The sequence below is a fragment of the Nyctereutes procyonoides genome, unplaced genomic scaffold (assembly GCF_905146905.1).
Source record: "Nyctereutes procyonoides isolate TBG_1078 unplaced genomic scaffold, NYPRO_anot_genome, whole genome shotgun sequence".
Classification (NCBI taxonomy): Eukaryota; Metazoa; Chordata; class Mammalia; order Carnivora; family Canidae; genus Nyctereutes; species Nyctereutes procyonoides.
The window spans coordinates 35165428-35302617 of NW_026575136.1; the positions used below are offsets into that span (position 1 = coordinate 35165428).

At 42.3% G+C, this 137190-nt stretch overlaps 2 protein-coding genes across 5 annotated transcripts; one reads left to right on the top strand and one right to left on the bottom strand.

Annotated features, from left to right (window-relative positions):
* Positions 1–12022: 12022 nt before the first annotated feature.
* On the bottom strand, positions 12023–49269 carry LOC129495490 (cytochrome b5). Of its 4 annotated transcripts, none has more exons than XR_008661534.1 (5): positions 49000–49269; positions 21175–21303; positions 19196–19341; positions 15263–15297; positions 12023–13582 (listed from the first exon to the last, which is right to left on the bottom strand). XR_008661534.1 is itself a non-coding variant. In XM_055303039.1 (5 exons), the coding sequence occupies exons 1-5, from the start codon at positions 49126–49128 to the stop codon at positions 13501–13503; spliced, it is 405 nt and encodes a 134-aa protein (XP_055159014.1). In that variant the 5' UTR covers positions 49129–49266; the 3' UTR covers positions 12023–13500. The 4 variants fall into 4 exon arrangements, 3 of the variants coding, with proteins under 3 accessions (XP_055159014.1, XP_055159015.1, XP_055159016.1); XM_055303039.1 differs by having other exon boundaries at positions 19312–19341; positions 49000–49266; XM_055303040.1 differs by lacking the exon at positions 49000–49269 and adding an exon at positions 41922–42104 and having other exon boundaries at positions 19312–19341.
* A 257-nt stretch (positions 49270–49526) lies between these two features.
* LOC129495515 (uncharacterized protein C18orf63-like) lies at positions 49527–89508 on the top strand. Its single transcript, XM_055303102.1, is given in 15 exon segments — positions 49527–49586; positions 60174–60342; positions 62322–62400; positions 64828–64884; positions 67244–67355; positions 67951–67992; positions 69483–69559; positions 75935–76044; positions 76882–76978; positions 77091–77176; positions 78583–78694; positions 78696–78767; positions 87117–88133; positions 88311–88400; positions 89482–89508. Coding segments are annotated over 14 exon segments (2091 nt in total). The 5' UTR covers positions 49527–49576; the 3' UTR covers positions 88362–88400; positions 89482–89508.
* Positions 89509–137190: the final 47682 nt, after the last annotated feature.

Below are 137190 nucleotides of genomic sequence, written 5' to 3' on the forward strand. Positions count from 1 at the left end.
TATGATTTATATCCCTTGGTTTTCTTTCTATAAATCTGTACAAAAGTAATAACAGTAATTTAAAAATTCCCACTTTGAAAAATCTAAATACAGAAAAACATATTTACAAATACATATATTTATTCCTAGGTTTGGGTACTTGCTCTTGACCATCCATAGTCTATAATCTGCAGGTAGCTCCCTCAAAATGCAAACTGGATGATGGCTGTTGAAGGCAGACTGACCTCCTTGTTCCTCTTCAAATATGCAGGTGCACCACTGCCACAGGTCCTTTGCACTTGCTGTACCCACTCAGGGAATGCTTTCCAACACACCTGCATGACTCATTCCCCCACCTCATGCTGACCTGCACTCTGAGGTCCTCAATTCAGATTTCCTAATTCCCCTAGAATCACACCCCATTCCCTTTCTGCTGCCTCCCCCACTTCATAACACTGTTCACTAGTGTTCCATGCATGTATATTTTATTTTCCCATGGGTTGCAGGTCCCGTGGATGCAGGATCCTGGGGGTAGGGACTATGATATCCTGTTCAGACCTGTGTCTCAGGCCAAGATGGTTCCAGACGCCACGCATAGTTGAGGGGTAAATTTTAGGGACAGTCATGACCTGAAGAGAGATGATTTTTCCTTCATTTTTACACTTAACAACTAGTGGTTCTTGATCTTTGGGGAATAACAGGCCCCCTAAGAATTTAAGGAAAGTTACTAATACCTGTCTCGGAAAACCATGCATACGAACAAAATGTTTCATGTATTTTGTGGGGCTCTAATGACCTCCTGGGGCTGCTTCATGAAGCTTAAATCTGCCTCCCTAACTATAGATGCCACTCTTTTAAGCCTAATTTGTTATTCAGCTGCACCAGAAGTTACTAGAAAGATCTTTCCTCCGGGTTTCTCTGAGAGGTAAGCATAAGCACTGCTGTCAGAGAGGCAGTTGTTTATGAGAGAACGCACGAACATTAACACAAAGCATAAGTTTCCATTTACGACATGAGCTTGAGATGGGTGAGAACAAATAAGTCAGCAGTATAAATTAAATTACAGTAGGAGCTCAATCGTCCATCTCTATTTAATCTCATCATGGGATTAGCTGTCTCTCTCCAGGGCCTCTGAAATACGTGACACCCAATGCCCGCAACACACTGATACACTCCATTAAGAGCCTGCCTTCCTGAGTGCCTACACACCCCACTCTATCTAGTGGGGTGTTTATCAGCTCTATCTGTTCCTACTCGGCTTATTTATATTAGCTGTATCTGTAGGTGCAATTACACTGTTTAAGTGAATATGAAGTAATCTGGAAAAAAACACTGTGCAAAAGAAGAGAGGTTCCTATAAAGACTGCAGAGACTAAGCTGAATGCGCTTGAAAGCTTTGGTCAAGGGGTTGTTTTCAAAAGGCTGGTTAGAAGCAGACAAGATACTGTAAAGACCAGGTAGGAAATTCTAAAACTCCAGAAATACTGTGGCCATAAGAGCAAGGGAGATCTAAATGATGCGTTACTGATGCAATCGGTGGACCCACACTTAAAAGCTCTGAACAAAATAAATGAACACTTGAGTAAACTTAAAATAAGTTAAAATGATTTCCCAGTTTACCTGACTTTGAGGAATCAACCGTCCACACATAGTTAAAGGGGCTTCAACCACAATCTGAAGATAAGGAGGCAGCCAACCTGAAATCTAAACCAATCCTGTAAGCATTATGGAATCAATTTCTACACAGACAGAATGCACTAGAACAGTTGTTCTTCTCCCAGCCTTAATTAAGCTGATCTGGAATCCTTGAGGAGAGTAAGCCGGGCACAGCACAAGAGAATTGGTGAGAAGAGAATTGAAAGGGCTATGGAATCCGGTTTGGACCTGAAAAACACAGGGAACCAGCCAAGAATAGGCATAATGCTCAGCACAGATGATCCTGAAAGATAATCAACAGTCAAGAGTTCTGGAGACTAGAGCAAAGACCTACTCCATGATTTCCCTGAAAGGATTTTCTCTAATATATGAAAACTTCAACCAAAAACACAGAGTTGCTTTAAGTCATATTCAGTGTCTGGGGGCAAATCAGTGACCAAGATCACACCAAGAGGAAAGAGAAAAAATGTTTTCTCTAGTTACTGCTAAGCCTCAGTAGTAGGTCTTGAATGCTGAAATAATCAGTTTTCTGAGGAGATCGTCACTTGGGGCCCCCCAAACCAGTAGGTTTTAGTTAAAAGGAAGGCTTTTGGGTCCTGGGCTTGCTGTCAAGCAAACTTTACTAGCCTGTTAGTCTGCAGACTCAGGTTGGGGGCAGGTTTTGCTGAAGTCATGAGATACCGCAGCTTGGCAGAGATAAAGGGGACTTTAGCATAAGCTAATCAAGAGCACAGAACTTCCCTGACCCTCGGATACGCGGCCAGCCTGGCCCTCCCTTGTGTTTGCTACTGATAACCTTCTACCCTCCCTCATCCTTCATCTTTTGGACAGGCTCCAAGATCGAGGCACTAACGTGGCCTTTCCTAGGGTTTCATCAGGCAACAGGATCCAGCGAGTTAAGAACATCAGAGCTCTGTCAACTAACATCTTTCTGCACCTCATGCTATGCTGAAGGAGTGCTGGAGTCTAAATGTGCCTGTGCTCTAACCTACAACACTCAGCCTTCTGGCCGCAGTTCTTGAAAATCACTATCTTTAAAGGCTGAGGAGGAGCTTGTCAAGTGCCTTCAGCACTACCAGACTTGGTGACATTGCCAAGGCTTTTGGGCAAGGGTGACATCAAAGTGGTATCTTTGGACGAATCATCTGATGGTGATGGGGATTGGAGGTTAGAAGTAGAGATGGTGAGTGGGGGAGCAGCTAAGGGACTTCACCTCTTAGTTTAGTTCTTCAGTCAACAAATACCTCTGTTCCAGGAATTGGAAAAGACTCTGAGGACACAGCATGAAACAAAATAATAGCATGACCAGATCCAGGTGGGAGGAGTCAGGGAGCACTTGCAGCAACAATTCAGGAGAGAAGACCTGAAAGTGTAAACTCAGTGGTGGCATGGGAGGTGCAGAAAGACAATGGCATTAGAGTCATCAATCATTCCAGCTATTTCTTACTATCAATTGCAGAAGTCAAACATTTTCATTCAAACTATATAACAGGGCAAAAAATAAAGAGCCCCTCCTCCAGTTTTGCATCCCACACCTTACGGGACACCACATTTAGCAGATGGCTGATTTTAGGAGGCGATGCTGAGGGGCGGCAGGACGTCACCCCCTATTCCTGGCATGACCTGGGTAGATGTTTCTGAGATAGGCAACCAGAGGAGAACAATTTCTTAGAGGATGAGTTTACTTGGATCATGTCGAATTTCTTAACAGCTGTACTGAAACGTAATTCCCACTCTATACAGCTCACCCACTTAAACTGTACAATACCATGGCTTTTTAGTACACTCACAGATACATGCAACCATCACCACAAGCCAACTTTAGGACAGTTTCATTACTCCGTAAAGAAACCCAGCACACATTAGCCACCACTCTCCATTTCCCCAGATCTAACCAACCACTTCCTGTCTCTGTAGATTCTGAATACTTCATATAAATGGAATCATAACAATATCTGGCCTTTCGTGGCTCGTTTCTCTCACTTACCATCCCATTTTCAGGGTTCAGCCATGCTGTAACCCTATCATATAGCACTTTTTGCTGTTAAATACTATTCCACTACAAAAATCAATCAATCAATACTTCTTGTTAATCCATTCATTTGTTGATGGATATTTGGGTTGTTTCTACTTTTTGGCAATTATAATGCCATGAACATCCATGCACACGTTTTTGAACATCTGTTTTCAATTTTCTTAAGCATATCTGTCAGTGGAATCATTGGGTCACATGTATTTCTATGTTTAACTTTTGAAGGACCTGTGATACTGTTTTCTGTAAAATGGTGGCTACACCATTTTACTTTCCCACCAAGAGTACATAGGAGTTCCAATTTCTCCACCTCTTTGTCAACACTTATCATCTGAATTTTTGATTACAGCCTTCCAAGTGGGTATGAAGTGGTATCTTGTTATTTTAACTTATATTTCCCTAATGATAGTAAACTTCAATTCACCTGCTCATTGGCCATTTGTATATCTTCTTTGGAGAAGTGTATAATCAGATATTTTGCCCATTTTTTAATTGAGTTATGTTAGATTGAGTCGTAAGAGTTCTTTACAGGTCCCTTATTAAATACCAGATTTGCAAATGTTTTCTCCCATTCTGTGTGTTGTCTTTGCACTTACTTGCTGGTGTCTTTTTTTTTTTTTTTAAGAGTTTATTTACTTATTCATGAGAGACACAGAGAGAGGCAGAGACACAGGCAGAGGGAAAAGCAGGCTCCATGCAGGGATCCTGATGCGGGACTCGATCCTGGGTCATCAGGATCACGCCCAGGGCCAAAGGCAGGTGCCAAACCGCTGAGCCACCCAGCAGGCGACCCTGCTGGTGTCTTTTGAAGTACAAAAGTTGTTAATTTTGGTGAAGTTCAATTTATTTATTCTTTTGTAGCTTGGGCTTCTGGTATTATCAAGAAACCATTGCTTAAATCCAAATCATAAAGATTTAGACCTGTTTTCTTCCAAGATAATTATAGATCTTTTACCATGTTCTTGAACTGGTAAACTAAGAAGTGAATGTGAAGGTAATGCCACTCCTCTTTGTGACAATATTAATTTTTTCCATGACCATTCTCAACTGATTCCTTCCTAAAGAGCTATTGACATGACAAGTATAATCATGAAGTGGAAATTCAGTTCAGAAAAATATTAGGATAATAAAACAAGAGTTTTCAAAATTATGGAGTGTTCACCACAGGATACACATCACTTAAAATTACGGGAATTTCAAATTCTTTCTACTAGAACTTCTAATTGTTCAGTTATTTCCAGAATTCCCCATGGCTCCAAGAATATTAAATCAAATTTCTCATCTAAAGTGACAACATACCATTTCAATGATTCCTTACATTACATGGACTGGATATGAAATGTTTGAAATTGCATATTCTGCATTTTTTTTCCCTGAGGGACCTAAGCTGTCGACACAAGAAAATTTGTTTCACTTGCTTCTTTCTTCTTTAAAGGCAATATGATGATGGAGTACATAACGGCCTCATGCCAGGAGCTACGGGTGCTTCGGGTGCTTCTAGTAAACTCAGCCTGGCCCTAGAGAGACTCCAAATATCATCAGATGCAGAGACCACGTGTGGGATTGAGAAGACCTGCTGCCCACTTACCCTCCTTAAAGCAACTCCCCTTGATATGTCAGAAATTCTACTTTCACAGTGTAGGCTTTGGTTCATAGTGAATTTCATGACTCACTGGATTCTTTGCAGTTACTAACTAGCCTCAGTAGGAAAAGGGTTGTGACCAGGCTGAGGCAAGAGTAGAGAGAAGCAGGAAAACAAACACTGCTCATTTCCTCATTTTTAGGACTTTCCCTGACAGATGCATTGTTCCCACCACCTACAATTTGGGATTTGTTTTCGATCTTGATGGAAATGTTCACATGACAATCAAAAAACAAGTGATAATGACTTAGGTTTCAGATTTTATGTAATGATTTCACCACTCTCAAATTCTCAAACGTGTGTGTATTGCAGAATATGCCTCCTGACAGAACCATCCCCCTCCTCATCCATCATGATGGAAACACCCTACACCTCCTATCCTTTCCTATTGTTTCTGAGATGGACATCCAGGTTTCCTGCAGGGAACATCCTCACCTATTGTTGCCCCTCTCCGTTTGCCCAGAGAGCATGGACCATCTCATTCCCCTTCACCTCATAGGCAAGCCCATGTTGCAAATGCTGATGGCACAGGAGTGGACCCTGATCTCTCAAGGGGGCCTCTGTACTATTCTGAGTATGAGTGTTCCCCACTCTGGGGCCAAATCAAAATGTACCTCCAGATGAGGTGAACACAAATACAGTCAGAGAGGAGCAGAAAGAGTTTACACTGGATCAGTCCAGCCTCACAGATTCTGTACATGGACCTGATGTCGCTGTTCACTGTAAATAATTTGTTTTGCTCAAATTTCACATACAAAATACCTTATTCTATCTTAAAGCAGTACTTTCTCTAAAGCAATCCAAAGGCAAACACAAAGCACTGGATGTTCTGGCCATAAAAGTCAGAGTCTGTGGCTTCGAAGGAGCGGGGGGAGGGGGGGAATCAACTGTAGTTTATGGTGACATTGGGAATAGAAGAGAAATTGATCCAGGGAAGACCAGGGGGCTCCAGTATCATGGAGAGATCAGAGTTTTTGATGACAAATCCAGAGTCTCCTGCACTCTGTCTTGGCAATGGCCTGAGAGATACACAGTGGTGTCATCTTTCCAGGCCAATGCTGGAGTGAGGGGAAGAGAGAGGACAGGGTTTCATTTAGGTAAAGTATGAAGTCTTGATCTGGCATCTTGTGTGGAAGCAGTCTACTTTGATGTTGACTATTTCTTTTGTCAATTTGATTTTGAGGTCTCTGGAGTTTGCACAGAACCAGATGTCTGGTGGGGCCTTCTTCAGTTGTGACATATGCAACCACGTATTGACACTCTGTAATTTGGCAGCAGTGTCAGTGATCAAGAGTTCTTAGTAGGGTCCTTTCCATCAGTCTCACTTTTGTAAAAGCATCAGTGTAAAACAGTAACTGTAAATGACAAAAGATTGTACAATGTCCAGCGTTAAATCTGATGAGAGTTCATTTAAAAAGAAAATATAGTTATTTCTGTGATACACATTTTAAGATAACTGAAATTATGACTAATAACATTATAGCAGGACATATCAAATTTCTAGGATTTTCTACAATTTCTGGAATACTTATTATACCTATACAACACAAAAAAGGCTTGGTATGACTTATTTGACAATACTCATGTAACCTATTGATAAGACTAATTACTTTAACATCTTTCTAAAAAGATAAGGAGAGATAACAAATCTTCTGGGATGCGACAAGGACTTTTTGGAAAATCCCAAAGTTATCTCCAGCTCAGAAAGACATCAATTAGAATCTGGTTTGGGGAAAGTTTATCAAAATTATCAAAAGGTTTTAAAACACTTGGTCAAGGGACACCTGGGTGGCTCAGCAGTGGAGACCTGCCTTCAGCTCAGGGCATGATCCCAGAGTCCTGGTATTGAGTCCTGTGGGGAGTCTGCTTCTCCCTCTGCCTATGTCTCTGCCTCTCTTTATCTCTCATAAATAAATAAAATCTTTTAAAATAAATAAATAAAACACTTGGTCAAATAGGATTATGGGCCACTGTGAAACAATACTTAGTTATCCATTCAATCATAATGACAAAGACTTCAGGCAAATACAAAAAGTTAAATAGTTATGTAAAAAACCTTAGTTTTTTCAACAGAGAAGACTCCGTTTTCTTTAGTAATCAAAGACCTGATAAACCTATCATGGAACACAGTAAATTATTTTGATAAACCATATAATCTTTGTTTTCTAGATTACTTAAAAAGTAAAATCCTTTTACAACCTATCAAAAGCAGACCAAAAGTTCAAGAACACTTTGCCCTTTTAACAGAACACCCAATTCCAATTTTGCAGATTATGTTTTTTTGTTTTGTTTTCAGAGATCATGCATGCATGGCAGGAGGAGAGGCAGAGGAAGAAAATCTTTTTTTAAAAGATTTATCTATTTATTTTGAGAGATGGAGGGAGAATCTCAAATAGACTCCATGCTAAGCATGGATCCCAATGCAGGAGTGGATTTCACAACCCTGAGACCATAACCTGAGCCATTGGATGCTCAACTGACTGAATCACCCAGGTGCCCTAGCAGATTACTTTTGACATTAAATTCATTCATTTAAAAAAAAATCTTAACTTTGTTCCAATCTTAGCCAGCTTGACCACGCATACCTTTTGTAAAGGTTTCTTTTCCACAAATTTCGACTTTTTAAATATCCCCTCAAATTTTGTCTTATTTTTCCTGTTTCCCATTCTGAAAATAACCACTCACTTAAGTGCAAAATCACTCTTTTCCCTCAACAAAAGTGGATCTTCATTCCTCACATCATCTCTTACCAAAAGCACACATCTTCCTTTCCTTGCATACAGAAATACATCGTCCCTTATTATTTCTAGTACCTTACATACATTACAATTTTTAATGCTTAAAAAAACCTTAATTTCTGATGAAAACCAGGAAGTTAACAATTGTGAGCTTTTACTTTAGCCTGCTCTGGCTTGGCAAATTCATAAATACATTTTATATTTTCTAGAAACACATGCTTTTTCACTGTGGCACAAAACATATTTACTCATAGATTCAAATAGCTTTAGTTGTCTTTAGAAGCCAAAAAGTAGAAAAGGGTATCCATATTCAGTAAATTAATTTCAATATTTTATTTAAGTAATGATCTAGGCATTCAATGACTAATTTAACTTAACAAAACTTCAAGGTTTCAGGTTACCAAAAAGATTTGGGGAAACTATTTAAAAAGTTCAACTAAAAACTTCTGACCCACTTAACACTTATTCTATTTAGTTCTATTTGGTTCACTTGTTCTCTCAACAATTATGTTTACTTATGAAAATTTAAATATCATACCCAGTCATTTTTCCTGATGCCAGATTTTTATAAACTGAGATAACATGAACTTACTTGATTAATAAATCCAGATAGAAGAAAAAACGTGTGTGTTATTTTAACATTGATAATTCTACAGACATGTCTATTTCAATTAAACTAATTAATTTTAATCAGCTTTAATACTGAGTGTTTTCCTAGATCACATGATCTCAAAAAGCATTTAGGTCTATTTTTGAGAATTTTATAAATACTTTATTCATCTAACCATCTAATTTTCTTTATGTCAATTGAATAGAGCTCTTTTACAAATTAATTTTGGCAAGATCATCTGGAGGTGGAAAATACCACACATGTACAATACGTGTATATATAAACATATGTATACATATAGACAGAAGAAAACAGAGACCTAATAGCTTTTGTTTTAAGACTTTAGCCATGAGATAGGTAGAATAATGCAGAACTCACTAGATGGATCCAAATCGCGTGTCTGGAAGATGAAAAAGTAAAGGTTATGTGTTCAGGAGACTAAAGCTCTTTATAGAGAAGACACTTATTCATTTGCCTACGTTTCCAATCACCTTCCCTCCCCCCCTTTTGCTTTTCTTCCGGTAAGAATTACCTCCCTGAAGTTTGTATTTCAAAGACATGGCCTAATTAGGATTGTCAGAAGACCCGTTAGAACATTTACATCCCAAAGGCACAGGGGGAAAAAAAAAAGCAGGTTCCTCCCAGAAGAAACTTTGTTTCTTAAGGTCAGAAATTTTTACAATACTTACAAGCCTTTTGAGAGCAATCAAAGCAGTTTCAGGACTGGTAACAATAGATGAACTTTGAATTGTTCCCAGAGCTGCATTTCTAGTTTTACTAAGATTTGTAAGATAAGGACAGTTGACTTAATTCCTCTAAGAATTGGATTACTGCCTAATTCTACTGAAGGGTTGATGTGTCCATCTAACCACACTATCTTCAATTTGTTTCATATCAGGAAGAGGATTTCCAACTAAGATGAAAATCAAAGATGTTTATGTTCTGTATTTAGACCTGTTTGTCTTTGGGATGTTTTAGTAAATCTTTTACAAAGCCTTCAGAAGGTTTTTCTTTCTTTCTGGATGCATAGTTTTATTTTAGCTTAGGGGAGAAGGCCTAAAATAAAATTCTATCAGACACTGAGTATCAGCTTCCAGTTTGGCCATCTTTTGACCACAGAGGTACTTTACAAAAATCCTTTAAATTTTATTAGTTTTCAGCTAGGACAAACAATAAGTATTTTTGGCAGTATTGAACATCCCCTCTCAGATGTAAGAGGGGTCCCCCCAAAAAGCATGAAAAGATGACTATCTTCCCTAGATCCAGAGAGTCACTCCCAAAGACAGCCCAAAGGAAGAAATGACAACTGTTGTGTCCAAGGCAGGTTGAAAGCAAAGCCAGGTAGGTTCTTAGGACGCAAAATGAGGCAAGGGAGAAGGGAAGACCTATCACTGGGGGAGAGAGAGAGAAGGAGAGGGAGTCAATAACCAGTGGGTTGGACTTGGAAAGACAACTCAAGGACTTTATTTTCCCCTCTCAACTAGGTACTGCAGACAGAGATCCAGGACAGCTGACTCTGGTAAGGACCCTCACCCTTAGCCAGCCTCTGCCAGTTTTCCCAAGACCTCATCCACAGGATCCAAGTGGTCTTAGAGTGTAGCTTCAGTTATCCACCAGAATCTGGCAAGGTTTTCCGTTCATTTTCAGTTTTCCTTGGCTGTTTAAGGGAATAACAGCCATTTACCAAAAAAATCTCCCAGAGTCCTGTCAACTCTGGGGGGACCCATATGGGAACTCTCTTTTGAGAGTAGATGAGGGATCCATAAGGCCACTAACTTGACCAACTTTGCTGACGGTCTTGTTTCCAAGTCCCATTCAAAATACTCAGCTGCAGTCATAAGTTCTGTCAGACTGATGGGAGCTCAGTTCCACCCTGTTTATTATTATTTTTAATCAGTTTCCTAGTCTCAAGAACAGATCCATTTACAAATAGGGCAACAGAGCATGTTGGGTGACCTTGTTTATAGTATGTAATGGGAATGCCATAGGAAGAGTGCTTCCAGACAGGCTTTAAAGTCTGCCACAGATTCATCTTTTTTCTTTGAATAATAAACCAAACAAGGCAGGCAGGGAAAATTCCTTCTGAGAATGGCTTTTAAAAGGTCAATCACCATTTTATAAACTTTTTCTGGTCCATGAGGTAAGTGTGTTTAAGAGCGAGGATCCTTAATATCTTCAGGTTTACACCAATCTGCTTCCTAAATATCTTCGGGTTTATGCCAATCTGCTTCCTGCATCCATTTTTGGGCTTCCTCAGCGCTGACCAGCATGTGCCTAAGCTCACAGAGATCTGGAAGCCTGTGCTCACTGGCCCTGATAATGACTCTAAATTCTTCAGGAAACTTTTGGGGATCCTTCCTGGGTATAGGAAATTCTTCGACTATGGCCTCTTAGTTCACCCTTTGACCAAGAAGTTTAAGACATCTGAGGAGGATATCCCATAACCTGAAGTAACCCATTCTGTTTGGTTTGTGAGCCCTTGTTTTCAGATCTTGTCTACTGGGAATGTTCTTCATAATGGCCATTATAATTCCAGATCCTATTTAGTAAAACTTTGTTGTAAATATCTACAGCTTCCGGGACCGCAGTTCTTAGACATCAAATAAGCAGTTGTATCAAAAGGTGGCGTGCTCAACTCTGAGCTAAGGCTTTGTGTCTTTTGGAGCCAAACTAATACCTAAGGGGATGTGTCCGTGGATTGCAGATTGTGTGGGTTTTACAGTGTACCTTACTGCATGGAGACTTTCTTGTGGTTGGCGGGTGACCTAATGTCAATCTGACCTGTTGTGTGACCAACTTATGGATAAAGTTGGGTGGCAAGCATTCTAACAGCTTTTAAATGTTCAACCTATACTCAACAATCAAGCAGCTTTTGGCTTCCAAGACTCCCAGTAACAATAGCCTTTAACTACACAAAACACGCTGGATCCAGGCCAGCTTAAGTCACACCCAGTTTGACCCCAGTTGGCAACCACCAGCAATTCCCAGCATGGGACTGGGGACAGGACTAAACCAAACAAATGGAGAACCGTGGACTAAACCAGGGGCAACATGGAATTGGAGACTTAACCAACAACTAAGGATTCTGATCAGATGGAAAACTGCAGACTGGACTGCCAACAGTTCAGGGACTGAAATCAAATGAGCCCTTGTAAAGCCAATTAGGTCAGGAGCTTGACACAAAGAAGGCAGAGCTCAGAGCTGAGAGGAACTTGCCCATGGCCCTTGGAAATGATGAGAAACACAGAGAATGCAGTTCGTGGGGTACCATGCCTGTGTTTCTCGTTACCCCCCAAGGCCGTCAGAAGCTTCCTTCAGATCTCATCACTGCCACCCAATCTGTTAAAGTCCAAAATTCATCTGAATAAAATTTAAAGATCTTATCAGTTTTATTCAACAATTCATAGATCGGGCAATATCCTATCCGGCAAAGAGAAAGAAGTTCCAAAGAGCTGTACAAAATGGAAAACTTCTATGGGCAGAAAGAGGCGGGACAAGGAAATTATTTTAGCAGAGCTGATTGTTACAGGCAAAATCACCTTCCTTTGAGGGGTCATGGGTTGGGGAGGGTGTCTCCTGGGGATTATTCCACTAGTGCTGACCAGATCATCCGAGACTGACTGACTTAAGATTCCACTCTTGGGAGAGACTGAAACTGCAATCAGTCTTGGTTTGGTGACATGGGCTTAGCACAAGTGACTCAATTTTGAGTTTGTTGCCTCTTTTTAAACAATACTCTGTAATTTAAAAATTCCTTTCCAATGTGTTTTAGTTATTTCTGAAGAACTCTATTGCTTATCAGGTGGTTAGAAGGCCAATGGAAACTTGCATAGTCATACATTAACTGCAAAGTACTTAGAATCTAATTCATCCTTTAAGTTTCCACATTTAGAAGAAAAAAAAGCATGGGGCAGAGAATAACAAACAAAAATGACAGAATTAGCCTACTGGAACTCCAAAGAAAAAATGAGCAGAGTCATACTAGAATTCCTCATGGTTCATTACCAGCTAAATTTCTTCAAAAATCAGATTCCAAATGTCCCGTTATCTCTCTCAAATTTTGTTTTTGCAAAATAGGAAATCAACATTTCCTTAATGAGTATATAAACAGTTTTTGCCTCTGAATGAGGAATTTTTTTAGACTTTAAGCATCTCTTCGGTTAATCTTTAGTCTGTGAGAAGGGACAGCTAAAATGTCCTCTCACAGTTGTGAGGTTTTCTTTTGACTATATTTTTTTAATCAAAAAAGAGATGAGATCTTTTTCATAGGTACTACAGGCCACCTTCTCTTTTTGTCATCTATTTCACGTAGAACAATTAGAAATCTTTCATTTCTGAGCTTTTCTTAATTCTCTGGGAAAGGAAACTATGCTGGGGCAGGCAGGTACTGAATTGCTCAGGGAGATATGAAGGAGGGATCTAAGGACATTCCCCTCCTCACGTCATATAGACTACCTGGGTCTGAATGATTAGCAAACTAAATGACTCTGCTAAATAATCAGATTCTAAATGTTTAGGACAATTATATGCTAAATAGACGGGCAAACAGGGTGGTGTATTTTAAAAGCCGGATATATTTTTAAAATATCACGCCTATAATAAGTAAATTACGTAGTGATGGAACATCAAAAAAAGTTGATGAACAAAAGGCACATTCTAAGAGTTCAGGAGTAGAAAGAACAGAAGAGTTCTCTTTTGGTTTGATTCAAAGTAGGAGAAAGGGAAACTGGTGTATTAAAATTATTTTGGGGGGGAAAGTTTCTGTCAGTTGAAGCAGTTAACACTGGCTTCTTTCTCCCCGGTCCAAAGCAGTCTTTTCTTTCATTGGCTTCTGAGAATGTGTTTAATCTTCCGCTGTGTAGAAGTGATACATCAGGGCTACCACCAGTGCTGAGATGGCTGGGATCACCCAGTTGGTCCACCAGCTGGAAAGAAACAGCAATGATGTTTGTACGGCTGTTTGACACACAGGACTCAAAACCTTGGCTACTTCTAATTACCGAAAATCAACATGGCAGGTTTTTATTATCTTTGTAATCTACCTAGATGAAAAGTCAACTCTGAGTTGTTGAAAGCGACGTGAGTGCAACACATGCTCTACTATACCAGCAACTGTTCTAGCTTTATAAGAAAATTAATGACCCCCAACCTCAAGCCACGTAAATCTATTTCTATAAATAGACTTATACAAAGAGCTATGAATCACTCCCCCAACAGATGCTACCTATGAATAGTGACTTATCTAAGGACATAAACTCTGGGTTACAACGTATCATAAGTTCACAAAAGCAAATATTCCTTACAGTTTCTATTCTATTTACAGACATTAAGAATTTAAAATAGCACTAAACTGAGAACAAGGAAATCAAGGTTCTTATTTTGGGACAGCCATCAGCAGGCTCTATAACCAAGAGAAAAGCACATCTCAGAGACTATGAAGTTAAGGAATTTGAGCCACAGGATTATTAAGGTTGCTATGAGCACCACAGCTCTATGTTCCATGATTCTGTTTTGAAACTCTAATTGTTACACATGCACAGTAGATTTAACAAATCAAGAGCATGCCCAAACTACTTAATCTGTGGCTCAAAGGTATAAACTCAGAAAAATGCCTAATTTGGACACTGTTTCAGGCCTGGGGCATAGTTTTTTAATTCACTGTAAATGACAGATCACAGATCAAACCAGGGACAAAGCTAGAATATCTTCAATTTAGCTATGAATCTATAATTTCTTAGAAAACAAAATATACAGGTTATAGAATATGAATTAGACCAGGTAATACCTATAAAGACAATTATGTTCTGTCATAAACTTTCTATCTTTTAATACTCTTCACATATCAACTCATACAAAAATTAAGTTCAATAAAAAGATTTAAACTGCAAATGTAACTTTCATCTTGGTGAGGTTCTGACAGGTCAGAAAACTGACCTGTCAATGAAACATACGGCAAAGTACTACTGCCTGAAGGCAGGGAATGTACCAGAACACCAAGAGACTGGGCAGTTATATTTGACAGGGTAAAATAAAACAGGCATAAACGTGTGGTTTTGAGCTTGGGGCCAAGTATCTTTATCTACTAGACAGATAAATGCCAATTATACAAGTCAATATGGTAGAGCTGACACAAATGTAATAGATCTTGGACTGTAACGCAGAAATCCAGTCTCAGAATGAAAGATTCATGTTACACCTAGAGGAACACTGAGCCATGCTTAGGAAGAGACGATCACTACAATATAAGAAATGGATCATATACTGAATAGAAAGGATGTTTGCCTAGACAATCAAAGATTGTGCAGGCCACAGGACTACCCTGGAGAAAGGGAGACCCAATTTATTCTGTATATTCTATAGGGTGGATGCAGCTGGAGGGCGAGATTTGGGGTTGTTCTGAAGAGTGTCCAGAGTCTGAGCTGACAGTTGAGGAGGGGGCGTCCTGAGTCACCTGGGCACCAAGTGGAGATGTCCCTGGGATGTCCACTGAGGGGGGCAGTGGAAGCCTGAGCCTCAGATGGGTCAGATGGGGGAGGGGCCCTAATCCCTCCCTGATTCAGCGGGCTTTCTGATCATAGTTACTTTAAGTGAAAACTACCACATACCTGGAATTAGAATCAACAGTAGTAATGAGAGTTTCCTGAAATACAAGAAAAAAAGTAAATTTAAAGGGAACATCTGCACATTTATTCAATTGACTAAGAGCATTTTAAAATAAGACCACAATATTTTTTTTCACTATTCTTCAAAACACATTGAAAGGGAAAATTACATCATAAACTTTTCACTAAAATGTCTAATTTCACCATTTTTTCAGAAAAAAAATTTAAGAATTCTGTATTTAAATCACTTACAAACATAACCTAGATAATTTGAAAAAAGTTAAAAACAGGCTACATAAAATATCCTCAACACAGTACACATCTGAATAATGTAGAAACTGAAGACAAAGATCATGTACATAGACTCATAACCCCAACACTACCTTTCGGAAGAAAAGTCTGATTCTCTAAAAGGATGAATGAAACATTCAATAAAATCAGTTATTTCATTTAAATTTTATATGAAGTAAAAGTGTATCCAAATTGTGTTAAAAAGACATGACAATCAAAAAAAGAAAAATAAGAACTCATGAAAATTATCACACTCTGGTTCAACACCTTTCCTGGCCTTTTCTAACTCTGACAAGAAGTTCTAAAACGTGGAGGCTTCAGGGACTGACCTCACACAGTCACCAGCCAAGAAACCTCCAAATAAAGATGCCCTGTGCCTGTGCTGGGGTCTTTCACAGTTGGCCTATTATGCCTTCCAGAACTTTGAGAGAAGTTCTGCCAGTACCATGAAAATGAACTAATTTTGGCTCTAGAAAAATACATAGTTCCCCAAACAGCTGAATGATGAAGGCCTAAGGAAAAATAAACTTTTCTGGGATTGAAAACTTAAGCATTCTTTGAAATTTCACACCCGCAAAAGTATTAGTGCCTCAGAGATAGCAGTAAGTAAGGTAGCTCCATCAGAGAGCTTATCTCTGCAGTTTCCCAAAGCACAGGATAAGCCGTTAGCAAAACAATCCACTCTCGATGAGGCAAAGCTACACACACAGTGAGGCAGCACATTAGAGAAACCCCATGAAAAAGCAGAAAACTGTTAGGGAAGAGCAAGCAAATCAGTTAGGAGACCCACAAACCTGGAAACATGGCCTTTAAGATTCCTGACACAGTGGGGGAGGGGGGGGAATAAATCATTTAAAAAGAAAACACACATTTATTATCTTTTCAAGCAATGTTAAATCTTAGCGACTACAAAAAGTATTCATAACTACTGCAAGATTATTTTTCTAATTTTGTATATATGAATAAAATTAACAAAGATTACCAGAAGTCACTGGACTATGCAAAATGATTATTCAGCTAATAGAAGACATAAGTTCAGCAACTGGAGCACAACAGTTCATTGAAGGTAAAATATTACTGTTACAATAGAAAGTTAAGCCCGGAATAGTAAACAACACAAACACATATCTGTTATTTTGTTATACCAAGCACGTGCATTTTACAAACATACTGACAACTCTAGGGAAACTAGGCTGGCCTGTCCCTCCTCCTCCAGCACTGTCCTGTGTGTTAATGCTACAACTCTTAGGGCACCATTGCCACCAGCAATCATGATCTTCTAAAGAGTTGTACTTTAAAAAATTATATACATTTCTGAGTGTTTATTACGTTAGGCTCTTAACCTAAAAGTGCCTGAGAGTTAAGCAAGTTTAAATAACCACTTACCACACTGATGAAAAAGGAAAATGAAACTGTCTCGCCTGTCCAGTGGTCTAAGGGGCCTAAGTTGGGTTTCTGTGTTTAACTAACAAATATGTGAAAAACCAACTGGCAGAGAAAAGACTATGGTTTTTATTACAGGCTCTGCCACCTGTTCACTTCATGACCTTGAAGGGTTCAATTTCACAGAGGAATGATTACTAATTCCATCAGGACATGAGAAGCTGTACATAAAATCATGCAAAGTACATCAAGTTTCTGCAAATCAAAATAATCTCATTTATACATTCATCTACTTTAGCATATTCCCTAATTAGAAGGCTTTCCTAAAAATACTAGGGACACTGATGCCTTTGGGGTATAGAGCCTTCAGGAGAAGCTTAAGAGACTACATCTGCCAAACATGAGACGGGTCCTCTGCCATGGCTCTGCAGTGTGACCTGTAACAAGGTCTGAACTTCACTGTTTTTACACCTTCCCTGGAAGGTCAATGGATCCCACAGGGTTTTCGTAAGAACCAAATAAAGTCACTTAAACAGCAATGATTTGAAAACCACAACCAAGAAAAAGTACTGATAATACTGATACCCTCCATGTAAGCAAATCTGATACAAATTTATTTAAAAATGCATCATTTCTTGGTCTACAAATACCTTACTTTGGCAATTAAACACCATGTTTTCCTTTGGGCATAATAATCTTTGTTGCTTCATATTTCACAATTCAACTAGATATTTTATGTGGCAATATTTAAAAAATTCAGACCACAGAGTACACTTACCAGCCTGGAGATAGACAGATGGTTATACAGAGATACAACAAAATAAATTATCTAAGGACACTATCTTCTGGCAAAGAAGCATAAGAAAGATAAATTCAAAAAAGTGGTCATGTATTTTCTTTCACTGTATTTGCTTACGGCCTCTAAGAAAGAAAGTTTGAGTTCTTGTCCTGCCTTTTTCCACTTCTGCTCACATAAGCAAAGTCATATATGTTCTAAAAGAGGAAAGGGTCTGTCTTTCAGAAACGTAACAGTATGGTAGGAGACCTGCTTACCATCTCAGCCCTAATTTCTGTTTGTAGGTATCAAAATTCGAAATATGGTTGGACCTACATTATTAAATCTATAGTTAATGTAATGAACCTAACAAAATCTTTATTTTATAACTAAATGATTTGCACCAAAACTATTAACATTCTAAACACCTAATAGGAAAAAATATATACTTTTTCCCTGACTGTGGAGAAAAAGCAAAAACTATATGCATCACAGGATTTCAGTTATCCCAAAAGTACCCTCAAAAAAGGTGCTAATGTCTTATGAACCAACATCAAAGACTGAGCAACTATTACAGAGGCAATTCAAATTCTGGAAGTCCATTTTTTATCTTCCCAAAGTACTCCAATCACCAACACTGAACTTTCTGAATAGGGAGAAGAGAAGATAGAAATGAAATTGCTTTGTAGGAAATAGTATTACGCAAGACTTATTGCACTGAGGTATGAAGGTAAGCATGGCCTTTATGCGCTATTGGATTTACTGCTTTGATTTTGCTGTGGATTAAAGACAATGTCTTGTCAACAGCAGCTAGTAAATGAGTTCACCAGTTCTTCCTACAAGCCCTATGTAGTCTCACTTTTGGGCTCTAATAAAAGAGCAGAAACCAAAATGGAAAAATTATCCTTCCTTTCTGTGGCTTAAGCAAAACTTTCCTCCTTTAATTATAGGCCAGTAACTATTCTGTCTGCTTGTACTTTCAGGGGCACTGGTTGTCCTCAATTCTTACTAGGGATTTATCTTCAAACATAAGTGATGACCAACTCAGAGGGAAGGGCTAGTGAGCCAGGGCATAAAATAAGCATTACTAGAATATATTTTCCTTTCCTAATGAAAAATGCATCAAAAAATTATTATTTAGTTTGATTAACATTACATTCATCCAACAAATACTTATTTAATACCTATTATGTCCCAAGTGGATGAAGACGACATGGGTAGTGTCCTCCAAGGTTCAAGTATTCAGACCCCTGTTCAATCAGATTTTAAGTTCTCTGAAAATAAGGCCTGTGTCAAATCTTTGAGATTAGCAGCACAGTACTACTTATACAAGTAGCTCTTCACAAGGTATCTACTAATAATTATGATGAAAAAATTATGTATTGAGAGTCTTACAAAGAGAACACACAAGCTGTCTGAATGAAACACAATGGGTGGTCTATCTACAAAGTATTTTGCTGAGCCAACAGGTTACATATTCATCTTACCTAGAGGGACCTTGCTGGCCTCAAATAGGTAAAAGATTTCTGTTCTCCAGTTTGACAGGTATGAAATACAGTGAAGACAGACACAGCCACTGAGACACTTGAGATGACACACTTACCGAAGGCTTGTTTATCTTTGCTCTGTCATCCTGCAATTAAAAAAAAAAAAAGCACATTACATAATGAAAGAACATTTCCAAAAGTACAATGTCCAAAGCACTTGCTTTCATTGAGTTTTTTTTAATTATATTCAGTAATTAATATTTTGGGTTCATCTATCTAGGTTGTTAATCACAAAGTTTGATCCATCTGACTTGACTGTAAAAATTAATAGCTGATTAAGTGATTAATTTTCAATCTAGAGTCCCAAAGTTTAGAATATCATCCACGATAATCATATGTATATGTTGATGTGCATACACATTTATTAGACTTGGATTTTGAACTTTAATTCAGGGATCAGCTGAAATCCTGATCCTCCTATCCTCTAAAATGAGTGTATGTATATGTGTATAGCTGTATGTGTGTACTTGGGTGTGATATCCTGAGTGAATTCCTGCAATCTCCCAACTGCAGGGTTGTAATTTTCTTAAAACCTCTGGTTGAAGTAGTCCAAATTAAGGGTCACCTGAAGGTGACCACAGGGGATCCCAGTAGGGAGATGATGCAGAATGCTGTAGTCACAGCCTGAAAACCCACATGTTCTACACCCACAGGTTTGGAAAGGAAAGAATAAGGATACAATCAAACATTTTAAGGGTTACCTCCCTGGTTACCATAAAACTACTTCACTTCAGTTAAGTATGAAGAGGAAGATGAAAATAGGTGGGTGAATAAACTCTCCAGGTAAGTGAAGCTTATTCTTTCAGAGTATCACCTCCCTACCACCAAACAACCTACCCCACTACCATTCAATGGAAATTGCTCTGAAACAGGTTTCCTATTTTCAGGCCTTCAATAAAAAGTGTACTTTAAGCTTTCCTTCATTCATGGTCATTGTAAAAACCATTAACCAACAAAACTTTTCATACAGTTTTTGTTTTTCAGTGGTTTCTCAGAGTGCCTACTTGAGCTGAGGCCACATGCCTATGCTAATTCTTGTTAGGCCACTTCTAACAGGATTGCTACCCACTCTGGCTTGCTCCCAGTGAAGCAACAGGAGCTGCGAGGCAGACAGAAGACTGAAATGGTGCAACCCTGCTGAGAGGCCCAGGTGCTCTCTAGAGGTGAGAAAAGCTGAATGCATGGCATAGGATTCACTGTGTGGAGGAGCACTCCACTACCTCTTCCCAAGTGTTCAGCTACATTCCTGATAACTTCCCATTGACAGATTAGCAAAGGTTTATATGGTCAGTCAGAATTGCCACAGAAGGGCCTAAATCACATTACAGCCCCAGGTTTATATAAAAGCTAAATTAGGCCAGCATTTTCCCAAAGTTAGTCTAGAGACTGGCACCAAAAGTGATGTTCTCAACGATCTGGGGTAAAATGAGAAGAGTGAGGAGAATGTGTAGGTTTTACAGAAGGCAGAGTTTATTTATCTGTTCATTTAACAGAAGTGATTTAAAATTTTTTTTAAATCAGTTTTTTTTAATTAAAATATCCTCAAACTAATGACAGTAGAAGGGATTTTAAGTAAAATATTTTAGTCAAAAAATTAAAAAAAAAACCAAACTATCCTGGGTTAAAGAACCCCCTCTTCTAAAATCTGTTGCTTGGTGACACTTCACAGTCTGAGAGGCTCTGTCCCCCTACCATGGCCTTGGGTTACAGAGTCCTTACTCTGAGTGTCAGTGAAAACTGCAACCAGGGAAATACAAAGAAATTTCTGGTTGATTTGTTTATTACAAGAATGTTGCTATAAAATCAGGAGGAATTGTTTTTGCTTTACTTCTGCTTCAACTATGTTAATATGCAAGTCTACAGTTTTGAGCAAGGTCAACCCACAGCCTGAAAGAGAAGGCCCCCAGTGAGATACTCACCGGATGAAGTTCCCCAATAATGAATGTTTTGGACAATTCTCTGGCATCTGTAGAGTGCCCCACGTCCTCGAAATTTTCAGTAGCATCCCCTCCAGCTTGTTCCCTTAATACTTCTTCCCCACCAGGATGCTGTTTGAAGGACAGATACAAAAAATAAATACTTTTCCAGGCAAATGAGCTAAAAGGAAATGGCCAGTTTCTTTAACCAAATTGCTACTCTAGAAGTGGCAGATGACAATGTGTGAGTACAACTCATCCATAATACAGATGAAAACAGTATACTCTTTTGTATACTCTTTTGTATTCAATTTCCTTCTTGAAAGTTCATTAGACTCTTTCTCCAATAATCAAGATGTTCACCTCCCTAGATTACTCTTATGGTAGTAAAGCATTAGATAACAGATTTTTAATCTTTGGGGAATGTCTTCTTTGCTTTTCCATAAACTCAGCATTGTTTTTCTTGACCTTTACCCTGATCTTTGACTTCTTTGGTCTAAGTATGGACTTACACAACTATGCCTTTGGTGGAAACTGTGTGATAACTCACCTCTGAAAAGCACCCTGTCTGCCAGCCAAGTACAGGCAGCGTATATAGCCTGTTGGACAGGCAAGAGCATCCCCTGCCTCCAACAGAACTCACTTTCCAGACGGAAGAAAAAGGAAAGCAAGCAGGTGCAGCAGTGACTTGCTCAAGCTGCTTGCTATAGGGACAAATTATTGATGTGGACAAGGGAGGCGAGGGAGAAAGAGCAGCACACTCCACTGGGGCTTGGGGGGAAAGCCCTTGTGGAAAGGAAATATTTTAGTGCTCTTAGCTACTTTAATCAGGAAAAAAAAACAGATGGTAACAATGCAGGGAGGAGGACTGACAAGAGGGACCCAGGCACAGACACAGATGAAGTCCAGAGATCCTCAGGCAAGGAATGGAGCCCTCAAGCAAGTGAAAAGAAAGTTAAGTGGTTGGTTATATCACCCTAAATATATGTATGGGGGAGAAAAACCTTCTTAATTGAGCTTCACTATTTCCTTAGATCAAATTTACCCTGCCCTTAAGCTAATCACCTTTAAAACTACGTGTCCAATAACTAAACAGAACAATTCTCTGCATAACTGACAGCACTCTGTCCTTAAATTTCTCCCAGTGATGAAAAACATAAAGGTACATAAACAGAGAAAGGTGGACAATTATTCTGTTTTGAAATCCGTTTCCCCTCCTACTTTGTTTAAATATATCTACTGCTATAGAAATCTACTTGTTTTTTCCCCCTATTATAAAAGTTATCCATTACATTATAGTAAAACTGCAAAATACCAGGAAAGAATAAATATCGCAGAAATCACCTATGGCCCTGCTTCTCAATAGGGCTGGATACACACACGTACATATGTGAACAATTTTTAAAGGAAAACTGAGATCATTACCTTAGACATATGGTTTTGTTAGATTAAAAACAGATTATAATACATGACAGAGACAGTAACGCTAGTGGTTACTTACTTCTACTATGTGAACTTAGGAAAATAATGGTTTTTATCCTATAAAATTTTTAAAGAGTAAATGCTTTAATATAGGTGTCTGACACAGATTAACGAATAAACACTGTTTAGCATTTTCCTTAAATATTTTTCAACGTCAAAAAAATATTTTTCAACGTCATCAGGCATCTTTCCTCAAAATGACTTTTTTTTTTCTTAAAGATTTTTATTTATTTATTCAGGAGTGACACAGAGAGATAGAGAGGCAGAGGCAGAAGCAGGCTCCATGCAGGGAGCCAGATGTGGGACTCGATCCCAGGACCCTGGGATCAGGCCCTGAGCCAAAGGCAGATGCTTTAACCACTGAGCCACTCAGGCGTCCCTCAAAATGACTTTTTAAATAGCTATGTAATGCTTTATTCTGCAGGAATTTCCAGATTTATTTAAACGTCTTCTACTGGAGGCGCAGAATGTCAGAAGTCCACTTTAAACAAACACAAGAGGTCACACCAAGGGTAAAGGCAGTTGACTGCCTATTCTGAAAGGCAATCTGAAGTTTCCTGATGCACCTTCAAGACTGTGGCAATGGACGGGGATCCCTGGGTGGCTCAGCGGTTTGGCACCTGCCTTTGGCCCAGGGTGCGATCCTGGAGTCCCGGGATCGAGTCCCGCATCGGGCTCCCGGCATGGAGCCTGCTTCTCCCTCTGCCTGTGTCTCTGCCTCTCTCTCTCTCTGTGTGTGTGTCTATCATAAATAAATAAATAAATAAATAAATCTTTAAAAAAAAAAGACTGTGGCAATGGAAACCATGACTTGTTGATTCTGGAACAGTCTACTTACTGTTGGACATGGACTGAGGAGCACAGAAGCAAAACACAAGAGATATAAAATGACAACTTACTCAGCACCCACAAATTATGTAAGTTCACAGACTGTTTTCCTTCAAAGTGGGTGGCTGAACTCATGAGTTCCTTAACTTTTGGTTCTTATTAAGGATATGTGAACATAGACAAATCTCCCAGAGTGAATCATTAGTTTCCAGTTACAGCCTATCTTCAAAGAAAATTTTCAAATGAGGTTAAAAAACACAGATTGGGCCTTTGATAAGTATCATAAAACAAGACAAGTTTTTAAAATAGAGAATTTTGATTTTTAAAATGCTAAAATGTACAAAGTAAACATTCTATTTCACAGAGAATAACATGACAATCTTAACCTGAAACAAAAGGGCAACTTCTCAACTTAATTTCTGACCAAGCAAGGACAACAGAAGAGTATGTCTCTGCATGTACGTATGTGTGCATCTAGCTATGCTTTAGACTTTACCTAAACCATCTTTGTGACGTAGTTATTTCAGGGAAAAACAAGAAAGATATCTTGGGTTCCACTGATCACTATTTAAAAAGAATTACAGAATGAACGAATTGACACTAAAATACCTTTGCCCTACCTTTTTTTTTTAAGATTTTATTTATTTATTCATAAATAAATGAATAAAATGAGACACAGAGAAAGAGAGAGAGAGGCAGAGACACAGGCAGAGGGAGAAGCAGGCTCCATGCAGGGAGCCCGATGCAGGACTCGATCTAGGGTCTCCAGGATCACACCCTGGGCTGAAGGCGGTGCTAAACCGCTGAGTCACTTGGGCTGCCCTGCCCTACTTTTTTAAATAGTAAAAAAACACAAACTAATTAAAAGATGGTTTTGTGTTTTGTTTTATTTTGTTTTGTTTTCCCTGGAACAAAATAACTCGTCTTGATAAGACAGCAAAAGATACAGGACTTGCTTATTGTAATACCAAGTATTTTCCTTGAAATATATTTATGATGTGTGGAGAGAGAGATACACACTTTGTGAAATATATCAAGTCTAATCATGATGGTTTGAAACCTGGTGATTTACCTTGTCTCTCTCTTCACTCTTGTGAGTAGATGCATGCTGCTGCATTAATATGCACACATCTCATTTTAAGCCTGAAGGAAACTCACTTCCTTAAGAGTCAGACCTGGGGACACTGGTGTTGGTACCATCTTGGTTACTCCCAGGGATGACATATGTCTACACTTTGTGCCCAGAAGCTCTGAGAAAACTTAACTGCTATCCGTTGGGCAGTTTCTAGAATTTGAGAGAAACTCAAAGAAAAGGTAAAGCTTCGAAGAGGAAAGCAATAGACAAACTGCTACTAGGTGATGAAAATTATCTGGTGATTTTCTGAAAGATGTACAGAAAAGAACAAGTGCCTAGTCACACACAGGCAAGATCAGAGGTAACAAAAGATGTGAGACTCTCCTCAAGAGTCTGAGCAAACCCTGGTGAAGTTGTAGTAGAATTCTGCCCTCATAAAGCAGACCTCACTAGGGCCCCATTCATCCCACTATGTGGTGGCAGTCAGCAGCTGTAGGGCCCAAAGAGAGACACGAGAGGGAACATCAGGTTTGATGGTAAGAAGGACCCATGATGAACAGAACTGGGCGCAGCTATGAAAACTAGCTATTTCCATGAGAGCTGTACTTCTAACATAAAATCTCCCATTTTTCCAGAGGATGATTTCATTTTCCATTTGCATTATTATGTGCTCAAGTCAATCCACTCAACATACACACACCAAGCGTCTCCATGTGCCAGACACCGAGGTGTGCCAGACACAGGGAGCCGAGAAGGCCCCAGATCATGCCCTGGGGGATTTACAAACTAATAGGGATCCCACAGGAATAATATTTAACTGTACAACTAACTGCAAGTGAAAATCAGTGTTCTGCAACAAAAGAGCACAGCGCCATGAAGGCTACAACACAAAGGACTCAGGTGTGGCTTCACTGAGCTGAGATACAAAGCAGGAGTCAAGGTCAAGGAGGGGCAGAGACAGGGGATGAATGTCCCATGACAGGGCCGAGGAGGGAGAAAGGGGAAGCAGCAGAGGCAGGGCAAGCCACACAGGGCTCCAGGCCTCTTCAGTGATGTTGATCATTCTTCTGCAAGCAATGAGAAGCCATTGAGAAGATCTAGGAAGAGAAGGTGACAAAAGTAGATTTAGTATTAAAAATATAACCTGGTCTTCAGAGTGAACAACAGATATAAGGTCAGGAGAGGATTCAGGAAGACAACTCAGTGAGGCCATTACAATAATCTAGGCAGCCATGGAGATGAAATGGCATGAGGGAAGACCCAGAAGGAAAGAGAGGAAGGACTTCTTGGTGGGATGAAGATGGTGGATGAGAGAGAAGAGGCAACATGAGGATGCAGGTTTGGGGATTGTACTATCAAATGGATGATGGTGCCAACTGCTGGAAATGGGAATCCTGGCAGAAGACCAGGTTTGGTGGTAGACTGGTTCCAGCAGTGCCTCTACATACTCACTATATCCACATACCTGGTAATCCAATAATTCCCTCTGTCTACCTCTGCAATATCTCTATTCCACAAGTTATCCAAACATACTTGCTCTGACACCGTATGAAACCCCCAGGTAGAAACCAAGGAATACCAATGAAATAACTGGAAACAGCTTTCACTCTGGACATCCTTAAAGGGTCTTGTACGGGAAAATATATTTGAAAAGATAAAAGATTGGCAGAGTCCATAATCCAGAAGACATAAACTGCTACAGTCCCGTCCCACTCCTTAGGACACTTTCAGAAGGCACAGTAAATTTCTGTGGTATGGACAGTAATGCTGGCAACCAGGGCCTGAAATTATATCTGACTTTCTACTTTTCAAGGCATAAAAATCCTCAGCAATCTTGGCACAGTGAAATGATTTCTTCTTGAAATGCTGGCTCTTCATGGCTGCTGAGACAGCAGGCCCTTCTGGTTTCCCTTTCACCTGACTGGCCACTACTTTCTAATCTGTTCATCTACAATCTCAAAATAGGAGCACCCTAGGCCCAGTCCTGGCACTCTCTCATTATCTACCTGTACTAGCTCTCTCAGTGATTTCACCTGGTCTCTCATCCAGAAAATCACTGTTCCCTAGTGAGTGCAGTTGAGAAATACCAACTTCCTTTGAGCGTGAGTCCTCCCACCTACAGTAGGCTACCTCATGTGTTCAATCAGCATCTGATGCATATCCCAAACACAACCTAACAAAAACAAATGTTTTACTTTCCCTCAAAATCCACTGCTTTCCAGAGGCAGCTGGGTGGTACAGCTGCTTGAGTGTCTGGCTCTTGGTTCCAGCTCAGGTCATGATCTCAGGGTTGTGAGATCCAGCCCTGTGTTGGGCTCTGTACTCGACACGGAGTATACTTGAGATTCTCTCTCCTTCTCCGTCTGCCCTTTCTGCTCATGCTTTCTCTCTCTCTAAAATAAATACATGGATTAAGAAAAAATGCACTGCTTTCCAGAATTTCCATTCTCAGGAAACTATGGTCCAGTTTGCTATGGTCCAAAACTAGAAGTCAAATGTTCTTCCACTTTCTTTTCCATCCCAACCCACCAGCAAATCCAGGTGGCTACCTTCAAAACATACTCAGAATCCAACCACCTCTTCCCATTTCCAACACTACCACCCTAGACCAAGCCATCAACACAAAGCATGGACTACCGCAATGGTCTCCTAACTGGTCTCCTGCCCCTCCTACAATTAGCTCCCTTACACTGTCACACTATGAGGACTTTTAAAGGTGATTAAGATACTCTAGGGAAGGGCTAATGTTAACCTAGTCCAGGGTGGCTGGTGACAGTGGAGATGAGGAGAGGTAAAAGGGAAATAGAAAAGGAAAAGAGACAGCATCACAGACTGAGGATGGCCAACTTGCTAACATCCAAAGTCTTTCCAGCTTCATATGACGGCAAAGCGAGTCCTCCCTCGCTCAGTTCTTGCCAGTCTTGGGGCAGGCCCTCTGTCTTGCTAAACTTGTTCTCCACATCAGATCCTTCCCATCTGCCTCTGCTTAGAATGCTCCTCTCCCAATGTTTACCTGATTTCATCTATCCTTCATTCATACTCGAGTTGGCCTCTTAGACCCCTTCAAGGATTCTCCCATCTAAAGAGCCCACCCCACATCAGGTTCTCTACCAACTTCCTATTTGTTCCCCTTCACAGCACTTATTACAATCTATATTTATATCCATTTGTAAGAGTCATGAGGACAGAGACTTTTGTCTCACTACTGCCTCAATACCTAGGTTCAATGCCTGGCACATGGCAGATACAAAGAAATATTTTAAGTAATTGTTGGATAATTAACAGAGATAAGCACAGGTTGTTACGCACTGGCTTTGGAATCATTACATATAAAGAGTTATGTGGCTGATGACATTCTCATTTCAACTATTCTAGTTCATACCACTCTTCTTTTCCTGAACTGATAATGGTTCTTACCATTCAGAAACCATATAATTTTATGTTTAACTGCTAAGTTATTTAATCAAAATATTTATCATCTACTGCGAGCAAGACCTTGTGCGGGACACACAAAAGTTCATGAAAAATCAACACGGCTCAATCCTGAAGAATCATGCAGTTCAGTTGAGGTTTAAAGAAACAACAGAGAAAAATCCCTTGGCCTCCACTGACACAGCCTCACATTTCTGACTAATCATGAATAATGACCCAACAGGCCCTAAACATGTAGCAATATGCAGCACTGCTGAACATGGATTTGAGTCACTCTCCCTAAGAGTCAGGAGCAAATGAGGCACTTAGCTACTGCCCAGCATCCACTGCACAGTGCAAATGTGATTCTCAACTTAATTTCAATGCTATAACTTGTGGGATGTGATAAAAGCTTTCTTTGTGACAAATCACTCTGGAAAAAAAGTCACCTGTTAATAATGGTAATAGAAATGAGAAAAATCAAGAAGTATAATAAAACAATGGTTGTGTTGACAGACATCAGAAATTTGGTTTGGAGTAAGATGTGAATTCAGAAATGGCTTTGAATTGTAATACAAATGGTTCCACCAAATATACCATCCACACAAAAACCAAGTGGCTTTCACAAAGCTGCTTTAGTGACTGTTCCAGACCAGTACTGCCCAATAGAATTTTTTGCAATGATGAACATATTCTATATCTAAAGTGTCCCAAGATAGTAGCTGCTAGTCACAGCTACTGAACACTTGAAATGGGGGTCAGAAATTTAAATTTACATTTAAATGTAAATAAGCCATGTACACCCATTAGCTACCACACTGGATCCTGTAGCCATAGATAGCACAAATCTTTTTTAAGACATACAGACAACCTATGTAAAAACTGAAAAAGCATTTCATTTGCAATGAAAGATTCATATATTTATTAGACAGGTATATGTGAAACCAAGCAACAGAGGCAACTCCACAGTTTTGGTAGTGCACTGTCTCCCAGAGTGAGGAGGCTCATGGGTAAGGGCCACTGGATAGAATAAAGGCTAAGCATAAACCAAACTGCCTTGGAAGAAAAAACTTTTGTCGACTGACTCATTCAAGGAGAGGCCAAGATAAAAGATATGATGGCCAAGGACTAAATGACTCTTCTCTGTGGTTGTGGCAGGTTGTAGGATCAAGCCTGACTTGTTTTACCAACCCTAGGGTATTACAGGATAAGGATGCTGAAGTTCCTTGTCTGTATAATGACAATGCAATAAAGACTAGTATGACACAAAGCAATTTATTCATATTAATTTAACAAATAACTAGCTTATGGCTGTTGTCCTTTTACAATCACTAGAGGTCTAAAGTGGTCTTTTAAGTTTTTCAGTTACACTTAACATGAGAAATATGTTACTTGTGAATTTAACAAACTCGTGAATTTAAGGATTTATCGAAGTCAAGGAACTCACAAATACACACAAAAATGAGAAGAATACCAATAAGGCAGAAAATAAGAAGTGTTAAATGAGTATCAAAATCCAAGGAAAGAATAGGTCATCCCAAATAGAGGATAGGCAACAATGGAATCTTCCACATGCCAAATGAATGATGGGGATGAGGTCACCCATACCTCATTAATGGCACTCGATCTAATAGGTCTATTACCTGATTTCTAAAAAATGTAAGAGCTCAAAAAGAAAGAAAATATTATAAACTCGATCAGTATTTCTTCCCTGAGCACCAAATATCCATAACAAATTAATCGGTATTTACAATTCTTTGCACAATACTAACAAAAAGAAACAAGCTCAGATTTTCATTTCATCTTAAATTAGTAGTGACATGCTAGTATTAGCAGGTAAATATTGATGAGTTATATGCTGTGAAAAATCCATACACTTCGTGGCGCCTGGCTGGCTCAGTTTGTAGAGCATACAACTCTTGATCTTGGGGTTGTGAGTTTGAGCCCCATGTGGGTGGGAATAGTTTACTTAAAAGAAAATCTCACACACTTAAAGCAATGACTGATTTGTCACTCTTCACCTACAGAGCCAGCCTAGTCATGACCCCACCCACCTCTCTTTCCAAATATATCCTACTGGTAAGAATTTGTCTGAAAAACACTCAGTGGAACTGGGGCTCAAGTACTCCTGGGATTGCTTTGTTCAAGAGGGGTACCCATGTTATCAGGGTTAACCCCACACTCAACAGCCTCCACTCAGAAACCATATGATAAGCTCTAATCATAACCAAAGTCTAAATAATCTGACTGAGAGAACATGTGGTCTGTTTAACACTAAGTAGCTCAATGGTTTATACCCCAGGTCAATAAAAAAAAAAAAAAAAAAAAGGGATGTGACCCAAACCTAATGGCAAGACTCCTATAGTCTACTGATGTCACAGCAGCACCATCAATCCAAGTAGTGAAAGTCAGTCCTAGAGAGCTGCTTCTTACACCTCATTCCCTTACCCCTGGATATTCTCTGCTTCAGTAATAACTAGTAGCAAGAGATACAACATACAACATGCAATGCCACATAAACATGTAACTTTTTTCAAATGAAAATAAGTCCAATTTCCCATACACAGGGAAAAAAATGAGTATCAGGGTAATCTATAAGGTGCTTTACCAGAGCCCAAAAGTACAAACATATCAGAGGGCCAGGTACAGTCGGTGAAGGCAAAGTCTTAGATTATTTTTGTGTGTTAAGGAGGCCAAGAATTATAACATCAACATAATGAAAGTGAAGCTACAAATCCTTTTTTAGAATGAGGCCAAAGAGAAATGCTAAGTAAAGGAATAAATGCAAAATTAGGGAATTTTTTAAAACTGCAATACAATTTTATTTAATATTTAGCAGTACACCATATAATAAATAATGGCAATAATATAGAAAAAAAAGCATCTATAAAAACTGGCAAAATAAAAAAGATAAACTTAGATGCCTCTCCTGATACAGATGTTTTCAATAAGTAATGAATTCTTATTAGGAAGGTAATAATCTTTTTTTATTTTAAAGGAATTTTTTTTCCTTAAGAGTACTTTTTTAAAATTTGAATTTCTACTTTTATCACATGCAATAGAAACATTTTTAGAAATAGCTTAATATTTTCAAATGACTAATTATTAGTCATCCTTTTGTTACAACATTAAGCTAGAGATCTGTTATAGCCTTACTCTGCCATAATGTGATTTGTGAAATTTTTTGTTTTTACTTAAATTCTAATTAGTTAGTATACAGTGTAATATTAGTTTCAGGAATACAATACAGTGATTCAACACTCCAGCACAGTACCAGGGCTCATCACAACTGCCCTCCTTAGTCCCAATCACTTATTTAACCCATGCTCCCACCCACCTCCCCAGGAAGGCAATAATCTTAATGAGAAAGAAAATCAATTCAAATATGCAGCCTGTAAATACTATTAATTCCAAAACTAATTACTGAGTGAAAATACTTCAAATATGCAGCCTGTAAATACTATTAATTCCAAAACTAATTACTGAGTGAAAATACTTCTCCACCAGTCTTGGAAAGTTCATCAGAACGTTTGTTCGCATTTGAACTCATCTTCACCAGGTAGAGGACCATCTACCGAAAGTTGTAGCCAGAGAGACTTTTTAAAAAGGTACTGTATTCCTCGCACTTGTGAAATTAGTGGAGTTCAGATCCACTCTGCATCCCTACAGTTTGTTTCTGCGATTGTTTTTACGGTTCCTTGGCTCCTCCACTAGAAAATATAGATGGGTACAAATTACACTTTTAGAATTTGTGCTAGTTATATTCCCCTTTAAAGGAAGTAATTTCATATAGGAGACTGTCTTTGGCTTGATAGAAAATAAGATTTTTGCTCAGTCTTTGACCTTAACTCCTAGAATTCCTACATTTTAGTGACTCTGAAAAAAACAAATTGTAAAATTTCAAAGTCAAATGTTAGGTGTTGTTCAACATGACAGGAAAGGCTTGCATTCTTGAAAGTAAAACCAGAGAGGGCTCATGGGAGTTCATGGCTCCAGCCACCAAACTAGTCCTCTTCTCCCCAACTCCTCTCCTATTCTTACTCATCTTCTATATTGCTGCTACAATGTTCATCCTCATATATTGACTGTTTCATGTATCCCACTCAAATATCTATAGTGGTGAATTTCTGCACGCAAATCAAATGCCTCCTGAATATTTCAACAAAGAAAGCCTCAATATCTACACAGCACAGGGGGTGCCTTCAGCTGCACAAGCAGGTCAGTGGCAGCAAAGGCTGCTCATGGCTCATCATACTCTTTGCTCCGTCCACAACACTTAAACTTTTAGCTACAAATGGCTACCTAGAACAGAGATTTTTCCAGCTTCTCCTTCAGCTGGGTATGCCATGTGATTAAATTCTGGCTAATGGAATAGAAGTGGAAGTGTCTGAAGAACCTTCTAGAAGTCTTCTCTTTAGAATAGTGTGCCCCTTTGCCCTTTCTCTTCATCCTGCTTTCTGGAATAGAGATGCTGCCTTTGAAAAGGAAGATGAGGACCAGACCCTAGCGATGGCCCAGAAGTAAACTAGAAGTATAGTGCCCTGAGGGCTTGATGGAACACAGCCAGCACACTAGGCCTAGACTACAAAGCGTGTTTCTTTATAAAAAAAAACTTCTTATTTAAGCACAGTCATTTGGAGTTCTGAGGTTAATTCTAATCATTGCATCCATCATTTTGTCAATACCATGCATCAGGCACTAAAGTCCTAAAGCATTTAAAAGATGTGAATAAACATTATTCCCCCAGTGTCAAGAAACTTAAAACCATATTAGGACAATGGTCTTCACATACATAAAAAGAACTAGAACAATATTAAAAGATTAAAAATACTGTTGACTGAACTGAGGAGTCTAGAAAGTACAGACTATATTAAAAGATAATCTAGCCCCTTTAGGAGAGTTAGAATTTGGATAAACAGGGCAGCCCGGGTTGCTCAGCGGTTTAACGCCGCCTTCAGCCCAGGGTGTGATCCTGGAGACCTGGGATTGAGTCCCACGTCGGGCTCCCTGCATGGAGCCTGCTTCTCCCTCTGCCTGTGTCTCTGCCTCTTTCTCTCTCTCTCTGTCTCTCATGAATAAAATCTTAAAAAAAAAAAAATTTGGATAAGCAGCAGATAAAGAGGCTCAAGAAGAGTACGAGTACCAAGGAAGGCTTACTGGCTGAAATGTACATGAATGCTTAGGGTTAGTAAAGAGAAAAGTTTGAATAAAGCAAAATACATAAAGCTATCTGATGGCTCATTTTATGTTCCAGCCCAACTGGGTGCAGGGATGCCCAGAGGGAACAGTATTTCTGGGGGTGTCTGAGAGGGTGTTTCTAGATGAGATGAGCATTCATATCAGTGGATTCAGTGGAGCAGATTGCCTTCCCTAATGTAAATGGGATTATCCAAAATTAGAAGAAGGAATGTGCCCCCAGCTCCTGCCTCACTGATTAGGCTGGGGCATGTCATCTTACCTTGCGCCCTCAGACTTGAGCCTTTCCAGCCTTCTACTTTCCCTCAATCCATCACAGGCTCCAGCCTTAATAAACCACTCTCTGCTTCCTGAATGTCCTGCTGTCCTCCACCTCATTTGTGAGGTTGGCATCAAAAGCATAAAACTGAGCTAAAGATTTTGACTCAAAAAAGTAGGCTGAAGGTTAAAAATCCCAGGATGTCAGGGTCTGAAAGAACCTTCAGAGACTCAACATCCTCAAGTTCACAGATGGAGAAACTGGAACCCAGAGAAATTAAGCCCAACATTACACTGACAGTCCATGGAGGAGGCAAGACCAGAAGCCTGGTGTCCAACTCATAGCTTAGCCTCCCTTTTCTGAATATGCAAATTAACTGACCATGTTTTTGTCTCTGATCAAAGTGACTTTAGATAAAATGCCCTAAAAATAAATTTTCTCCATAAATTTGAGGATTTAGGGGGAAACCTCTTTCACTTTTTCTAGGTCCCAAGAGCTTCTGTCATTTGCTCTGATTTCTTGGGTCTTATCAACTAAGCAAGATTCTAAGGAAACAGACACACGCGCGCGCACACACACACACACACACACACACACCTCACAATTCTGTGAGGTTAATCCCTATGAAAACCTCAGAAGGGTATGAAGAATTACACTACAGAATCACAACGTGTCAGGTCAAAGTCATTCTGTTCAAGGGTTTGGTTAAACAAGCAAAACAAAATATAACAACAACAACAAAAAAATCCCAAAATTAAAGTCCATTTTAATGTTATGTGGACCCAAAGTCTACCAGTTCTAAAGTTTTAAATAGGATTTTTCAATCCCAATACTTAACACTGCCCAAAAAAAAGATCAAATAAACATACTGTCCATAAACAATGACTAAGCAAAAAAATTTATTTAAAGAGATTATCTGCAATAGATAAGCCAAAAATGAAAACAATTCAAAGGCATTTGGACCATAAACAATTTATACAAGATTTAGAAAAAATAAGATAGCTCAACCAAATGTTTTCCATAATTCTAGACACTTTTTCTGCACTGCCTAGGGCTTTACGTGCACCCTCTCACTGAATCATCAAAGCTCTGGGGCCAGAGGCTCACCAGCATCATCTGAATTACTTCTCCTTGTTTCCCTTGAGGATCATGGGAGGAGAGGTAAGGCTTACCTATAAGCCTATGTAGCATTTTCCCCGCTAGCTTAAGACCCATCCACCACACATCTGCTAAGTGACATGCCAAGCTCTATTGTTTCCAAGATGGGTAAGTATCAGCCCCCATCCTCAGGGAACTAGGCTAGTGAGCAAACAGGCCGGTAGACATATAATAGCTAAGCACTGTAAGCGCCAGGTATAGGAACTATGGCACAGAAGGTGACAGGATAACCTCCCAGGTGCTGGAGGCCAACGAGGGAGGGGCCAGGGAATGGTACTCAGGAGAGATGCTTGAACGACAGTGTGTAAGGTTCAACAGCTGCTCCCCAGGGTTAACAAGGGAGTGAGGTTCTATGCAAAGGAAATACGAGAGGCAGAAACACAAGGGTATCCTGGACAAACTGCACAGGTAGTATAAATCACCTGATTTCTCATGTATAAAGATGAATTGCTGGAACATTCTTTCACTTGTTTTCATTATTGGATTAGGGGAGGCAATTAGAAAGGAGAATTAAGGACATGTCACCTCCCACTGGCTTTATAATTAACCCTTCCCCATATCACTTACCAAAATGTGAAATTAGACCCCTCATCAGTCACCACAAGCCTCTAAACCTTCATGATACCGCCCTGACCACCTCAGTGAGCTCTACCATCTACCTACTTACACTCCTCAGTCCCTGTGTCATGGTTAGTATTCTAGAAGTTGTAATTTGTACCCCAGCTGTCACAGCATCTGTGTTCAGGCAATACCGTGTAAGCTGAACAAGCTCTTCCAATCTTAGCGAAGTGACCCAGAAAGGTACTAGATGTTTCTAAGCTTCCATTTCCACATCACAAATTTCTCCCCAGGAGAGCAAACAGTACAAAGAGCAGAACACCTGGCATGTAACAGGTATTCTAGTAATGTCGATCTAACTCTCTTTCTCCAACACCCCCATTTGATGTTTCCACAGAGAACTTTGTCCAGAACCTGAACATTACCCCGTGCCCATGAACTGCTGAAGGCCAAGTCCAGCACCAAATGCAAAAGATCTCCCACTTCTTTCTATCCTGCCCTTCATCTTCAAGAGATTTCTATGGATTAAATCTCAGATTTACTCGGCTTGATTGTACTAAGCTACAGAAACAAATGACGAGAGTTAACAGAAACTACGATTGCCAGGATAACAAACGTTGCCTACAAGGGAGTATTCCTAAGGGTCACGGGGATGAGAACAGATAAGTGATGCAGCTGTGAACTGGAGATTATTCCACAGAATGCTTTTAAGATTGTCTTTCCTTGAAAAGAGAGAAGCAAAATTCTTCTTGGTTATTTTTAGAGTTGAGATAGTAAATGTTTGGCTGAAAATGTGCCATATATCAAAGATAGTTTTGATGTAGTCAGTATACTTTTAATTCCACCATTTCTAAACTTCTCTCAGTAGGTACAATAAAGCAAGTGTGTTATCTACTGACAGAACTATTCCTCTATCTCCAAAAGGAACATAAGTCTCTGATTCTGCAGAAAGGACCCTGGGTAGAGGAAAGGGACAGAAACATGCCTGCTTCTAGGGGAAAAGAGCAGGGGATGCTGAGGCCAGGAGAGGAGTTGGAAGAGCATACCATTTGCCTCATGACTCATCTCAACCAACGTTGAGCAAAGCCACCAAACTCGAGGGCCCAGTCAGTGGCGGGCAGGCTGTGATCTATGAGGCACTGTTACTCCATCTACAGTCTGAGATCCACCATGGGTTAGAATAGCCAAATGACGAGATGATAGGACAGTCTACGTTAACAAAGGGGTAAGGAAAGGAGGGCTGATACTGCACCAATCTGTCTTTTCTCACTTTCTTCCTCAAATCTTAGGCCTATTTTTCCTTTTATATCTATGGTTAAGAACAATAAATTTGGCTCAAACCTGTATCTGGGGGCAAGGCAAATAAAATAAGCTATCAGGAAATCATTCACTTTAGTCCAACAGACATCCTGCATCAATTTTCTAATATTCTACACTTAAAAACTTTTAATCATTCATCCAATAAATACCTGTTGAGTCCTTTCTATGTACCAGCATTGTTCTGGTTGCTAGGAAATACCAGGGAATAAAACAGGAAGTATATACACCTGCATGTGCTGGAAAAACATATGCTCGTGCATCCATGGAGGGAGACGGGCAAGCAATATGTATAACTGGGTAGGGCAATGCTGTTGGGGTGCCCGGCGTTGGGGGAACTTCCACTTTTAAATGGGGAGCAGGGGTCAGGACAAGCTTTACTGAGATGGTAAACAGGTGAGCACTGCAGGTATTTGGGGGAATATTCCATTACAAAGTACTTAAGGTGGGGGAGGTCAGGTCCTGGCATGTTCACAGAAGAACAGAGCATCAGTATGCCTGAAGCGAGACATGACAGAAGGGCGGCAGCAGAGTGAACTATCAGAGATGGAATCTGGCTCCGAGCGACATGCGACCTTATAGCCATCAAACACTGGCTTTAACCATGAAAGAGAGAGAGCTGCTGAAGGCATTTTGTTTTAACTATCTTGAAAAAACTCACAAGAAGTTGTAAAAATAGTACAGAGAGGTTCTATGAACCTATCACCCAGACTACCTCAATGGATGACATTTTACAGAAGCACAGAACATTATCAAAACCATGGCTACCTTGGCATAACACAGTTCACCAGACTTTCTCAGGGAGCTGCTGTGGGCACTCACGTGTCGGTCTGGTGTGCTGGTGTGTCCTGGCCTGTAGCACTGTCCCACATGTATTTCACATAATGCAGAATGGTTCTATCATCACAAAGGGCTCTCCCGCTGCCCGTTTAGTCACCCTCATGACCTCTTATCTGGTGCTCACTCTGTAATCTCGCCATTTTGAGAATGTCCCATAAATGGAATCACACTGTATGCAATCTTTTGAGATTATCTTTTTTCACTTAGCGTAATGCCCTTGAGATCCATTCGGGTTGCTTTGTTCCCTTTGCAGTGAGGAGTCATATTCTACTCTATGCACGTACCAGCCTAACCACTGATGAATATCTGAGTTATTTCCAGTTTTGGGGATATTACACATAAAGCTACTAACCAACAGTTATCAATTTTCTAATAGTTCACAATTATAAACTTTTAATTATTCAGTCATCAAAAACCGAGTCCTCTCTATGCACCATCATTGTCCCAATTGCTGGGACTTGTGTATAGGCTTTCACATGGACACAGTTTTCATTTCTCTAGGATAAATGGCTAGGAGTATGATTTCTGGCGCATATGTTATGTGCATGTGTTAACTTTTTAAAAGCAGGATGATTTCCAGAGTGTCTGTACCATTCTGCATTCTCACCAGCAATGCATGCTGGAGTCAGTATTTCCACATCCTCACCAACGTTTGGGTTACCAGTATTTTTTTTTATCAGTCTTTTTTTTTTTTTAAGATTTAATTCAGAGAGAGTGTGTGCACAAGTGCATGAGAGCACACCCATACACAAGCAGAAGGAGTGGCAGAGGGAGAAGGAAAGAATCTCTGCTCCTTGTTCAACACAGAGCCCCACTTGGGCCAACATGGCTGATCCCAAGACCCTATGATCATGACCTGAGCCTAAATCAAGAGCTAGATGCTCAACTGACTGACCCACCCAGGCACCCCATCACAGCTCTTCTAGGAGGTTTGTAGTGGTGACGCCAGGCATCTTTCCATGTTTATTTGCTATCCACATATCTTTCTGGAAGAAATGCCTATTCAAGTCTTTTGCCTATTTTCTATTTGGGTTGTTTTCTTATTATTGAATTCAGACAATTCTTTATATATTCTAGATAGAAGTCTTTGATTAGATATGAGATTAGAAAAAATTATCTGCCAGTCAGTGGCTTGTCATTTCATTCTTTTAAAGAACAGATATTTTTCGTTTTTATGAAGCCCAATTTATCCATTTCTTCTCAGGCAGACCACATTTGCACTACCATGCCTAAGAACTCTGCCCAAGTCTCTTTAAAATCCTTTACATTTTATATTTACATCTATGACCTATATTTAGGTTTTTTTCATCAAGTGTGAAGTTTAGGTCAGGATTTTTCGACTACTGATGTCCAATTGATCCTGATCCATTTGTTGAAAAGTCTGTCCTTCCTCCATCAAATTGCTTGTGTCTAAAACCAGTCAGAAGTATTTGCATGGGTCTATCTCTTAGTTTTCTGCTCTGTTCCAGCAATCTATGCATATGTCTCTCTACCAGGACCAACTTTTCTTGATTGTTATAGCTATAGCCTAAGTCTTAAATCAGGTGTTGTAATTAGTCATGAAAAGATTTGTACAAGAAAGTGACATGTTCTGACTTATATTTTATTTTAAAGATTTTTATTTATTTGAGAGAGAGTGCATGAGCTGAGGGAGAGGCAGGGAGAGACAGAAAAGCAGGCTTCCCTGCTGAGCGGGGAGCCTGATATAGGACTTGATCCCAGGACCCAGAATCATGACCTGAGCCAAAGGCAGATACTCAATCATCTGAGACACCCAGGCACCGCTGACTTACATTTTACTTTATTTGTTTATTTATTTTCTGACTTACACTTTAAAAGGTCACTCTATGATAGTGAGAGTATGCTGTCCCAGGCAAGGGACACTAAGCATGGACCAATGGTGCTCAGACTAGAGAGACAGCAGGGAGAAGTCGGAAAAATTAGTCAGAATCTGACTATATTATAAAAATAGAGAACACAAAATGTCTTACTGGATTCATGTGTGGTGTGAGGTAAGAGAAGGGTCAAATAGGACCTCAAGGTTCTTGACCTGAGCCAATGGACAGAACTATCATCAACCGAAGTGTCACAATGGGGCCAGTTTTACAAGGGAAGGTCAGTTCATTTTTTAATATGTTAGGTGTAAGGGGCCTAGCAGACATTGGAGCAGAGACATGAAGCAGACTGTGCACACAATAAGCCCAAGGCTAGGGAAAAAGTCTTTTTGCCCTGGAGATATAACTTCAGAAGCTGCCAGCACATTTAAAGTCATGACAGTAAATGAGATGGCCAATGGAGAGGGCAAAATGCTGGGCTGGAGGGCACTCCCACCCTGAGGTCAGAAGGGAGACAGAGAGCAGACCAGGGAGGCAAGAGGAAAACCAGGAGAGAAGAGCACTGGCAGCGACATGCAAACAGCATCTCTGAGAGGGGAACGTCTGGTCACAGAGTGCAGGTAAGTCAAGCAAAGGAGAGCTGTGAACGGACCAGCAGCATCACTGGAGACCTCAGCAGGAACAGTGTTGGTAAATTGTTTTAAGAGAACAGTGAAGACAAATTTAAGACAACAGGCTCAAAAACCTTCTCAGAGGGTTTTACTGTCCAGGGGGCAGAAAACAAGGAGCCCCAGGAAGGGGAAGTAAAGAGAGGCTGTGTGTGAGTGTGTTTTAGGACAGCAGCAATAGAGCATGCTTGAACACCAGGAGAACCACCCAGTGGGGTGAGGGGAGGAGGAGCTTGTTTATGCAGAAGAGCAGCAGGGAGCTGAAGAAGGGGCTGTGGGCAGGCAGGGTCACTGGCTGTTGGCAGATTATACAGGAAACCCCAGCCTCTGACTCTCCACGTTCTTCTCCTTACTTCTCAGGAGCCCTGCTGGTATCACTCTTACGCATTCCATACTCTGGGGCTATGCCATCATCTGAGCTGTCCCAGTAATGTCTCACCAGTTTCTACGTTGTTAAATCTCTGGGACAGAATCCAAGCAAACATCTATGAACCAAGAAAGGATCATGTCATGACAAAACCAGTAGGTATCACTGGTGTGGAAAGAGAAAAAGAAAAGAGAGAGAGAGAGAGAGAGAGAACAGAGGATGTGTCTGTGTCCCTCCATCAGAAGCTCTCCTCCTCCACCCACGAGCACTATATGCCAGGATATGGAGCAGTGAGTAAGACAGACAGGGGCCCGGCTGTCTGGTGGGGACGGCTGCAAGCCAGCAAACAAGGAACAGAGTGAAGTATTAACAGAGAAGCAAATCAGTATGATGGGACTGAAGATTCCCAGTCCCGGGAAAACATACTGACATGTGACCTCACGAGCGCAGTGATCAAGGGAATATACATCACACAGAGGGGGAACAAGTACAAAGGTTTATGGCAGAAACAAGCCTGACTTGTCTGAGAAACAGAGAGGGCCTGAGCGAGGGGTGGAGGGCAGGGGGATATAGTATTACTAGCTGAGGTAGGGGCCAGATCAGGCAGATCTTATTAAACCAGGACACAGAGATGGGATTTTTATTATCAATGCAACAGAAAGCCATTGAAAAGAATTAAGCAGAGAGATGGCAATCTGTTTCCACAAGACAAAGTTTTTCAGTTTCGGTTTTCTTCTAGAAGTTACATTCTCTAATACAATAACATACACTCTCCAAACTGAAAACCCAAAGCAACCACCAATTTGGTGGAAGCAGTGAAATCCTGGAGACTGGGTGAGGATGTGCTCTGAGGAACACAGGACAAGGAAGAGTCTGGCCGATTCTGTAAGCAAGGATAGTACGACAACAGAAGGGAAGGATCAAGAAGGGAGAGACCTTATGGCGGGGGGGGGGGGGGGTGGGGGGGGGGCGCGGGGGACACCAAGAATCCCGAGCCTGCAACATTGCAACATTAAGTGGAATGGTGACACGGGTAGACAAGGTAGGGCAGGGGATTACCTACAGTCCCCAGGATAAGGACCCGCAAAGGGGCAGGCAGGGATTAGGTGAACCCATGCAGGGATTTTATCAGAGCAGTAACCTCATCAGATTTCCATTCAGAACAAGTCCTCCCAGGACACTTAAGAAGCCTTTCCAAAACAACATTTAACTCTTCAGGCATGCCTAACATATATGTAAACAACCTCTTCCTTAAACAAAAAGACACTGATTCTTAAGACCATCCAGGTGCTACTTGTGTTAGAAAAAGAGTCCTTGAAGCCTCCACCAAGACCCTCTACTTACAGAAACCTCCTGTGAGAAACTAACCAGCTAGTACCTTCACCTTCTAAAAAGCAACATAGTAAAATGACAATAGATGGGGGGAGGGGCACATTTTTGCCCCTTGACCTCCCAAGAGTTATCTTATTGTTCAAATATTACCATTCCCAACTTCCCTTTGCTTTCTCTCTGGTTCCTACAATGATCTCCAGACATGGGGTGGAAATCCCAAAGTAAGTAATAGTAACTAGGTACTAAATGGATGGCTCCTGTCTTCTAAAGCTCTCCTAGTTATCTCAGGTCTCTTGCCCTCGTTTGGAGTTAGCTGAATAAGATGGGCTGTAGAGTCCTGCAACCTAGACTTAAATCCTGGTTTTGTCCTTAATGGCCGTGGACTGGAACAAGTCACTGACTTCCCCAGCCACATTTCTCTTACCTGTAAGAAGGAGAATACCACCACCAACCTGGGAGGATCATTCTGAAGATTAAAAGTACAAGTGTGAAGGAGGGCTTTGTGCACAAAAAGCATTCAGCATACTATCTAGCACATACTCCATGCCAATCAACGTACAAGGAGAGTCCCCTGCTATTACTTTTACCATTAGCCTACTGGGGATCTCTCCTGAGGAAGGAAGTGCACGTGACATTTAGTTAACACTTTCTGAAGATGGAAAGAGGAGAAAGCAAGCTGGGTATATTTTGGGTCCTGGCTAATTTTTAACACAGCTGTGCAAAACTCAGGGAACATCCTGCCCATGATAAGCAAGAGCACACACTGCAAGAAACAGGTGGAAAATAACACACTCTAGTTTTCACTGCCAAAGAGCAACAGCCTGCCACCCCTAGAAAGCCAGTACAAAAGACCCTTGACTGAGCCTGGGCCGTTCATGCCACCTCCTTCTCTCACATCCACTTAGCATCCTGCTCCTTCCCAGCAGCAATGCTGGGTCAGTGCAGTCCTTCTGGACATGGGGACCTCAGGAATCTGAGTAGAGAAACAAGTCTGTGCATGCAAGAACATGACTTACACTGTCATCCACGAGATGTCAGCTCCCACTAACCACAGATCACTTACCAACAGGCTGCTCAGACCAAATTCTACTCACCCAGAGTGAACGGAGTTCCACATCTTCAATTCAGTTTCCTGGTCCCCACATAGGACTTAGTCTAAGACACCAGCAGTCAGTTAGTAAATATGCACACCAACAGGCATTCCCAAGAAAACCAAGTTGAAGGGTAACAAGGAAAAGCAGCACAGAAGAGTAGTGAGCCACTGAGATTTACATCCTTATTATTCTGCTATCTCAGGCCACTTTCCTGAGTGCTCCAAACTGGCTAGCGCTGGTAATTTTACAATAAACAAGGTGTTACTTGGTACAGGTGCATTTTTAAGAAAATGTATATGCTACAGGAGAAAAAAAAAGTTTCCGTACATTGCCCCTGAGAAAAATACACACCCAAATAATTCAGGAAAAGAGAAATCAACTAAGTTTCTCAGTTATTAAAACAAAACCCTGGGGAAAGTCAAGTCCACCTCCGTGTAAGCCCTGGTTGTGGCCACCAGTAGTATAATCACCTTGGACACTTTGGGAGTGAAAGGCATGTAACTTTTCACCTAGCAGTCACACTTACAAAGATTTACCTAAGGAGTCAATCACAGGTGGCAAACTGAACAATGAGAGAGGATTTGGTTACATTTATGATGACACATCTACATAACAAGGAAGATGTTAAGCCTCAATAACCATGATTTACCGGAAACAGACTGGTGCCCTCCACATATAAGGTAATAAGGACAGATTATAAAACAGCATGCAGAGTATTTTCTCATTTATGTAAAACAAATCCATGTGCATAAAGCTATCTGGGGAGAATGTGCATCAAGACATTCACGGTGGTCACTTCAGGCAGTGGAACTCTGGTCAGTTTTGATTTTTCCCTTTTTTCTCATGTATTCTTGTCCCCCAAAACTACAAAGTTATATTATTAAAAGTGTCAGAAAAAGATAATACTCATCATGCACAGCACATATTCCTCAAAAACTGTATTTCAAGGGAATATTTGCATTTTGAAACTTTTTTGCTTTTAACATTGTAATTGGTATGTGTTCCTACTAAATAAATATGAAACCTTCCACACAATATTTTAATACATAAGAAAGCTTCATCTTAATCAAAATTTGTATACACTTTTCCAAGTGTTTTCACAAAATTCTAATGTTCACAAACTTGATACAGGAGACAGAATATTCCCCACTTAAGAATGAAGAAAAAGATTTAGAAAATTTCCCTGAGTCATCTCAAAATAGGTCTAAGATGAGACCTAGTTTTCTTAACTCCCCTCCAACACTTCTCCTCAAACGTCTAGTGGGGGACCTGGGTTGCTTAAACTCCATTATATTAAAAGGTACCCATTGCAGGGCACCTGGGTGGCTCATTCTGTAAAGCATTCAACTTTTGATTTCCACTCAGGTCAGGATCTCAGGGTCATGGGATGGAAACCACCACCACCACCCCTCACTGGGCTCTGTGCTCAGGAGAATCTGCTTATCCCTCTCCCTCTGTTTCTCTCACAGCTTGTGCACACATGTGCATGTGCATGCTCTCTCTCAAATAAATAAATAAGATCTTAAAAAATAATAGGTACCCATTACTTGTGTTCTATGGATCTGGAGGGGTTTTGGAATGACAGATGCATTCAGTAGAAACGAGCATTATTTACTCCTCAATTTAGCCATGCTGCCCTGTATAATCTATTCTCGCTTTCTTTGGAATTTCCATCCATCTTAAACAAAAAGCAAAAGTTTATCTCAAGTGTTGTTTTCTGTTTTTACTGTTCAAAACAAAGTAGCTCACAAGCACTCCTGAAACCTCTTCTCAAAAGTAGCAAGAAGTTGCCAAGGGAAAAAATTGCAGGAATATAAAAGAGGCCTTGCCCACGGCCTCACATTCCCCAAGTAGCCTTGTGGCTCTGCCACTTGTTGCCAAGGACCCCTTTACATCTTCCTCATATGGATTTCATATTTTCTAAGTTTTATTTACCAAACTATATAAGTGAAATAATAACATTCCCATTTTATATTAATCAAAGACATATTTGCAACCACATCTCTTTAGAAGTATCAGATTCAGAGTATTATCAAACTTCCTTGAAAAAACTCAAAGGCATTTAGGATTTTAACCCTAAATACGTCACCCTATTTCAGGGTAAAGATATACTGTCCTCTTTCGGAATTGAGAGCATGAGTTTCAAGCACCCACACACTCTTCCTGAGTCCAGGGGAACTGAGTCTCCCAGAATTGGAACCACTGTTTTCTGCAGAAAACCACTGTTTTCTGCAAAGCAGGCAGCCATGTTCAAGGAAAATAAGAAAAAGTAAGTCCCTCTGTCAAAACTACTAGCGTTTGTAAAGTAGCGTTTACGAGCATTTGTAAAGTAGAACGCTATTAAAGAATATCCACAATACAGATACACAGCATCAGAATCCCAGGATGACCATAAAATGTTCTACAAAAAACAAGTTCTCATTTTCTTCCTGCAAAGGAGGGAGCAACCTGACACAAAAGCATTCTCTTCTACCACATTTTTTTTAATTTTTTTAAATTTATTTATTTATGATAGTCACAGAGAGAGAGAGAGAGAGGCAGAGACACAGGCAGAGGGAGAAGCAGGCTCCATGCACCTGGAGCCCAACGTGGGATTTGATCCCGGGTCTCCAGGATCGCGCCCTGAGCCAAAGGCAGGCGCCAAACCGCTGCGCCACCCAGGGATCCCTCTTCTACCACATTTTTTAAGGAAGATACCAATTTCATAAATTAAACATCTATTGACCAGAATTGAAAGCAAGTTAATATAACTTCACCAATCTAAGATGTGTTCTTCTCACCTCCCACAGCTCTTAAAAACTGAATACACACTTCTGCCCAAATCACAGAGAGAGAAAAGAAAACCGTTTTTTTCTCCCAGGCCCAAATGCCTACGTTCTCCTTTCAAATAACTGTTCTTCAAAGTTCTATAATCATTAGCCCTGCTAATAATCACCTAAGACAAAACCCAACTTCACAAATATAAGTTAAAAAACTAGAACTCAGGACTGAAAAACAAAAACCTCATCCAAAATTCACAGGCAACAAAGCTCATAATGCTGCATGTCAACATTAGATAGTAACTAAACACCTGCAGTACTTAGCTTGCCATTAATAATGAGCCAGCCTGCCCTCTCAGGTGTCTACCTTCCTCTTGAACAACAAACCTGTTTTCTAAGGCCATTATTTCAAGAGATAGAGCTTGTTGCACAACTTAGAAACTTCACCTGTCTCTTGACTGGAAGGATATAATTTTTATAATCCTTTCTCATTTCAACATCACTTGCCTGATTTACACACCTTTACCTAAAATCTCCTATTAACACTCAGCTACATAGGATACTACAGAAAACAAGCCACCAGCCTACCCTGCCCCAGATTAGAAAACAGAAGTTTATATTTACCCATGCACAGTCCATATGTCTGGTAGTGTGTTATGTGTTATAAAAATTTTAATTTTTATAACAATCCTGTCAAGTAAACACTATTAACATCCTCTCATTTTATCTTCAAACAAGGTATCTGAGGCATAGAGTGTAGGTAGTAGACAAATACCCTCTTCCATCACAGTATATTTTCTCAACATCAATACGAACATGCATATAAATGTATGATATCCTTATAGGAGAAAATACTCAGCCATGAACAGTCTTTTTGTCCATACGAATGGGTAAATTCATAGTAGAAAGAAACCCATAATGTAGTAGAAGAGCCCACAATGATTCAAAGTTCACTTTAGAAGAGGGAAGCCCTCCATTCCAAAAGAAAAAAGAAAAATATTTCAAACTTAGGTAAATTAGGGAAAGCAGAACATTCTTTAGTTAACATACAAAGGCTTCATGAAATCCTGCAGTTTTTAAAATGATGGAAGAAAGGGGCAAGGCAGGAAGGAAGATACAGATCTCTTGGACTCCTTTCTCTGTCTCTAAAGAAGGTATGAGATAAACAGCATCAGCCAAACAAAGTAATGCAAATAAGAGGGATCCAGAAGAATGACACCTGGCAGAGTGTCCTGCAGAAGCTGATGGGATGTGTGTTTAAGATGCAGGAAGCCATAGGCAGGGATCCTAGGAGGGGGTATCACCCTGGAAATGCCCAGCATCCTGCCAGTGGGTCCAACTTCAAAATGTCAGTCACCTTGCTCTTCTACCTTAATCAAGATCCCACTCTGTGCACCTGGGTTGTCCTTTCCATCCTGCCACTGGGGACTTCAGGTGCTCTTTACAGAGCTGAGGCCTCACACTGCCCTCCAGAGTCTGCTCCCAACGGAGTTAGATGCAGCAGACCCAAGCACCGCACTCTCTCCTGTCCTATTCCTGCTTCTTCCAATGGAAGGTTTTGGGAACAGAAATCATGTGTCTTCCTCTTGGGTTGTAGTCTACTGAGGGAGACATACCCAATGGAGTACATAAGATACGGAACTTACTGATCAAAAGAAAGGGCATGACTCCTAGAAGGCTGAATACACAGCCTTCTGTGCCCCAAACTCAAATCACAGGAGGCTACCACAGGGAGCATCTCACCAAGTACCAATTAGAAAAGGAAACAGAACTACTCTAAACTTTTTACTTATTTCACTATAGTTTTAGTCATCTCACTACGTTATCAAACATTAGTGACAAACTCATTTCACCTATTATCTAACAGATTCTCCTGAAGCTACTTCCATACAGAATACTGAAAACAATACAATAAAGGAATTGGTTGTCAGCTAATTTATCCAACAGCTTGTTCACATCTCTTACAATTCTACTCACAAAAATTCTGTGCAATTCCCTCTTTCCTGCCTCATAAGAATGAAAAGCGGTTTAAAATTTAGCAATCTTCTCTTTTATTATCTCCTTCTGAGAAATTTACCCTTAAAAGTCATGCAAAATACATTTTTAGGACAGTGATTCTCTACTAGGAGTGATTTTTGGCCACTTGGCAGTATCTGGAGACATTCTGGCTGTCACAATTGGGGAGTGAGTGGTGACATCTGGTGGGGAAAAGGCCAGGCAAGCTGCCTGTACAACACAATGTACAAAACAAAACCCACAAAGAAAGGAAAAAGAAAAAAATAGTTCACAAAAATATCCTTTCATTTTTTTCATAAATGCTGTTCTTTTTTACAGATAGAGACAAAGAAAGCACACACTGAGTCTTAAAGTTCTAGAATTACACATACGGAGAGAGAGGGAGAAGGAACTGGTTGGAAGTAGACCTTTGGCATCAACTAGCCCTGATATTACCAGGCAGGGTTGCTAACTCCACCCTCTCTAATGCCGGTGGCTCAGAAGGGACAGATCAGGTGTGCCTCCTTACTATAAACCATTCCTAAATCAGAACACTATTTTATCTTCTGGCACACCACCAAATGACAACTTAGGAGTAAAATATCTTATTTAACATCAGCTTCAACTTTTAATAAAAGAGTTAAAAAGAATCAATCGATAAATTCTCTACAAAAGTCCCTTGATGTACATTTTTATTCAGCTAAGACAGGCCTCTATTTTCATTTCTCCTTCAACTATGTAAAAAAATCCCCATCACTAAACATTCTTATTTGTCTGGGAGCTGGGTAAGTGCTACATTCAGATTTCTCATTCACACTCGGTGATAAATCAAATCCAGAGGTAGCGAAGAAAAGCCCCTTAGGATGTGCTGCAAAAAGTATATCCTAATGCAAAGAATCGTATCAAGGAACGTGTTCCTTTACGTGAAGCAAAGTGATCTTACAACTCCCAGAGGCAGGGTCCAGCGCCCCCGGCAGCCTCCGGACCTAAATCCCGCCCTCCTCAGGGCTTCACACCCGCGGGGGGCTGATTTCCTGGCCTCCAGAGTCGGCGCTGTAAAGGCCTCCCGGGATGCTGCTGTTCACCATCACCGCGCTCCTTCCCGAACCGGCGCGCGCCGAAGTTGGGCGTGGGCCTGTGGACCACACCCCGACCTCCGAACTCAGGGTTCTCTCAGGTGGGCTCCCCCGCAGTAACGGAAGTGGGCCTATCCCGGGCTTCCAGGGAGCCCCCTTGTGCGGATTCCGAAAGGGATCTTTCAAAATCCTTCCGCAGCCCCAGACGCGGCTGTGCTTCCCACCAGGTGCCCGGTGCCGCCGTCCTGCACGCCCGGAGGTGCTGGCCCGTCGCGGGCCGCTCCCAGGCTCGCCTAGTAGCCCCCGCTCCCGAGCGTGCAGCACAGCGCGCGCAGCTGGGTGCGTGCACCGGCCGGTGTGGGTGCAGGGGCGCCCCGGGGCCGGGCCCAGGAACGCTCTCGGGCACAGAGCTGGGTGCCGGGGCGCTCCCGGACTGGAGGCGCACCTACGCGCACAGCCCAGGAAGGCTCTCGGGGGCAGAGCCGGGGGCGCACGCACCGGGAAGCACATCCCACCCTGCGCGCACGTCAGCCCCACCGCGCTGTGGACGACAGACAGCTCACGTCTCTCCAACTCACCTCCTCCAAAAACTTGGTCAGATCGTACACCTTGTGGTGCAGGATCAACCAGGTGCTCCTGCTGTGGTTGTGCTTCTGGATCTCTTCCAGGGTGTAGTACTTGACGGTCTGGTCCGACTGCTCGGCCATTTCGGAAAGCGGCGGGCCTCAGGCGGTGCAGACAGCAGCCGAGCCGGGCGGAGCTGAGCGCGTCTCAGCGAGCTCGACCCGGGACATTCCCCGCGCCCCAGCCCAGAGCGGACAGCAGGGCGGCCCGCGCCACGGAGGGGGCGGTGGCTCACGGCCCCCGGTGACTGGACAGAACCCGTGTCAGTCAGGGGGCCCGCCCTCGGCCGACAGCCTCCGCCAATCTCAGCGCGCCCCCGCCCAGCGCGCGGGTGCCGACTGGCTGCAAGAAGTGCCCTTCAGGGGCGGGGCGGGAGCGCGGAGGGCGTGGTGAGCCGGGGGAGGGGGCAGAGGGCGGGGCAGGGGCGGGGCTTCCCTCGCGTCTGCGCAGAAGGCGTGGGGCGGCGCGGTGGCCGGCCGAGGCGGCTCCTTCGCGGTGATTTCGCAGTCAGGTCAGACTCGCCAGCCCGGGATGTCACTGCGTAAGTCACTGTGCCACGAGTCTGTTAATATCAAACTGTTAACGTGACGGGACAGCCCTGCTTCAGAGAAACAGTGTGCCTTCAGGGAAAAGACCCAGGGAAGGTACTGGTTCCGTACAGAGCAGAAGCCTAAGGACTCCTGACGCTCTGCGGACACTGCCCGGCGAATACTGTCTCGTCTCCGCAGTGTGATGTTGACATAAAGCCTAAAGACCAACAGCAACTGCTCAGCGAGCACTCAGGAAGACTTGCAAATGTTTGAGGAAAAAAGGGGGAAATCCCAGCACATTATCCAGTCACCTGTTAAGGCCCTTTTCAGCAATGGTAGTGAATGCCAGAAGGACCTACACAACAGGGTACAGGGAAGGCCATCCTCCTAGAGACTCAGCACAGCTCCCCCACATCAGGAGCCTCCGTAAAGGTTCGTTCCCCCACCTGACCTCCTCCATAGGAATGCGTGCCCATGGGGAGGAAAGATTTTCCCAAGCATTCCAACAGCCCTTACATATGATTGGATACACTGCTTTTCAAAAACCGAAACACCCTTGCATCTCTGAGTACAGCCCACCTGTTTATTGCTAAATTATATTTTGTTAGACTTTTACGGGGAATACTTGTGTGCAGTTTTCTTTCATGCATGGTATTTGCTGGCTTCATAGAATGAGTTGGAAAGTATTCCCTTTTTTTCTATTTTTCTGGAAGAGATTGTATAGAATTGGTTTTATTCTCTAGAAGCAGAACTGGTAGACTTCTCCAGTGAAACCATATGGGCTTGCACATTTCTTTTTCAGGTTTTAAACCGTGATATTTAATTTCCATGACACTATCAAATTACTGGTTTCACATCAGCTGAGTCACGGTGCTATATACTTTTGGAGGAATTTATCCATTTCATCTGAATTGTCAAATCTATGTGTGATGTCATTCATAATACTCCTTTATTATCCTTTTGATGTTTGCAGGGTTTATAATGATATCCTCAGTTTAATTCCTGATACTAATAATTTGTGACTTCTCTCATTTTTTTGTTGTCAGCCTTGCTGGAGGTTTCTGTTTTACTGATCTTTTCAAAAAGCCAACTTTCCAACTCTTTGATTTTCTTTTTCTTTTTCCAATTTCATTAATTTCTGTGTAATTTTTGTATAAGTTCCTTCTGTGTGCTTTACATTTATTTATTTTTTCTTTTTTCTAGTTGCTCCAGGCAGGACTTTAATACTGATTTGATTCTCTTTTCAAATGTTTATATTTAGTGTTATAATTTTCCCATACATTTTAAAAATAGCAAACCAGATTATACTTCTTCCCTAAACAGTTCTCAACTGCTGAATCTTCTCATGACTTCTAGCAGTTGAGCAATGAGTCTCTCGAGGTTATGGGTATGATACATCTGTAACCACATCAATACCATTCTAGATTTCAGTCCCAGTTCTAACTCCAGATGTGGTTAAAAACAAAACTTTGGCACTAGTGACCTGAATCTCACCCCTGGTTTAATGACTTATCAGATGCGTAACTATGAACTAGTCAATTACCTGTTCTAGGCCACTACTTATAAAATGCTTAGCACAAGGTCTGGAACAGAGACAGCATTCAATAGATTTTAGTTAGTGCAGTTATTATTATTCACCAAGGCCTCCTTGTTCTAAAACACAGAAATGAGGAAACATCCTATCTGGTAGGTGCTCTAAGGCAATCTGTAGTAAATCTAAGCAAATTTGGAAACAAGGCTACAAATTAAAGAACACAAATATTTACAAACTCCTCCTGACCTCCCCTCCAGCAAAGACATTTTTATAAACATTTAGAAAACCAACTACACTCCTAAAATTCCTCAGGTAAAAATATATTGTAAAAACTGCTCAGTTTCTTTTCCACTATAAGGCAAAAGTAAGCAAACATAATTATATTTTTTTATTCATTTTCTAATTCTATCATTTGTGCACAAGATGTATTTGGACAGCGTTTTCCTGCCCATTGATAGTTATATTTGCCATAGTATGGGTATAACCACAGAGAACTGGCTCCCTCAAACAAATGGGCACTTCTACAAAGATGGGACTCTCAATTCAAATATCTACACAGATAATTTGCATTGTATCCAGGTCTTTTAAATACTATATTAGCATAGGTCAACTTTTTCCTTCAAAAAAATCTTAATCTATCATCTATATAGCCTACTTGGTTGATCTCTAAATAATTTCCTATTAGCAATAATTTCCAAGATTTTCTAAATGTTTTACATATTTATTCATCTTCAAATAAAGCATGTTTGGCTTGAGGTTATTTTTATCCATGTATAACACCAAACGTCAGTTGAGAATCTCTGGTCAATGGACTGCAGAAGCAGAAATGAGTAGAGAACAATGGGTACACTCTGACCACAAAGCTCAAAGTCTTAAAGTTCATCGCTAAGGTAGGGCAGTTTTCCTCACTAACTTCAAACAATGATAAATTAATTATATATCTTTTTGTAAATACATCCTGATGCACACTTTCCTTATATGTCCATCTTTAGGAACAGGTAAATAAGGAGAATGTTTGGTAGTAGGACATGGCTGCAATATTTAATTTATTTTTTAAAAAAATCTTCTTGTCTCCAGCACAAGTAAATAGAACAAGATCAAAATAGTATATATAAAGAAAAGTCTAGATATCCTAATTAACTTTGTAAAGCATTCCAGACAGTTCTATGAAATAGCTGCTGGTGTAGTTCCCAAGTCAGAAGCTTGGAGATCATCCAAGTCATCCTCAAAATTGATTCCATCACCAAGTCCCAGAGATTTTTCCTCTTAAGTATCTAACAAGCACTGTCCTCGTTTATCCCTAGTACCGTTCTGCTAGATCTGCTTTCACAATTCCCTCCCTACTTGTTCCCCATAACAGGTGGTTCTGGTCTTCAAGTCCTTGGGTCCCTCTTCCATACAAGAATGAACCTAAGACTTCCCAATGTCTCCCAATAACTACAGTTCCAATCTCAACAGAGCATCTGAGATCATTCAAAATCAGCTGCTCTCCAGCTTGTCATTCCTACCTCAAACCTGCAGCCTGGCAACAGTGAGCTATTTTTAGATCTCTGGAGGCACAGCATCCTTTCCTCACTTCCATGCCCTATTCAAGTGCCCTTCTCTGCCAGAGTTCTCTCCTCACTCTTTTCTCCCTTTTATTTTCCTTGATTTAGGACTCAGGACTGTTTTTAACTTAGCATCACTGGAGGAGGGACGTGCTGATCACATTCTTCCCTTCCCACAAATGCCCACTCAGTATTCCTTGACTCTCTGATCACCTCTATCACACAGCCAACTAAGTCATCAGTCTGTATGTCTGCCCTCACTGGGCCAAGAGCTCCTAAAGGGCGGAGACAGTTGGTCACAGCTGTTCTCAGCACAGTGCCTAGCACTCAGTGTGTGCTCAGTAAATGTTTTTGAACAAATAAGGGTATAGATGTGATCTAGAATATGGTGTGTAAATACGTGGAAGTATCATAATTTTCCTATAACTGTACCAAAAAATGTGGATTAATTTATCTGTCACTAGTAAGAGTACTAGCCAAGTTTTCTAACTTTTCCCAAGACATCTTCTAAAGATAAAAATGTTTTCTTTCTTTCCCAGCTTAGGAAACAGAAAGAGAGGCTAAATGCAGCAGCAACATGAAAATAGTTTAAAATGAACAATGTGCACACCTAGGACCAATCCAAATGCTCCACACATTCATGTAAGTGTACATGTGAATGATGAAGAGGGCATTGGAGTTCTTGCAAGCTGGAAACCCCATGTCAAGAATAGTTACCTACCTGAATAAAAATAATCACTTAGGACCTCTAAGGTTGATGCTGGAAAGTAGTGAATATTATTAGTCTCTTGATACCCTCTTTTCTGATTCTCCTACTGATTACTGATATCACTCCCTACCACAATACCACCACCCTATTCTCCTCCTTGGCACTCTGGCCGAAGTATGAAGAAACAGTTCTCTTTAGCTTTCTTACAACAGGGCCAGAGTATTCAAATGAACTTTGCTAAGGAAGCAAAAAATGACTTTCCTCCACATACAATGATCCTAGAGCCTAACAGACTCTATTCATCTTTAATAAATAAAGCAGTAACATCAACTGAATCAGTTCATCAGATTTCTTAATTCTTCTTAAGTGACTGTGAGGCACCAACCCAGTGAGAACCCTTTTTAGGGACACATCATGCTGAGTCCCAGGCTCCCTCTGCATGTTTGAGAACAGTTGATTACACTCTACCCACAGATCCAATCTTAAACATCCAACTGTTCAAATTCCAGGTCAAGGTGCATGCTGAACACAGCCCCAACCCCCACCTGGGGCTTATCATCATAGTTCTAGCTTCCTTAATAAAGATTTGACTCTTCCCCAGGTAATCTTTACCTCCTAACCACAAAATATGGCCTAATCTTTGTGTGTCCAGACAGTTTAAACATGATTTAACACAATGCAACAACCTTAATCTTCATGAAAGAAATACAGTCAAACCGGTGGGTGGAATCTTTGAGAGGATTCTTTCCCATCTTGAATGCCTGTGAATGAGATAAAGAGAAACAAACAGAAGTAACTTGTACCTGGTAAATTGAATAAGCCTGCCCACAAACTTGTCATCAAAATGTATCCTATTGGTAAAGTTTTTCCCTGGGTAAAAATTTTGAGTGGCCCTATAACATCTTGTATTTTTTTTTTATTAACTAAAAATAATGATGTAATGCTTCATATAAGTGGATGCACAAACATGTTTTGAAGAAGAATGATAACAAATGAGCACCAATAAACCTTTCACTCGACTTAGGGTGTGGGCTCCTCCTATATCCCAACCTTCTGCCAGCCAAAATTAATCAGTATTATCCTGAATCGTGCTTATAAATTTATCCTTGCTTATAAAAAAAGTTCTGCACATATAAAAATATCATTTTTATATTAAACTGTTTCAGCTCAACAATTCATTCAGCTTTTCTTGGGGAACTATTGAGCTGTATAAAAAAGAACATACAAGTATGTAGCTTTCTAGGACTTTCTTCTGAACAAGAATGTTCTTTGCAGCATTCTTTATAATAATCCCAAACTGGCAGCAATCTAATTGTCCATTTAACTTCAGAAAAGATAAAGTGAAGTATATATACACAATAGAACACTACCCAGTAATGAAAATGAGTAAGATACTACTACCCTCACAATATGGATCTAATGGACATAACACAATAGAAGCTAGACACAAAAGAATTCATGTTGTATGCTTCCATTGATACAAATTTTCAAAAAAGCAATATTATGTTAGCAGCCAAGACAGTGATTACCGTTGGAGGAAGTAAGTGGTTGGGAAAGGGCATGAAGAGAAATGTTGGAGATCCCCATAATTTCCTACTTTTAGATCTGACCGGTGGGTAAACAAGGATGGTCCTTTTCAAAAAACCACAAAACTGACTGCATAGAATTCATTCACATTTTAATTTTAATAGATCTATGCTGTTCCATAAGGCAACATTTCACTTTAATGGAATAAAACTGGACATTTAGTACTTGGGTGATTTGATGATGTGAGCACAATTGAAAACTTCAAATATCTTTAATTCTGCCTTGTTAAAACTGTTGAAGCCAAAAACCAAAAGTTCAATACCAGAGGTATTAAGAACACAAAGTACTGACAGATGTGCTTTTCAGAATGCAAAACGCTAGACTACCACTATTTAAATAGATAAGCTATTGAATATATGCATTTATAAGATTCAAACTGAATCTACATTTTTGACCTTGTCTTCATGCAATTTTTTTCCCTATGTGTGTATATACCAGGTAAGATAAAGAGCTTTTCTGTAAATCTTAAAAGGTTTGTTTTCATAATTCCAGTGATTGCTGACATATAACCAGACTGTAAAAGTTTAGGACAGGGCGCCTGGGTGGCTCAGTCGGTTAGGAAGGAACTCTTGATTTGGGCTCAGGTCATGATCTCCGGGTCAAGAAATCTAGCCCCACCTTGGGCTCCACATTCAGTGAGAAGTTGGCTTCCCCTTTTCTGGGACTTGGGCTGGTGGGAGCCCTGCCCACTCTAACAAATAAATCTTTACAGAAATAAGACAAAAAGCTTATTTGTTGGTATGCTTGTTTCAGAAGATTGTATTTTGTTCACTTAATACTGCAAAGTGTGTCACAGGAGGCTCAATTTGCTCATCAATCCTGTGATAATTAATCACTCACCATAATCTCCCAGGTGACCAAACAAGTATTTAGCACTTTCCAACCGAGTCAGGAAGACACCAGAAAGTACTCCCCTTTACCAAAGTTTATCATGCAAATACAAAGTAATCACTCTAATGGATCCAACGTTAAGTTAAACACAATAAAAAATCTCATCCTTTCACAATATAGCTTTTCGAACCTGGTAAAATGAGGTTGAAAACAGCTCTTCATAATAAAAATAATAAAGATACTACAAATATAATAAAATATTTATTATTTTATTTAAATAATAAAATATCCTGGCGCTCCACTACGAGGTTGCTTCTATCTGCGGGAATTTATGCTGCAGTCTTCTATTCTTCCTACACTCACTCACTCGGCTTTAAATACCGTCCATTACATGCAAGATGCTCTTCACTGTCCAGTATGGACGTGTCTGAAACCACACCCCTCCAGACCTGCGTGCCCAAACGTACCCCTCCCACGGCCTCCCCTCCTCCCAAGTCCTCAGCGCAAACACCTCGGAATTACACTTGCTCGTCTGAGACCCCCTGTCCATCCGTGTCCCAAACGTGTTAGATTTAACTAACTAGTTGCATTTAATTAATAAAGTTAATTTGGTCAATTAACTAAATTTAATGAAGTTAATGTAACTAAAGTGTCACAGCCCAAGCCCCCCCGCGCAGCCCTGCCCTCATCATCCCATCCGTCCATCCTCGGCACGGCGACCCAGGTGCCCCCCCCGCCCGCCCCCCCGCCGCCGCACCTGCACGGCGTGGGGCTAGCACTGTGCATCCTGCTTCCGCGCTCGGGGCTCCAGGACAGCCGCCGGCCACCGTCCTGCCTCGGCCCCTGACGCCTCCCCGCCTACCCGGTGTAGCCACCCGCGCCCTCGTGTCTTCTCGAGGCCTGCTGACCTCTCCCAACACCCCTTGGCTTTCCGCCCCACTTTATGGTTCTCGGTGCACCCACCGCCAGCCACCCCCTCAGGTGCTGCTCATTTATCCCGTCTTCTGTCCCTCAGTCACCATGTAAGACGCAAGGTCCGCGAGCACAGGGCGCACTGTTTGCTTCGTGGTCCATCACCAACCCCCGGAAAACCTCCAGTAACACAGCAGGCGCTTCCTAAATACCTGTCCCAGGAGGGAGAGGCGCCCAGAGGCCCTGGCACCCGGCTGCGGTGCCAAAGCACGGCGGAACCTTCCAGTCCGGGACGGTTCGGTTGCCACGGGCCTTTCAGGGACGCAAAGGGCGCGCTTGTCTCTGTGGGCCCGGAAAATCGGCGCGTCCGCTCCCTCTAGGCTGCCAGGCGGCGCGTGCGGGCCCGGCCGGCCCCAAGCCCAGCGCCTCTGTGAGGGAACTGCAGCTACCGTCGGCACGTGCCCCGTCAGCGGCGTTGGCGGGAAGAGCCGGGGCGCGCAGGGCATGGCGGGAGCGTGCACGTGCCGCACGCCGCAGGGCGCAGTGCCAAGAGCAGCAAGGACGGCGCAGAGGCGGCGGCTGAGGAGCGTGGGCAGGCCAGGAGGGCGCATGTGGCGCGCAGGGCACGCCGGGAGCCCAGAGCACAGCGGCTGCGGCCGGGCGGCAGGCATGCTGGGAGAGGGTCACGTGGCGCACATGGGGCATGCTGGCGGCAGCACGTGGTTCGTGCGGCGAGCGGAAGCAGCCTCGAGGACAGCGAGGAGCGCCGTCGCGCCAGGAGGCCGCGCGACGGGGGCGTGTCGGGGGTGTGGGCATGCTGGGAAGGAACGCGGGGCATGCTGGGAGCAGCCGCCAGAGGGCTGTGAGGAGAGCGCGGAGGCGGCGGCTGAGGAGCGCGGGCCGTCGTAGCGGAAGGCGAAGGTGCCTTAGCGGCCAGGCTGGGAGACCTCTGGGCGAGGGAGAAGGCCTGTGCGTCCCCCTCAGGGGGCAGTCCGCGTGGGGGCCCGTGTCGGCGTCCCGCCAAGCGCGGCGGGTCTCTGTGGGCCGGTTGTGCTGGTGGAGCCGGGCGGGACGGAGCCCCGGGTGGCCATGTGTCCCGCTGACTCCTGGAGGCAGCGTGTGGGGGCTGCTCCCCACGCGGTCCGTCCGTCACCGTCACCGCGTCACCGCCGGGGAGAACACGAGGCCCCAGGGGAGTGGGGGAGGGAAGGCTCCCTGGCCTGGGGCAGAGGGGACGGGGAGGGGAGGCCCACCGCTCCGTCGCTGCACCTGCTGCGGCCCTGGCTACCCGGGAGATGGGCCCGAGCCCTGCCAGCCGCCCCCCTCTGGGGTCCTGAACCCAGACCGCGCCCGAGGCAGGCCGAGGCAGGCCGAGGCAGGCCGAGGACAGGCGAGGGAGGACAGGCCGAGCTCCGGCCGCCCTGAGCTCTCTGCGCAGCCTTTGCAGGCCCGCAGCTGCTCACCCGGCCGCTGCTGGAAGCCGTTCAAGGGAAAACCAGTCATTCCAGTGGGAAATGGATTGCAAGTGACACTAACGAATTATGGCCCAGGGCCTGATGGGCTCTGTGTGTTCTGGCACCTTCACTTTTGATGCCGCTTAGGGTAATGATTCAGAGAAAGGATTTTAGGCAAAATTGGGAAGTAGGTTTCTTTGCTTTGGAACTTGTCACTTAACTTTTCACTTAAAGGGGCGCCTGGGTGACTCGGAGACATGTCTGCCGTTGGCCCAGCTCATGATCGCAGGGCTCTGGGGTCCAGCCCCGCATCGGGCTCCCTGCTCAGTGGGGAGCTCCTGCTCCCTCTCCCCGGAGCGCTTTCTTAAATGAATAAAATCTCTATGAAAAAAATAGACTTTTCAGAACAGTACGTGTTAAAAATGGGAGCTAGAGCAGGAAAGGAGAAGGAAGATTGTCTGGATGGTGTCAGTCCTGTTAACGAGGTCATCAACACCTGGTGGGAATTTGTGTTGACATTTCTAAGGATTTCCCATTTTAAAAGAAGCGAGTGGTCCTCTCGAGATGAACATCTCGAACACTGGTTCTCGAATGAGGATGCTGTGCGACCAGCCCGAAGGGCACTGCCTGCAGTCCTCATGACACAACACCCTTGGTTTCTGAGATCACGCGTAAGACTGGTCTTACCTCAGATTCCAGGGCAGATAGAAGATTACTTTTCTTCTTAAAGGGAAAAAATATATATTGATGTTTAAAAAATGTGAAGTACTCGAGTCTCCGTTACCTTCCCCCTGCTCTATGCGTGCACAGGACCGAAACTGAGCTTAACTCAGCTACTTTATTTTTTATTTTATTTTTTTAATTAACTCAGCTACTTTAACATTCCAGTTTTCTCTAATACATAGGATAGACTTCAGAGATATTATGTGAACTATCAAGTATAAAATATGTTCCAAACATGTTTTCAAGCTAAGTAATTTTGGAAAAAGAAAATAACAAAAATTAGAGACTTTAGTAAATACTTTTCATATAAAAAGATGAAAAATGTATTCAACCTTGAGGTGCTTTATCAGCTAACCTGAAACAATAGACTTTGCTATACATTTAGATATTCAAAAAATTATCATAGGAAATATTTTTTTTTCTGAAAACCAAATGAAACAAGATAGCCAAGAACTTTGGAAGTTTATTAAGTAAAGATAATAAAAATATATCTAGTATCTAGTTTAGAATAGTTATTTAATAAATAGCTTATTTTCATTTTATTGTATTCAAATTATTTTACTTCTAGAACTTCAGGCTTCTAATTTGAGATTGATGGAAATTTTCTCATATGTATTATGATGGTTGCATATCTGAACATAATAAAAACCACTGAATATTATAATATAAAAAGGTGAATTGGAGGTTATTTGTATTGCATCTTTTTTTTTTTTTTAAGATTTCATTTAACTCATGAGAGATGCAAAGGCAGAGACATAGGCAGAGGGAGAAGCAGGATTCCCACGGAAAGCCTGATTCAAGACTTAATCCCAGGACTCCAGGATCATGCCCTAAACTGAGGGCAGACACTCAACCACTGAGCCACCACCCAGGCGTCCTTTATTTATATTACATCTTGATAAAATTTGTACCAAGAAGCTTTAACAGGTTAAACAATTGTTTTTTTTTTTTTTAATAAAAATTTTGAGAGCAAACGAGCACAAGTGTATGTTGGGGAGCAGAAGGAGAGAGCATTTCAAGCAGACTCCCCACTGCACAGAGTCCACCTTGGGCTTGACCTCACAACTTTGAGATCATGACCTAAGCCAAAATCAAGAGTCAGTTGCTCAACTGACTGAGCCCCCCAAGCCCCCCAAACAATTCTTACAGGTAAAATGTTAGTGATATTTAAATGCTAAAGCCTGCTAATTTGTTTTTATTATCTTATTCCAACACAATATCAAATATTCTGTGGTGAGTTGGTAGTAAAACCCTTTTGGTAAGACAGTTTATGACCATTTGATTGCTGCTTATTTTTAAAGGCCTGAGAGCTGAGACATTCAGTCAGCGGGAAAACATGGATGATCCTAGACAGCAATCACTGTTCTTCATCACACCTCCAGATTTATACAAACTCTGTGCTGTCAAGATAATACTGAGTAATCAGGTGGCAGATACTGAAATTAGGAGTACACAAATGAAGATGTGCAGGTAAAACATTTTATAAGTAAGGCTTTCTAAATTTTTTGAGACCTGTAAGAGCTGTTTTAGAAGTATCTCCTTTAAAACAAAATAGTCTTTCATTTAATCTGTGTATATGATTTTAAATAAAGAAATTCAGTTTTGTTCTGGCCAGGTATGTTGGATTACATTTAGGGGAGGACTTAAAATACTTGAGATTGAATATCACGAGTTTTTATGTTTGTGACCCTTTTTATTTATTTATTTTTATTTTTTTTAAATTTTTTATTTATTTATGATAGTCACAGAGAGAGAGAGAGAGAGAGAGAGAGAGAGGCAGAAGCAGGCTCCATGCACTGGGAGCCCGACGTGGGATTCGATCCCGGGTCTCCAGGATCGCGCCCTGGGCCAAAGGCAGGCGCCAAACCGCTGCGCCACCCAGGGATCCCTTTTTTTTTTTTTACCCTTTTTAATATAAATCTTTTATGGATATTGATAAATCAGGCTCTCAAAAACTTAGAGATTAATGAATATTCACTGAATACCAACTGTTTATGGGCACTTTAAGAGATACTATAAACATTTTAGAAAAATGCAGTTTAATTTGCAGGTCAACATAAGATTTCTAAAGAGTATTTCTCTAAGAACTATTTTGAAATGTCTGACTGACCCAGGATAGTCTTTGAAAAACAGCTTGGGTGAAGCCTGAAGTATAACTTCATGATTGGTGAAGACCCACCATGTTATTTGTCCTTTAAATTGTTTGAGTCACTCAAAGAAGGACTCTTAGAATACCTATTAAGATTAGATCTGTCACTGGATTTCTTGGAGAGGAACAAACATAAGATTGCTAGGAATCAGAAATAAGACACTCTTGGAATGTCCTCCCATTTTGCTCTTATTTACAAAACTTTCCTTCTGGTTTATTTTCCCACTCAAGTATATCCAGGCGTCTGTACGCTGTGTGCTAAGGTGTAGTTTGATACCTACTGAACATTTACCTGACTTCTTTTGGAAACAAATAGGTGGAAAACCTGAGATTTTCTGTTGTTTACCCTCAAATTGAAGGTAGTCATCCCCGCAGAGTGACGTGTCTTGACTCACTGTCCCAGTAACTGCTAAAGAGGCTGGAACAGGTTGAGAAGAGACTTAGCTGTGTCAGATAAAGGCAGCCCTTGTAAAACCAAGTACTTACTGCGCCTAGCTCTGTGCCAGGGTTCTGACCAGAAACAAACTGGCCCATCCTACTTTTTAAGGGAACTTCTCCCTGCCACACACTCTCATATTTTTTGCAGTTTGTTTTCTTGATGGTTGATTTTGAAGTTTTTCATGTGTTTTATCCACCTTTTCATTGACCTTTGAAACAAACCTGTTGATATTTTGAATTGTGATTTTATTGTTCATTTGGCTGTTGAATGCTTAAAATAAAATCACCATTTTATTTTGGCTTGGAAAAAATTTCCTTTTTGAAGGAAAAGCATCTAGTCAATAGTTCTAACATTGAAGTAGTTGATCACTGATAGATGAATCCTTGGACTCTTGCCTCCAGTGCCTCCTGACCACTACTTAAAAAATGGAAAATAGAAGAAATAGAAGGTAGAAAAGCTGGATTCCTAACAATATTTAGACATCTTCAAATCTCTATTTGGACAGAAATGGAGTTACAGCTGAAGAAGTTATGGATGAAAGAGATTGGGAAACTCAGAGGCAGGGACAAGTTTTCATATCAATTTCTGAAACCTTTTAACATTCTTAAATCTTGGCTGAAAAGCTAAATGTTCAAGTTACCAAGTTAAGCATGGGGAGAGAGAGAGAAGTCAATAACACACTCCTTCCCTAGAAAAAAATGTAAACTTTTAGATAGAACTAAGCAGTTTTCAAAATGTTCTGATAAAGTAAAATCAAAGGAGAAGTCCACTTTAAAATTCTGTTTCAAAAATAAATAAAATAAAATAAAATAAAATAAATAAAATAAAAAAAAATAAAATTCTGTGTTTCATTTCCCACAGGCAATTGCTATATATGCACCAAGATATTCTTGTATCACCTGTGCCTGGAATATTAAGCCAAATTTGGGTAGTGATGGCGGTTAGTATTTTAAAATTTTAAGAAGTATTATTACTAATTATTGGGAGCAATATTGATAAGCAATAATTCGGATATTAATTATAGCTCTAAGGTAGTTTATGAAGCCAAATTACCTGTGTTGTATATTGATTGAACCATTTATAGACTTCAACTTTGATATACCTGATGTTTAAAATTCATTTTTTGTGGTTTTAATTTAATATTTAGTTTTTTGTCACAAATGCTAATATAAGACTATTCATGAAAAAATATTACAGCATGTTTTTAAGATAGCATGGGCTTAATCATTTTTTTCTATTTTATCCTTTAGAATTCCACTTAATATAAAGGAAGAATTTTCTCATTCCAACGTTTTTCCGATTGTTTTTAAAGAACTTAGATTGAAAATTTTTTTTAATTTAGAACTTTAAAAAAATTACTAATAATAAAATTAGAATGAGAAACGTATTTCCCAGTGCTGTATGTCACTGGGAATGATAATGAAATGCCAAAAAATTTTATAAAAATTATATTATCCTGAGATTTTTGTCAAAAATCTTTCTGAAAATCTTTTTCTGAGATTTTAATTCTTCAGAATCTAGTGAAATGAACGTTTATTAATACTAACAAGCCATCAAAAAAAATCTTTAGCTCCTTTATTTTTCTTCTAGGTTATATGGGTATATATCTATTATTTTCTCATTTTTGTTATCTTTTTTTAAATAATAAATTTATTTTTTATTGGTGTTCAATTTGCCAACATACAGATTAACACCCAGTGCTCATCCCGTCAAGTGTCCCCCTCAGTGCCCGTCACCCACTCACCCCCACCCCCCGCCCTCCTCCCCTTCCACCACCCCTAGTTCGTTTCTCAGAGTTAGGAGCCTTTATGTTCTGTCTCCCTTTCTGACATTTCCCACACATTTCTTCTCCCTTCCCTTATATTCCCTTTCACTATTATTCATATTCCCCAAATGAATGAGAACATACACTGTTTGTCCTTCTCCGATTGACTTACTTCACTCAGCATAATACCCTCCAGGTTCCATCCACGTTGAAGCACATGATGGGTATTTGTCATTTCTAATGGCTGAGGAATATTCCATTGTATACATAAACCACATCTTCTTTATCCATTCATCTTTCGATGGACACTGAGGCTCCTTCCACAGTTTGGCTATTGTGGACATTGCTGCTATTAAATAAGATAAGCTGGGCAGCCCTGATGGCCCAGCGGTTTGGCGCCACCTTCGGCCCGGGGGTGTGATCCTGGAGACCCGGGATTGAGTCCCACATCAGGCTCCCTGCATGGAGCCTGCTTCTCCGTCTGCCTGTGTCTCTGCCTCTCTCTCTTTCTCTGTGTCTGTCATGAATAAATAAATAAAATCTTTAAAAAATAAATAAGATAAGCTGTTGATGGACAAGTAAACACCACTACCTCTTTTGGAACAAGGTGGTCATTGTTTCACAGTTCTTATAAATTCAAGCATCCTAATCTTAGCAAGAATTAAAAAAAAAAAAGAATAAAAAAAGGAAAGTAGCCATCTAGAAATGTTTTGTTTTCTTACAAAGATATTACATACTATAAATTTTTTTGAAAATATTTAAAGTAGGAAATGGGATTTTTTTACATACTATTTTGAAACTTGCCTTTAATTTCCCCTTGAACAGCCTCTTCTGAATGTTCTATGCCAAAACATATATCTTATTCATTGTTAAGGCTGTGAAATATTTCATTGTATGGGTATATAATTAGTTAATATTTTCTAGTGCACATCTGAGTTTCTGGTTGTACTACTATAACACTTCAGAAAGCTTCATTGCAATTATATCACTTTTATTTGATAGTTTCTATGGGTTAAATTCCTAGAAGTGAGATTGCAGTACATTTTAAACTATAATCTAGGTAATGCTAAATCACTCTCTGAAAAGCTTATATATACTAGATGGCATTTTAATAGCATATTGAGATAATCTGTATTTCCACATCCTCATAAACATCAGTTACCAGCTCCCTTTACATATCTGCCAGTCTGTTGGGTTAAAAATATCTTCTCTGATTTCTGTTTCTGTCACTGATTAATTGTAGCACCTTGGCCTTTTGAATATTCTCTGGATTTGTGTCCATTTTTCTTATGCCTAGGAAGTTACTGTTTACTAAGAAAGTTGTTACATATCATATGAAATTTATTAGCCTTTTCCTTTTCTAGGTTCATGTCACTCTCAGAAAGGCTTTTCCTCACTTTGAGAACATACCCATAGATTCTATTTTAGAGAGAGAATGATTATCACTTGCTTCTCCAAAGCATAGAAGCCATTAGGATGACAACCTGATGATGAGTCTGCTTCTGGATAATGTTTAAATTCTTTATGTATTGCATTATTTAGTAATATATTTGTGTTAAGTAATTTTTATAATTGTGGCTTTTTGTTATTTTGTTGTTACAGATACCATTTTATAAAGCTGGAAAACTTAATGCCTATATTGAAAAATGTGGAGCTAAAGTAAGTTTTTAAAAGAATAATGATTCCAAATACTATTTATAGTGACTGTATTCAACTTCATTTGTCAGCAAACAAAAAATATCTTTCTCATAAGTTAATGCTTTGCATGTAAAAGAGTCCACCTTTTTAGTTTCTGGAGTTAGTACAGAATTTTTATTTCTTGTATAAATACTTGATAAAATTCACTAATTAAATTATCTGGGCCTGACATTTTCCTTATGGGAAGGTTTTTGACTACAATTTCAATGTCTTTAATAGATACTAGAACTATTCAAGTTATCTCTTTCAAGGGATGTGTCCATTTCATTTACTTGTTAAATAGGTTGACATAAAGTTGCTTATAATACTCCTTTTAATTTCCTTTGCTGTAGAATTTATAGTCATGTCACTTGTCATTCCTGATATCCATCATGTTGTGACTGTTTTGTTTTTTTCTCCCTAATCAGTCTTGCTAGAGGTTTAGCAAGTTTATTGATTACAAAAAATAAGCTTTTGGTTTGGTAGGTACTATTTCGTATCTCATTGCTTTTCATTTTGGTCATTACTATTAATTTCCTCCTAAGTATTTGCTTTGTTTTGATTTTCCTCAGTTCAAAATGCTTTCTAATTCCCCTTTGAACTATGGGTTAGTGTAAGTGTGTTATGTAGTTTTCACATATTCAGATTTTCCAGGGATCCTTCTATTACTGTTTTCTATTATAATTGTGGCTAGAGAACATGTTTTGTATAACTTGAACCTTTTTTTAATTTATTGAAATTTGTTTTATGGTCTTCCTTGTTAAATATCCCTGGTCTACTTATAAACAATGTGTATTCTATTTTTGTGTCAAGTAGTCTGTGAATGTTAATTGGGTCACAGTGGTTGATGGTATTGTTAAGCTACTTTATCCTTATTTTCTATCTACCTGTTATATCAAAACGTGATAAAAATTTGGCCCTGACTTTAGCTGCAGTGGTCAGTGGCACCATCTTTGGCCTGAATGGCATCCAGGTCAGGATGGTTATGGATGACAGAATTGCCCTACAGTTCTCCTTGTTTGTATGCCAAAACTAAATATATGCTGATAAGATTCTTCTGTACCTGGGTTAATGCTTCAGTCCAAGAAGAAAGTCAATACAGAATCAAGGAGAATGCCATTTGGCTTTCTAAGGAAGATCCTGGTAGTTATTGGGATTTGTTCAGTTTAGCCCTGAAACCCTGTGTTCATGTTTGAGGTTAGTGTCGCAGGTTGGCTTCATCCTGCTGCTTGAAGTCCTATCGATAATATCCTGAATTAAAATATCTACAAAACAAATTGAATGGATTTAGTCTTCATTGCCAACAGTTTGGTTACTTGTATCCTGGGAAAATTCACCAGGAACCAAAATGGTACAAAAATGGGGGGTGAATAATATTGGGAAACAATTCTCCTTGGTCCTCTCATTTTCCTACATGTCTGACTAGGAGTGGCAGTGGCATTTTCTTTTGTACTGTATTTGTGAGGATGTTTGTATAGAAGAAAACCTTGTTTTTTTTTTTCCCCTAGCCTGGATATTTTCCTTACATGCACGTGCTAATCCATGCTCAGCTGATGACTCAAGCGGGACTCTGCTGGTCATAAGAGTTTGCTCTCTGTGCAGCTCTGTCCCCTCTAATACTTTGCCCCCAAAACTAGCTCCCTTGGCCTCCTGAGCTCTCAGCTGTCTCCTCATGTAAGATAGCCCACTGGCTCTTCCAGGGTTCCTCCTCACTGCACCACAGCCTAGAAACTGCTCTTTAATCAACATGCTGGAGGTAATTGTAGATTTCCTCTTAAGGATTGCTCCTCTTTGTTGCTGAATGGAAACCATTGTTTCCTGTAACTTGCTCAGTTTTTTAGTTACCTCAGGTGGGAGGATAAATCTGGATTGTATTCTTCTTAGAAGTAAAAGTCTTGATTTTTAAAAATTCACTACAGGTAGAGATAGTCTGCTCGTCTCATGTGTGCCCATGAAAGTATTTGTTTTCTGATGTAGAATTAGAGTAAACAACAATGAAAATTCTAATACAGCTCTGGGCTGGTTTCCTCTGTGCAGAGCAGAATTCAAAGTATAGTGCAGGGACCTAGCACAGGAGCTCTAAGTATTTAGGCTTATTGGTCCAGGATAAGGAGGGAGAATTTGGCTATTGCGACATGATAGTCTTCATGGCTTCAGAGCAAATACGTTTGAATGCTTCTTTAACTTTAGAATCAGATAGGATTAGCTGTAGTGATGACTATAACTCATATCTAAAATAACCCAGTTTTTTGGATGGTGATCTAAACACATTTTCTTTGAGTTTATAGAAATATACCAATTGCTGTAAATTTTCCTATGTTTTATTCTTTAATATGTTTAGGTAGAGGCTCCACAAAGAGTAATTCCTGTAATTCTTCAAAACTGCCTTTCATATTCACTCATGTCTAGACTTGCTCCAGCCTGGAATAAAACTGGCCATCTTTTGGTGCAAGGTGACTTCATCTCTTTCAGTCATTGGAGGTTTCTAAACTAGATTACTTCTATTCTAGGCATCTGTTTTAAATGTCAAGATATATTATTTTTAGGGAATAGTTTTTAAAGCATAGTCCCAATTAAGCCTTCTCAGGCAAGTCCGTAACATCATGTCATCTTTTACTTAGGATAATATCCAGAGGCCTCCTGATGTTTCTTTCAAAGAATTTTTTTTAAATTATGTAATACTTGATGTTTAAGAAGGAATAAATATAAGCTATGGAGCATTATAATAAAATAAATACAAATTACCAACAATTGTTGGAACCAAAAGGCTATTCTGGATTTTGTATTGAGGTCTGACCATTTTATAAGTATTTTTATGCCAGGAAATAAATATTAGAAGGAAGAATTGGGTATTTCTGTCTTTTTAATTGAAAAGATACTTTTTGAGTGGTCATATTTTTTTTCTGAATTGTCTTTAGATATTCCTTTGCGTAAAACTACATTTTAAAGTATTTTCCTTTGCTTTGATAAGTAAACATAAAAAAGTTTTATTTATCAACCATGGTTTATAAGTTATAATAATATGGCATACCCTATGAATTTTTTAAGGAAGAGAATTTCTTTCTCAAATGGGAAAGCAAAGTGCTGTTGGTAAGTAAAAATGCATATGTCGTTAGATAAAACGTTAATATGGTTATAGTCATTAAAATGTTATGGAATGTTGGGTTGTTACAATATTGATGATTATCAGAATTTAATCAGGTATTATTATAATCACGATTTGACCCAGTACATCCTCTCTGGGTCACAGTATATGTTCTTAATTACTAGAGAAAAAATTTACTTTTCTTAATTGGAATAAAATCTATATTTTTAATTTCTCTACTTAATTACAATTACCACTCTGAAGTTAAATTTTCAGGCACTGTATACTTTACAGAGTCATATCATTGAAAATTCTTTAGTACTGTTGTAAGTAAAAGATATATTTTTTATGAGAACATAATTCTTCTTTTCCTTAAAAGAGAGAAAAAAAAGGTTGTTTAAAGAGACAGAGATCTAAAATACACAGTTTATAGAGTGGTCTGATTCTTTCATTGATAAGCATGGCCTTTTTTGCAAGTAGACCTGTTCATAAACGTAGTCCACAGATAGCAGACGGTAGAGCTTTCACCGCAATTTGGGCATAGCCTTAAATCCTGAGCTAGCACCTTTACTCCACAACTATTTGATTTGAGTTGACTTTCAGGCTGAAGCCTGTTTGCACTCTTTGCCCTAATGTTATGTTTAAGTTCAACAGTGGCAGTCATTGTGCTCTAGCTCTGAACAAATAGTTTCATTACAGAAATTCAGTTTCATACCCAAACTGTCAAGACACTATACTGTCAGATGTTAAAGATAAGGTTTAGAAGAGCAAAATTCCTCACTCTTGTGTTAGAAATTTTCTTTTAGTTTTGCCAAACGTAATATTCTATAGCAGACCTTGCAAATTATAAATGTATAGCTCATTGAATTATAGCTCACAGACTAAGCATATTCTCATAACTATTTCTCAAATCAAGAAACAGAATATTACCAGTACCCCAGGGATCCCCTCGTGCTTTCTTCCAAGTATTACCCTTTCCCAAGATAAACCACTTTCTGACTTATGTAAGTGATTCTAATTATGTGAATGCAAGGTAGAAGCCTTGGGGCTTTATGAGATCCGTATTATATCTGAGGGTATATTGATGGGTCTTCATGAAAAGACTATGGAGTTAGGAGCTTGGCATGGCACCTCTCCTGATATAAGAAAACAGTCTCCATTTTTCATATGTAATAGAAATCAGGCTTCTAAAAGTTGCTTGTTGAATTTTTCTCTCAACTGTGGGATGTCTCATTCTTACTATAGCCTTGCCCTGTGATGCCTCCCACCAACACATACATGTCCATATATCTGTGTTGTTCCAAACCTCTGGCTCATCTGCAGACTCTCAAATATTGTGATTTTTTTTGGATTTTACCATGAATGGAAAAGAGTACATATTCTTAATTGAGCTTCTAATGTGAATAAATTTAAGTTAAAGCTATTTTTTGTTACTAAATTTTAATAAAATGAAGTAATAATTCCAGAAAATCACAGTTAAATATTTTGTTTTCAGTATTAGACATCAATGTAACTGAAACTCAAGTTTGTCTAAGTATAGAAGCTTACACAATCAGATTGCCACCACCTGAGGTACCATATATTTTGATTTCTGTAATTAACTTTATTATACTTACTGTATGCTTTATTAGCAATATGCTAGTAGGCTTTAATTTTTAACAAGAAGAGTGATAAGAAGGGTTTTATTACCAAAATCCATATTATTAAATGCTTGACATATTGATACTGTTCTAAATCTGTTTACTCAAAGAAAATATTCTGTTAGTTTAATACAGATTTTTAAATTATTTTGAAGATTTTATTTATTTGAGAGAGAGAACACAAGCAGGGGTGAGGGGCAGAGGGAGAGGGAGAAGCAGACTCCCCACTGAGCAGGGAGCCTGATGCAGGACTCAATCCCAGGACCCTGAGATCATGACCTGAGCCGAAGGCAGATGCTTATCCGACTGAGCCACCCAGGCACCTCTGACACAGCTTTAATCGTAGTATTCTCTTGCTCAGAAATCTTTTTAGATGACGGTAGAGACTCTCCACAACCCTACTGTGCTTCAGCATTCACCTCTTCTGCCTCTTCTTTCACCTCCAAATATTAAAAAGACTGTTTCAGCTCATACTAAGTATAATATCCCTTCATTAGCATTCTGGTAGCATTTTTTATATTTGTAAAAATATATATATACATTAATACTTTTTCCCTTCTTAGTGGAATAGGTCTTTTATTTTACTAATTCTCATAGCATCCAGCATGGAAACTTATACATTAATAGTAACTCAAATATTATTTTCCTTCTTCTGTGGCAGTGGTTCTCAGTAGAGGAGGGTGGAGAAGAAAATGAATTATTTTGTTCCTCATGAGCCATTTGGTAATGTCTACAGAAAAATTTGGTTATGACAAAGGGGAATGGGTGTGTTGCTACTGGTATTTAGTGGTTTTAGGCTAGGGATGCTGCTAAAAAAATCCTGCAGTGCATGGGACAGCAACCCTACCTCCACCCCAACACAAGATTTTCCAGCCCAAAGTATCAGTAGTGTCCATGTTGAAACAGATCATTCCTCCTTTGCCTAAAGTGATCCTCCCATTAGCTATACATCCTGCCTATCCTTTAAGGGCCAGATCCAATGCTAACTCCATTCATACTTCTCCTTAACTTTAGTTTTTTGATTTCTACTGTGTTGAGGCAATAGGCAAGTTAAAAATAAATAGAATCTACTTTCTGGCCCTCAAGAATTGTGTGAGCCAGTAGGGAAACTGACCTGCATAACAGTAAATGGAATGGGCAGGATGACATGACTGTCTTGTACTGATGAGGAACCTTTGCAAGGCTTGGGGCCAGTGTGACCTCCTAGCCTCTTTTAAACTTTCATTCTGTTCTACATCATGCTCACTTATTTGTACATTTAGAATTATACTCATTTTTATATGCCAAATTTATAATAAGCTTCTTAAGGACTAACATCATGTCTTACTGCCCTTTGAATTTTCTACAGATGATACTTGTGTTTTATATATATAGTTTTGAATAAGTTAGAGACTGACGAAGAATAAGGCCTATAGAGATGAGAATACCATCTTTATTACTAGGATGAGAATATAAGTTATGATCCCAAATGGATACTTCTGAGAGTGAAAGGGAAACTAACTTACTGGGATACTGGCCCAATATACATAAACTGGAGGGTATGTTAAAAATAAAATCAGGTCAATTAAAATTGTATTTTTGGAGTTTATTGTACATAAAAGAATAAGACTCTTTGAACCAAGAGTCTTCAAACCAACAGTGTTATGAAACTCAGAAGGGTGTTGTTGCAGGACAGCTTATGTAATGAATACGTGGGAGCTATTTTATCTTTATAATGATTGGTTATAGTAATGGGGTTTTCCAAATGACAGGGGATTAGTTAAAAGCGATTATCTTACTCCATTTTGGAAAACAATATAAGTTTTATGATTTTTAGACGTATTTACAAGAAATAATTGAAGTTAAATTTCATTTGTGTTACAGAATGAGCTAGATTAGGTTTTATTTATGTGGCTTGTCTGGTTTTGTCTGCCTAATGAATGTTCAAGTTTAGTCTCCCATTTTATTATTTTAATAGATAAATGGTCATCCTGTTCATTGTTAGAAAAAAAGTTATTAGAGAATGTGGCCTATCTGAACCCTAGAATTAGGTAGATTCCCTGCCTACCTGTGGGAGTAATAAACCCCCAGGCTCTCTTAAGAGATCAGGCACGATTCCCAGTATGACAATGCAGTGTACTACTTCATGCCAACAGACCAGTTCCCAAGAGGAAGGGAAAGGAACTGTCCCAGTTTTTCCAACCAGATAAGTCACCTGATCTGCCTAGGGAGGAATGAATGGAAGGGCAAAGAGACATCAGGAATATGTACTAGAACTTTCTCAGCATGGAAGTGAACATCAGAAATGGGGAAGATGCACCCCTCTCTTCTGCTCAACATTATATGCTCAATACACACTTTTTCTGTTCATTTATTTTATGTTTTTTTATTTATTTTTTATTGGAGTTCAACTTGCCAACATATAGCATAACACCCAGTGCTCATCCCATCAAGTGCCCCCCTCAGTGCCTGTCATCCAGTCACCCCCACCCCCCGCCCAACGCCCTTTCCACCACCCCTTGTTCGTTTCCCAGAGTTAGGAGTCTCTTAAGGTTTTTTTTTTTTAATTTTATTTATTTATGATAGCCACACACACACACACACAGAGAGAGAGAGAGAGAGAGAGAGGCAGAGACATAGGCAGAGGGAGAAGCAGGCTCCATGCACCAGGAGCCTGACGTGGGATTCGATCCCGGGTCTCCAGGATTGTGCCCTGGGCCAAAGGCAGGCGCTAAACCACTGCGCCACCCAGGGATCCCCGAATCTCTCATGTTCTGTCTCCCTCTCAGATCTTTCCCACTCATTTTTTCTCCTTTCCCCTTTATTCCCTTTCAGTATTTTTTTATATTCCCCCAAATGAATGAGACTATATAATGTTTGTACTTCTCCGATTGACTTATTTCACTCAGCATAATACCCTCCAGTTCCATCCACGTCGAAGCAAATGGTGGGTATTTGTCGTTTCTGATGGCTGAGTAATATTCCATTGTATACATAGACCACATCTTCTTTATCATTCCATTGTATACATAGACCACATCTTCTTTATCCATTCATCTTTCGATGGACACCAAGGCTCCTTCTGCAGTTTGGCTATTGTGGACATTGCTGCTAGAAACATCGGGGTGCAGGGGTCCCGGCGTTTCACTACATCTGTATCTTTGGGGTAAATCCCCAGCAGTGCAATTGCTGAGTCGTAGGGCAGATCTATTTTTAACTCTTTGAGGAACCTCCACCCAGTTTTCCAGAGTGGCTGCACCAGTTCACATTCCCACCAGCAGTGCAAGAGGGTTCCCCTTTCTCCACATCCTCTCCAATATTTGTTGTTTCATGCGTTAATTTTCCCCATTCTCACTGGTGTGAGGTGGTATCTCATTGTGGTTTTGATTTGTATTTTGCTGATGGCAAGTGAGCATTTTCTCCTGTGCTTGTTGGCCATGTCTATGTCTTCCTCTGTGAGATTTATGTTCATGTCTTTTTCCCATTTCATGATTGGATTGTTTGTTTCTTTGCTGTTGAGTTTAATAAGTTCTTTATAGATTTTGGAAACTAGCCCTTTATCTGATAGGTCATTTGCAAATATCTTCTCCCATTCTGTAGGTTGTCTTTTAGTTTTGTTGACTGTTTCTTTTGCTGTGCAAAAGCTTCTTATCTTGATGATGTCCCAATAATTCATTTTGGCTTTTGTTTCTCTTGCCTTCATGGATGTATCTTGCAAGAAGTTACTGTGGCCAAGTTCAAAAAGGGTGTTGCCTGTGTTCTCTAGGATTTTGATGGAATCTTGTCTCACATTTAGATCTTTCATCCATTTTGAGTTTATCTTTGTGTATGGTGTAAGATAATGGTCTAGTTTCATTCTTCTGCATGTGGATGTCCAATTTTCCCAGCACCATTTATTGAAGAGACTGTCTTTTTTTCTGGTGGATAGTCTTTCCTGCTTTGTTGAATATTAGTTGACCATAAAGTTGAGGGTACACTTCTGTATTCTCTATTCTGTTCCATTGACCTATGTATCTATTTTTGTGCCAGTACCACACTGTCTTGATGACCACAGCTTTGTAGTACAACCCGAAATCTGGCATCGTGATGCCCCCAGCTATGGTTTTCTTTTTTAAAATTCCCCTGGCTATTCAGGGTCTTTTCTGATTCCACACAAATCTTAAGATAATTTGTTCCAACTCTCTGAAGAAAAGTCCATTTTGATATTTTGGTATTTTGATAGGAATTGCATTAAATGTGTAAATTGCCCTGGGTAGCATTGACATTTTCACAATATTAATTCTTCCAATCCATGAGCATGGAATATTTTTCCATCTCTTTGTGTCTTCCTCAATTTCTTTCAGAAGTGTTCTGTAGTTGATTCCCTAAATTATAATTGATATCAGCTTCTCTAAATCTCACTTTACCTAAATTTTTGATACGGCAATTTTCATGTTCTGACTCTTGCAAAAATTAGTTTCATACATGTTTCTGTTCCTATTAAGTTTTGTGATCTCTTTGAGAGTCTAGGTTTTGTCTTATTTTTGTTCTCTAGTATCTCAACATTGCCTGGAGCAAATAAAATCCAAATTCCTGTAGCTTGGCATAAGGAAGAAGTGATATTTCCTGAGTACCTTGTTAGTGCAGGTCTATTCAGAAAAGGACACATTTTAAGTATTTGTTAAATAAATGTAAGAGGTTAACTGTCTCTTGGAGGCATATCGTGAACACTTGGATAGCCAGTCTTCAGAAATATCCAGGTTGAGAAAAGCTGATATAGACTTTAAGGGCTGGTACCATGGAGATCTCTGCAGCAATTTGCTTTAGTCTCTGAATAGTGTTGAAAATAGCCAGAAGGATATAAACTAAAGCTATGTAAGTGGGTGTATAAGAGAACTCATAAACTTTTGAACATTTGGACATAAAACCTACCCTCTCTGAATTCAATCTTTGGTTGTTTTCTCTCAAATAATATATTTATTCACCTGCAGTCAGTCTTTCCTGACATTCATAGCCATCCCAGCACTGAGCATCCTTTTCTTAGGTCACAGATTAGACCATTTAGCTTTTAAGCACACTATGTCACAGGGCAAGATTTATCCTCCAGTGTACAGGACAATATGAATCCTTATTCATTCTTACTGCCTTTGTTCTCTTACCTCACAACATAACCAGCAGTTCTTATCTTTATATTTTTGCATTTATGTTTTTCTGCTGTGCTGCCTCATTTCCATTAGTCTTAATAAATGCTGTAAGATTTCAGAGAAAGATATGTCACTGAATGTAGAGGAGATGGTTCTAGCTCTAGGCCTATAAGGCTCTTTCTTACTGGTAGAACTCAGATATATCAGAGTACAGGCAAGTATATTATTAAAATGCTGGGCAGCCCGGGTGGCTCAGCAGTTTAACACCACCTTCAGCCCAGGGCCTGATCCTGGATACCCTGGATCGAGTCCCACGTCAGGATCCCTGCATGGAGCCTGCTTCTCCCTCTGCCTGTATCTCTGCCTCTCTCTGTGTGTGTCTCTCATGAATAAATAAATAAAATCTTTAAAAAAATAAAATAAAATGCTAATGATTTGTCTAGGCAGTAAAAAGAAAAATTGGCCAGCTTAGCTGGAATTTATTGAAAAGCAATAGAGAATGAAGTTAGAATGTTATTTCCCAAAAGCTGTATGATGATAGGTTAAAAGGGGGATGAGGATTTATGAACCATTCTTTCTCATCCTAACAGTGTCCTCTTAGGACTTATCTTTGACTTGTCCTTCTTATCTTTGACTCTGTATTAAAATGCCCCACAGAGTGAGGAAACTGTAAGTAGAAAAGGATTGGTAAACTATCAGCTTAAATACCCTGTGGATAGGTCACCTGAGGACCAGAGGAAAAGCATTCCAGAAGATAGAAAAGGGATACATGAGAGTATCAGCTCTCTACTCTCATTCCCGAAGACAAACTAGAGGGACAACTCCCTAACTCATTCTCTAGTTAAAAAAAAAAAAAAAAAATTAAGATACTATTTACATTTTACTAAATGTAAAATGTAAATACCTTGCTTTAGAAGGAATTCAACTTCCTATAAATTAACATAATTAAAAAATTGAAAGCCAGTTGAAATAAGTAGAAGATAGAGGTTTGGGGTTGGAAAATGAGAGAAGGCATGAAATACTTAATATGTTGTATAGAGAGAAGTAGGGAGAGCTGAAACATCAAATACATTATGTAAAGTATTATGTACCTCCAACTTAAACTAAGCCTTTAAAACTACTCTGTAATTGACTGTGTATGTGTTTCTTCTTGTTTGACAAATTCTTTTGAGGAGTTATGCATTAAATCTTATTTCTATTTAAAGCTAAGAGAATTTGGTATTTCCCAGAGTATTATAAAGGATTTTGATACTAACAACAATGCTGTCATTGAAGGACATTCAATTTTAAACAACTGGTGCTACGTTTTGCCAAGGTGAGATTTCAGTTTGTAGCATCTGAGGTAGGTCCAAGATGTAGTAGTTCTCTCATTTTGCTTCAGCATCAGTGTGTACAAAAGTATAAAGGAATTTTTGAAACTGAATTTTTGAACGTGATTTGTAACTTAAAAAGGGTCATACAGAAGTCATCAATTTCCTGTATTAAATTACTAAAAAAATTTTATTATACCCTTATATTTTCATTAAATATAGTTTTTACAAAAGTAAAATTTCCAGATATCTAATTATGAAATTACAACTATTATAGTAATATCAGTAAAACCTTATAAATGCTACATATAATTAATGATTCTTTATCATTTGATAGGAGCTGTTTTAAGTTTGCACTGTCTTTAGGGGAAAATGGCTTGTTATTAATATAAATAGGACTATTGGAATGAAATTTTAACCTGCTTAAGAAAAAGAACTTTAATTAACTAACAGAATATGCATAATAATTTAATCATCAAAGCAGGGAAGAGGTAGATAGGGAACATAGATTTGACTCTGATTCATTTAATACTTAACAGATTTTCCCCTAAAGTCTGACAGTTACCAGGCATACTTCTGTGTGGCAACACTTAATAAACGTTTTGTTGTTGTTGTTGTTGTTTATAACTGGCACATTGTTTGCATTAATTCAATTTAGTTTTTTCTGACAATTCTGGTTCTGATTTAATACAATGGTGTACTTGGAACTAGTAGCAAATGATTAGTTTATTATGTAAAGAAGGCTGCTAAATCTTTTTGAGTATTTTTTTAAATTAAATTATATGGTTAAATTATATCCAAACACTGGCTCATAATACTGTATCAACTCCTATTTTTCTTAGTATGAAAAGGGGACAAATAATAAGTATTCTTCACACCACACCCCCTGACTGTCCTTTTCACTCATATGAAGATTTCCGGATGCACTGGGATGACTTGGTAAGAAATAGAAATGTGTATTATGGTAGGAACTATTTAATTTTGCTTCATATAATTTAATCTTAGTTTAGCTTTCTCTCAAAAGAACTTTATCTTTGTTCCTAATTTTTAGTATGGCTATAAACTTCCAGAAGATTGTGGAAATACTAAAATTTACTGCAGCATCTACTTCAAAATGATAGGAGAAAGAATCTTCACGTATCCTTTTACACACTACTTGTAACAGAAGCCCCCTGCCAGCCTCATGATCCATCCTTACTCCTGGCTTTAGTGTTGTCATCATTTTCAACCTTCTCTATGTCTGAATGAAACTGTGTTCCCTTCTACTCCTCCCTCCCCCTGCTTGAATATTTTTTGTTTTCCTTAGAATTTTTCTATTTTTATTTGAGAAAGAACTTGATGATATTTTTTATTTTAAGTTCTATTGCAACAATTTAGGCAACAAAAGGAACTTTAGATAGAAAAATGTTTACAGGATTTCTAGTAGACAGTAAAATAGTCCTATGATTCTCCTTAGCCTAGGGCTCCCTCCAGTGGTATTTTGGATATTATTGAAAGGGTAAAATTAAAAAAATTAGTCTTTAACAAAGATTTTTCTCTTTGGAAGATTATTTAATTTTACAGGCAAAATTTAGAGGATCTGACTTGCACTTAATGCTCCCCAATGCTTTAAGAAAATATATGTCTTAACATTATTTTAAATAATTTAATAATAATTAAAAGTATTCAGGTGAAACTCTTCAGTTGTAATCAGTATTGATTTCACATTCCAGTCTCTGTATTATGACCTGCTGGAGTTTCAAATTGGAAGAAGAGCCATAATGTTCTCTTTCTGCATTTTACACTTCCTAACCCAAAACTTAATATAAAATTGATGTTGACAGGGATCAAATACTCCCTTTCATTAAAGGCAAAGACATTATTATTCCAAGTCGTCAGGAGTATTTTTCATCAGAAAGAAGCAACTGCTCTTCTCAAAGAATTGCTTTTGAAGCTTGAATACACTGTGTGTTGTTTCTTTGTACTGAATTTTTACAGCTTTTGGAGATGCAACCTCTTTATTGTTTTCTATAAACACTTATTTTTGTAACCTCTAAAGGTCATAGTATCTTTCTTATAAATCATTTTCATAATATCTTAGTCTGCCAGTCTATATAGAAAGATCTGTAATAACAACACAATGAGCAGTATTGATACTGAGTGTTAAAATAGAATGAATTAAGACCCTGTGATAAAACATACTTTTAGCTTTGGAAAATATGAAATAAGCAATATATGAAATAGGATTTAGTTATGTGTGTCTTTTTAACAGTTAATATTGTAATACTTTTTTTAATTCCATAGACATTGCTATCTCTTGGGGCTTCTGGGTAGAGTAGTCGGTTAAGTGTCCGACTCCTGGTTTCGGTTCAGATTGTGATCTGTGTCATGAGATCAAGCCCTGTGTCAGGCTCTGCACTCAGCAGAGTCTGCTTGAGATTCTTCCTCCCTCTGATCCTCTGGTTCAGGTGCTCTCTCTTTTTCTGTAAAATAAATAAATAAATCTTTTTTAAAAATTGCATCTCTTTAGTACAAAAAAAGTTCTATTCTTTAACAGTGTTCAGATACCCTCTCAGCTGCATCAGAAGTCAGCCCATTCAGTTCTTTCCAAGAGTAGATTTGGAAGGTGTGTTGAAAAGTTTCCTTTCAGACTTAAAATCTAAATTGCCTCAGATAATGTGGCTTTCCCATAAAGATGACAACTAAGGCATGCTACTACACACAAGAACTAATGAAACCTCATGTACAGGTAAGAGATTTCATGTCCTTCTGAGCACTCTAAGACCTAGTATGCACCTGTCTTGGATCTTTTGCTTTCTGTGAGGGGCTATCTAACCCATTGTACTAGAATTCTTTTCTGTCGGTTCAGTGTTTCCCTAATGCTATTTGTTATTGTACTTGACCATCTGTCACTGCTATTTGTTACCTTTTTTGTATTTAACATGGCATTATAGTCATAGTTGTTTAGTGATCTAATTTATCATGAGCTCTTGGAGAGCAGAGATCATGTTCATTTTCTTATGCCAAGTACCTGGTATAAAATAGGTGTTCATTAAAAGCATTTTTCAATGAATAAATGATCTTACAGAATAGTTTGGAAACATTTGTCTCATACAAATTCAAGTTTACTTTGAACTGCAACTTCATTTGAGTGTGCTTGATAAAAAAAAAGCCTTTGTATAGTTCCATTTACAGAAATTGAATTCATTCAGTAACATTTTTATTATAAGATGATATGCTAAGTGAAATCTTATGAAAAAAAGAAGTAGCAGCAATTAAGCAAAACTGATGAAGAAAATATGCTGGCCTATATTCACACTCACTAGAATAAGATTTCTTTGTCAATAGACAATAAAATTGAAAGGGAAGTTTTTGAGAAACAAATAGGAATTTAAATTTTTCAACAGTGACCTTTTCTTATAAATGACAGTTGTGTGTTTTCATACAAGGGAAAAGCAAAAGGTTGAACAATTTGAGCAGTTTGAAATGTAATGTGAATTATATGAATATTTCTGTGTCTGCTTAATCTTTTTTCTTAACTGTGTCCTCTGTTTATTATAGTTTCCACTGCTCCAGTGATTTCAGGTTTCACATGGTATTGACTTCCTATGGCACATGGCAGTTTTTCCAACTTCTGCTTCTGTGCTAATTGTCATTCTATGATCCTCAAATAAAATTCACCAGGGCCAGTATCTGATAGGCCCCATTCATCTTTTCAGGCGAGGCCCCCTTGTCTGTCACCAGCCAGCATGTGGATTTGGTATCCTTGAATTAAGAACACTTCGTATAAATGGTATAAATGGTAGCCAATAGGCAAGGCCATTTCCTAAAAGAATGTGAGGGGAACCTGGGTGGCTCACTGGGTTAAGCATCTGACTCTTGATTTTGGCTCAGGCCATGATTCCAGAGTTGTGAGATTGAGCCACACATCAGGCTGGGCACTCAGCAAGGAGTGTGATGGAGATTCTCTCTCCCTTTCTCTTTGCTCCCCACCCCCACCCCCTTGCATGCACACATTCACTCACTCTTTCTGGAATAAATACATCTCTAAAATAAAAAGAAAAAAAATGTGAGTGGACAAATTCCAATCGACATCTTTATGATAATGAATCTTAAAGTTTTGGCCAGATATAACATTTTTAGTAGCTATTGGCCGAGTCCAAATCTGAGGAATTTAGAAGAAAATATGTCATTATATAATTCATTTTTATTGGACATATTTATTGAATATTTATTTTTTCCAGTCCATGACTGTTTTATAAAGAGTGAATCTGGACAATATACTTGTGCAAATTTGCTTCTTAAATGTAAAATAATGCTTAACTGGAAAATCTGGTTTTTGTATTGCTCCTAACAATAAGAATTTATCCTATTCATTTTTATTACATCTGTGTGCCAGCTTCTTTTATGTGTATTATTTCATCATAATCCTCAAAACAGACTCTAAGAATAAAAAATTGTTTTCCCACTTTTGTAAATGAAACTGAAGCAGAGAGCATCCAAATAATTTAACCAAAGCCATAGAATTAAATACATTGCAGAATTAGAACTGAAACTCAGGGGAAGATTCTCAGTCACAAAATTGGAAAAAGTTTAGATCTGTGTTTAAAAGCTCTAGCTCTAGAGCTTACTATGTGTGTAATCTTAAGCAAATTATTTGGTTTTCTTGTGCCTCAGTGTCCTTGTAAAACAGGTCATGGTAGTAGTGGTAATAATAACATTTGTTACAAATTGAGCTCTCTAGGAAGCTGACTCTGGAGTCTAGTGCAGGTGATGTTTATTGAGGACTGAACTTGGAACACCTATGGAAGGTGAGGCTAGAAGAAGGTGGGGTAAAAGAAGTCAATAGCAAAGTGAGTACCAGGTAGCTTTGGCCAATCTTCCGGGAGCTCTAAGGCTAAAACAGCCCATCACAGTGATCTTACATTGTCCAAATAGCCAGGCCTTTACACCCATTCCTTCATCTGTCATTGGATTTGGGCCACCCAGGGACGACGGGCATGTTCTAAGGTGAGGTAGGTTTCTAGAACTAGGGAGTTCTTGCAGGGGCCAACTCCCAGCAGTGTGTGTGTGTGTGTGGGGGTGCAATAGCCCTTTTGTGAAGGGGATCTGAGTAGCATGTGACCACTTTCTTTACAGTACTTCACAGGGTGTTTTGTTTTTTGTTTTAGGATTAGATAATAACAGTCCCTTGTACTTAGTGAACTCTCAGTAAATGTTAGTTCCTACTACTGCTATACCATGTGTAAACTATGAGATTCATGCAGTCTAAAAAGATTAAGTTTAAAAAGTGAAAAATAGATTGATCAGACTATTTGTTAAAACTCAACTGACTTTTAAAAAAATTAGCAGGAATGCTTAACCAAACTATTTTTCTTTTTTTAATTGATAGAAATCCTCAAAGGTACATAAAAGAAATTAGTATAACAAACTCTCATATGCCTATCATGTAGCACTTCTTTGACATAGTTTTAGGTGAGGAGTATACTGGAGTATTTTAAAAGAAACCCAAGATATGATGTTATTTCTTCTGTAAAGACTTTAGTATGCATCTCTGACAGGAGCCTTTAAAAACATTATTTGCAACAATTCCTAATATCTAATACCAGTTCATATTCTAATTCCCTATATATCTTAAAGATTTAGGAACTTTGTTTAAATCTTAATCTAAGCACAGTCCATGTATTTTCTTTTTTTTTTAATTATCTTTTTTAAAAATTTTTTTTGAAGATTTTATTTATTTATAGAGACACAGAGAGAGAGGTAGAGACACAGGCAGAGGGAGAAGCAGGCTCCATGCAGGGAACCCAATATGGGACTCGATCCCAGGTCTCCAGGATCACACCCCAGGGCTGAAGGCAGCACTAAACTGCTGCGCCACCGGGGCTGCCCCAGTCCATGTATTTTAATTTGATTGTCCTCTTAGGTCTCTTTTATAACAGTCTAAACCCACTTCCCTTTTTATTTATGCTAGTTATTTGCTAGAAAAACTGGACCATTTGCCCTAGAGAATGTCCCATATTCTATATCTGACTGTGGCTTTATGTCGTTTGAAGTTAACATATTCTAAACCTTCTATTTCCTACAAATCTGTGGTTAGATCTAAGCTTAACTGAATTCTGGTTCAACTTTAATCAAGAAACATTCAGGTGGTGTAATACACAGAACCAGATTTTAATAGGTAAAACACATTTGATCAGTCATTTTGGTCAATCCTCAAGTTTCTTTTAATCATTACCTTAATTCTAGGACTCCATTAAATGACATTCATTCATATCTAAGTATCAGTTAAGGCTCTTGCTTTTCCTCTACAATTTATGTTAATGTACTCCAAGTTATGTAAGTTGTTTGTGAAGGTCTAGAAATTAAAAGTCAACTTAGCCACATTTGTCAGTGACACCTGGCAGGATAATGGTAATAATGTAGTAAAATATGAGATATTTGTTGATTTATGGCTTCATAAAGCTTTGGTTTGTTGACCATTTAAGTATTTCAAGTTCTATGAATTATTTATGATCTCACTTGCTGTTCTTTCTGTAGTCTTTTTATAAATTTTGAATATAAACTTGGAAGTTGGGGATCCCTGGGTGGCGCAGCGGTTTAGCGCCTGCCTTTGGCCCAGGGCGCGATCCTGGAGACCCGGGATCGAATCCCACATCGGGCTCCCGGTGCATGGAGCCTGCTTCTCCCTCTGCCTGTGTCTCTGCCTCTCTCTCTCTCTCTCTATCATAAATAAATAAAAATTTAAAAAAAAAAAAATAAACTTGGAAGTTTCACCCTTTGGGCTATCTACTATATTTTAGAAATTGAAAGAATGAGTAAATAATACATCAACAGGCTATGGGGCAAAACAGGCTTTTGGAAGTTATTTTCATCGAATATATGTTTCTGAAACAGATGGTGATGAAACTGTGTGAACATAAACATATTTAGACACATTCTATGTAAGTTTTATGTCAGAATGCCAGTAATTCTGTTCTCATATGAGTCTACCTAGAATGAGTTTTTCTTCCGGAATTTCAAGTAGTAGGTATATTTAAAAGTTACTACAGTTTATAAAATGCAGGGGTCAAAAATGGCTTAATTCTTGAATGCTTTTCTCATGAAATGGAAAAAAAATCTCTCTAAATATATTGAGATGACCTAGTCCCTTCTAATAAAACATCTTCTAATAAAGCATCTCTTTGAGGTGGAATTTCATTCAAATTAATGAATTGTTCTCCCCATGATAGCGTATATGTACAGGAAAAGGCAATGTAGGGTGAGGGCATTTGGTGTATTTGCCTAATATGGTCCAGGAGAATGAGTACCCTAAGCTGTTTCTGGTCACCTATAGAGATGGTGAGCTTGATACTTGGCTTCTGCTAACTCTGCAACTGAAAAACCAGAGGCATTCATAATTGAACTTTTTAGCAGGAACTGCAGAAGTGCGGCTTTCACTTACTTCTTCCTTCCAAATAATGAATGAGTGTTTCTGATTCCTTGATTCTAAAATGCATCCTGAACCCTAACTGCAAAGGAGAAAATGTCCATTTTATTTTCCAGACACTGGTTTAGAAAGTAACACTAGACAGAGAGGGTAGAATGAATGTTGCTCTCCAGTCCACCAATATCCATCAGAGATTCACAGCTGAGTAATGCAGGGGAGAGGGAGGCATTTGTTTCTTGACCTGGATTGGTCTAATGGTGGTCTCTGTTCATGTGGTATCTTGGTGAAGATGATTTATAAGGTTTTCTTCTAGCTACCTTATTCAGAAAGTCTTCAGAAGAACAACAGCATCACCTCTTTATTGTCTTCAGAAGTACATGTCAAGCCCTGTTATGGATGGAATTGTGTCCTCCTTGCCCCATATTCATGTATTGAAGTCCTCACTCCCAGTATGTCAGGATTTGGCCTTGCTTGAAACAGGATCATTGCATTTATAATTAAGATCAGGTTATACTGGAATAGAGTGGGCCTCTAATCCAGTATGACTGATATTGTTATATAAAGGAGAAATTTGGGGACAGATACATGTGCAGGGAGACCATCATGTGAATATGAAAATGACCATCTAACTACAAGCCAAGAGGAGAGGCTTGAAACAGATACTTTCTTCATGACCCCAACCCTAACACCACCTTGATTTCAGACTTTTAGCCTCCAGAACTTTGAGGCAATACATTTCTGTTGCTTAAGCCCCTCAGTTACAGTGCTTGTTACAGTAGCCCTATCAAATTAAGATAAACCACTTTTTGATACATGTTTTTTCATTCAGGCTAGCAAGTCTCTGGGGGGTTATAAGCCAGCTGTTACTCATTAGTCAGCCTCTCTGTCCCGTTACTCAGGGTCATGAAACCTGGCTGGGTCTTCTGTGCCCTCCCTCTGAAAATTATGGGGAAGTAAAGAAAGGTGTCTCCTTGCTCTACTGACATGAATAAACCTCCAACTTGAGAAATCTACAGACAAGAGGTGAGCCCTGCTCATCTATTTTCAGCATCAACTCAATCCTCATCCAAGATTTTTCTTGGAGTCTTCCCACTTCCTCAGAGAATAGCCGGTGTGGGAGAAGGAATATTGTTCTCTATGGTGACTTTGAATTATGTCAACTTAAGTATGATAGAAGTACATTTTTTGAATTCCTTTCTCTACATAGTTCTGGCTTAGGGTGGCATGTGATTGGAAATGTAAAGGTGGAGCAAGATTGTATTTACACTTGGAAGATCTTTGTTAAGCCTGTGTGATAACTCAGACCCACAGGGATATGCTGTGGCACCTTGTTAGTTGGTGTGGAGTAGGCATTGGGCCATGGTTCCTTCATCTCCTGCCATATGTCCTCTTTAAGCTTTCCTAAAGCCTGTATCAGGTTTTTGTGTAGATTCAGCCCTTTAGTAGGCCAACCATACTGTGACATTGGAGGCTTGAGGGTGATAAGAGATGACGTGGGTTCTGGCTAGACACAGCATGCTTTCTGATGTGTACTCCATTTTTCAAGATGGTCACAAGATTGTCTATCCACATGCCCTTATGATCAGTGGCAACATTTATGCTATTACGAGGTTGGGGGTGGGTAGACTGTGTTCCCTCCTGTGTCTGGGCAGGACTGTGACAGAGGTGATGCTGCATGACTTCCAAGGCTAGGTCAAGTGGAAGCTGTCTCCCTCAGGACACTTGCTCTGGGATCCCAGACCACATGATGGGGTTGCCTGAAGTCCAGTTTACAGCCAGCATCTAGCATCATATGAGTGAGGAAGTGACACCCATCCCAGAGTCCCTCTCACTACAAATCCGTGAGAGACTCTGAATTAAGCCAAGTCAGCTCCCAGAATCATGAGACAGGAGACCTAATTATTGTTTAGAACCACCAAATTATAGTTATTCTGCTTAATAACTGGATCACTCACTTTTTCTTTGCTTATTTACAACTCTTATCCCCCAAAACTCTCTACTACTCTTCTCTTAACTCCACTCAACAACTAGGCCACCAGCAGTAGAGAAAGGAAAACGATTTGATCTGGTTTGCACATTATTCCTAGCATTTTTTAAAATTTTGTTTCAAGTTGTGACTCTGTGTTTGATGCCGGAAGATGAGAAAAGAACTCCCTATCCCATGTTTCAGATTATTGTCACATGTCACTTTTTTCCAGGTTCTGGGACTCGATAGATATGTATTTTTAAAAACTATAAACACTTCCCATTGACAGGTGAATGGATCAACAAAATGTGGGATTTCTATACAATGAAATATTATTCAGTCATAGAAAGAAAGGAAATTCTGACCCCTGCTACAACATGGATGAGCCTTGAAAACATGCTGAGTGAAATAAGCCATACACAAAAAGACAGATAATTGTATTCTTCTACTTACACAGGATACCTAGAGGGGGAAAGTTCATAGACCCTAGAGAGTAGGATAGAGTTTCTAGAGAAATAGAGAAAACCAGAATTGTTGAGAACTACAGAGTTTCTCTTTGAAATGAAGAAAATGTTGTGGAAATGATAGTGGTGATGGTTATACAGCAGGAGTACAATGAAGAATGTACTTAATGCCACTGAACTGTATATTGAAAAATGATTAAAATGGTAATTTTATGTTTTATCTGTATTATCACATTAAAAAAAAAAGACTGTAAATACTTGGCTCTCTTCGAGCTGTCTGACAAGTCAGTCTGGTAGATTCTTGTTGAATTGCTTACCAGTTACCCGCAATCTTTTAAGCAGTGAGAATACAAAATGATGGAGACACAGCCAGCCAATGCCCTATAGTCAATATCCTACTTATTCTTATTAAAGGCCTGGTATAGATGCAACCACCTCTTCCATTCATTTAGTTTCTTGGAACAAATATTTCATAGTACTGTGTGAATGATTTAAGAATGTGAAATATAGTGGCACCTGGGTGGCTCAATCAGTTGAGCATCCAACTCTTGGTTTCAGCTTACGTCATGATCTCAGGATCATGACATAGTGCCCCACTTTGGGCAGTGAGGAGTCACTTGGGAGTCTCTCCCTCCTTCTGCCCCTCTGCCCCTCCTCTGCTTATGTACTCATACACTCTCTCTAAAATAAATAAATAAAATCTTTAAAAATTATGAAGTATATAAGAATAAATATATCATGGTTCCTACCTTCAAAGAATCTAGTATATACATAGGGGGATGGAACATGGATGCTGAAAGATAAGAATGTCACCCTTTACTTTTGTGTGTGTGAGAGAGACAAACACTGATAGCACATCCTTAGGAAGTTGAAAGGGAAAGAATGTAAAGAAGAGGGAAAGACTTTTCTGAGCGAGAGCAGCATGGACCTGTTTGGAGGACAGTAGGTAGCTAATTGTAGTTTTAATTAATAGTTTTAATTTAAATTGTAGTTTTAATAGTTGATTTATATAGAACATATCTTCATTTTAAAATATCTTGAAAGGTTGGTATCTTAAAAAGGATGCAAACCATTAGAAGCATTCATGTTTCCTCAAGAAGACTCATTGGTTTTTTGTTTTTCTTTCCTGTTTTATGTATTATAGTGTTTATGTTCTTACTTTGAAATTTTGTATGTTATTTCTGTTCCGTTAAGAACGTTTTTTACATTTAAAAAATTTTCTAATCTCTGTCTTTTCAGGAAAACAAAGCCAAGACGTTTAATGTGACCACTAAACAAATGTTCAGGTCCTCTCTGACTCAGGCCCCTTCCACAAGACCTGCTCTGGCTGAGCATCTTCGATGGTGTTCAGTAGCTGTGGACCACAAGGTGGAGCTTTCAGGCAGCCATCTGAAGACGCCTTGGGTACCCTCAACTCTGCAGCTCCAACAAGAAGCTGTTCAGAACAGAAAGAAAGCCCTACCTGACAAGGCACTCCAAGTACATATGGAAGTACCAAAGCCCAACAGAGGAAAGATTCAAGTTCAAGGCACAAATTTCACCTCCCAGAATAATATTGTCCCTAAATTTATACCATTTTTCAAAAATCGATCATTACAGATGAACAAAAATATCTTAGAACCTGGCAATCTAAAAAGAAAACAGCTTGTTACAGAATCTAAATTTTTTTCACTTAAAACTAGCGTGATGCAAAATGACAAACTCAATTTAGATCCAGCTATTAAAAAAATATCTAATCATAACATTCAGATGAATACTAGAAATTTAAATCAGAAGATTTCTAGACTTCTACAAGAAAAAAACACTGGATCCTGTGAAAATATAAAACATCCCCCTTCTAATGGAGAATCATCAACTATGAGTTTAAATGAAAGTAAACATCTGTCTAATAGTTTAGTATTTCAGATGTCAAAGAACAGGATAGGTGTAATGAACAGTGCTGTTGACTTCCAGGTGAATGGAAAAGAACATTTAACAAGCAAACATATAACACAAATTTTAGGGAAAGGCCATGAGTCAGTGAAAATAAAAAAACAACCACACATTTTTGAATCAGATACAGAAACAGAAGATGCCCAAGTACTACAGCGGCAATCAAATGAAACTATAAAAGTTGGTGTAAATGACCACAAATTGATAATAAGCAAAACATCCCACAGGTCTAAAAGAAAATTGTGTCAGGAATCTTCAAAAACTTCAAAGAGACCTCATTCCAATACTATCCATTATGGACGGTCCAGTTTTTCTAGGAACAAGGTAAAAAAAAATCTGGGGTATTTATCATATGGTAGGCCTTTAAAACCCCTAAATAAAGATATAAATGATTTGCCCCACATCATCTAGAAATATAATCAAAAACAGAATGACTACCATAACACAGCTGCAAGTATATACAGTTAATTTTAACAAAGTGATTCTTCAATCTGATTACAGATACATGATGTGGACAAATCAAAAGCTCAGAAATCTCTCATCATCCCTTAAGCTTAGAACATGGATATGAAGGAAGGAAATATCCACCAGGTAACTTAGGTGATATATTTTGATTTATTTTTTTGTTAACATTATCCATATTGGAATTGCCATGTTTAGGAATCCCCAGCTTCTTGGTAAGAAATAGCTCCTTTTAAATTCCCTGAAGCCTTATAATCAGCAAGGAAATAGGAAATACTGGGAATAGTGCAGCCCTTGAATGAGGATTGTACACAGAATCTGTTGCATATAGTAAAGGCCCCCACAGAGGGATGAGGTGAAGAGAGTCACACTACTGGCTGTCTCCCACACTGCTCTGTGGTCTTTGCAGACAAAAAGACGGCATAGCAGTAGCAGACCATCTAAAACTGTGAGATTCTATAGGCACTAGGACGTGTACCTTTGGGACTTTTACCCAAGATAATTAACCTTAAGTGATGTTTCATAGGTTAATCATTAAGTTAAAATTTACTCCACATTATTGCAGTGTGGCAAAAGTGAAACTTGAGATTTAGCTGATAGTGCTGAGTCCAAGGCATTGAATTTACAAACCATGCATCTGGAAATTGCATTTTATTCCATTCTGCCATCTGTTTTATTCTAAGAACAAACCTATTACGAAAATATCCACAAATATTTTTTTTTGTGTTAGAATTACTGGAATATGTTCAATTCGAATTCCCTGTGAACAAACTAGAAAACATTTTATTTTCTCTTATAAATGCTGTTTCTTTCTGTAGTAGAATTTCAGCCTGATTTCACTTAACTAAAAGGTGCTTAATTCTGTTCCTGTTTTTTCAATCATATTGTGTTTCATGTAGTTTTTGACATCTTAATTTTAATGCACTCAGTAAGTGGTTGAGGAAAAATGTGTGTGCTAGAATGCCTTAATTTTTTTCATTTTCATTTTTAAAAATCTATTTCAGATTTCATAATTTTTTAGAAGTATAGCACTTTACCACTTTGAATTTAAGACTCCTAGAAAGAATAACATAATGAGAAAAATTACAGGACATCATTATAGAAAATAACTTCTGCCAAGTATGAAGTTAATAAATACCCCTGTAAAAATTTGAGTAATACAAAATAGTTTCAAGAGAAAAAAAACAACACCTGTAATTCTTCTTTGCAGAGATAATCACTCTGAACATGGATGGACATTTGCACGCTCTTGTGAACATGGAATCAGGCCCCACACACTGCCGTGGAACCTCCTTTAACACTTGAAAATTGTTGTCATGGGTGCATAGTATTTATTCCGTAGCTGGTGGGTCTACTATATTAACTGTCCCTACCGATTCACATTTTAGATCCAACTCTTCGCTGTGGTGACAATATTGTATAAACTGTCTTGAATAGGTATTTTTTTAAATATCTGAGTATACAGTATTGTTAGTTGAAAATACCTTTATTTTGCCCTATTTTTATGGAGATTTATTTGAACTTATTTTTATTATTGAAGATTTCAAGCTTTACAAAGTACAGATAATAGTGTAAAGAACCTCTAAGTATCAACAATTCAATTACTAATACTCAACTTCAACAATTACTACATCACTCTATTTCACCTATTTCTCACAGATCCACTTTTTTACTGTACTATTTTAAAGCAAATTAAGTATCAGATTGGTCATCTATAAACACTTGAGTATAGCTCTCTACCAGGCAAGGAATAACATAATTTAAAGAAAAAAATGTATGTCTGTACATTCCATTTTTGGCATGTCTACAGTATCTTTACTAACTCATTAAATTTTACTTTAGTCTAACATGCAACCTGACAGGAATCCCTCGATAAACATTAAACCTATTTCACAAAGTAGCCAGCCAAAGCCTTCAATCATACAACCAAAATACTGGCATGAAGATTTATTTCTTCTGCCATACGTATGTGCTCTGTGCCAGGCAGTGGACCAAGCACTGTGCTGCTGAAATGACAAAACTGCCATTGGCTGTGTAGTCTAGTCTCTAGCCAGCCTATTCTGGGTTCCTGGCAAAGATGTAGGGGTTGTGTATGTACAATGAAGCAAATTCTAACAATGACGTTTTGGTCTATATTGCAAATAAATTACTGAACTTATAAAAAGAAACAAATATTCTCACCTAATTAGTATTATTCTGGCTTTCAAACATTTTAGATGTTTAATTTGCAAAATGTGATATAATTCTTGTAAGATATTTAAAAGAAATTAAAAATCCTCATTAATATTCTACTGAAATAATTCTTCATTAAATTTTTAAAACCCCAGCAGAGAGCTGAGTGTAAGTTTAACTTTGATTTTTTAATGTGATTAACTGTTTTTGCTACCTCACTGAGTCATTGCAATTAAAGGCAAAAGTGAATACAAACTCTGCTTCAAAACTGTAAATATATAAAAAAAAACTGTAAATATAGTTCTTGCTCTTGAAATTGCATGTAGTTAATCAATTTACCTGTATGTCTTTTATTGGAAGCATTTGTTTTTCCAGAATATTTCTATTTTAAAATATTATTTTATAATTTTCATAGGCAAACACAACTAGTTTAAAGCCCATTTTGAATGTGCCTTCCTCATTCTAAAACTAGTATGATAGCTAGTAGACTGCAATAAAAAACAAATGGTATGTCATTGTGTTTGTGAGGTGGTGATGACTATATTTGTTAAAGAAATTACTATGAATAAGGATATATTTTTGGTCACTCAGTTGTCCACAGCATGTACTTCTTGAAACCAGTCTTTCCTTTTGTTCCATACATTCCTAGCCACCTTTCTGCTACTGTCCAGTCATCATGCTTTAGTTAAAAGACTAAGCAAAATAATTAAAAAGATTATTAGTGTGTAGTATCTGCTACACACTTAGTGTGTAGTATCTTCCAACTCTTTAAATAATCTTGCTAGCTCCTCCTCCACTCCATTAGTGTCTAAAACTAATTTTTAGGATAGTATTTCATTTAGATCAATGTTAATCTACATGGCAAAGCCTGCGTATTGAGGATCAGTCTATTTTCTGGTGTAAAGTAGGTTTGTTTTTCATCTTGCAATATTCTAATTAAACCAAAATATATATGATATATGTGTATACATGGTACGTATGTACATATATATGTATGTATGATATATATATATATGATTTACTATAGAGATACACGAGCGAATTGATTATTTACTATTTCATGTTCAGAGAAGTTACAGACTAAATTGCTGGGCTCAAACTCACTGAAGAAATTAATGAAGATTTTGGCTCATTTTAAAGATTATTATTTGGAAGCCAGGATAATTTCAAATCTAATTAGGGAAAACTAAATTATGCTATCTTGTTTAAATTTTTGGTGATTTATATGCATTGTGGACACCACCCTTACCCTGCCCTCAACTCATTCTTCACATTCCAGTTGTATGCTAGTTTTTGAACCATTACAGTTTTAAACCATAAATAATTTTATGTTTGCTTTTATGCAGAACTTTAAAAGACATGGCAATATGCCAAAATTAATGCTATGAGTCATCTTCATAGAAATGTAAAAATGCTTTTCATGTACTATTTATATTTTAAATTTCAGTGTTTTTTTGCTTACTATATTTGAATTTTTCTAATTTTATTTTTTTATATATTACTAAAATTATACATTATTATATATTATTTTCTTTGTATTTGTTGCTTACCATAGCAAATAGGTAAAAAAAAATATATAGGTTTGTCGATTACTAAGCAGTTCACTAACCAGTTTTTGCACTCTGTCAAATTTCACATCATCTACTGTTATCCTGGAACTAACAATATATTGGTGTTCACTGATACTTAAGAATGGTCAGTATTTATAATTGTTTAAAGATGTCAGGGCCATTATTTATTGATGCTTAAAAGGTCCATGTTGTATCCTATATAGTGTTTTATTTTAAATAAGAAAATAAAAGTATTCAGATAGATGTATTTTTCATGTTTTGGAGTGACTACATATAGGAATGGAAAGGCTTGGATAAATTCCAAACTATTTTACATTTATGGTTCTGTTTCCTTTTTTTTTTAAGAGTTATTTATTTATTTATTTATTTATTTATTTATTTATTTATTTATTTATTTATGATAGACATAGAGAGAGGCAGAGACACAGGCTCATGCTGGGAGCCCGACGTGGGACTCGATCCCGGGACTCCAGGATCGTGCCCTGGGCCAAAGGCAGGCGCTAAACAGCTGATCCACCCAGGGATCCCCTATGATTCTGTTTCTTTACATGCATTTGCTTCTAGACCCATGTAAACTAGTTAGATCATTATCACTTCACAGAACTTCTATTCTCAAAAGTTCCTACATCATTTCATTTAACAGATATTTATTTAGTATCTACTCTGTGGCAAGCACTATTGTAGATTCTTGGGATATATCAGTGAACAATGACCTTGGGATATATCAGCAAACACTGAGAGACAATAAACATGACAAATATGTAATGTATCAGAAAGTGACAAGTATATAAAAAAATAGAAAAGTAAGGGAGACAGTTACAGTAGGCTTCCTTGAGCAAAGACAGAAGGAGATGAGCTCTCTAGGCATAAGGAACAGGCTATGTATGTTCAAGAGACATCAGGGAACCCAGAGTGGCTAGTGTAAAAAGAGCCAGAGAAGGGAGTCCAGAAGATAAGACTAATGATACTGGGCCTGTCAGCCATGGCAAGGACAGTTACTCATTTACTCTGAGTGAGATGGGTTTGGGATCAGAGGACTGGCATAGTCTGACCTGGGGTTTCAACAGGCTTATTCTGACTGCTACATTGAGCGCAGACTGAGGCTAGAGGAGGGTGTGAGAGAAGAAATGGAGACCAGCCCAGAGGCTGTTGCAGTCATCCAGCAAAGATGAAAGTGATGTACCACCATTGCAACTGCAGAGGAGATGAGTGGCTGGGCTAGGGATTGAGAGAAAGAGAGGTGCTTAGGATGACTCCATAGTGTTTGGCTTGATTACATCTCACTTGAGATGAAAAGGAGGAGGCTTCAGATTTGGAGGAGGACTGGGGATGGACCGTTGTCATTTCGCAATGTGGAGGCCGTCGATGAAAACTCCATGGAGTGATGTAGGCAAAAACCTGACTGGGTTGAAGGGAGAGGAGAATTGGAAATCTTGAGTGTAGAAATCTCTTTCAAGAAGTGTCATCACTGGAGTTCTCTGAATCCTTATTAATTATCCTTAACAATATTATCTTTGATTATCCCCTTTCTGAGACTATATTCTCCCACAGCCTCTATAATCTTGTATCTCTGGACACATTTTCTGTTTCTTTTACTTATTGGCATTGAGTACCCAGGGACCTTGAGAGAGAAAGAATAGTTATGCCAGACATTTGGGACATAAGAGGAATGAGGAAGGCATTCCAAAAAGAAATGAGAAAAAGCATGAAGAGGTATGCATATTTAGAAACAATGAATACTGGTATGGTTAGCATGTGCTTCGTATGGGGACCAGAATGACTGCAAACCAGGTCACGGTGGTAAAGGAGTTTGAGACCTGGGAATGAAACCATCCAGGGTCTGTTCCAGAATCCTAATCCAGGCAGCAGAGAATAAAAGATAAGATTGCTGACAGATGTACAAGTGGCCACCAAGGAAGCTGGCTATCGATAGCACATGTTGGGTGAGGTAGGGTCAGAGGTGAAGCTGAATTTTCGATCTTGAGCCACTATAAGAAGAATGTCACCTTTTAAAAATACAGAAAATGGAGGGAGGCATGGCGCGGAAAATACAATGGGAAGATGGCTGATTCAGTCCAACATGAACCGAGTTAGTGGCATTAGTAGATCCAGGTAAAGATGGACAATAGACACTTGTATTAAAGCTCAAGGAAATGGAGTTTGGGATATTGTCCACGTAAAACTATTGAAGATGCATGTGAGTGTAAGGAGTGAAGAACGTGATAATTTTGAGTACACAATATTGACATGTAAGGAATGGGGAAAGGGAGCAGATCAGCAAGGAGATGAGGTGTCCCAGAGCCAAGCAGAGGAGAGTGTGGAGATGGCAAGGCCAGCGTCCATGCACTGGCCAGGAGGAGACCTGAGAGACCGCAGGCTTTGGACCCAGAGGTCCCCAGTGGCTGCCACAGTTCAAAGGGGAGATGGTCAGGTGCACAGGAAGCAAGTGCTGTGGTCCTCTGCAAGAAGGCTGGTGTGAAGAGATGGCAAGATCAACGGGACATTTGTGACCTGAAACAAAAGAATGAAACACTTCAGTACAACTAGGAGCAAATACCTGGTGAAAATATATCAAATGGATAGAATTTTTCCATCTTAAGCTTTTTCCTCTATGATTCTTTAAAATTCTGGAAACTACTGCGACTAAATGTTAACAGAAAAATTCATAAAACAGTTAACCATCTTAGCTTATTAGCTTTGTGTTTAAGATGAATGTTCATGATTGATTTTAATATTGCATGTATCTTTTCTCCCAGAAAAAAATTTTCCTAGTTCCCACAAAAAAAATACATCAATATTTTATTCTACAAAGATCATCCTGACTGCTATAATATTCATTATATTATTAAATTTCTAAATTTAAATATTCAAAAAATGTTTTGCTATTGACATTTAGCCATGAAAGAAATTACATATAGTATGTGCATAATATTTTTAAATTTTGTTCCACTAGCTTTTTTCCAAAGTGTCGATGGGAATTATTTCTAGTTAAAAGCCTGTATTCCTATGTAAAAATAGTAGAAATCTGCAGTTAAAATTAAGGAGAAACTTGGCAAAACATAACTGATTCTGTGGTTTATTATATATCTACTTATCTCGCCTCTAAAATAATTTATGAATAAAATATTTAAATCTCTGAAAACCATGAGTTGAGCTGCCTTAAAATCCTGGGTCTGCACTTAGAGGAAACATAATCAACATAATCATATAGCTGAAATGAATAATACAATGGAATTTTATAAACCTAGTGTTTAAACCATTAAAAGTTTTATTTAAAATGTTTTTTTTTTTCCAAATCCGTTCCAAGTTTTGCTCCATACCAATGTTACCATACTGAGATAAATAAATATGGGACTTGTATGAAGCAGAGGGCTTCCCCTACCCTCTTTCTTCAGCTGTGGACCTGGTGAACTTGTTTTGGTCTGAGTCAGAATTTGAAAACTAGCTTCCTCAAAGAGTTCTTGTTTCTGATAACGGCAGGCTAGTTTAGTTTATTTAAACTAAACCTGTCACAGAAAAGAACCAGTAATGCTGGATACATTTTTTTTTAAGTTCATAGAAACATTCAAGAACCAAAATGACATAAGGAATTACCAGTTGTAAATGCTAAGAGAAAACCAGAAAGATAAACAATTTAAAATCACTTTTGCACTTAAGATATTGGACAGCCCAGACTGGGAATGGAGCTGTGTTCTGATGATGTTGAAGAGCAAGGGGAATAGAAATGAAACAGCCCATCCCCTGCCAAAGGCGGGGAGCCTGATGGACATGCCCACCTCACTCTGTGGGAGGCTGTGCGTAAGGGGAGGTGAGCCTTCAGCCACCAACCCCAGGAGACCCGGGGTGGGGGGGCGGTGCACTGCTTTAGTGTGAGAAGAGCAGGGGGAAACGTAAGCCCCACAGACCTCGGCCCCAATCCACCAGGGTGATCCAAGAAAATGTAAACCAAGAATTTGATTTAAAATGATATCAGATATCAAAAACTTTAGGGAGAAAACCAAATGTTTTTGAATGGTATTAAAGAATATTGAAGTAAATGGAGACCTGTGCCCTGTTCATAGACTGGAAACTGGATAGTGAAAAGATGCAGTTGTGGTTTTTCTTTTTAAGATTTTAGAGGCTAAACCACTGAGCCACCCAGGGATCCCCTCGCATCTCACTTCTTATCATGTTAGATTCATAATCGCCATTTAGGTTGCCTTTGGGACATTGTGAGAACTGTAATAGTATGAAATCCTATTTATATACGACTTACTTCTGAGCTCCTCTGTTTTGGTGGTTTGGCGATCTGGACACCAATACTATACTGTTTTAATTATTATGGCTTTGTAGAAATCTTGCTATCCAGAGAGCAAGTTGTCTCTCTTCTTGTTTTTCTGTTGAGTCTTTATCACTGACGTCTGCATGCCCATATCAAATTTAGAATAAGCTTAAGTTCTAAAAATAAACATGTTGAAGCATGGCTCAAAATCACAACTGCAGGGATCCCTGGGTGGCTCAGTGGTTGAGCATCTGCCTTCGGCTCAGGGTGTGATCCCGGGGCCCGGGATCGAATTCAGCACTGGGCTCCCTGCATGGAGCCTGCTTCTCCCTCTGCCTGTGTCTCTGCCTCTGTGTGTGTGTGTCTCTCATGAATAAATAAGTAAAATCTTTAAAAAAAAATGTGAATGAGCTTCCATTCATGTGAAGTTGAAAAACAGAAAATTTAACCATATTGTTTATGGACTTTTTTTTGCCACAATATTTTATTTTTCCTTTTGATGTTTAAAGGCTGCAATATATTAGACAAAGAAGTCTTTGATGACATAATTGTTAATTCTCTGCAGACAACCATATAATCCTTAAAAATAACATAAGCAAGATAAAGGTTTCTGCAACCTACATATGCCTCTGGAAAAAAAAAAAGCAATGGATGGACAATAATTTCATTGGAGCTTTAAAAAAAATGGTTTTCTTACCAAACTTTAATGTATAGTAAATGAACCGATCATCTGTTAGATGAACCCAAGCCAGATCAAGCAAAAGAACAGTGTAAAAATTATAAGTAAAAGGACATTATCATTTAAAAGTTCAGCGCAGTGATGTGTCATGAGGGAGAGGTGGGAGTCTGGTAGGAGTAGGTAGGTGGTAGGGCAGTCCTTCTAGAATACTGGTGATATCTGTTCTTTCTTGTCCTGGCTGGTAGTTATACAGGCATTGACTTCACTGCTCATTGAACTGTAGCTACATGTTTATGTGCTTTTCAATGTGTGTGTTATATTACACAGAGGATTGTTTTTTAAAGAGGAAAATAAAATGGAAAAAGATAGCCTTCACATAGTGTAGAAGACTGGAGGGCCTCTCCTTTGGGACCCTAAGATAGTAAAAAGGGGCTGTAGTTCGTGAGGATGACATCTGACAGTTCTCTGAAGTATGGCAGGTGCCCAGGACTCTCAGAATGAGCTGCTCTACATGGGTGCAGGGATGGGCGGTTGCAAGACGGCAGCAGAGGAGGACACCAGGCTCAAAAAAATCCCAACAGAGGTGTGTGGGTTAAGTGGTAAGGGCAGAGGGCAACAGAAATGCAGCGCTACAGCGTGGAACGAAGTGGTCAAATCAGGTCTGGCAGTTTGAGAAGTTTTAGCCAAAAATGGTTAGTGTGAAAAGAAGAGTGAATTGAACTTAGGTCTACAGTTATCATTTATCTTGTGGACCTCACTTCTAAGGTCAATTCATGTGAGCTCCAAAAAAATAAAACTATAATCTCTGCTTCCAACCTAGTTTTATTCAATGCTTATCCACATAATGAGGACGCTGAGGGATTGTCCTGAGGAAAACTCGGGGAGGGCAGTTCCATGACAGCTACCTGTGACCAATATGAGTCTAAGGTGTTTTGTTTTTTATTATTTCATGGATATGCTTCAGGGTTCAATATAAAGATCAGCAGTGCATTCGAAAGCCATTCCTTTATTAACTTGAAAAACCATATAAGTAACCATACTGTGCAATGGGAGTGTTAAATAGCCAAGTCCTAGCACATCATGTAAACCTTAAAGAGAGGAGAGAAATGCCCCCACCCCTGCTGGGGGGGAAAAAAAGAAACAGGAAATACATAGTTACCAGAAAGCTAAACTGGGAATGGGGTTTGGGGGCACAGAATTCAGTTACTGCAAATTGGAGGAGGAGAGTCGACGGGAAATGGACTTCAATATCTCAGGAGCATTATTAGGAACTTGCAAGGCACCTCCCGGCGATGCTCCCCTTCTGGTACTTGGGGTGCGGTGGTCACGTCCCCTGCCACGCCACTCGAATCCCAGACACACAAAGCATGGCAAAGAAATATTCACAGTGGTTTTAAGCCACTGAGTTTCAAGTTAATGTGCCACACAGCAGTCGACGACAGACCCAACTGTGCGGTGTGGGAATGCTGGAGGACTGAGTCCCAAGCCACGCTGCCCGGCCAGCCCCTGAGAACAGGACCGCGGAAGAGGGAACAGGGACTGCCGTGCTGCCGGCCACCCTGGCCTGCTGTCCAGTGGTGCCAGAGGAGAACCGTTCAGCATGCAGGGGGGCGGGGAGGCCTGGCCCCCGGGGTCCAATGCCGCAGGGCTTGGGGACATCTGTGATGCTCAGTCTGGTGCCAGGTGGGAAACACCGATCTCCCTGTGCTGGGAGGTGATGGAGCCCCAGATCTGTCCCCAGGAGGTGCACCAGTGCTTCCCACAGACCGAAGCTCGCTCCCCTGGGAGGGCTGTCGCCCCCAACACCAGGGCAGGGGCCCCTCCCTGGCAGCCTGCGTTTCCAGCCCAAGGGACTCGTGTCTTCGTGGCCTCTCCTCCTCTCCTCCTCTCCCTGGCCTTCTGTCAGGCCCCGTGGCACTCCCTGCCTCTGTCTGCGACGCAGAGGACCCAGATCAACTGGCTCAGGGCCGTGTTCTTTCTGCTAGAGCACATGATGCCACGATTTTCAAGATTTTCTAAGTGTGTGAGATAAAAGGATTTGGAGGACAGGTTCACGTGATCATTTTCATGGGTATTAGCGATCTCTGAACACACACACCCCTTCTCAGCCTTTCTTCACATTAGCAGTTCTCAGGTTTTTCTCTGCCTCACTGCCCCCTTTAGACACTAAACTTGCTCCCTTTAGACACTTCTCACCCCCCCTCAGTGAATCTAGATGGAGGGAGGGTTTGGCAGTGATGCATGGAGCTCAGACATTTGAAAAAGCCTTTCAAGAACTGAGGAGTACAGGAGGGGAATCCTGGCCCTTTCTCCTTTGTTTTCCTCGAGAATCACTCTTAGTTGGGTTAGGCCAGCGCCCAAAACTCCTCCCAGCTTATGGCACCAAGACCGTATTTGAGAAACCAGTGTAGGTTTCTCCCACTTATCAGAACAGCCCGTCCCCTTGGAGATCATGGTTAAGGCTTCCAGAGTGCATCTGGTGTCACCACATTCCCATGCTAATCTCATCCAGGCCATGCAATTGCCTTGTAGACGACGACGAGGATGCCACCGAGCTGAGGGCTGGTCAGGCCATCAGTGCAGTGCCACCCGCACCACGTACCAGCTCAGGAGGTCCCCATGAACTTCAGTGGGCTTGCTTTGGCATCCACTATAAATGGCAGTTAATGATTATGACCCAGACATTCATGGCATATCTATAAAACAAAGAACTTCTATGTTATAAAATTGAGCAAGCTCTGTGTTTCCCACAGCAATAAATTCAGCTTGCTTTTTTCCTCCTTAAGAACTAGTTTTGGGACTTTGTAAACTTAAATAAGCCACGCTATATATGGGGCTGCTAAGATGAAACAAAGCAAAGTATTTTTAGTCCTACTTCTCTTTAACCACATTTCATTAATTTGCTGCCTACTATTGCTCTGTGGTCCCTAAGGAAATAACTGGATGAAATTGAGAATAAAAATAACAAAGTAGGATATTCAATACACCGGGTTGCATGCACCCAGTTAGGTCACACAGTGATTACATTTAGCTCTAGCTAACCTGATTTCAAGTGCAGTTTGATCTTGGGGATCTTGTGTAAGAATGCTTCTTCCACATTATCAGAAAATAGTTCTGTTGAAACGTACAGTTCTGCGTGTCCCTGCCGTATAGGAACATTGACACACATCAGGCAGGTTCTCCCTTAAGAGATTACTGAACGCTGTATTTGTACCATTAACTTGACAGACGTTTTATTTGGTCCAAGAGCACATTAGTCCAGCATTCACCTCCACATACGTGCTACCTGTGGCACCTCCGCCCTGTTGTGCTCTAGGAACAGGTACAGTGTTCTATCTGGGTGCTGGGAGCCATGACATTTCCAACAGGCAGCTCCATTTAGGCTTAGTCTCCCCAAACCTCCCAACTCTGAATGTGTAGTCCCATTGTTTGAACCAAAGTGTAAACCAGATCTATAAGTCAGAAGGAAGAATTTTCGGACATTTAATCATATAACAAGGCTGTGTAATTTCTTCCTGGGGAGAGGGAGTGTGGGATTTCCAAATCGAACTGGTTCACTTTTGTCTGGGCTGGTTTTAATTAACTGGCAATTCTTTTAAAAGTATGGAGATAGACCAGATGTCCTCTCAAGGTCTTTCCAAACCAGCCTACTCCATGCTGAATGAGAGAGTGTAAGAACAGAAAGAGATCTTGGCCGACAAGTCTACTTCCTTAAACTCAACAGTGAGGGAACCAAGATACACAGAGTAGGCATAGTTCACATTGTTATAATTCTAAGGAAAAAAATCATTCTGTTGCTTTACAGTCCCATCTTGTTTTTTTTTTAAAGCAACTTTTTAGGGATCCCTGGGTGGCGCAGCGGTTTGGCTTCTGCCTTTGGCCCAGGGCGCGATCCTGAGACCCGGGATCGAATCCCATGTCAGGCTCCCGGTGCATGGTGCCTGCTTCTCCCTCTGCCTGTGTCTCTGCCTCTCTCTCTCTCTCTCTCTGTGACTATCATAAATAAATTAAAAAAATTTAAAAAAAAAAAGCAACTTTTTATTATTAATAATACCATGGATTCAAAAGCACTTATAAGTATACAACTGATATACAAAAACATGCATTTGAATTTTGAAAAGGAAAATGTGGGCAGCCCCGGTGGCACAGCGGTTTAGTACCGCCTGCACCCCGGGGTGTGACCCTGGAGACCTGGGATCGAGTCCCACGTCAGGCTTCCTGCATGGAGCCTGCTTCTCCCTCTGCCTGTGTTTCTGCCTCTCTCTCTCTCTGAATAAATAAATAAATCTTTAAAAAAAAAAAGGAAAATGTACATCTGCATTACATGTATGAAAACTTCTGCAAGGAAATGTATCAGAACATTACCAGTAGTTACTTTGTATGCTGTTTTGGATGATGTTTCTCTTTTCTGTGCCTTTTTAAAATGTCCCAAATGTTGATAATAAACATGAACTATTTGGATTATCAGTAAAAAGACATTTCATGTTATTTTGGAAAATAGATGGAGCAAGACATAGCATTTTATCTTTTGGCCAGACAGTCATTTCCTTTTGCTGGATACATGCAAAAATATTGAAGGAGTGATACTGTTTAAATTTAGATTAATTCCACATTGGTTTTCCTTTTTTATTCTTATCTGTTGCATCTCCTCAGGGTGTTAAGCATGTTTCACTCTGACATGTGCCAAGTTGTTGCTTACGCTCTTTCTAGAGCACTGGGCAATGGCCCAGATTCTTCTGAATAGTCCTGCCAGGAAACATGACAGGAATACTGCCAGAGAAGTCACCCGGCACCTTCATGATAGGAAGATGACGAAACAGGAGGGCCCTGGAGCCTTTTAGGGAATCCCAATAACTCATTTAACTGAGAAATTGCAGCTTCAAACAGTTGAAGCCACAAGCCTATCAACTTTCTCAATGGTGTATATTTAAGTAACTGCTGGAGTCAGGGTAAGTATATGCTTCCCGGAACCATGCAGATTCCCAAATAGAATTCAGGACTGTTGTCAAGCTGGAAGAGCAAGTGGATGCCAGGAAGGTGATGTTGACCACAAGCTGTAATCCAAAAATCCTGACCTCATCGACCTGTAAGCACAAACTTTATTGGTCCTATTTATTTAGCATGTACTATGCACAGAAGTTATGCTAGAAGCCAGATACTGCAATATCAAATATAGAGGGCCTGGTTGCTGTTCCCTCATCCAGTGGGGAAGAGACACAATGCAAGATGTTTTGAGGATTGTTTAATGCTATCACATAGGAAGCACAAGGATCTATCATGGAAGCAATAGCAGGAGCATGGCTCCCAGAAGGAAGGGAAGTTTAAGCTAGGATATTTCTATGGATGGGGACTTAGTGGTGTAAACTGGAGGTAAGGGTGGTGTAGGCAGAGGAACGATTGTGAGAAAAGACCCAGAGGAAGGCGTGAGAACTCCAAGAAGCCAGAGAAGATCAGCAGGGCTGGAATGCAAGGCAGAAAGTAGGGAGAACAGGTGGCCAGGAGGGACTGGAAATTTAGGTTGGAGGAAGGCAAGACTGGAGACGGGGGATTGCTTAGGGGACTGCAGTGCATGAAATGGAGAAATAAACTGGTTAAGAAACATCCAGAAAGTAGAGTTGCCAGGTGCCAAGACTTAGTGGTTAACTGATAAAATGGAAGCTTAGATCACAGGTATTGGATCTTTCTCTTTTCTGATGTAAGCGTTCAGTGCTATACACGTGCTATTAAACAAGCTTCTAATTTCCAAATATTTGTGGCTTTTGCAGATCTCTGTCATTGTTTTCTAATGCTACTGTGGTCATTCATTTTAAATTTTGTTTTGTAGCCCAGGATATGGTCTGTGCATGAGGCCACCCCAAGCCCAGTTGGTTCCCTTCCCTTTTTTATCTGACCTTACCTTGCCTTATCTGACTTCTTTGGGTTTTTTTTTTTTTCTTTCTTTCTTTTTCAGTGATCTCTCTCCAGTACATAGGAGTGAAGAGGTCAGGCCTGCATGCATTTCCTGCAGTCTGCAGATTTTTTTTCTCGACACTGCTTGTGAAGAACTATGCACCAACTCCACAAAAATAAGCCATAAAATATTGGCACATTGTAGTCCAAATCCATATTTGGGAAAGAAAATCACTCTAAAGAATCACAGTCTGTAAAAAAGAGATGCTGACCACAATAATTACAACCTTTACAGTATTATGCAGAGGAGTTTAGCCTCCCTGGAGCCAGAGCCACATGGTTTCAAACATCTCCTTCCCAGAAGAGGGTCTCTCCCCATTGGGGTGGCTTCCCAGAAGAAAAAGACATTCAGCTTCAAAGACTGATTCAACCTCTTACCTCTTAAGATATTGCAGGAACTTTATAATTACCATTATAATTAGAATCATAATTACCATTCTGTCTTCAATAAGGATATATACAAATAACTTGGTGTCTGGTCTCCCCCAGGGGCATCGCCTTTTGTTACTGTTTTCAATGGGGAAGAGAATCATGTATCAGGCCGGGAACATGAGCAGGGAATTATGGATTCTGCTTTACCTGCCGTGAGTAGCTAGGACATAAATGCAGACCCTGAATTTGCATGGGTGCCTATTGATGTCTAACGCCAGCTCCTAACCCCCCTACCTTCTGCTCTTAAACCATAATGGTGCCTGGAAAGTGTTCTCACAACACTGTAATCCTAAATTTTGGGACACTGGTCTCTGTAGAGAGCTCATTGTAAAGATGAGATCCTCTTTCATTACATCAAAGTTCTCCTCAGGGAACAGTGTACAAGTCCCTGCCCCATGACCTAACCATCAAAGGAACAACTGGTAAAACTGAAGAAATTCTGGAGTCTGTAGTTTAAATTCCTCTAAGTCCTTAAAGTCACAAATTCTAGGGAATTTAGTAGTATTTAAACAGAAGAATTAAAAAAAATTAAAAAAAAATAGAAGAAAACAAGGAGTTGTTTTGCTGTTTTTTCCCCTGTCATCCAGAACATTGTCCTTGGAAAGAGGATGTGGGATAGGACAGGGGCTATAAAGCAGTTGAGAAGTCATGAGGTAGCCTGCAGCAACTTTAATCGAGACCAGCCTGAGGGCACTTTTTATTCTCTGTTGAAGGTTATTTCTTCTTGGGGGACTTAAAACCTTGGTGTCTACCCACACTCTTTAACTGGAAATTTCTAGCCACATCTGTCACACATCTGAGAAGATCGCATGTGCTTCTGTGGGTATCTTGAGAAGTTCTGTTTGAACCCTCACATTTTATTCTATTTCTCCATCAGGTTCCGGTTTTGAATTCCACGAGTCCTGTCAGCCCTGATGAAAGAAGATGTCCTACGTTCTTGGATGTCCCTAAGGACCATTAGGAACCTCCATGTCCCAGGGGGCTGCCAAGCCAGGGCCACAGCTCAGCATCCCTGCGAGTGACCGTGTCCCTGTCCTTAGGCCACTGGCCCTGCTCCTGTCACATCTGGACCCAGCAGGTGGCAGTGGCCAGTGGTCGTCAGTGGGGACTCCTGCAGGGAGGCCGGGCTCTGGATGCCACTGTCCATCACATCACGGTGCAGAGATCTTCACTGTAGTCTGCATGTTACCTCAAAGGCTGCTGGTGGTTTTCAGGGAGCAGCCCTCACCTGTTCCCCAGGTGGATCCAGTAGTTTGCATTGGCACAAGGTAAGACGAGGGATCCCACAGGGCTTACTCTGAGATCATGTTGAAGAAATCCAGAGAAGAATGTGTTTTTAAGAAAGCAGTGGTGGAAATTACTAGAGAGGGATCGGCACCCAGCGAGGCCATGGAGGCTGTTCCCTCAACCCCTGACAGCAGAGGCATCCCCCCCCCAAATGCTGGCAGTGTTGATGTGGAGAGACCTTGAGCCTGCAATGCTGCAGTGGGTGCCCTGGCCCTGGGGTCCCCATAGGTACAGGGCTCCGAGGGTGAGCTCTGTGACCCAGCGTCGCTCTTCTGCAGGGTGTGCCTACGTGGGAACACAGCTCTGACTCACGGCACAGCCAGGAGAGCCTAGTGGGCAGTGCAGACGGCTGCACTCCGCCTGGGCTGGCCGGGCCTCCTGAAGCAGACAGGACGGGCAAAGGAGGATGCTGGAAGCTTACAGGTCCAGGTGGGCACAGACAGTCCCCGGGTGGCCTGAGGGGGGCTAGTGGGGACACGCTGTGGGACAGAAGGGGTGATGGTGGGTTGGGGTCCAACGGGGGGGTCCTGGATGGGCTCCAGACTTCACTGAAGGCCGGATGCTGATTCGGGGGCACTTGGTAATTTTGTGAAGTAAACGGCGAAGGGAAGAGGAGGCCGTGCCCCTCAATTCCCCTGCCCCCCGGTCAGGCCTCTCAGGATGTCACTCCACAGTCCACTGCCTTTCCTCTCTGGCTACTGACCGCAGGCCCGGTCACCTGCCCGTGAGGGACGGCAGTGCAGGGAAATAAAGGCACAGGCCCTGCCCCGCATCCCGTCCTCGCCCTCGCCCCTCCGCGAGGCACTTCCAACACCGACGGGCTCCTCGGGGGCTCAATCTCAGGTGAGAATGCACCTGAGGAGGACGGGACCTCGGAGGCCCTCAGTACACCTGAGAGCAAACAAACGCATGACTCGAGTCCGCTCCCAAAGCCGCAGGACGCATCAAGCCCGGAGCGGGCTGCGGGTGCCGGGAGGCCACCCCGAGGCCGCCCCGAGGCCACCCGAGGCCACCCGAGGCCGCCCCGAGGCCGCCCCGAGGCCACCCGGGCCACCCCGGGCCACCCGGGCCACCCCGAGGCCACCCCGAGGCCACCCGGGCCACCCCGAGGCCGCCCCGAGGCCACCCGAGGCCACCCCGAGGCCACCCGAGGCCACCCGAGGCCGCCCCGAGGCCGCCCCGAGGCCGCCCCGAGGCCACCCCGAGCTCGAGCCCGCAGCCGACCCGAGGCCCAGGCAGGCCCCTCTCCAGAGCCGCGTCCACGCTGGCGGTTCCGGGGACGGGAAGGCTGTCGCTGTGCGGCCGCGACCATCTCCTTGCCTGTTGTCGGACCGCGGGCAGCAGCTCTGAGCGGAACTGTCGGCCCAGCCCGCGGCGCCCCGGGCCTGTGAGGGCGGCGGCGAAGGCCGCTCCGGCCGCGGAGAATCCGGGCGCAGCCGCTCACCCCTGTTCACAGCCGCCGTGAGGTCCCAGACGCAGGAGCGCCCGCGCCGCCTCCCTTGTTTGCGGGAGCTCACCCAGGGAGGAAGGCAGAAAGGAGACGGGCCAGCGGCCCAGGAGGTCCTGAAAGCTGCGGGTGGGGCTCCTGGGGACAAAGGAACAGGCCTTGCGAGAGCTCCTGAGGGCCCCCCGCCCCGCTTCAGCTGCTTTGGGGGGGACGGGAGCTTGCAGGCTGGACGAGGCCATCCCCCCCCCCCCCGCAGGCATGGTGGGTTAGGCGCAGCCGGAGTCAGAAGCGGTGGCCTATCCTGCAACAGGCCGATGGGCAGATTCAGCTTGTTGCTCCATAGGCAACAGCCTCAACTGCCCGGACTGTGTGTCCACACCGGCCGGCGGCTCAGCAGCCACCCTACTGACACCTGGTCCAGCTGCGCAGCTTTCGGGTAACCGCAAGTTTTTGGAAAGGTTCATTTGTGTCCTGTAAGGTACAGTCATACCGGTTTGAAGATGGGAGTCCCATGTTTGATGGGCAGCCCCCTCCCCCTCCTCCCACAGGGCAGGCTGGAATCATGGGGGGGGGTTATGGGGTGTGTGTGTGTGTGTGTGTGCGCGTGCGCCCGTGTGTTGGGGAGACCTGGTGAGGAAAGTGCAGGGGGGCAGGGGGCAGGTTCCGCTCCTCCCCACATCCCCCTCTGAGGGGGGTCGGGGCAAGAAGGGAGGGACAAAGCCTGTTCCTCACACCTGCCCTGGCAGACAGCTCCCCCACCCACCTTGGCTGGTCATAATGGCAGCTGCCCCCCTCGCTGGGGGCTAACATGCAGGCTGCTGGCGTGCAGATTCCTGGACCAGAGAGCCTTAAATGTCATTGGCCTTGGGCCTGCCTGGGATGTTTTAAGAGGGAACGTGCGGCCTGAGATGGCAGAGGAAGTGCCACAGACCCAGCAAGGTGGCCGCCCTGCCCTGGAGAACGGCTCAGGTTTTGATAAACGGGAGCGAGAGCGTGGATGCAAAAGCAGATACAGAGACTGGGAAATCTGGGCATTGTCTAGGGAAGTGGCATTTCCATGTAACTTTGCAGGACACCCCATGTCTGTGTGAGTTGAGGGGCATTTACCCTGTACCACTCTAACCACTCTATCCTGGGTGGCCGAGAGTCTGGATGCACAAAACCCGGGTGTGTAGACCTACTGTGTGGGTCCAGACAGAAGCTGGGAAATGCCTTTCAGCTGCTGCTGGTTAATGGTATCAGCCCGGGGAACGGTCACCCGAGCGCCGGCACCCCCTCTGATGGCGGGCCCACACTGGGATGGTAGCTCTTCTTCACTAGGATTTAGTTTGAGAATCCCCAACAGAATACAATAACTGAAACTTTCAGTCTGAAGATGCCAGTTTGGGGGTGAAGCTCTCCGCACAGAGTTTGGGGAGCACAGACCACCTGTTTGCCAGGAAAGCAGTTGAAGTGTCGCATCAACAGTGAACGGCTACTAATGAAGTGTTTAGAGAGCAGCTGATTGACTCAAGTACCAATGTGGTTTTAAAATCTGAAAAGCATCTGGACAGGTGACAGATGACTGCCTGCCTGGGATGGAGTGGGTGAAGTGAGGCAATAAAACGAGAAGTTTGTCTACATGCAAACCCATTTCCTTCCCTGTTCTGTCATCCAGATGTCCTGACACCCCATCCCCTGGGTGAGCCGGGGGTTCTCTGCTCTGCGGATGTGGACAGCTGTTCTGTGAGGCACCAAGCCCAGTGGAGAGCAGGGTACACACCAAAGACAGGGTTAAAGGCCAAGTCAATAGACTAGCTGCTCAATAAATATTTATTGAATTAATTATTATTTATTGATGAATTAATTACGACATAATCAGATAGGAAGACTGGTGATTCCTCTTATGTGTCAGCTTGGCTAGGTCACAGTCTCCAGTTACTTAATCAACCACTGAGTGTTGCTGTGAAGGTATTTTGGAGATGTGGTTACCACCTACAATCAGTCAACTTTCAATACAGCAGATTACCCTTGGTAATGTTTATGGGCCTCACCCAATCAGCTGGAGGCCTTAAGAGCAAGACTGAGGTTTCCCAGAAAAAAAAAAGAAAGAAAAGAAAAGAAATCCTGCCTGAAGATGGTAACATCAACCCTGCCTGCATTTGCAGCCTGCCAGCCTGCCTCACGGATTTCTGACATACCAAGCCCACAATCACAAAGGCCAATTCCTTAGGATAAATCTCTGAATATACTTACGCTAATCCCATTGGCTCTGCTTCTCTGGAGAACAGTGATGGGTACAGAGATCATCAGCCTTTCTCCTAGAACTAAGTCCCCCAGGCAAGAGATTGAAAAAGATTTTTCTGGGGAAGCTGACCAGCTCAAGAGGAAATTCCTAAACATGAATATCAGCATCACAGGTTCCCCTGTGGCAGAGCTCAACAGATCTCCCCACAGTGAACCCTACATCCACAGAACCCACTCAGATCCTCAGAGCTTACCAGTAGCTTCTCAGTTCCCAATCTTTAAATCTGAGGCTCGCCAGACATCTGTGACATCTGACATGAAAGGAAGACCAACAGAGGAGACAAGCGCATGGAGGGAAGAAGAGAACCAGAAGTACTGTCGTTGGTATTCTCAAAGAGATGAGGGAAAATATTTTAACTGTGAATAAGAACAACAACACAGAACTCACAGATATTAAAATGTGACAGCAAGATGGAGAATTCAGTAGAAGTATTAGGAGATAAAAGTCAGGAAATCTCCAGGAAATAGAGCAAAAACAAAAATATGGGAAGAGGAGAGAAAAGATAAGAAATGAGAGAAGAAGTTCAGGAAACCTAATATTTGGGAAGAAAATGCAAACAATATGCTTAAGAAAGGAAATCATCAAAGAAATAATTCAAGAAAATTTCCTGGAAGTACAAGACATGAGTGTCTTGACTGGAAGGACCCACCGAGCACCCAACATGATGATTGAAATTTCACAACACTGGAAGCAAATAACATCCTACAATGTCCAGAGAGAGAGAATAGGTGGCATTCACACAGGCAGCGATCAGGAAACCTTGCAGCTCACGGTGGAAACTAGAAGGCAATGAAGTCAATTTTCCAGTATTCAGAAGGAAAATTAAATTTCTGCTTCAGAAGTCTGTGTCCAGCCAAACTGTCACCCATGTGTCAGAGAGATCAAGACATTTCAGTCATGCAGGGTGTAAAATAAATTAACTCCCACGCTCCCTTACTTGGAAAAATACTGGGAAATGTGCTCCCCTAAAACAAGAAAGTGGAAGATGGGGGACACAGGAAGTAAGAAACCCAGGACGGAAGGATATGAGAGTCTGCAGAGGGCCCACAAAGGGCGGTCCCAGGTGTGAGCTCTTCACCTGGCTGGCAGGCAACCATCAGACCCGAGCAGAGCAGAGGTCTCCGGCATGCTCAGAAAAATGAAATCAGCACTTTGACGTGTCTTGAGAGGAGATTTGGACAGATGGAGAAGAGTTTGAGGCTGAATTCATAATAAAAACATGAAAGCCAAATAAGTAAAAAAAATTATTAAGTTCAAGGAAAACAAAACTTTGTACAGCAAATTGCTCATTGATGAATATTCTTCAGTCATAATAGTTTAAATATTACACACCGATCTAAACAATCACAACAGGCCAGTATGGGGGAGGCAGGTGTCTGCTCAGGGGCACCGCTAAAGCCCAGGGCCCTCGCCAACATCAGCGTGGGGCTGCAGCCTCCACTGCGAGAGAAAGAGGGACAGATTCCAATACCACGAGAACACAAAGGAAAGAAAAAAATGCTTCAAGCCTCTAACACACACCATGTTCTCTTGTTAGACTTGGGAAACATTTGCCCAGTTCCAGATCTCTGGGCATATCCTCAAGAAGCATTGCTGCTTCCATCTATTATAAGAGCTCCCAGGGAGAGCACGGTTGAGTACTTAGGATTCCAATTTATATATATTGGTCTCGTGTTTCCCAACTTGAAATACCACAGTTAATGTGTCAGCACTGAAAATGCAGCACTTAAGGTAGTTGCTAATGTTTAATTTAATCTTGCATTTCTCTGGCACCTGGAGATATTAAGAGCCTGGGGGAAATAATGATTAGCAAGCATTCGTGACTTAGATCACCTTGCAATTGCAAAAGGCACTTTTAAGTGCTTTTAAGATACTTATTCCTAGCACCTCTCCATGAGAAGGTGGCTCTGCTCCAGACAAGCCGAGTTAGGTGACTCCCACAAATCACATGGAGTATGTGAGAGTGGAACGCTCACAGCCTTCCATCAGGTTCGTCTGTGCGCGTAAAATGTAGGAGGCACTTCCTCAGCACAAAACTGAGTATAACCCCCGGTATCAAGTGGTCACACCCTGTAACTGTCCACGCCATTAGCGACAGAAGGAAACCCTTCACCCTAGTAGACTGTCACAGGTAGAATGTGCAAATCTCTTGTATTATTTTCCTCTGACATGGTAAATCCCGTCCTCCTCATACTTTTACATCTCCTGCCAGACATTAAAATAGTATTGCTTAGAAGGTCGTATATTTTTTAAATGATTCAAAGTATCCTGTGCTGGAGCTGTGACCCTTTTTGCTCAGTTATGCAGTCAAAACAGCTGCTGGTCTGAGGGGTGCCCTGGCAGGTCCCCAAAAGAGCACAACGTAAGTGACAGTGTTTCTTAACCTCTTCTATTTTAAAAAGGGGCAGATAATAATTAATATAAAAGGAATGTGGGGCAGCCCGGGTAGCTCAGCGGTTTAGCACCGCCTTTAGCCCAGGGCCTGATCCTGGAGACCCGGGATCGAGTCCCACGTCAGGCTCCCTGCGAGGAGCCTGCTTCTCCCTCTGCCTGTGCCTCTCTCTCTCTCTCTCTCTTTCTGTGTGTGTCTCTCATGAATATATAAATAAAATATTTTTAAAAATATATAAAAGGAATGCATTGCTAATTGCGGAATTTAATGTGTCCACATGGGTGAGGAAAGGCGGGAAGAAGGATCCTGCTCTTGAGTCTCCTGACTCAGCCATGAGAGGTGGCCCTGAGGATGACACCGGCTCCCGCAGACCAGACCCCCTGATTGTGCTGTAGGGACCTTTGAGTTGGGGCCGGGACCCACATGCTCCCCAGTCCCTGGGTGATGCTGCAGAGCTGGTGCAGGGACCAGGGTACCCACCACCTCCAGGCAGGCGGGGCCTTCCCAGGGAAGCTCGGGCAGTTGTAGAAGCACCTAAGGCTGGCTCTGCCTGTGCTCACTGCTGTTGTCAAGCTCAGGGTTTGAACCGGGGTGTGTGTGCATTTCCCACGCCCACCCCCATAGTTCGCTGTATAAAAACAGAATCTTTTGAGATGTGGGGAAAAACTTGAGGTAAAAAAGAGGGACTATGAACTACTTTGGATTTTGTTTTTAGTGAAAATTCCTAGGCTTTGAAACTGTCACCTCTTTTTTTTAATATTTTTATTTATTTATAGAGACACACACACACACACACAGAGAGAGAGAGAGAGAGAGAGAGAGAGAGGCAGAGACACAGGCAGAGGGAGAAGCAGGCTCCATGCAGGGAGCCCGACGTGGGACTCGATCTGGGGCTTCCAGGATCACACTCCAGGCTGCAGGCGGCGCTAAACCTCTGTACCACAGGGGCTGCCTGAAACTGTCACCTTTAAGACAGAATAGTGTTCATACATTCCTGTTGAGGATCTCCAGCTACCCAAGCAACATGTTCTTTTCTTTTTTTCTTTTCTTTTCTTTTCTTTTCTTTTCTTTTCTTTTCTTTTCTTTTCTTTTCTTTTCTTTTCTTTTCTTTTTTTTCTTTTCTTTTTTTCTTTTCTTTTCTTTTCTTTTTTTCTTTCTTTCTTTCTTTATTATTTCTTTTTGCTTCCTAATCTTAAAACTCACATTTCCTAAACAACTGGTGGGCTTAGTGGGCTCACCTTGTGTTTCCAGCCACAGAGTTATGTAGAGGCTATTATTTTTCAAGGGAAGATCAGAGAACTATTAAAGAAGCCAGCCTAAAAGGGGAAAAAGCCAGCAGATGCAACAATGATTTGAAGTTCTAGCACATTTCTGTGCTTAAAATAATCTAGTTCCAGACCGCCCCACTTACGGTGGAACTGCCTCGTCCCTCCCTGCCCACAGCTGCATGGGGGGAACAGATCCAGAGGAAACGGGCGGGCACCCTACCCATCCCTTTACTCTGCTAAGCTCTGGAGTTTTCTCATGCAATCAAAAAACACAAAAAGGAGATGGAAGCTGATAATAGAGAAATCAAGATAAAAACAAGGATGGCAGCGGAGGGAGGGATGCGGGCTCTCTGCAGACAGTGCAGCCGTAAGCAACGGCCAAGAGAAGCTTTTTATCAGACTTAACGCCTGACCAGTCGTCCAGGCACTGGATTGAGAGCCTGTGTTGGGTTTGAGGGTGGGAGGGGCAAAAATTAGAAGAAGCAATGCAGGACTTGCCTCTGGGTCTCAGAGTGTCAGGGAGGGGTGATAGAATGAGGGCCGCACGGTCCTAATTCCCAGAAACGATATGTTACCCTATATGGCATACTTTGCAGATGTGATTAAGAATCTTAGGGACATTATCTTGGAATATTTGGGTGGGTCTTTCTAGGGGGAGATGGAGGCAGGAGGCTGAGAGAAGACATGAGGATGGAGCAGAGGGGAGAGAAAGAGAGATTTGGAGGTAGCATGTTTTTGGTTTAAGAAAGAGGAAGGAACCATGAGCCAAGGACCTGAGTGGCCTCTAGATGCTGGGGAAAACAAGGAAACAGAGTTTCTCCTAGAGCCCCTGGCAGGAACACGATCCTGCTGGCACCTTGATTTTAGCCCACTGGACCCATATCAGACTTCTCCACATCTGTAAGACAATTCATCTGGGTTGTCTTAAGTGTGTAAGTACGTGGTAAGCCATTAGGTGTGTGGTTATTTGCTACAGCAACAGTGGGAAATTATACAGAAAGAGAAGAAATCAGAGAGAAGATATGATACAGCCTGAGTCTCCTGTGACCAGTGCACCAGCCTGAATACCCCACACCTAGCCCCTGGCCAGCGCACCTGGGTGGCTCAGTCGGTTAAGCGTCCAACTCTTGGTTTTGGCTCCTGGGTGGTGAGTTCAAGCTCCGTGTCAGGCTCCACGCTCAGCAGAGAATCTGCTTGAGATTTTCTCTCTCCCTCTCCCTCTGATCTCTCTCCATCTCCCTCTGACCCTCTCCCTGCACTTACTGTCTCTCTCTCTGATAAATAAATCTTTAAAAAATTCTCTGTCGGGCTAGGCAAATGGAGTATATACTGCACCCACAAGGAGACAACTGATTAGGTACAAAAGATTTACTTACAAGAGACAGTTCCCAATAATACCATGAACACTACATGTGGACAAGCCCTATATTAAGCATTTGGAACCGAAAAAGTTGATTTAAAGCCAATTACTGAATGAGCCAAAAATAACTGCCCGAGAGGCTTGGGATAAAGCCAATGAAAGCGCAGAGCAAAGCCCACAAGAAACACATAGCCTAGACACACATTAGCTTCAAAATTTGTAGCTCACAAAACAATTGAAGTTGGTCCTCCCATCCTGCACTCTATTTAGAAGGGAACCAAAAAGGAGGCAATATACATCCCCCCAAGTGTAGGTCAAGAGGTGTGAAGAACACCCAGGGTATAACCTTGGTACAGCAGATTCTTTATGTGGCGAATACAGAGCGGACTTCATTTACTGTGGAGGCTACAGTGGCAGGTGTGGCCACAAGAAATACAACCAGGTGGATTGAGGAGAACGCTGCCCATGATTTGTGCCATAGTGTACCAGGTGCTGTGCTGGGCACTGGGGATACGCAGATGCATGCATAGTTCTGCACACTGAGGGACCCCATCATGTGAGCAGGGGCGGGGGTTAGGAAGGGTAGTGGCTGCAAAGATAGAAGTAATTATAATCTCAACTGTGGAAGAATGACTGGAGGCCCCGAAGGACATACTTGGTGAGCCACTGGTGGTCTCATCCTATTCAGCAGGTGATGGGGCTAGAGTGTGTAGGTTGACAAAACTTTGAGGGTGGGTTGTGGGAGTGAAGGGTGGGTTAAGCTCAAGAGATCTGGCATAAGTGAGAAAGAATAGGGATGAAATCACTGCTTTGGGGAAAGAATTTTGGCGAAAAAACAGAAGTGTTTTCAAGGGGATTTTTGGAATTCTTGTGATTTGCAATAACATAACATCCTTCTCCAACATTCAGTAAAATGAACATTACTCATCCATGCTTCTGGAATTTGTGGGAGGATTTTGGGTGCAAGAATATGCAAGTGTGCCACTAAACATTCAACTTGGGCTGCATATAATGGAAATATCCAAAATAATAGTGGTTTACATGACATATATATGTATTCCTGTCCCATGTGAAGCAAGTCCATAAGCAGTCCAAGACTGGTCCATGATGGCCCATGACAGGTCCATGATGATAAGATCCAGGCACCCTGAAGATTTCTGCTTCGCTATCCAACCAGTGACTTCCGTATTCAAGAACACCTAATAATCCAAGAGAGCTGCTGGAAGTCCAGTCATCACATAAGCTTTCCGGGCATCTGGAATGAGGAAGGTGGGAAAGGACCAAAAAAGTATACCCCTCCTTCAATAAAATTAAGATTCCATTTTTAAGGAAGGAGAGAATGGCTGTTGCAGACCAGCCAAGCAGTCTCTGATGCATGTGCTTATTCCGGCCTGAAGGCGGGAGTGGAGTGAACACAAGAACCCTGTGATTACTGACCTAACAAAGGTCAGTGAGGAGCTACAGAAAGGTCTATGAGCCATTGAGGCGAGTGGGGTGGGTTCTGGCTGGGCAAGCACTGAGGGGTTCCCACGGAGTTCCCATTGGAATGGAGTCTTAAGGCATGAACAAAATCCGCAGGTAAAGAGCGGGGCATTGCCGCAGAGAAAACGGGTCAGCCACAGTGTTCAGACTTGCACCCCTGGGGCTCTGATTCCTCCTGGACACATTTCCAGAAGGGGAGACCCATGCAGCAGCTGCACAGCTGTCTCCTCCCAGCTCCTCAGGGCCCGGAGCCCTCGCTGCCCGGCCCCCATCCTCTTCCCACCTCCACCACCGCTGCCTCTCTTCTGAAAAGGGGATGATGCCCATTTTTCACTCCCAGCCACATCTGGAAATTCTGCCCCCACAGAATGGGGATGGAACCAGCCTTCTCGGGGGAGCCCATGGACCCTGGCTACCAGAGGATTCTCGCTTCCAAAAATCAGGCTCTGTGTGTATGAAATAAATCTCTGGGGCTTTTTTGGTTGTTGTTTTTTAGTTTTGGGGTTTGTATTTTTTTGTTTCGTTTGGCAGGAGGCACAGCAGCCGTATCTCTGCACTCTGACTCTGATGCAGCCCGGTGTCCAGAGCCCGGCTGGAAGGCACCATCTCCGGGAGGAGCCTGTCCAGGGAACTTTCGTCTACCTTGAGCTGCGTGATGGAAAAATACTGCCTCTCTGCTTTCTAGTGCACCCCTCCTTCAATGAAATTAAGATTTGATTTTTTTTTTAAGATTTGATTTTATTACTAGTCACTAGGGGTGACTAGTTACTTTGTCATCACCCCAAAATAAAACCCCTACCCCGTTCAGCCGTCCCTCCCGTCTCCCTCTCCCCAACCACCCCAGCAATTCTGTCCCCCTGGATTTGCTGGCTCTGGGCATATCCCACGAGAGGCATCTCTACGACATGCAGCCTTTGGTATCTGGCTTCCTCCATGTATAACGTTTTCAGGGCTCATCCTCGTGGTAGCGTGTGGCAGTGCTTCATCCCTTTTGATGGCCGAGCGACATCCCATTGTGGGGAGAGCCCATGCTGTGTCTCTCTGTTCACCTGCTGATGGACATTTTGGCTGTCTCTACCTCATGGCAGTTGTGAATCTCACTGCTATGAACCTCTGTGCGCAAGTATTCATTTTAACACCTTTTTCCAATTCTTGTGAGCATGTACCTGGGAGTGGAATTGCTGCGGCATACGGTAACTGTCTCACACGTGGAGGGGCTGCTGAACCTTTTACTACAGAGGCTGCATGGCTGCACTCCCACCAGCAGCATGTGAGCCAGGCCAGGGTTTCCATGTCCCCCTGACACTGGTTATTTTCCGTTGTGTTGTATGGTAGCCATCCTAGTGGGTGTAGAATGGTGTCCCACCGTGGTGGCTTCTTAATTTTAAGTAGGCTTCGTGCCCAACATGGTGCTCAAACTCACAACCCTGAGATTCAGAGTCTCGTGCTCCACCGGCGAGCCAGCCAGGCACCCTCCTTGTGGTTTTGACGGGCATTTTCTCACGTCCGGGGATGACTCGGCATTTCCTGTGCTAGTTGGACCTTTGTATCAGCAGTTTTTAAAAGTTGCTGTGTCATCACATTCAAAAGTCAACTGGAAAAGAATTCATTTAATTTGTGCCATTTTGCCACTTTTTCTTTAAGTTTTTCTAAAAGGTAGGAAGTTAAGTCTTCTCATGTTGAGGACTTTTCTCAAATACATATTTATTGTAACCATGAAGGGATGGTAAGAGGATGACTTCCACTGAGAAATAGTCAATTTTGCACTAACCCAGGACATTTTATTACACGAACAATTGACCTCACGTTTTCTCAATTTCCAGGCAATGAGTAGAAAGGCTTGCTTCTCTCTGCATGTTTTCTACCCTTATTCTGTGTAGTACCTTCCGCTCTGAGAGAGCAATCGCAAGAACCATAAACCTATAGTCAGCGTGCATGGACATTGTCATTCTCCTTCTAGAAACGCCACTGTCACTTTCCCTCCAGTGGCTTCATGCCATGCATGTTGTGTTTTCCAAGACAGGCAATAAGTACACAATGTTATCTCAAATAATAATTGAACAAATCAAGAAGATAAATAGACTATTTAGGTTCATGATGCACAGAGACACCTACTCATGTGGAGGAGTGAGAGCGAAAAATAAAAACACGCCATGAGGAGACTGCAGACAGCACCTGAGCACCAGGGTTCCGACCCCTCATTGCTACGTATGTGTGTGTGGTGTAAACAGGACATTGTCTTTTGCTACTCAGGACCACTGCATTTTTCACAGCACAGCATGGAAGGGTTATCAGTAACAAGAATGTTCTTCACGATGAAGACCAAGAACTTTCTACCTTGGGATCAAATACCATCTGCAGGCTCCTGCTTGGAACCCAGGGCATCCATGAGAAGGCCAAGTCCCAACAAGGCCACATGCAGGTGCTCAGGACCACACTCAGACCAGCCGCCAGACCGCAAGGGAAGGAGCCAGCTTGGAAATGGGTCTCGTTGCCTCACACAGAAGGAGGGCGGTGCCCACAGTTGGGCCTTCCAGACCATAATGCACAGAGTCTATGAGCATAAAAAGATGGCTGGTTTTTATGCCACTATATTCAAAGAGATTTTTTTACACAGCAGTAGCAACTATGAGGAAAAATTGACATATTTATGTCTTTGGATACATGGTCTTTGCAGGTCTTTACACTTAAGTCTTCTTTATGTCCTTAAAATTACATGATTTTCTTCATAAAGGGTGTACACATCTTATTGAATTTATTGCTAAGTGTCCTGTTGGCAGATTTGCTATTATAAACAGCATCTCTACCAATCACACTTTCTTTTCTTTTTTAAAAAATATTTTATTTATTTATTTGTAGTGTATTTATTTATTTAACACAGAGAAAGAGAACAGGAGCAAGGAGAGCAGCAGGCAGAGGGAGAGGGAGAAGCAGGCCCCTGCTGAGCAGGGAGCCCAATTCAAGGCTCCATCCCAGGACCCCAGGATCATGCCCGGAACCAAAGGCAGACAGACACTTCACAGACTGAGTCACCCATGTGCCTCCAATTACATTTTCTAATCATGTTGCCTCTCACAAAAAGGCTACATTTTATATTAATTAAAATTAATTCTTGATTGATTCTTTTTATCCTTAAATTCTCCTGAGTTTTCTAAATCCTAAATTCTTTCCAGTTTTCTACATATGCGGTCATATTACTAAAAAAAAAATGACAGTTTTATTACTTTCTTCCAGCTTTTATGATTTTTATTTGTTCTTCTTATGTTACACCGCATGGCTCCATCCCCCCATTCAGTACCACGTGGGCTACGTTCTGCGTGGCATTTGGTTCCCTATTCACCTTCCTTTCTATTTGGTTCCTTTTCTTCTGCATTTCTATTTTCTGTTGATTTGTCAATTTTTCCTTAGTTCCTCTCTTTTTTTCTCTCCTGGTGGGGAAGTTACAGTTTCTATTTCTATTCTATTCCCACAAGCTCTGAATGTTAACTTCTGAAGCATCTCCCTCTCTGGGCAGACTCCACGCGCCACAGAACCCCGGCTTGGATTGCTCTGAATCAAACTGTTCTGAATGATGAGCCATCAGGAGGAGCTTTGCCCTTTTTCAACCCAGGGGATTCAGACTTCGGAGAGTTTACCAAGTATTAATGCTAGAGAAGGCAAATAAGACAGTGTGGAGTTGTAGTGTATTAACTGATTATCTAATGCTGATTCCATCCAATTCATTGATGGCAGTATCTGGTGACTGCCTCTCTCTAGTTTGCTTAGTGGTCACAGCTTCTTTCAGAATGTGGTTAGCATGGATTGGCCTCTGGTGAGCCACTGTGACTCCCAGTTTCAAATGACCTCCACCAAAAAGTCCATGACACATGCCCCGGTCTCCCACAAATATCCTGGTGAGTGTGAGCATCGATGCGGCCATCGTCTCTAGCTGAGCTAAAGGAACACAACGCACATTTCCCTTGAGTTGCATCCGGGTGGTCAGCATCCATCTGAATATTTATTACCCAAAAGACTGGAATTCTAATTTTAATAACAGGGTGAAGCTTGGCTTTTCTCCCCAAAAAGTCTGGGCGACTTGAACTTCCAAAGTCCTTTAACTTTCAGTAGCTAAGATAAATGTCTCTGTCTCTCTCTCTCTCTCTCTCTCTTGCTCTCTCCCTCCTTCCCTCCCTTTCTCTCCCCACTCCTCTTTTTCTTTCTTTTTTTCTGTCTCCGTCTCTCCCCTTGCACAGTAGGGTTCTCCATGAAATCTTCCTGTAGTTCATTTTTCACATTCGAAATCAAATTTAGTTAAAATGCCTATAATTTTCTGGAACAAAACCACCCCCTAAAAATGTGCTCATTCCCCATTGCCCTCCATTTTCCACATTATTTTTAGTTTATTGTCTTAATCCCACTTTAAGTTTCCCCAAATTCATTCTTTTTAACAAATTGTCCTATTGTCTTGCAGGAGTCCCATTCCCTTCTTGCTGGATACACCCTGTAGTAATTATTTCAGAAAGGGCTTAGCCTGGTAAAGGTCTTAGACCAAAAGTGAAAGAATTCACTGTTGTTCTTGACTAATAAGGTAGCTCAGGGCAGAACTCCAGGCTGACAATTATTTTCTCTCAGCATTATTTACTGGCATTTATTACTGATGAGAAACCTGTTTTGAGTCAAGTCATCATCCCTTATAAAGGGATGATGCTTTACTTCTCGCTAAAGTTCGTCCTTTCATATACCAGTTTGATGATGGTGAATCTAAATGTGGAGTTGTTTTCATTTTTCCTGCTGGGACACTGTGTGCTTCTTCACCCTGAAGACTGCCTTAAATTTTAAAAACTCTCAGCCTTTGTTTCTTCAAATTCACCTTGCCCATTCTGTGCACTCCTTTCTTCTGCAGGAACCTTTGTGGGGTCGTCCCGTCCCAGCCAGTCGGCATATCCCATGGGCAGGAGTTCCGGGTCTTCATTTTGTCTGACAAAATGGCAGTCAGAGCAGAAAGGGGACTTCTCCAGCTCTTCCATTCATCAGCCCTCTCTTCAATGGTATCAAGCATACCGTGCTGCCATCTATTGAGTTTTCTTTGGAATAACCATACTCCCCATTCCTAGAATTTCTACTCATTCCTTCCTGGGTCTTCCTGTGCTTGTTCAATGCCTCCTGTGTTTTGAGATTTCCAGGATATGTACATCGACGTCTCTCCCAGACTGCTCTTTCCCGGGGCTTCCAGGGAGGTTCATCATCCTCACCCCTGCATCTGTTTGTGCTCCCACAGCACCTTGTTGCCTTGCGGGATGCGTATGACTTGGCCGTGAAGTCGACTTCAGTGTAAGCTGTTTCCACATGTAGTCCCTGCACCTGCCCCGGGGTGTGGGGATGTCCTTCAGGATGCCCTGGGCTTCACCGTTGCTGGACCAGGTTCCCGTGTGAGTTTCTCAGCTCAGGGCATCTGCACCTCTCAGGTGGGGTGATTCAGACCCTCCACCTGCACGTGGCCCAGACCCCTGATGACTGTTTCCACCTATGACCCAGAGGGAGAGGCGTGCTTCTGAGCCATATCCCCTAGCAGATAAACAGAATTTCCTTAAAGCTGCTCACAGATGGGACAGCCTTCCCTGGTTCCCCATGAATGTCAGATTCCTTCCCTGCGCTGAGTGTGGGGGACCGGCAGTGGAGAGAGGGCGCCTGTGATCTCATCACTGCAGGTGAGGCAGTTCTGAGGGCCTGTCACACCACGGAGTTTCCATTCTGGTTCTCAGCTGTGGCTTTGAGTTCCCTTCTCTTTGGCTCTGGAGAATTTTCAGCCTGGATCTACATTTCTAAGTGTGTTGTTATTGTTGTTTGTTTTGTTTTTTAAGATTTTATTTATTTATTCACAAGAGACACAGAGAGAGAGAGGCTGAGACACAGGCAGAGGGAGAAGCAGACTCCATGCAGGGAGCCCAATGCGGGACTCAATCCCGGGACCCCAGGATCACGCCCTGAGCTGAAGGCAGACGCTCAACCACTGAGCCTCCCAGGCATCCCTGTTGTTGTTTTATCAAGCATTTTTCTGTTTGGAGCATGGCCACCCTGTGATGGTGGGTCAGGGGTGGCGTTGAGGGTCTCCCATATCAGCTCCACTCACCATGTCATGTTGACCAGAAGTCCAAGTTCACAGGTCAGAGTTGGGATTTTCAATTAATAGAACAACCAAGTCCAGCTTGAAAAGCAGAAACCCAAAGATGCTGTCCAGGCGTCCATAGTCTATTCTCCAAGCCTGCCAGCTGCAGGGCTCCACTGGGCAGGTGGAGGGGCAGCCTCTATGCCTCCTTTGGATCCCAGAATCCAACCTTGTGCCAGGCCCCATGTAGGTGCTCAAGCAACAGGCAGCTGCTCCTTGCATGTGCCACCCAGACGTCCCCTGCAACTCACATAATTTCTGGAAGTAGGTATGTCTTCAACCCCCACTTAAAAATGCAGAGCCTGGTGCCCACTGACATTAGTCACTTGCCCAGGGTCACTCACTGGAAATGGCAACGCTGGGAGTTCTGCCTGAGGTCTGTCTGGGTCCAGAGTTCCTGTTCTTGGCCACTAGGGCACTCTGGAACCTCCTGAAGGTTTGCTGAGCAAAGGAGTATTGAATCAGAAGGAGAATTATTCTGCATGGCCTCGGAGGTGAAATAAAATTCATGGATAGAAACTACAAGGAAACTGATTCTGACTCATCTGAGAAATTTTTCTACCACTTAAAACACCCTACCCAGGCCCCCTTGCTTGGTATTGAGTTCCTGGGTGCTTGAGAAGCTCAGGTATTGAGGAGCAGGCTGGCAGGGATTCTGCTGGAGGGAATTCCAGCAGTTAGCTGATCTGATTAGACAGATGGCTTGAGGTCCTTTCCGACCCCTGGATTCTGGGACGCTGGGACTCCAGCTAAAGCGACTTTCACATCTATTCAGAGCCTGCCATTCACTGGACTATAATGCCTCGTTTGATCTAATTGATGACCCAAATAGCTTGAAGCGGCTCTAGGCGGGTGGCCCACCGCTGTGCAGGGTATCCAGTTCCCAGGGCTGCGTACTGTGGGGGTGTCTTCTCCCACCGCGGGTCCTGCAGGGCAGCCCCCCCCCCAGCCAGGATAAAGGAGCTGGGGGGGAGGGTGCCCAGCCTGTCCCCACGTGACAGTCTTATGGCCTCACGGGGAGCAGAGAAGTGAGAAGGGGAGGAAGAAGGAGAAGAAAGGAGAGACGGGTGGGGTAGAGAGTGTGGGGGCCCCGGGAAAGAGGGAGGGACAGAGCCTTTAGAAGCATTTTCCAGTAATTGATTTTGATCAGCTCCTTATGCGCCTGCTGACCCAGGGGCTCAGGCGACAGGACGACAGGACGATGCCCACTCCTTCCCCAGTCCAAGGACACTGGTTAGCTCCCGGCCCTGCGGCCACAAGGCAGGACATGAATCATGGGGTAAGTTCGAGCAAAGCCTCAAGCGCGAATGTCCACGGGGCTCATCAATGAGTGGCATTGCTACATGGGATCCAGCAGCCCCTGTCAGCCCTCCACAGAACTCTGTGTCCTATGGCTGAGCCCCAAGGGTCAGGCTCCCCTCTGCACCCCTCATCCCATGCTGGCTGTCATCAGGGCTCTCCATGGGGTGCTGTCACCCTGACAGTCCTGCCTTCCTGGGAGCCCCAGTCTCCACTGCCACCCCACCTACCGAGGGGGCTCAATGCTGGGAATGCACTTCTCCTGCCCTCTTTAGAACCCCCCAGCTTGGTGGCCCAAGATGTGGGCACCCTGTCCCAACCCCCGAGGGTGCAGAACAAGCAAAAAGCAGTAACAACCACTAACAGGTAACAGCACCCAAAAGACCTCTTTTGCTGGTTATCAATATAGGGAGGGAAAAAATACAGAATGACCAACAAGGATCTGCTGCCTTGTACTCACTATCATCCCTTCCCTCTGAGCACAGCGAGAAAGAACCTGGGTTCATGCCCCAAGCTGTTGGGGAAGCCTGCACCCCAGAGGCTGGTGGGGATCCCGGAGGAGCCGAGCAGCCCCCAGCCTCCCAGATGCAGACCTTCAACCACGAAGGTGCACCTGCCACGTGGGGAAGGCAGTGGGGAAATGGTGCCGTGGTGCCTGTCTCAGGACCGAAGCTTCGAGGATTAGCATTTTCTTTTTTTTTTTTAATAAATTAATTTTTATTGGTGTTCAATTTACCAACATACAGAATAACACCCAGTGCTCATCCCGACAAGTGTCCCCCTCAGTGCCCATCACCCATTCACCCCCACCCCCCGCCCTCCTCCCCCTCCACCACCCCCAGTTCATTTCCCAGGGTTAGGAGTCTTTATGTTCTGTTTCAAGAGGATATCACTCTGTATGGATGTTAGTGTCCCTCAAAATTCATACCTAGAAGCCGAACCCCCAGGCAAAAGCATTAGGAGCCAGGGCTTGGGGTGGCGATGAGGGTGTGAGGGTGGAGCCCCATGAGCGGATGGGTGCCCTGGACCAGGCTCCGGAGGCTCCTCACCCCTGCCCTCCTGCGAGGGCCTGGCTGGGTGGATCATCAGGACGTTGTAGGTTGTTCCCTTGTGAAGTACGCTTGGCTCCCTGCAGACAGATGCAGTATAGTGAACGGCTCACTGTGCGCTCTGGACAAAGCCTTGCATTTTGGGGGGACGGGAGCGTCCCCCAAAGCTCTGCGGGCCGCCGACAGCTGGGACTCAGTAATGCTGCAGACGGGGTCATCCTTCCTCGTGTGTTTTCTCAGGCGGATCCTCAGGGCCCCGCAGCCTTGCTTCTCTTTGGCCCCGTGGCCTGGGCTCTACTTTCCCCGGCTTCCTGCCCATTGACTTGGACAAGGACCAGACCCAGAGCATCTCTCCACTGTTGTCATTGGTGTCCAGCCACACGGCCACTTGCTAGATAAAGCCTCCAGACCACATCACTTCACACGGATGCAAGAATCTGGGCTATGTGAGCCCTGGGGCCGCAGCAGCTCTCCCTGCCACCCCCCCCCCCAGCGCCGAGCAGCAGCTCTGCAGACCAGAGCCCCCCCCCCCCAGCAACAGGCAGCAGTGGGCAACTGGAGGAAGGGGCTCTGGGCCCAGCCCCCCAGGTTCAGAGCTGGTGACGCTGGGGGAGTATCTGACACCGAGACCGGGTTGACATGATGGTCCTCATGTCGCCATGTTGTGTGAAGACAATGACCATCTCCAGCCAGGAAACAAGTCGGGTCCCGGGCACGTAGGCAGCGACCTGGACCGCAGGGCTTATGCCAACGCCGTCTCAGGCTCCAGGAAGCCACCCAGTTGGCACTCACCCAAGCACACGTCTGTGCCAGGCCCTGGGCGCCCTGGGCTCGGGCTGTGTGACAGGCTCTGCGCCCCGTGCCCCTCATGGGGACAGCACCTGATCCCGGATGGGAGGCTGAGGCTCACGAGCATGCGGGTGACACGACGTCAATCCACCTGCGCAGGGCAGTACAGGGCCATGAAGTCCGGGCACCAGATCCGGTCTGGCTGTGGTTCACGGCCACCCACCCGGCCAGCGGCCGTGCGAGTGTCCTCGTCGCCTCTGCGGGCCTCTCGCACGGACCCCAGTGCGCAGCTGGTCAGGTCTCGGTGTAACGTGGGCGCATCTCCTCTGAGAGCGGCCAGAGGGGACAGGATGGAGCCGGCGAGGCGGGGGCGCACAGGTCAGCACCCCTGCATTCCCCTGTCCCCTGCCCCGCACAGACGGCGGCTGCTGAGGTTCTGGCCCCCGCCCCAGGGGCCCTGGTGGCGATAACGTCCCCGGGTTCCTCTTGGCCTCACACCAGCCCCACAGCTCATTTTCCCTCTGGGAAGCTCACGGAGAGAGAACACATTCCCACAGGCTCAGGGTAGGGGCTGCGGCCGCTCATTCTCAATCGGCCCCAAGCATTAGCTGCCCAGGGGAGGTTTTCCTCGTCTGTGACTTTATTTGGTGTCCCAGACAAAAATATTATTCCCTTATTGCTTTAAGGAGGAAAAAAAGTCTCTTTTTTGGTAGTGATTTAAGACTTTCTGTTCACCATCTTGAGGTGCTTGTAAAGACCACGGCCTTGCCTCCCCCCCACGGTGACTTGTAACCTGCGCTCTGGGCCACGCGCCGCCTGCGCACCTTTGGGAAATCCTGCGTCCCGAAGAGCGTGGTTTCTCCAAGCAGCGTGGCTTTGGGTTAAAAGGACAAAACACACAAAGCAACAATCAAGGATTTCCGTTGGGGAACCTGGGCGCTGAGCAGCGAGTCAACCCCATGCACAGGCCCGAGCGACGACGACTGCTGACAGCGGGAACATGTGGCTCCGTGTCTCTGGCCCCGGGCACCCAGCACCCGGCACCCACGCCGGCGGCCTCAGGCTCGCAAGAGGAGTCCAGCAGCCTCGCCTCTAGCTCGGACACATCCCTGCACAAGCCGGTGACACTGGCCCCCCTGCTGCCCGCCCCGGGCTTTGCGTTCCCAGACCCGGTGGCGATTGTCTGCATTCCCAGCCCTGTCCTGGGCTCCGCAGCTCACTTCTCCCGTCCAATAAAATGCTCACCCCTCGGCGCGGCTCATTGCAGTCGCGCTCAGGAGGTGAGCTTGTGAACTGCCGGTGTCTGTTGGGTCCTCCGGACTGGCGCGATGGGGGGCTGGCCGGCGACCGCCACAATGTCCCCATCCTAAGTCCCAGAACCAGTGGTTGCTTCCTGATGTGATGGAAGGGACTTTGCAGTTGTGAACAAACTAAGGGCCTTGAGATGGAGAGGGCCCTGGAGGCCTGGCCGACCTACGGAGCGACGCAGGTGTCTTTCCTTCGAAGGGAGGCAGAGGACGATCCACTTGTGAAGACGAGGAGGTGGGTGTGCAGTGGCCACAAGCCGAGGAATGCAGCAGCTGCCCACGGCAGGAGGAGGAGAGGAAGGGCACTCTCCCCGGGAACCTCAGGAGGAACCAGTCCCCACCTCTGCCAGCACCAGGACTTCTGGCCTCCAGAAATGTAAGCAAATAAATGTGTGTGGTTTCAAGCCACTCAGGTGGTGGTATTTCGTTATAGAGACTACAGGAGACAAAGCAGGTGGATTTCAGGATAATCTTCCTGAAATGTGTTTTTCCTTCTCTGGAGGGTAGTGCTCAGGGTGGGAATTAATCTGCAGATTGCCAGGGGGCAGGAGCACTCTCACCCACCCCAGCAGACCTGCCTCGATTTACCAGCATAAAGTTGGCTCCAGCCTCCAGAGAACTACATCAACATCACTTTAAACGGATGGGCATTAGTCTGTTTTTAAAACGTCCTATTTGATGATTTTTCTATACCAGCATCTGGCGAACCCACCAGATGATCATTAGAATCACATGGGGAAGGTTTGTTTTTTTTAAAGGCAGATTCCAGAGCGAGCCCCAGAGACCTGATTGGGAAGGCTTGGGGTGGGGCCTGCACGCTGGCTCTCCTGGGAAGTCTCATGCTCAGCCAGCCTGGGGGCAGCTCCGCTGAGCATACTTCCACCTTTCTGATTGGATTGCCTCCCCCCGTTTTTTAATTTTTTAAAGATTTTATTTATTCATGAGAGACGCAAAGAGAGACAGAGACACAGGCAGAGAAGCAGGCTCCCTGCGGGAAGCCCGATTCAGGATTCAATCCCAGGACCCCAGGATCATGACCTGAGCCGGAGGCAGACGCTCAACCACTGAGCCACCCAGATGCCCCTGCCTCCCTCTGCTGCTTCCCTAGACTAGATAATATAAGAAACCAGTTGTTTAGTCCCAAATGCCCCTTATTTCTTTCTTTCTTTTTTTTTTTTCCAAACGCCCCTTATATCTAACACCCACGAAATCTGTGTTGAATCGGGCTGGCTCCAGAGGCTTGGTTTCCTGCAGAGATAGGATTTCGTAATCAGTTCCAGGAACTGATAACAATCAGGGCTGGGAAAGCCTTCACGCTCAACTTAAATTCCCTATTCTTTACGTTAAGCCTGGCTTGTTCATCTGACATACGTTTATTGAACATTTATTATGTGCCAGGCACTGGGACTATAAGAAGTGAACAGATAGAAAGCCCTGTCCTTTGAACCCACAGTTGGCTGTGGCACTGGCCTGAAAGGCCCCCCCAAGGATGGGGGAACCGAATCCACCCTCTTCTCTGGTCGTTTCCAATGCATCTCTGACCCTGATGCTCTTCTCTGCATTCCCTGCAAGCTGCCCTTTTCCTACACAAACAGATGATTTGGGGGGCAAGGAAACTACTCTGTGGGTGCAGAGTCCTTACACACCTGTCCAAACCCAGGGCAGACCCTAATGCAAGCTACAGACTTTGACAATGGTGACACATCAGTGTCAGTCCCTCCATTGTAACAAAACCCAGCACTGGCAGCAGTGGGTGGGCATGGAGTCTGAAAACTATGGACTTGGCTCAGTTTTGCCGTGAATCTAAAAGTGCTCTAAAGAATAGTCTTCCCCCCCCCCCCCCAATGACATGGCTCTAAAAGCTCACACCAACTTCTATAGACAATGGGAGTTTTAAAGCCAAAAGATCTTGAGATCGGTGGTAGGTTTTGGAAGCCAGCTGCATGGGGATTAACTGAGCCAGCTTGGAATTTCAGGACCCGTTAGGACAGCCTGGAAGCAGCCCCTCCTGCCTTACCGCTCCCGAATCATCTACCTTAGGAGCACGTGAGACCTGCAGATTTCCTTCTCTGACCTGGGAAAGCGCTAGGCCACCTTCTCTTATCACTAAGTTTTGCTGTAACAGATTCCAGGCACCCTCCTTCTGGGAGTGGAGGGAGCAGCTCCCCAGCTCCCCCCACAAGGCAGGGAATTTACAGAGAAGATTTCAGGGCAGAGCCCTGGGTAGGACAGCGACAGCACCCCTGGGGAAGGCTACTGTGCCGCCCCTATGGATGACCGGTGGGCCCCAGCCGTGTTCCCTCAGGCATCCAAGCCGGGCCTCGTGGTGCCGGGAGCCTCTCTCCTTGACACTCTTGTCCACTCAAACACCCAACAACTGTGCCACTTCTCATTTACTGTCTCAGCTTTTCTTTCCCAACCCATTTCTTTGTTCAGGGCCCGATGAGCCTTCTTTTATCGATTCCCGTGTTATTTCTTGCAAGAATCCGAAGGCTTGTTGTCAATTTCAATTTCCAAAGCTGGTAGCAATTGAGAAAAGTGCTTTCTTCAGATCAATACTTCCTCCTGTCTTGACATTGAGCTATTAATAATTACTTCGTGTATGATTTCACTGGGAAAAAAAATAGAAGCCAATAGAACTGTAATACATGGCTATAAAATGAGCTGGTTTTCTCTGAGACAGTTTTTATGGAGAAGCCACAAATGCTCAAAAGAAGCAGAGAGATACTCTAGCTCACTGAATTCCCATTATCTACCGAGATTATCACATCACCCGAAATTAGCTCCATTCTGCGAGAATCCCTTCAATGGCTCATTCTGCCCACAATGCGTGATACTCCCTTACCTCTCTGTGATTTCATGTGGGGGATTTTTCTGGCCTTCAGCAATTTACTCAGCATTATAAGTTATTTGTGATCATTAATTGACTGTGGACATCCCCTCCTAGTCGACCAAAAGGTTTTCAGGTGGTTCCCCATTTTTTAAAGATTATTTATTTGGGAGAGAGTGAGCAGGAGTGGGGGAGGGGAGAGGGAGCCTGAATCCCAAGCAGACCCCACACTGAGCACAGAGCCTAGAGCCTGACACGGGGCTCAGTCTCACAGCCCTGAGACCATGAGCCAAAATCAAGAGTCAGATGCCCAACCAACTGAGCCCCCCAGGCCCCCCATGGTGGTTCTACTCTTTCTGTGAAATTCAGTTAATCCACCAGGGGCTGCCCACTCCCTCCACAACTGCTCCACTGCTGGCCCCACCCCCTCAGCCCCCATCAGGATCCCCCCTAGAACTCCAGACCTAGGTGTGGGTTTACCAGGCTCTCCTCTCCCGCTCCCCTGCCTTTCTGCCCCAGCCCTCTGTTCCACACCACACCTCATGAAAGTGAAGCAGAGTCTCCCATGGTTCTAGATCAACGACTAAGGGCAAGATGGGTCAACGGTGAAAATAGCACAGCCGCTGTAAGTCCAAGGGGAAGAGAGCGCCAAAACCCCCACAAGATCCTCACTCCTCCCATCACAAAGCTACAGGGCAGCAGGATGGCTTCTCACTCCAGTGGTGGGTTCCTGTCCACCCCCTGGGGTTTGCCTTCTGAATACACCCTGAGGAGATTAGAGAACAGGCTAGGGAGGGTGTGGAGTCCCCTCAGCATCTCATCTCCCCCCCCCCCCCGGAACAAGAACTAGACCCATTTCTGAGGCATCCCCCTCTTAAGTATGACTGTCTTGACCTCACAAAGACTGAGATAAAGCTTCAAACCTTAGCTTATAAAGGCCTAGAGGCTGGGCCATCCTCTTTAGCTCAGGGGTTGGCAGGGGGGGATGTGGGGAACTGGGACAATGTGATTTGTTCTTTCAATTCCATACAAAAAGTCTGCATTTTAAAGGAAACTCCCATCATGGGAAGAGAGGTCAAGGAGGACTCCATGCCTGTTCTCCTGGCTTGACTGTCTCCCAGCACTGAATGTTCTGCAAGCTTTGGCTGATGGGTTCCACCGGTGCGGCTCTGCAGTCTGTCCCCCATCCCCGCCCCCGTGAATGGTCCCCACCCCCATTCCTGTGCTAGCCTGTGTCGTTTATACTCACAGCACCTCCATGGATGTCATTTCCCAAAAACAGTACCATCTTATTTAATATTGTCTTCTCCAACTCTATGCAAGCTATTTCTTTTGTAAGAAGGACTATCATTCATAGATAAATAGACAGGGACAGATGATGGATAGATTGATGGACCGATTAATGAATAGCTAAGATAATAGCTTCCTTCTCCAAACCAAACACATTCCAGCTATTTCTTAGACCTTCTGGTTTATTAGCTTATTAGTTAAAAATAAGCCTCCTGTTTTCATCTTCAGACTCAGCTGTTCACTCAAGCTGCATTGACAACTTGGTCAGGGACCTCAGGCCTAGATGTTCCAAGGAAAACCCACACTAGAATTCATTATGAGCCCGCATGGACCCTGGGAAACAGCAGGAACATCTGTCTTCTGACGCCCTTGCCAACGGACCTGAAAATTACTTGTACCATTGACCTCAAGTAGAAAGTTCTTCACCCGCCCTTCCCTGAACTTTCCAAGGGACCATATGGTGCTTCCCGTCCTCCTGTGACCCCTCCCATTCTGGTCCCCACTATGGGGAGGTTACGGTCCTAGGAAGCTCTGGAGAACAGAGTCATGAAGACGGATCCAAGTACAAAGGTATGGCCAAGACACAGATGTGCATACGTACGCTTCCAGCAGACTCCTGCACACCAGCTAATGTTGGACCAGAATACATGTGCTTAGTCATAACTTCTCTGTCCAAAAAGGATTGCAGATACATCACCACAGCCTTTGCTTGTGGTGTGACAGTTAATATAGATCTCAAGTATCCTCAAGCAGAAAAACCAAAAACCGAACCAAAGCAAAATAAAGTATCAAAGACCCCAAAGATACTTTCAGTGAATCGCCTGCTTTCTTTCCTGCCTTTTTCTGGTTTCTTTTTCCTAACTGTATCTCTAAAGTCCTAAGAAGAAGCTTCACAATTCCAATGCCCTTGATCAATGCCTTGATCCAATGCCTAGAGTGATCACACTCTAACGACAGCCAGAATCTTGCCCTGTCCTCATGGAGAGAGAAAGATTTTTAAAGACACATAATTTGTCTCTATTTATATTTAGACTTGCAGCTTACTAAAAGTAAAATAGGAGATTAAATATTTCAGAAAGCTACAAAACATAAGAAAAGCAGGATCTAGAGTAAAGTCAATTTTTACCTAGTCAACATATTCGAGAAGAGAGTGCCTTGAATTTTAAAGCATTTTAAGAATAAGCAATAGGTTCAAACACAGTTGACTCCTGAACGATGCAGGGGTTATGGATGCCAACATCCTGAAAGTCAAAAATCTGTGTTTAACTCTTGACTCCCCGAAACTTCTAATAGCCTACTACTGACTAGAAGCCTTCCCAAGGACATACGGTTGATGACACATATTTTGTGTGTTATATACTTCATATACTGTATTTTTACAATAAATTAGAGAAACGAAAGTTATTTAAAATGTCATAAGGAAGAGAAAATGCATTTACGGTACTGTCTGTATTTAGAGGAAAACATCCACGTGTAAGCGTCCCCATGCAGTTCAAACCCATGTTGCTCAAGGGTCCGCTGTACTGCAGTTTTCTCTCCAGATGAGCGTAGTCTATCACAGAAGCTGTGTCCGTGTGGGGTCATAATTACAAGTATGATTGTAAGTTTCAGAAAACATGAAATCAAGCCCCTTACATGAAAAAACAAAAACAAAAACCAGCAATGCACCGATGTCATTTGAAGATAAGTAGCATGCACTTCGAATGTGAGAGCAGAATTGCTTTGCTTCCCAACTCACGGAACTGTACCAAGGATCTGAGCAAAAATAACCTTGATTTTTATAGACTTGTATTTTTTTCCCAAGGCCTTGGCCTGTAATCTTATTAAATTTAACAGTTCAAAATAAGTTTCCCTGGGAAACTGAAAACGGACTCTTGGAAAACTTTGAAAACCTCTACTTTTAAAATATACTGTCATTCATTTTCAATGGCCCAAGTGATCATTACGAAAAATCAGAACTGCAGAATGTAGCAGGATATAATTATGAAATAGATATCCACCCTTTGCACCCCCTCGCAGAGATGGTCACCATCAGTTTTGTGTGTATGCTTTCGGTTTTTAAAAACATATCTTTGTTTATGTAATGTGTACACACATGCACACACACACACAGATGTGGGTTTTTTTTCCCCCTTTTAACAAAAGTTGAATTATATGCTAGGAGACTAGATCTTAATTGCTCCCACCACGAAAAAGGAATGATAATTATTAATTCAACAGGGGTGTCATCTAGGTTCTGATGAAAACCATATTGCAGTAGATGCATGTAGTGTATGGACATGTGTTTTATCTTAAGCTGCACAATTTATCTGTCACATGCCCATTATACTTCAGTTTTCAGAAATGAAAACAAATTGAATGGTAGTAGGCCCTTTGTTCTGCAGCTCCTTCAATGAAGGATTTATCAAGGACATCTCTCAGGGGTGGTGGGGTACCAGACACAGATGCCTTGAGGGGAGGGTGAGCACCTGGGGCTCTGACTCCAGGGGGAAGATAGCAGTGGGGGTGGGGAGACCAGAGTCATCGCTGCAGACACGGATCTGAGGAGACCCTTAACAGGGCGCTTCTGGAAGTGGTCGTGCCTTGAAGGAGGAGAAAAGCTCCTTCAGGTTGGAGCCCAGGAGACCAGGCTGCTCCTGGGTCCCAGCCGAGCCAACCAAGCAAGGTGCACACTCTGGCCCTCGGCAAACTGGATTGTAAATACTCCAAAACAACCAGATTGCTCTACTTTTAAAGTTCTGTGTTGTCAAACTATTTAGATAATTTGACCATTTTCTGCCCAAGAGGCTGCATACATTACTTTATTATGGGAAGCAGAACATCGTAATAGTTTGTTTCTTAGTGAGGAGGTTGCGTCCGGAACCTGCTCCTGCTTCTGGGGTGCTGGGAGCTCTTCTGACTCAGGTAGCCGTGCCTCAGGTCTCTATAAATAGCTTTGCCTCTTTGCCCTTCCCCTGCTGCCTGTGCTGGCTGCAGCCTCACCTTCTAAATGACTGTGGTGCCCCTGGCTGATGAGTTGGAGGGTATCGACTTTTTCTTGCGAAGAAGGCGTCTCCTCCAGAATTAGGACTTCACCTGTCTGGGTGTCCCCTCCATTTCTGTCAGACTCCTCCAAACAGAGCCTGAGGAGCGAGGGCCTGCATCCGGGGAGGGAGCCTCCGGCGTGTACCCCTGCGTTCCCCACACACGACCACCTATTCCCATCACGGGTCTAGGAGCATCTTCCAAAACCAGCTTGGAGGGTCCCAGTGGGACAAACTGGCACTCCAACTGATGCCACACCCCATTTTTCTATGCTGTCACGCCCCCAGGGGGTAGGTAGAGCTTCACCAGGAACCAGAAACACGGCTTCTGCTGTGTGCTCTGTCCCACCCCGCAAGCTCTGGGGCCACCGCCTCATCACCCTGGTGATGCCCAGGTCCGGGTGCGAAGCTGGGGCCCGTCCCCAGAGCTCCCAGCCTGGCTGGAGGGGTGGAGAGAGGACAGCTGAGGATGTGGGTGGTGAGAGGGGCCATTGAGGAGCTTCAGAGAGGGGACCCCAGGACCAGCTGCCATGGGAGGGGACTTGGGGGCCAAAGCCACTTGACACGGTCCCTACGGTTAGCCCCACTGCCTGGTTTCTTCCTGCCCATGGAGACTGCAGAGAGCACAAGTCATAGTGTCCTTGGCTCTGAGGGACACTCCACCCCGACACCCTGTCATCATGCCAGGGTCACATTTGGAGCCCATCGTTCTTTTTTTGTCCTGTGAGCCTTTGCGGCCATGTCCCTGAGGAGCAGCACCTGCTGGGGCTGAGTTCAGGGGCAGTGGTCTCTCCCTGCCGCACCTGCAGCGCTGGGCACAGGCCCCGAGAGATCCGTCCTCGGGGCAATCGTGCCCGCAACTGGTGTGCTACACGCAGGTGTCCACGGAGCACTGCACCTGGGCTCAGCCTCCAATGGTGTCCGTCCCGTGGCTGCTCCCACTCTCTCTGCCCGCCTCAGAGACTGGTGTTGGGGTGCGGGGCTGGCAATCAGGATGAAAGGCATGATTTCACGGGGCCCGCACGCTCCGCCAGGGAGCGCTGGCCTCCTGCAGACGCCAGCCCGCAGCCTGCCCCCCCCATCCCCCATGCCCCTGCCCCGCTGTTGGCGCCACCACGGCCCACGCAGGCTGCCTGCTGGAGGAGGGGGAGCAGCCAGCTCAGAGGCCCCTGGGGCTCCCTTGAACCCTGGAGTCGCGGCCACACATGACGTGTAGGTGGATTTGGACGAAGCATCTCACCTCTGCCCGTGGAGGCCAAGGTCAAAGCCGGCTGACAACAAGCCTCAGGCGGCTGATTGGACCTGACCTCTCTCATACGGGCTAGTTCCAGCCACAGGGTTTGACGTGAATAAATAAGCCAAGCAAACCTGCAGCACATGCTCCTGCAGTAGAGCGATAATCAGGATACCATGGCCGTGGTCACCAGCAGGTGTGGACACCCCATGCCTGCACCCACTACATGGGCTCCTCCTCGGTTTAATTTGCGTGTGTCTCACAGGGGCCAGAGGTGACAGAGGGGACATGTGGGGATGACCCTTCCTTCTGTCAAACTACCATTGCATCCAGGTCCCTGCCACCTGCTCACTGTTACCCTAACTTGGCTCCCAAATAAGAGCAACTTGACCCTGGAAGGACTCAGATCTTCTGGTCTTTTTTTCCTATTTTACTGACTTACTAATTATATGTGTTTGAAATAAATACATAGGTACAGACTCAGTGGTGCTGTCGGAATTCCACCCACGCGCCCACCCAGTCCTGTCCTCACTCCATGTGTCCTGACCTGAGACCCCTGACTCTTGGGGCCGCTCCACCCTCCCTCCCGTGAAGCGGACAGGATCAAACACTTCCTTCCCTGACTCCTCACTTCTCAGGATGCTTACGTGGCATCAACATCCAGTCCAACTCACCGCAGACAAAAACGGAAAGGTCCTTCCTCTTCCTCTTGCTGTTCTCAGGGATACATCTTGCCACCCTACATGTGTGTGTGTCCTTGAGCTGCCTTCTGCCCTCTGCTTCTGGCAGGGACTCATGGCCAGGATATTAAAAGTCCTTCTGGAACTTTCTGAGATGACTGACAGATGTCCAGTTGCTCACGATGGTGCTGGGTTCTCACACAGGAGAAGCTTCTCTCACAGAAGAGAACTGCCTTGTCAACCTTGGGGACACTTTCTGTCCCCCTCTCCTCCTCCAGCTTTCCCTTCCGAGATGATAGAAAGCTCACGCTGTTATTTCCTTTGCCTTTTGCACACCATGTGGATCCACTCTACCTGGAGGCACTCAGCTCAGGTGATCACACCTGAATCTTGTAGCCCCTGCAGCGCCACCACCAGCTGCTCTCATCATGAACCCCAGGACCCTCGTCATGAACCTGCCTGCCTCGTTGTGAACCCCAGGACCCTCACCCAGCCATTTGTGGGGTCCCCAAACACTGCCCCCAGCCCTGACCAAACCAGCACCAAAGTCCATCCATTTTCCACTCCGTGTGGCTGAAGTGCATGCTCCTTTCTCCACCTGCGAGGCCGCTACCCAGGTCTAGGCCCTCAGGGGTCCACTTCCTGACTGGGCTCAAGGGGCTTTCACACAATCAGACCTGGCAGCGATCCCCAGAGGTGTCAGCCCTTAGGTCCCCAGCCACACTGTCAGCCCCCAGGCCCAGGGGCGGCTCGCCCTCCATACTCATCTTCAAAGATGAAGCACGGTGTACCTGTGCGAAGTGGGAATTACAGCTTTCCCATATGTTGCCTTGCCTTACCTCAGGGCCAAGGACAGTGGGAAAGCCCAGGACAAACCACAGGCCTTGGAGATCCTGCAGGTTAGGTTCCAGACCGTGGCAATCAAGGTTGCCAGGAAGCAGGTCAAATGAATTTTTGGGTTTCCCAGTGCGTGGAACATGTACGCACTATTCCACAGTCTAGTGAGTGTGCAATAGCATTTTGTCTAAAAATACAATGTGTACACCTTAATTTAAAAATATTTTATTGCTAAAAAATGCTAACCATCACCTGAGCTTTCAGTGGGTGGTAATCACTGGTCATCAGTCACCATAACAAATATAATTTAGGGGATCCCTGGTGGCTCAGCAGTTTGGCACCTGCCTTTGGCCCAGGGCATGATCCTGGAGTCCCAGGATCGCGTCCCACGTCAGGCTCCTGGCATGGAGCCTGCTTCTCCCTCCTCCTGTGTCTCTGCCTCTCTCTTTCTATGTCTATCATAAGTAAATAAATAAATATTTAAAAAAGAAAAAACAAATATAATTTAAAATTTTTGAAATATTAGGAGAATTATCAAAATGACACAGAGACAGGAAGTGAACAAATGCTGTTGGAAAAAATGGTACCAATAGATTTGCTCGACATAGGGAGGGGTGTCACCAGAAACCTTAAATTTGTAAAAAAAAAAAAAAAAAAATGCATGATCTGAGGAAGTGCAATAGGACAAGATGTGCCCACATTGAGCCTGGTGTTCTGGAAGGGGACCTGGGAACACCCTTTCTCATATGTTGTTCCTCTACCTTGCCAGAAGGCCCTGCGGCCCACCCCCCACCTAGGATTATTATCCTGGGTGACAGGGCAGGCTCGGGGACTCAGCCCAGCTCACACATGCTGGCCCACACTGGAATCAGACTTCACCTTGGACCTTTGATCCCAGGCCCAGTGAAGTGAATCACAACCAGACTGGGAGCAAAACTCTACAGGGTCGTGGAGCATCCACACAAGGGAAAACTATTCTGCCATAAAAAGTAAGAGACTCAAAAAAAAAAAAAAAAAAAGTAAAAGACTCCCTTGGGCAGCCGAGGTGGCTCAGTGGTTTAGGGCGGACTTCAGCCGGGGGCGTGATCCTGGGGACCCGGGATTGAGTTCCGCATCAGGCTCCCTGCATGGAGCCTGCTTCTCCCTCTGCCTGTGTTTCTGTTTCTATCTGTCTGTGTCTCTCATGAATAAATAAATAAAATCTTTAAAAAAAAAGAGAGAGAGAGACTCCCGACGCACTACTACATGGATGAACCTCGAGGACATTACGCTGAGTGAAGCAAACCAGACACAAAAAGACAAGAGTGTGGGTGTCCACTTACAGGAGGTCCCTGGCAGGTCCACGGGGACAGGGAGCAGAGGTGGCCAGGGCCTGGGGGAGGGGGGCTCACGGTTCATGGGTCCAGAGAGTCAGTGTGGGGTGATACCACAGGTCTGGAGGTGGATGGTGGCGAAGGCCATACAACATGGTGAGTGTGCTTAACGCCACTGAATTGTACACTTAAAATGGCAAATCTTACGTATATTGACCACAAAGGAAAAAAACGTGGGTCACATTGACTTACTCTTCAAGTACAAGCTGTTTCTTCTGCCCTTTGCCTCTTTTCTCCTCAGACCTCGCTGTAGAAATTGGCCCCATTGTAGAAAACCATGTGGGTGGGAGGCATGGTCCCAGGTGCACAGAGTTTCTGCAAAACTAGTGCTACAGAAACACAGTCCATCAGAATTGCTTTTACAGCCTCAGAGTTGGCCTTCCTCGGAGGGAAGCCTACGCATTAACCTGCTCCCAGGAAGGGGAGACTCTGGAGGCCCACCCCGGCCCTCAGCTGGTGCAGGCGGAGGCCTTCCC

What these genes read in the sequence shown, in the direction of transcription:
- LOC129495490 (XM_055303039.1), bottom strand. Translation starts at nt 49,128, where the DNA reads ATGGCCGAGCAGTCGGACCAGACCGTCAAGTACTACACCCTGGAAGAG. An exon ending in TGACCAAGTTTTTGGAGGAG is followed by an intron (nt 21,304 to 48,999) that starts GTGAGTTGGAGA and finishes TCCTTCAAACAG; the next exon opens with CATCCTGGTGGGGAAGAAGT. An exon ending in TTATTGGGGAACTTCATCCG is followed by an intron (nt 19,342 to 21,174) that starts GTGAGTATCTCA and finishes TTTTAATTGCAG; the next exon opens with GATGACAGAGCAAAGATAAA.